This window comes from Carcharodon carcharias, chromosome 7, assembly GCF_017639515.1.
Source record: "Carcharodon carcharias isolate sCarCar2 chromosome 7, sCarCar2.pri, whole genome shotgun sequence".
Classification (NCBI taxonomy): domain Eukaryota; kingdom Metazoa; phylum Chordata; class Chondrichthyes; order Lamniformes; family Lamnidae; genus Carcharodon; species Carcharodon carcharias.
Genome location: NC_054473.1, coordinates 129,142,333 through 129,280,306, shown reverse-complemented (window position 1 = coordinate 129,280,306; position 137,974 = coordinate 129,142,333). Strand labels below are relative to the sequence as shown.

The window sequence follows — 137,974 nt, the reverse complement described above, 5'->3', positions numbered from 1 at the left end:
CTGGGAGTCAGAGCAGAAATATAAAAAGAGCGAGAGCAGAAATATAAAAAGAGGGGGAGCCGAGAGTCAGCATGGAGATTTAAAAAGAGCGGGAGCCGGGAGACAGAGCAGAGATATAAAAAGAGCGGGAGCCGAGAGTCAGAGCGGAGATTTAAAAAGAGCGGGAGCCGAGAGTCAGAGCGGAGATTTAAAAAGAACGGGAGCCGAGAGTCAGAGCGGAGATTTAAAAAGAGCGGGAGCCGAGAGTCAGCATGGAGATTTAAAAAGAGCGGGAGCCGAGAGTCAGAGCGGAGATTTAAAAAGAACGGGAGCCGAGAATCAGAGCGGAGATTTAAAAAGAGCGGGAGCCGAGAGTCAGAGCGGAGATTTAAAAAGAGCGGGAGCCGAGAGTCAGAGCGGAGATTTAAAAAGAACGGGAGCCGAGAATCAGAGCGGAGATTTAAAAAGAGCGGGAGCCGAGAGTCAGAGCGGAGATTTAAAAAGAACGGGAGCCGAGAATCAGAGCGGAGATTTAAAAAGAGCGGGAGCCGAGAGTCAGAGCGGAGATTTAAAAAGAGCGGGAGCCGAGAGTCAGAGCGGAGATTTAAAAAGAGCGGGAGCCGAGAGTCAGAGCGGAGATTTAAAAAGAGCCGGAGCCGAGAGTCAGAGCGGAGATTTAAAAAGAGCGGGAGCCGAGAGTCAGAGCGGAGATTTAAAAAGAGCGGGAGCCGAGAGTCAGAGCGGAGATTTAAAAAGAGCGGGAGCCGAGAGTCAGAGCGGAGATTTAAAAAGAGCGGGAGCCGAGAGTCAGAGCGGAGATTTAAAAAGAGCCGGAGCCGAGAGTCAGAGCGGAGATTTAAAAAGAGCGGGAGCCGAGAGTCAGAGCGGAGATTTAAAAAGAGCGGGAGCCGAGAGTCAGAGCGGAGATTTAAAAAGAGCGGGAGCCGAGAGTCAGAGCGGAGATTTAAAAAGAGCGGGAGCCGAGAGTCAGAGCGGAGATTTAAAAAGAGCGGGAGCCGAGAGTCAGAGCGGAGATTTAAAAAGAGCGGGAGCCGAGAGTCAGAGCGGAGATTTAAAAAGAGCGGGAGCCGAGAGTCAGAGCGGAGATTTAAAAAGAGCGAGAGCTAAGAGTCAGAGTGGAGATTTAAAAAGGGCGAGAGCGGAGATTTAAAAAGAGCGGGAGTTGAGAGTCAGAGCGGAGATGTCAAAAGAGCGGGAGCTGGGAGTCAGAGCGGGCATTTTTAAAAAGCAGGATCTGAGAGTCAGTGCAGAGATTTAAAAAGAGCGGGAGCCGAGAGTCAGAGCAGGCATTTAAAAAGTGTGGGAACTGAGAGTCAGAGTGGAGATTTAAAAAGAGCGGGAGTTGAGAGTCAGAACAGAGATTTCAAAAGAGTGGGACCAGAAAGTCAGAGAGGAGATTTTAAAAGTGGGAGCTGGACTTGTGGCTATAAGCAGTGCGAGGGCAGAATGAGAGTTTCAGGGAGACTCAAGACTGAAAGTGGCACAAGGACAGAGCAAGAGTTCAGAAAAGACTCAGGGCTGAAAACAGCGCAATGATGTGATGATTCAAAAAGTTATGTGATGCAGGGGAGGCAGCTGATTGGGAAGTAGATTCAGGTGAGTACTTCTACTTCTATTTCTACTAATTAAATTGCTGCAGTCCATTAGCTTAAAAAAAATAAGGTGAGGACTTTGGACTATCGTGGGAGTGTTTGGAGTGGAACAAGGCCCCTAGGGTAATTAGTATTCTTTAAAGAGAGTAACTAACCAGCTTAATCTAAAGGGAAGTCATGGCAGCAGAGCTCGCACCCATGATATGCTCTTCCTGCGCTATGTTGGAAATCATGGATACTTCCAGTGTCCCTGGCAACCATGTCCAGCTGCAGCTACTAGCTAACCACATTTCAGAGGTAGAGCTATGGGTGAATTCACTATGGAGCATCTGCGATGCTGAGATTGTCGTGGACAGCATGCTCAGTGAGGTGGTCACACCGCAGGTAAAGACTGAACAGGCAGAAAGGGGATGGGTGACCACCAGGCAGAGTAGAGGAAGGCAGACGGTACAGGAGTCCCCTGTGACCATTCCCTTCTCTAGCAGATATACTGTTTTGGATACTGTTGGGGGAGACAACTTCCCAGGGGAAAGCAGCAGGAGCCAAGTCCATGGCACTGCGTGTGGCTCTGCTGCACAAGAGGGGAGGAAAAAGAGTGGCAGGGCTATGGTGATAGGGGATTCAATAGTAAGGGGAACAGACAGGTGTTTCTGTGGCCACAAACAAGTCAACAGGATGATATGTTGCCTCCTTGATGTCAGGGTCAAGGATGTCTTGGAGAGGCTGCAAGGCATGCTGAAGGGGGAGGACGAACAGCCAGTGGTCGTGGTATATATTGGTACCAACGACATAGGTAAAAAAAGGGATGAGGTCCTACAAGCTGAATATAAAGAGTTAGGATGTAAATTAAAAAGTAGGAGCTCAAAGGTAGTAATCTCAGGATTACTACCAGTGCCACCTGCTAGCGAGAGTAGAAATAACATTTGCACTGTTATGGCAAATTAATACGTGGCTAAAGAAATGGTGAAGGGGGGGAGGGATTCAGATTCCTGGGACATTGGGGCTGGTTCTGGGGAAGGTGGGGCCAGTACAAACAGGGTGGGTTGCATGTGGGCAGGACTGGGGCCAATGTCCTCAAGGTGGGGGGAACAGTAGGCGGGGTGTTTGCTAGTGTGGTCGGGGAGGGTTTAAACTAGAATGACAGGGGGATGGGAACCTGAGCAAGGAGACAGAGGAGGGGGAAACAAGGATAGAAACAAAGGACAGAAAAGTAAGAAACAAAACTGGAAGGCAGTAAAAACAAGGGTGAAAAACAAATAGGATCGTACTGCAAAATAAAGCTAAGATGATTAACAAGGTTAAAAGGACAAGTCTAAAGGCATTGCATCTTAATGCACGGAGAATTCGCAATAAGTTAGATGAATTAACAGTGCAAATAGATATAAACGGTTATGATATAGTTGCAATTATGGAGACATGGCTGCAGGGTGACCAAGGATGGGAACTGAACATCCAAGGGTATTCAATATTTAGGAAGGACAGACAAATAGGGAAAGGATGTGGGGTAATATTGTTAGTAAAGGAGGAAATAAATGTAATAGTGAGGAAAGATATTGGCTTGGAAAATCATGATGTAGGATCTGTTTGGGTGGAGATAAGAAACACCAAGGGGCAAAAAATGTTGGTGGGTTTGTCTATATGCCCCAAACAGTAATGGAGATGTAAGGAAAGGCATTAAGTAGGAAATTAGAGATGCATGCAATAAGGGTACAAATGTAATCATGGGTGACTTTAATCTACATATAGATTGGACAAACCAAACTAACAATAATACTGTGGAGGAGGATTTCCTGGAGAGTGTACATGATGGTTTTTTAGACCAGTACATTGAGGAACCAACAAGAGAGGAGGCTATCCAAGCCTGGGTATTGTGCAATGAGAAAGGATTAATTAACGATCTTGTTGTGCGGCGTCCCTTGGGGAAGAGTGAGCATAAAATGATGGAATTGTTCATTAGGATGGAGAGTGAAGAAATTGAATCTGAAACTAGGGTCCTGAATCTTAATAAAGGAAACTACGAGGGTATGAGGCACGAGTTGGCAATGATGGATTGGGGAACCTTAATAAAAGGGTTGACAGTGGATAGGCAATGGCTAATATTTAAGGAACGTATGCATGAATAACAACAATTATTAATTCCTGTCTGGCGCAAAAATAAAACAGGAAAGGTGGCTCAGAGGTGGTCAACCTGTGAAATTCTCTACCACAGAAGGCTGTGGAGGCCAGGTCACTGAGTATATTCAAGAAAGAAATTGATAAATCTTTGGATATTAGGGACATCAAGGGGTGTGGAGAGAAAGTGGGAATATGGCATTGAGATAGAGGATCAGCCATGATCATATTGAATGGCGGAGCAGGCTCAAAGGGCTGAATGGCCTACTCCTGCTCCTAGTTTGTATGTTTCTATGTCCTGACAAAACCGCGACATCTGGTCACTCTACAATTTGACAAGATACTCTGTCTACTAATTTCAGTTTTCAAACTCAGCCAGAACGTAAAAACAATGTATTTTGTTCATATACAGGGAATTAATTAAACAGCGTAAAATAACATATGCCAAAGTAGACACTCCTTCCAAGATATCTTTGTTCATTTAATTCTGGCCTCTTGAGCTACCTAATTTTAATTGCTACATCATTGGTGGCCATGCCTTCAGTCACCTGGAATTCCCTCCCTAAAGCTCTCCACCTTTCTAACTCTCTTTCCTCCTTTTAAGATGCTCCTTAAAACCTATCTGTTTTCCAACCTTTTTGGCCATCTGCCCTAATATTGCCTTATGTAGCTTGGTGTCGAATTTTGTTTCATTATGCTTCTGTGAAGCACCTTGGGATGTTTTATTATGTTAAAAGTGCTATGTAAATACAAGCTGTTGTTGATCAAAATATTTACATTCCTGTTAATAGCAGCGAGAATTACAAAGGGTTAAAATACTGCTTTTAGATCTATAATGCTACAACACGTAACAACAGAAAGAACACATATTTACAGGGAAAGTACATTTAAAGTACATGCAACACAAAAAGATGTCTGTTACTTCAATCCTGTGTTCTTACAGCAATTTCAATCTCTGATATTTGCTTTTGATTCCTTTTTCTTGCTAAATCCGTTCTCATATTTCCCAAATCAAACCAGAGAATTTCTTTTGAGCTTCTTTACAATCTTTGTTTGCCATGGAAGTGCTAATTGTCCTTCTTTTCTCAGGTTTGAGACCGTCCTTTTTATAGAAACTTTGCAGAAATTTCAAATGCGCCTGAACAAACCACTGCTGCTTGTTGGTCAACAATCCTATCTTTAATTGCTGAACATCCTTCTCCTGTGCTTCGATGTGTAACTGTTGCTGCTTAGTCTCTCTCTTAAAGTCCTTATAGGCAATAGTAGGCACTGACCCACCTCATTTTAACAAGATTATACCCGGGTCCAGGCCATCTTATTCTCCAATGGGAGTTTTCCCACAGGTAAACCATTTGGGCCACATCATTTTCAGTTCCTTCCACACAGGAGTGAGCAGCATAGCACAACAGCCCTTTCTCCACAAATAACTTTTTATTTTCTAACTGACCATCCATATGTTTTACTGTTCTCACTGTTCTCAACATTCCTCTAGTAAAGGCAAAAGTTCCCTAATTCCCTTAAATTCATAAATTTTTAATTTACATTGCGTGTGACCCACTGATATCAGTGGCTGAGTCATAAACTCATGCAAGGCTCTTCTGGCATTTTTTAATCCCTGTTTCAACCTCCTTTATTTGCAAAATACCCTGCTCTTGTATTGCCTGCAGAGTCCGTAACCATTGGGCTGTAGCAAAGGTAGTTGCCAATTGTGAGTGAGCCAGCATGACCAATATATCCTCCAATCATTGTATCACTTGACTCTATGCTTTCTCCTTTAAAACATCACTTTACAGGCTATCCAAAAACCAGACATTTTTAGAATGTGCAATGCATCATTTTTAATTGACTAAAATAAAAAATATACTTACCTGGACAATTGACAAGGCGCTGCATTGGCATGGTGCGGCGTCTGACTAGTTATTCGCTTCCGTACTTGCACGCTGGTCTATTCCTGCACTCCAAGCGACTCTTGACCCCACCCAACCAGGCTTGGCTTGAAGAGCCTGAGGCCTGAACCGCCTGACTCCGAAATGCTAAATGACATGGCCTCGGTCTCAAGGTTGCCAGTTTTGATACACTGTATTTTCGTTTTTCTACATGGGAAAGTGAACTGTGTATTCTAACATGCCTCAATACTTTTAATAACATCTTTATTCCCATTCACTAACCTCTCGATGTGCATCATTGCCATTACATGCATCTCGTCTGTTTTGGTCTTGATGTGGAACAACACTTCAAGATTGGTTATGCCAATTAGTTTATTTTTAAGAGTTTCCCTGATGGTCACCATGGTTACTTAAATTAATGAAGGGATAACTCCATACACCTGCCAAAATGATTTCCTACCTAAATAAAATTCTGTTTTGTGTAAGTCTCTTCAAATCTGCCAAACTAAATATGGTTGCAATGTAATTCTCTTATTGTCTTCAACCAAACCTTTGATACATTTTTTTATACATTCACAGAAATGGACATCATTGGCAAGGCCAGCATTTATTGCTCATCCATAGTTGTTCTTGAGAAGGCAGTGGCAAGCTGCTTTCTTGAATAGATCTGAGTGGCTTGTTAGGCCACTCCAGAGGACAATCAAAAGACCATCATATTTCTGTGGATCTGGAGTCATATATAGGACAGACTGGGTGAGGACAGCACAGTTCCTTTCTTAAAGGACATAAGTGTGGTTAGAACCATACCTTCGAGCATTATATTTTCTTTTAAAATCCGAAAGTACGATCCATTATTTGGACACCTGTGAACTGAGCTGGACTGCTTTTTAAAAAAGCTATACCTTCACCTTGGACAGTGAGCAAGCATGCCTTTCCCAAGAAATCACATAACTTCAGCTAAATGACCAGCATAGCCCTTGAGGAGGAGAGCTATCTGCTTATTGGAACTACAATTACTTCAATTGCTGGAAAAAAAATTGTAGAAGGCAAGGGCCCCAGTGATTTACTGGAAATCACTTGACTGACATGAGCTTTTTGTTTTGAACTTGCTTTTTGAACTCAGTTGGCAATAAACTGGGGGAAGTTGCCCAGCTTGCACTCTCCTTGCCTTTTCTGAAATACAGTGTGGTTATCAGTATCCAGCTAGGAATCCTCATCTCAGTGGAACTTGTCTGTATGTGGAAATCCAAGAGGCTGAGGCAAGAAGGATTGATCCGGCTCTATTCTCCTTCACGCTGAAGGTCTGTTGGTGAGAATCCCCATAGATTTACTGGGACTAGCGATGTGTCCTCGCACAATGGAGCACCAGATTGACAGCGTCAAGACCCTGCAAACCTTATCCTTTTTATAAAGTTTTTTATTCAAACACCCATGTCTGCAGCGATCCTATTTGTTTGTCCTTTGTGTGTGTGTATGCATTTGTGTGTGCGTGCACTGGTGAATTTTAAAAGGGATAGATAATTACACTTCCAGATTACAAGTTGCGTGTTAAGTAGTTCTTGCAACTTGTTTTTAAAAATAAGTTTTGTTTTTATAATAAAACAATCATTCTGAGTTTATTGAAAGAAGCCTGGTTAAAGTCTCTTTTATTTTGGGTCTAACAGTAGCCAAGATAAATAATTGGCCCTTTTGGTGAGTGAATTAAACATTTACACTAATGGTACAAACTGTGGAGTAATGGGGCTAGATAAACTGTGCACTCCTTCCATCCTAGTCGTAAAAGTGTAAATATGGATTTTTAAAACAATCTGGCAGTTTCATGACCACTATTACTGATACTAGCTTTTTAATTCCAGATTTATTTAATTAACTGAATTTAAATTCCTCATCTGCCATGGTGAGATTTGAACACATCTCTCCAGATTATTAACCAAGGCATCTGGATTACTAATCCAGTAATATAACTATGCTACTGAACTGCCATGCAATGCAATGTCTCTAAGCAGAAGACACAGGGTGAAATAAATAATATCACCCTATTTTCACTCTGAACAGAGCCAGAACCTTTACCAATCCTTCCATACTGGCTCTCTCAACAAATTGTTATAGAAAACTCAAGATCTTTATAGGCTTTTAGTCACACATTCTGTCTTTGTTGATTCGTTATAGCATGACGAGTGTTATTGTGAACAAGAGCACCCCATAACAAATTAGTTGCCAGCTTTTTTAAAATTATTCGTTCATGGAATGTGGGCATCACTGGCTAGTCCAGCATTTATTGCCCATCCCTAATTGCCCTTGTTCAGAGGGCATTTAAGAGTCAACCACATTGCTTTGGGTCTGGAGTCACATGTAGGCCAGACCAGGTAAGGACAGCAGATTTCCTTCCCTAAAGTCTATTAGTGAACCAGATAGGTTTTTATGACAGTCAGCTATGGTTTCATGGTCATCATTGGACTTTTAATTGACTAATATCCTGGCCTATTGTCCCATTTCCTATCTCAACACTGTCTTGACTACCTGTTTCCTAATGGGACAACAAAAAATAGTCAACGTGCATGAATCACACATACTGCACTTTTAATAGATGCTCACCATATGGTCAGATGAATTGTACCCTGAATGAACTTTTGCTTTATTTCTAGCTCCAATCCACACGCCATTTATAAGTAAAAAGAAAGCAAAAACCTTAATCATATGAAACTAAACAAAATCCTAATCCAATGTATGCATGTATATTTAACTCTGATATTGTATTATCAATAGTCCCACTTAAAATTAGGTCACGTGTTTCTCCCTTACTCGCACATCCCTTTTTAAAAAAAAAATAAAACTTAACTCGCAAAAGCTGTTGTTGTTCTTTTAGCTTCTCTTAAATTTGAAAAAACTGCCAAGAATGCACTGCTGCAAGCTGGGGAGAAAAATGAGCAATTGGCCTTATTAAATGCGACAGCTGAATTTCGGAAAATCGTGTCCACTGACCACACCTGCTATGACTGTCGGATCTGTGTTCAGCAAATTACATCCTGCTAGTGATGGCACTGCAGTACTCCACTGCAGGGATAAGGCTATAATTATGACAGATAAGTTTGCTGAGAGAGCTTGTTTTATAAATGTGGACAGAAGAATTTATAATGGGGAAGAAGTTGATAGGAAATGTGGCATATCTAAAAATTGATATATATTATAGATACTGATAGATTCTCCTGATAGGCCATTCAAGATTAGTTGTTTTCCTATGTACTTGGTGGTTTATCACTGGCAGTTTCCCAGACTTTTTCCTCACTCTTGATTCCAATCTCGATTTCTGAATTGTTGATTTTTTTTTTACTTCAACCATTCCACAAAATATTTCTGTCTTGTCACACTTTTGATGTGTGTACTGAGTCTAGGTCTAATTGCCCTGTGGCTTCCAGGGGCTGTGAGAAATAAAAGAATGAGGACAATTTTCAAAAATTTAACCATGTGTGAATTAAAACAGGGGCAACTTCACCCCAGGGATTGTTTGGTCATCGTCACTTTTGAGGGTATGCACAGGGGGATAGAAAAATTGACCCCCGATCCTCTCCAAAAGTATTTTTAAAACAGCAAAGGAGATTTCTTCCATTAATCTGGAAGTTATTCAAAAATGTAGAGTTGTATTTAAATAACAGAAGCTCCCCATGGCATGGAAATCACACCTCCGTGTTAAGAAATGCTGTGACCAGGAACTAGCTTTCAGTTGGTTAACTGTTTTTAAAAGTAGAGATTTGGAGTTCAAGTCTTTCAGGTTTGGGATCAAGGGTGGGAGAGGGATTGGGAGGTGGGGGACTGGAAGAAATAGGATGCCAAATTTAAATAGGAGACACACAGGTGAGACAGAACACCATCCGCCATGATCTCAGGATTGTTTTTTGTGCTATATGCTGGACAGAAATGGAGGGTTAAACATTGTAGCAGGAGCCTCCTGGACTAGGCTGGCACTCATTTTCAGGGCATCAATGGACCATCAGGGATGGAGCGATTGGCTGCATTACCTGTGCTGAAGAAGCTATAAATATTGTTTCAATATTTTTAGTGTGTGAAACACTTGCACCCTGGACATGAGTATTCCAGAGGTCCTATGCAGAGCACGATCTGATACTTAGCTTCAATTCAATGTGACATTTTAAGGTTTCTACTATCTTTATCTCAGTTCTGAAAATATCTAACATTGAGTGACGTGCATCTAGTAAAGTAACCTTTAATATCTTTCAGGATGAGAGCATTTTGGTATCACTATGGAGACAATTAAAACAATGATAAAATAGAAAATACTAGAAACACTCAGCAGGTGAGGGTCCATCTATAGAGAGAAACAGAGTTAACATTTTAGGTCAATGGCCTTTCATCAGGAACATTTTGTTTACAAAGCTGCTTGCTCATTGTTTGTAATATCTATGAAATATAGACCCCCTTTATACACGGTATGATAGGGTGGGGGGAATGTTGTACTTATACTGTAAATAGTTAACATTCAGCACTGTTTTTGCAATGATCATGGGCCAAATTAATCCTGAAATGTAATTTGTAAAGCATTGAGAAAAGATTATGTAAAATAATACAATCATGAATCAAAAGATAATCGTAACTATTAATATAAGTTGTAGATCGAGGCTACTAAATGCTAACAAAATTACTGGATGATTATCAACAGTAACACAGCAAGTATGAAAGTAAGAAAAATAAATAAAGACTTGCATTTATATAGCACTTTTCATGATCTCAGAGGGCAGTATAAAAGTCAACTACATTGCTGTGGATCTGGAGTTACATGTAGGCCAGACCAGGTAAGGACAGCAGATTTCAAGGTAGGTTTTCACAGCTTTCAATTCCACATTATTAATTGAATTTAAATTCCACCAGTTGCCGTGGTGGGATTTGAACCCTTGTCTCCCAGAACATTAGCCTGGGCCTCTGAAGTACAAGCCCAGTGACATTACCACTATACTACTAGGTTCCCCAGATACTCACCCTCTCAGGTCTACAGTTCTTCAGACACAGACTCTCACTGGGCACTGACTGTAACTGGGGTGCAGTACCATAGACACTGACAGTCCCTGTGGTACAGTTCTACATACACTGACTCCCACTGGGATTCACAGCCAATGAAGCACTTTTTGGAGTGCTGTTGCTGCTGTAATGTAGGGAAGTTACAATGGAAAAGGAAATTGCAGAAGGTCTCATATTGAGAGAGAAACTGAATCCAAAACTGGAGAACAGTAGGACTGTGCTTTGCATCCATAGTTCCTGGCTTAGTAATTTCCCAAACTCGGATGGACAATAAGGGGTAGTGAAAGGAATCCAGGCACATCCTACTGGAGTGGAGGAGAGAAATCATCAACTTATTTTGTGAAATTCACCTCCTACTGTATTTGGATAGCATGTACATTATCATTGAAAAAGTTGTGTACTGCACGGCACATTTCAAGAGAAGCAGTCTGCTTACCACAGGACTGTTCCCATTAAATATTTCTACAATCCCTTAATTAGAACATTCTCTTGCAAACATGTAACTTTTGATCTGGTTCTTCCTGTTAAGTAACTGCCAATGACAAAGTATCCTGTAATAATTCACAGTAAAGTATTTTGTATATGACCACAAAGTAGCTATTTAATCTAAAGAGGGAAAAGAAGTAACTGGAATTGTTGGGAATCAAATAGAACCAGGAAATCATGGAAATACACTACAAGCCTATCAGCATCTGAAGAAGTAGGTTTGTATGATTCTGTCTGTCTTTGATGGGGTCTCCTTCATTGGAAATTGCTTCCATCCAAATGTTAACGTAGCAACAAAGGTTGGCCATTTAGTCCCTCGAGTCTATTCCACCATTCAATGAGATCATGGTTGATCTGCGACCTAACTCCCTAAAACCACATTTGCCCCATATCCCTGAATACCTTTGGATAACAAAAAAGGGATCAAACTCAGATTTAAAATTTGACAATTGACCTGGCATCAATTGTCATTTTTGGAAGAGAATTCTAAACTGCTACCACTCTTTACGTGTAGAAGTTTTTCCTAATTTCACTCCTGAAACATCTGGCTCTAACTCTTTATACTATTCTGCCTAATTCTAAGCTCCCCAGCAGAAATGGTTCTCTCTATCTATCTACCCTATCTGTTCTCCCAAATCTCTTGAAACTTTGAGATCAAATCACCCCTTAATCTTCTAATTCCAGGGAATCTAAATTCTTTGGAGTCCAGGTATCTCTGGGAAATCTATGCTGCACTTCCTCCAACTGTTTTAACCATCAGTTTTAACAATGTGAAATGCAAGGCTGTAATTTAGTCTGCAGTGTCCTATCAAGCTGAAAGTGTCCATCAAAAAAATAGCAATACTACAACTACCACTTGTATTTGTATAGCACCCTTTAATGTAGAAGAAACATTCTTACATAGGGGAAGAAAAAGCATGATCCCTAGCTAAAGGACGAGAGATTAAGAGATGTGATTGAAAACGTAATCAGAAATGCATCTTAAGGAGGGGAGAGAGATAGAGAAAACAATGGAGAGGCAGAGTTGGGGAATGGAGTTCCCGAATAAACGGGCTATATGGTTGGTATGGCTGCCAATGGTGAGATGAAGGGAGTGGGATGGTAGCATGCTCAAAAAGATAGAGTTGGAGGTACAAAGTTTGTAGTGAGGGAGGTTGTGGGGCTGGAGGAGTTACAAGGATAGAGATAAACATGGCTATAGAGGGATTTGCATACTAAGATAAGAATAATAAATTTGAGGCATTGGAGGTCTGGGAGCCAACATAAATCAGTGAGGAAAGGAGTAATGGACAAACGGAACTTGGTGTGGGATATGAAACAGTCAGTAAAGTTTGCATAAGCTGGAATTTGCATATGCTTGTCACTCTTCAGGCCACTCTGAAAGCTACCAGAATTTATTGGGTGTCTTTGGGATGGATCCAGCATTTGCCTCAAATTGCAAACATCTCATCAAAGTTACACATCAACACTCTCCCAGCCCTGAAATTTCAGGGCCCATATTGTCTAGTTCAGACAGAGAGAATGTGCATGATCCAACCCACCTCCACATTCAGAGAATGCCCCTTGGCTGACTATCAGATGTTAACGGTCATCTCCTAGCAGCAGACAATTTTGTTAACTAAATTCAGGTGATCAGAAGTGGTAACCTCTTGAGAATATAATGTTGAAGATCCTTGCCAATTTAATGCCACAGTGGAGGACAAGAAAACGTGGGGTGTCATAAATCAACTATTTCTTCATAAAGTCCAATTCAGTTTTGTTCCTATTTTGTTTTCATCTGGGAAGATTTTTTTATTTGTTCAGGGATGTGGGTGTTGCTAGCTAGGCCAGCATTTATTACCCATCCTTAATTGCCCTTGTTTAGAGGACATTTAATAGTCAACCACATTTCTGTGGGTCTGGGGGTCACATGTAGGCCAGACCAGGTAAGGACAGCAGATTTCCTTCCCTATAGGACATTAGTGAACCAGGTGTTTTTTTATGACAATCGACAATGGTTTCATGGTCATCATTAGACTCTTAATTCCACTACTACTGTTCAAACCTCAGTATCATTTACTTCAATTATATTAATTTGGGAAATGAAATGTGGGATATACCTTAGATTTATATGTAATATTCAATTGCATTTACAAATAAAATGTCTATTTTTCTCAGAATACCTGGACTTTTTTTCAGTGGCTCATAAGCCAACCGATCATCATGTTATAAAGTAATTATGGCACAGGAGAAGACCATTGGGCCCACTGAGTCCATGCCAGTTCTCTGTGGAGCAATCCAGTCCCATTCCACTGCTTTAGCCCATAGTCCAGCAAATGCCTATTTAATTTCCTTCTAAAGCTATTCATCATCTCTGCTTCAATTACCCTTATAGGTAATGAGTTCCTATCTGCTCTCACTAGATGGCAGCATGAGAATAGGATTCCAACTCCTTTCTCCTCAAGATCACTTTAAAACTTCTCATTTATGTTTCTGGTAACAATTATAGTTCCAATTATATTGGATCAAGAACAAAAGATTATGAGAAAACATCTTGGGATAAACAAACCAAAACATTATAATAACAGTTTACGTCCAACTGGCAAAGCAGAAACAAATAGAAATGATTTAGACTCAGTATAACGTAGGTCAAAGGTTTGGACCAATAATGCAAAACAGGAACAATATAATTTTCCAATGAATAATCACTTAATTGATGGTACAATTATACTTGTTATTTAATAACTGACAAAATATACTCTGGGGAAAAATTGAAATAATCTGTAAATTATTCAGGAAGCAGTGTGTACTGTTACTGATTTGGATGAGAAAGGGCAGAAGGATGTAGTACATGTTGTAAATTTGTGTTTAGACAGCACTCAGAAAACTCATGCCTCACTTCCCGATGGTTATTCACTGCTTTCTCTGAAATATATATGTTTGTGGCTTTCTTCATCTGAATTCATGAATTGACTTTAACAGTGCCTCAGTCTCTTGCTTTCTAAGGATGAGTATCTCAAGTATTATTCCATTAATACTTGTCTGGGCACTATCCGTGTTAGCAATGTTTAACAATGAGGTTTGTACAGCAGGGGGATCCAAAGTGCTTATAATCAGTCTGCATTAGCTAATTTTAAGCTGAAGCTAATGGACCATGTGGAAAGCACCTCAAAAAATTCTGAAGTTAAATTGTTTTATGGAACCTAGGCATTGATGGCGATGCATGTGTAACAATATTTTTAGCATCTAAAATAATATTTTTAGCATCTAAGTATGAATTGATTAATTAAGCTTGTACCATAATGCAAGGCCTCAAGACTCAACAATAACTTGCCTGAAATACCACAGTGTAGTCAGCTTTAATTGCATTTTTTTTACCAATTTCTAACTTCTGTTGATAGAATTCACAATATTGCAACATCCAGTTTGCTTTCACATAAGCATAAATATATTAACTGTCACGCAATCTTCCTTGGCAATACCAACATGGGGAGTAGGTGTAAATGGGATTCAATATACAATACTATCTCATTCACGTCATGTTATACTTTCCCACATCAGCAGGAGCTTCCTTCAGAGTTCCTTAAACTCAAAACCTGTGACAATTATGTCAGACACATACTTACGCATGTACAATGGTGCTCCAACTTTTGGAATAAACTGATTTACAGAGTTACAAACACATAATGTATTTATCATTTTTTTGGTCTAAAGATGTTTGGACTTTATGACAAAGAGTGAATCAACAGACTTGAATGCATGTTGAGACACCCTACAGGATGTTGAGCTGTTGTGCTAACCCACTTGCTACCTGGAACCGAGACCAGATTCTAACATCAGGCAAGAAATTTGGACAGTTCATTGGAAGTGATTTGGGTGAGCCAAATTTACAATGTCACAAAATTGGCCCATCCAATGAATCTGGTGTCGACATTTTAATACAATGATAGTATCAGATGGCCCACTTTGGTTTACTCAATGAGCTGTCTAAACCCCTTTTCACGAGACAGTATAAGAGCTTCAAGCTGTGGTGTGAGATGTGTAACTGGGTGTCATTAATTAACACAGTAGTTGGTTGAAAATCTATGACAGCTGCATCCTTGCGTAAGTGCCAAGATGTGCCTCTCCTAGACACTAACGCTGAGCCCACCAAGGTTGGCGAAATCTTTTCAGGGTCTCTGGCTAGCATGTGCGCCACTCGAGATGCATTGGGGTGCCAGTCTGCTGAAGGGGGCTGCTTACTTCAGTTGAAATGTACCGTCCGGGGCAAGGATACCTGCCACAGATGCCCCATTGGCACCCTTTGGGGACTGAGTCAAAGAAGTGTCATCTTCTCTTCACAGTTCCAAGCATTTATTCAGGCTTGAGCCTCCAACTAAGTCCACACTCTATTTAATCAGGTGATTTTAAAAAAATCATTCATGGGATGTGGGCTTCGCTGGCTGGGCCAGCATTTATTGCCCATCCCTAGTTGCCATTCAGAAGATGGTGGTGAGCTGCCTTCTTGACCCACTGCGGTCCATGTGGTGTAGGTACACTCACAGTGCTGTAAGGAAGGGAGTTCCAGGATTTTGACCCAATGACAGTGAAGGAACGCCAATATATTTCCAAGTCAGGATGGTGAGTGACTTGGAGGGAACGTCCAGGTGGTGGTGTTCCCATCTATCTGCTGCCCTTGTCCTTCTAGATGGTAGTGGCCCTGGGTTTGGGACGTTCTGTCGAAGAAGCCTTGGTGAATTCCTGCAGTGCATCTTGTGGACAGTGCACAATGTTGCTACTCTGCATTGGTGATGGAAGGAGTGAATGTTTATGCATGTGGTGCCAATCAAATGGGCTGCTTTGTCCTGGATGGTGTCAAGCTTCTTGCGTTTTGTGGGAGCTGCACTCATCCTTGCAAGTGGGGAGTATTCCATCACACTCCTGACTTGTGCCTTGCAGATGGTGGACAGGCTTTGGGAGTCAGGAGGTGGGTTACTCGTCGCACGATTTCTAGCCTCTGATCTGCTCTTGTAGCCACAATATTTATATGGCTAGTCCAGTTCAGTTTCTGGTCAATGGTAACCCCCAGGATGTTGATTGTGGGGGATTCATTGATGGTAATGCCATTGAACATCAAGGGGTGATGGTTGGATTCTCCCTTGTTGGAGATGGTCATTGCCTGACACTTGTGTGGCGCGAATGTAATGTATGCCAGGTCTCTCTCAGTGTACCACTTGGCCTGATCTATCAGCTAATTGTGAGACCAGGGACGTAACAATTTCCAGCTTTAAAATCTCCTTTGTCCCTACACTGACGGCCTAGTTTGGGGTGGACAGAAATACTGCCTTCTGACCTGATCGGCCATCAGGAATCTCCCAGACCAGACCGGGATTTGAATGTGGCCTAATTTTCTGCTAATCCATTGCACTTCCACTAGAGTTACGACAGGAATGTGCCAAAAGGACTGTGAATTTTCAGCCCCAGTGATCATTGTTTCCTGTCAATTGAGTTGACAGTTAACCATAGTTAGGACCTGCAGCAAACCGATGATAAATGCCTTGAGTAATCTATAAACTGTGGCTTAGGCTGTGACAATAATCTATAAAATGTTATCACCTAGATTTTACCTAATAGGGTATCTATCAAATTAGGCAACAGCAACATACCTACATTTGGTAAGGCTAACAGTGATTAAAAGATTTGAATGCTTTACTTAGGTTGAGAGTCAGGAGCGCAGGATGATTGTTATTGGTTTAATCTGTAGCATTTGATTCACTCAACAATCCAGGAATAGTTCTATAGACCTTGTGTTCTGTTAATGACTGAAGCCATCATCTGTGGCCTCAAAGTTCCTCTAGGCATTACATTTATCCCAGAGGCAAAGTCGCAGTGACCACATGGCTGTGCGACAAATCTAGCCCATGGGGAAACTTGTGGGCATTCATTACTGAGGAAAGTTTCTACAGTTTTGTTAATGTGGACAGTAAGCTTGTGGTATGGTAATTAGTGATCCAGTTTGTCACTACTTTTGTAGTTAGTCTTGATTGTCAAAACAGGGGGAAACTGTTAAGATGTAAGTTGCCGTTCCTCAACCAGTTTTAAAGTGCAGACATATTTTCCATTTTGATCTGTTCTAGGAACCAGGCAGGTACAGTGAAATGCAGATGCTTAGAGTCATGGAGTCATTGTGGCAGAGAGGAAGGCCATTGTGCCCATCGATTCCATGCCAGTTTTCTGTGGAGCAATCCTGTTCCACTCCCTCACTCTACCCACATAGTTTGGCAAGTGCCCATCCAATTTCCTCCTGAAACCATTCATCACCTCCTCTTCAAATACCCTCATAGATAGTGAGCTCCAGGTCATTACCACTCATGGTGTAAAAATGTTCTTCCTCACATCTACCCTTTATCTCTTGCATAAAACCTTAAACCTGTATCTCCCTAGTACTTGCACCTTCAAGGACCATGGGACACAGACCTCGATGGACAACCTTTCTTTGCCTACCTTATATAAACCTGTCATAATCTTGTACCTGTATCAAATCTTCCCTCAAGCTTCATGTGAGGTGATTTTCCTGGTGAGGGCAATTTCTGTGGTCACGCAGCCTCTTGATGCATTCTGCCTCCTGACAAGGCAGATGGGGTGGTGGCAGAAAGAAGGGCATTGTACTGGCCTGTAACTGTGATCCTGGCCACTGGCATCAGTGCCTTGTGGCTGATGCTGATGGCTGAAGATAGTGCTGGGGGCAGGAAATCATTAACTAACTGTACTTGTCCTTCGACCTTGATGGATCTCTGGGCTGCCGTCCTGTGGAACCTCTCTCTTGCAGAGGATCCTGGTGTAAACTCCACTGCCAGGTTTTTTTGTGCCCTTCATCTGGGCATGCCATAGATCAAGCCAGAGAGAAGTGAGATGGAAGGGCCAGTGAAACCTTTCCTACTTCATTTGCAGCCTAATGCTGGGCTAGCAGTGACCACCAATATAGACGCAAGCAATCCATTTGACAAACCACTGGAAATTTCAGGGCAGTGCCATTGGGACAGGGACCTGATTCAATGGGTATCCATCCCTATTTCTCTTTTGCTATGCTTGGCTACTGATCTGTGGCGTCTCATTCTTGCACAAATAGTTTTTATTGGTTTTTAAAAAATTTTATATTTGTAATTTTTATATTTGTTTCTTGCATTTCATTTATGTACTTTTTTTCTCTCAATTCAATCACTCGGTTTCTCTTTTTATTTCTGTACATCATTTGACTCAAAGTTGCCCTATTTCTTACTCTGTCATTTCTCTGTTTGTTTCTCAATCCTTAAATCTCCTTGGTTAACAAGATAGACTGTTTTCCTGTCATTCCCCAAGGTCCCAATGCTCCATTAGCAGCTCTCACTTACAGCAATTTGCAGGACAAAACATTCTCAAGCTGAAGCATGAGGGAAATTATCCCACTAATGGGGTACACTGTGAGATGCCCCCATCCAGCAAATTATGTGCTAAAGTATTCCCATTATTGGAGTGCATTTTTAACATCAAGGTCAGATACAAAGCAAAAAAGTGTTCTGTACGCAAGTGTGCTCTAGCCCCAAGCACACAGAAGCTTGTATAAGGATTTTCAAGAGGCATTTGACCAAGTACCTCATAAAGCATATAAAATTAAAGTGACTGTGGCAGCATGCACGTGAAATTGGCTAAGGAACAGAAAGCAGAAAGTAATGGTGAACACTTGTTATTTTGACTGGATTGAAGTGTATAGTGGTGCTCCCCAGGAGTCAGTATGGGAGCACTATTTTTTATACAAATTAATGACATGAACTTGGGTATGCAGGGCATAATTTCAAAGCTTGCAGATGACAAGAAATTAATAAAGACAGTAAACAATGAGGAAGAGAGTAACAGACTTCAGGTGGACTTGGACAATGGGTAAAATAGGCAGATACAAGACAGGTGAAATTTAATGCAGAGAAGTGTGAAGTGTTACATTTTGGTAGGAAGAATGAGGAGAGGCAATATGAACTAATTGGTACAATTTTAAAGTGTGGGGGTTGCAGCAACAGAAAGACCTGCAGGTGGCATGGGAGAGCCTGGACAAACCGCTAACTCCTGACGAACCGACGAAGGCCCTTGAGTCCTTCGAGAAGAATAAAACTCCCAGAAGCGATGGCTTGCCGGCAGAGTTGTATTCGGCTCTGTGAGACTGGATGGGCCCAGACCTGCGAGAAGTGTACGAGAGTATGCTTCTGGTTGGCAGCATGTCAGAATCCATGAGGAAAGGCGTCATTACCCTCATTTACAAGCACAAGGGGGAAAGGGTGGAAATTAGAAATTGGCGACCCATTTCACTGTTGAATGTGGACTATATGATTCTGTCCAAGGTCATCGCCAATCGGGTCAAGTCCGCACTGGAATTGGTGATCCACCCTGGCCAGACCTGCACTGTGCCGGACAGGAAGATCTCTGACAGCCTCGTGCTGCTCAGGGATACGATTGTCTATGTGCAGGACAGGGGTGTGGACACCTGCCTCATCAGCCTGGATCACGAGAAGGCCTTTGACAGAATACATGGTGGATGTGCTCTCCAAAATGGGGTTTGGAGAGGGAATTCGCAATTGGATCCAACTGCTCTACACTAACATCAGTAGCGCAGTCTCAATCAATGGGTGGGAATCCGATAGCTTTCCTATTAAATCTGGAGTCAGGCAGGGCGCCCTCTCTCCCCTGTCCTTTTTGTGTGTTGCATAGAACCCTTTGCTGAGTCCATCAGGAAGGATCCGGGCATAAGAGGAGTGACAATCCCAGGCAGTGGAGGCACTCAGGTCAAAGCCTCCCTGTACATGGACAATGTCGCTGTCTTCTGCTCGGATCCGCTGTCAGTGCGCAGACTGATCCACATCTGTGACCAGTTTGAACTGGCCTCGGGAGCCAAGGTAAATCGTGGGAAGAGCAAGGCCATGTTCTTTGGGAACTGGGCTGACCGATCCTTTGTCCCCTTCACCGCCAGGGCTGATGGCCTAAAGGTGCTGGGGATATGGTTCGGAGGGACCGGGGCATGTGTTAGAAACTGGAAGGCATGAGTGTCTATGGTGAAAAGAAAACTGCGCATGTGGGAGCGACACTCCCTCTCCGTTGCGGGTAAGAACCTGGTCATCAGGTGTGAGGCACTCTGCTGTTGCTGTACGTGGCGCATGTCTGGCCCATTCCAGACTCCTGCGTGATGGCAATCACCCGAGCCATCTTTCGCTTTATCTGGAGGTCGAAAATGGATCGTGTCCGCAGGGACGCGATGTACAAGCCTCTAGATAAAGGGGGAAAAACTTGTCCAACATCGCCCTCATACTGATGGCCACCTTTGTGTGCGGCTGCATCAAGCTGTTGTAGACCCTTGGTATGCAAACACAAAGTGTCACTACGTGCTGAGGTTCTACCTGTCCCCAGTGTTGTGAAGGGTGGGTCTGGCCACGCTGCCGCGGAACACTCCAAGTATTTGGACCGTGCCATACCACCTGTCCCTCATGGAAAAATTTATGCAGAGAAACACCTTTGACCACAAGTCCATCAGGCAGTGGTCGGCATGTAACCTTTTAGAGGCCCTGCGGGAAAAGGAGATGGTGGATCCTGTGGGATGGTTTCCCGAGCAGACTGTCAAAGTCATTTGGCTGAATGCCTCATCGCCAGAACTTTCCAACAAGCACCAAGACAAAGCTTGGCTGGTGGTGAGAAAGGCTCTCCCCGTCAGATCCTTCCAACACGCCAGGAGTCTCACCTCCTCTGCACGTTGCACTCGAGGTGGCTGTGGTGGGGACGAGACCATTGTTCACCTCCTTGTGGATTGTGCCTTTGCAAAGAAGGTCTGGAGAGATGCAGTGGTTTCTGTCGAGGTTCATCCCGATCGGTTCTGTGACACAGGACTCTGTGCTCTACGGGCTGTTCCCAGGGACACACACCGAGACAAACATCAACTGCAGCTGGAGGATCATCAACTCAGTGAAAGACACTCTTTGGTCTGCTCGAAACTTGTTGGTCTTCCAGTGCAATGAATTGTCCCCGACCGAGTGTTGCAGACTGGCACATTCCAAGGTCCAGGACTACGTGCTGAGGGACACATTAAAGCTTGGTGCAGCCGCCGCAAAGATGCAATGGGGAAAGGTCGCTGTCTAAGACCTTTCTGACACAGTGCACCGAGCGGCTGGGAACTGTTGAGAGCCCCTCGGGCTGTACAGCTCAAAATGAATGTATGCATTGAATACTAAGTGTATTATAATTGTATTGAAGCACCTCAGAGTGCAACATGATGTATGTTGATAACTCCAATACCTTTGTCTGATTGTCTGCATTGACCAGATTGAAATGATTGTAATATTCATTGATTGTATTGATGCACATTGTGATACATGTGTGAAAGTTGAATCTGATTGTACTTATGTGATGGTGATTTTGAAATGGTTTGGAATGTTCTTTCAGATATTTTATGAATAAAGTATATTTTTAAAAAAAAGACCTGCAGGTGGCAGGACTCTTCACAATTTTAATAGCTGAATAGAGTAAGTTATGCAAGGAAGTTATGCTCAACCTTTATAAAATACTGGTTAGGTGTTAGCTGCAATATTGTGTTTAGTTCTGGGCACCATACTTAGGAAGGATGGCAAGGTCTTAGTGAGGATGCAAAAGAGATTTACTCGAATAACACTAGGATAAAAGTCTTCAGTTGGGTGGAAACACTGGAAAAGCTGAGTATGTTCTCCTGCAGTTGGTATGAGGCTTACTACCGAGTTAAAAGGTCGTAGGCTCAAGTGTAGTACTTGTTGTAAGGTTGCTTGGTATCTCACTAGTGGTCTGGAGGCTTGTGTGGTTGAACATAAACCTTCTATTGTTCACAGACAACTTTATATATACCTCCTTGGTATTGCCCTAACTAGGTACTATCTTCATGCTGACTTCTCTACACACAGTCTACTATCATGTGACTCTACATCATAATGTTGGCGGTACTGTTTCCCCAGTCCCTCATTAACTCTTACAAACCTGAACATCCTTATTCTAAACCTCCCCCAAATCCTTGCCCAAATATATTTACAATATAATATTTCCATGCTACTCCTTCTTCCCGCAAGTCTCCGACTTTACAAATTCAGATGATCTGGAGACTTTATGATTCTTCCAGATCTCATTTTCTTCCCATTCGGAGGAGCAGTAGTCTCAGTTGCTTTGGGCTGACTTTGTTGGTTTGGAATTGAAATTGTAGTACTTGGTGTTTCAAATACACGGGTTTCAACATTTGGTTCACTTCTTGTGCTCTTTAGTATTATCTTTTTTTTTGTTGACCATCCGTTTTCTTTGATCAGATACCATGTCCTTACCCATTTCCTTCCAAAAGGAATGTTCACTCCATTCATTCATAGAATGGACTCAGGTTCTTTCCTCCCCCTGGGCCTGCCATGTTCTCCCTGGAAGTTGTTATTTCAAAAATGGAACATTTATTTCCACTTGTTTCACAATTTTACCCAAATATTTGTTTGCTCTCTTATTTTCTAATTCTTCTTCAAGCCTATAAATCTTTTCATTCAGCACAGCAACTACTCGGTGAGTTCGGTTGTTTTTGTTTCAGAGTTATCTGTGGAACCCCGATAGAAGCTTAACAACTCCACCAGGGCATTCAGTTCCTTTCAGAGCCTTCTTCTATGGTCACTGACTGCTCCTTAGCCTTTTACAATCCACTTGTTACATCCTCAATCTGCTTCTTAGAATTTTCCTTATCTGCTTTTAAAGTCTGGACCTGCCCTTCCATACTGTGCATCTCATCTTTCATGTTCTTCAGACTGGATCGAAGTTCAAGAATTTCATTGCTCTTTTCGCAATGAAGTTCCAACATTTCATCAGTTTTGGTTGTTAATTCGGCATTCAACCAACTGTTCTGATTCCTCGACAATTCCTTTTCCCATTCCAAGCATTTTTCATGATACTTCATGGAGACTTCTGATGCTTGAAGTTCATCAAGTTCTGATTTTTCATTAGCAAGCTCATCTTCTTTATGTGAAATTTGGTTCTCTACACTGAAAAGTTTCACCTTAGCAGAGCCCAATTCCTCTGTGCTATTGTGGATGGGGTGCCAATCAAGTAGGCTGCTTTGTCCTGGATGGTGTCAAGCTTCTTGAGTGTTGGTGGAGCTGCACTCATCCAGGCAAGTGGAGAGTATTCCATCACAATTCTGACTTGTGCCTTGTAGATGGTGGACAGGCTTTGGGGAATCAGGAGCTGAGTTACTTGTCGTGGGATTCCTAGCCTCTGACCTGCTCTTGTAGCTACAGTATTTATATGGCTGGTCCAGCTCAGTTTCTGGTCAATGGTAACCCTCAGGATGTTGATAATGAGGGATTCAGCGATGGTAATGCCATTGACTGTCAAGAGGTGATGGTTAGATTCTCTCTTGTTGGTTATTGCCTGGCGTTTGTGTGGTGCGAATGTTTCTTGCCATTTGTCAGCCCAAGCCTGGATATTGTCCAGGTCTTGCTGCATTTGGACATGGACTGCTTCAGGATCTGAGGAGTCGTGAATGGTTCTGAACAGTGTGCAATCATCAGTGAACATCCCCACTTTTGACCTTATGACGGAAGGAAGGTCATTGATGAAGCAGCTGAAGATGGTTGGGCCTAGGACACTGCCCTGAGGAACTCATGCAGTGGTTTCCTGGAACTGAGATGATTGACAACCACAACCATCTTCCTTTGTGCTAGATGTGGCTCCAATCATCAGAGAATATTCCCTTGATTGCCATTCACTCCAGTTTTGCTACGGCACCTTGTTGCTACACTCTGTCAAATACTGCCATGATGTCAAGGGCAGTCACTCTCACCTCACTAGGTACCATCTTCATGCCAACATCTCTCAGTCTACGATCATGTGACTCTCTACATCATTATGTGGGTGACTGTTTTCCCAGTCCCACGTTAATCCTTACTAACCCAAATACTCTTATACTACAGTATTGAGTCAGCTCTGCACTGTTGAAGGTGCTGTCTTTTCCGCTGAGAAGTTAAAATGAAGCCCAGGCTTTTCTCAGGTGGATGTAAAAGATTCCAAGACATTGTTCGAAGAAGAGCAGTGGAGAGATCTCCAGTGTCCAGCCCAATATTTATCCCTCACTGAACAGATTATCTGGTCATTACCACATTGCTGTTTGTGGGGAACTTGCTGTGCACAAATTGGCTGATTTTCTTACAACTGTGACTACGCTTAAAAAGTACTCAGTTGTTAAGTGCTTTGTGATGTCCTGAGGTTGTGAAAAGTGCATTAAAAATGCAAGTCTCTTTCTTTAAAACATAAAGTTAAGAGGAGACAAGAGGTGTTCAAAATCATGAAGGGCTCTGATAGAATTAATAAGGAGAAACTTTCAGTGGGTTAAATGGCACTGCCTCATTCTACGATTTCAAACTGATTGTTTGCCATCCTTTATGATTCTTTTCTGGAAAATATTCCCCCCCACCTTTTTGTGAAATTTAAACAAACATCCATTGCCATAATACCCAAGTGACCATGCAAGTGCTGTATGTGTGAGCCTCAGGTTATAGGCCGTGATTTTCAATTATTAACAGAAATGATCATGAATCCTTTCCCTTAAAAATAGCACGGCTGCCAGTATATCCTTATAAACTAATAGAATTTTTACCTTTGCTTTCCCCTCCCCCTCCCCTCCCCTCCCCTTCCCTTTTGTCCATTTGTCTTGGTTTATTATTTACTGGCGAGCAGGGTTGTGTTGCTCTGGGGCGGTCATGTTGTACTGGGGGTTGGTGGTCGGAGGGAGAGTTTACAGTTACACCGGAAGGGATGCGATTGCCGGTGGTACTGCCGGCAGTTTGGCGGGGGCGGCTGCGCGCGCACTCTTTGGTTTTCAGGTCGCCGCCGCCATGGCGTCGCCGCCGAGTCCGGCTTCCAAGATGGATATCGAGAACGCCACGCAGCACCTCCGGGATATGCTGAAGCTGGACCGGGTTACCGGTAAGGATGGAACCAGAACTTCTTAGATAAAAGGCTCCGGACAGACAAGCGGATGGGGAGGGGTGTGGGTGATCCCGGGGGGAAGAATCACTTTATAACCGGGACCAGGCCTTGACTAACGGACACCGCCGCTCTCCACCCCGGCCCGGCCCGAGAATTAGTTACCCTCTAAGAAGATGGCTCCCTCTGGAGTTGGGGACCTGTTCCTGGCTCCTTGTCCGTTTGTTGGCAACGGGATCAGCGGCGCCAACAGACTGACTCCGGCGGGGAGGTGTCTTTGCTGATGCCGGGTCAATATGTTTACCTGGTCGGACAGTTCACTTTCAGTTTCGTTTCCTTTGATCACGTTATTGTTATGGACAGAAATTTCCTAATTGTATGTATATTGATATTTTTGGTATTAAGTTAAAATGTGGGTGCACTCACAGTCCAGTCGACATGTTGGCAATCTTACAAGGTGGCTTTGTTCTTAAGAGCAAAGAAACTAATTATTGGCTCTGCTTGGAACAGATCATTGAACTGTACTTGTACCTGCCATCTGAATCAGTACTATAAATTCTCATTTCCGAATACGCCTTCCCATTCTGTTATAATGGCAGGAAAATGCTGATTGGTATGTACCGACGCAATGTGTTAGGAGGTTAACGATTATCTAAATAATACAGAATTATGTTGATGGACCATTGTGTATGTTTTTCTTCTGCTGTACATTCCCATGGTTGTTCAAGTTTAATTTTGAGCCTTGCTGAAAATGATTATAGCCAGTGATGGTTTGTTTAATGTTTGCAAGCTTTCAATCTTATTTTATTGTTTCACTTTACATCTGTACTAATTATCCATATCAAAATGAACCTGCCATTATAAGTCAGCAGTAAATTTACATCACAGGCCATGAGGTGATGATGAGATGCTTGGTAGGGCACAATTTTTTTTCATGTTTGTAGTGAAGGAAACTTCAAGGTTCCAAGCCCACTGAGCATAAGGTATGCATGTGGTTGTGGTCTATATCTCTGCTTTCTGAAGGTGGAGGATAAATCTGGAGTTCGCAATTTGTTCAAAAACAGCTGGGTGTTGCATGCAAACCAGTCTGGTGTTGACAGGAGTGTCAAATAAGTGAACACCTGTAACCCTGATATGTTGTGTTGAATTCTGCATTTGAGATATGTCAAGAAACTGTAGAGTTAATGCGACATCTCTTCTCAAGCTCCTGTTTTTTTATTTGTTCACGGGATGTGGGCGTTGCTGGCTAGGCTGGCATTTATTGCCCATCAAAATTGCCCTTGAGAAGTATGAAGCTTTCTGTATGAAGCAGTTGGATGTGTTTTTAAATTAATTGCATGCATGAGTATAGTAAAATCAGGGTGAGAGTTCCTAATCTAGCTTGTACATGCCCCCTTCCTGGTAAGAGAGTGAGATGTGATAAGCTATTGAGTCTGTTGTTGTACCATGTACTGATGCAAAACACGACTACTTGTGAGTGGAAAGTATTCTGCTTCAGTGGCTCATTCTGCTCAATTATAAAATGGTGTCTCTGGTGTAGGAGATCTTGAATGCCAAATCCATTGTCACTGTTTCATTTTTAAAAACGTTTTTATCTCTAACAGAGTGCATCAGCTTGGAGACATTTCCACTTCGGGGCTTGAACACACACAAAAAAAATCAAAACTGCCACTCCAGAGCAGTACTGGGGGAGCACAGTCCTGTCGGAGGTGCCGTCTTTCAGATGAGACGTTAAACTGAGGCCCCAATGACTTCTGTATGTGGTGTAGTACCACAGATCTCATAGCATTATTTTGAAGAAGTGCAGGGGAACTTCCCCATGCCAATATTTATCCCTCAGCCAACATCAGAAAAACAGACTACCTGGTCATTGTCACATTTCTGTTTGTGGGATTTTGCTGAGCACAAAGTCTTTCCTACATGACAACAGTGACCCCTTCAAATCTACTTCGTTGGCCCTAAGGTGCTTTGAGAAGTCTGGTGGTTGTGAAAAGCACCATATAAGTGCAAGTCTTACGCTTTACTCTGTGGCAATATCCTAATAAAATTACTGATTTTGGTATCTCTGGCTGGTCCCCTGCTGCCAGCATTCACGACCAAAGTTCCTTCAGGGTGCGATGATAACTTTGCTCTTCCACCTGATATGCCACAAGTCAGTGTTGCGAATGACTGTCTTACCAACTGCGAATTGTGTGCTTGGTTACTTAAACTTCTCTATTGTTTGGAATTTATATTGTCTTCTGTATCACTAATTCATGAATCCAGTCTCCGTACATTCTTTGCTGGAAAGCTACATTACTGAGGAGAGCTCCCCAGACATTTACAATTTCTCGGATATTATAAAATGGTTGTAATTTCTTGTAAAGACTATCTGGAGGATGGTAATATTCTGGACTTGTTCCTCTCCTTTGGGGAGAGTTAGACCAGACCTTCGGACCCATTCAGTGCCTTGAGGATTTTGATTTCTTAACCTTAAATTGAGAATGAATATCTGAGAAATATGATTGATCAGAAAGGGACTAGGATTATAATCCACCACACCTTTTCACTTTGTGGTCAAACAGTGCAGTGGCATTACATTTCAAAATGTTGCAAATAAGTTCTGCCCTATCCAATACATTAGACCACTGACATCCTGAATCTGCTGGAAATCTGGCTGGCAGATGATAACTCCTTCATTATGAAAGCTACCTCATCTACATACTCACCCATCATTGGTAAGTTTCATCTTTGCTCTCTCTGCTGTTGCAAAACTCCTTATCTGAGAAGATCATCTCTTTCACGTCTTTCCTTCAAGTCCTTATCATCTACCATCCTGGCAAGCTTAATGTTGATTTCTTGGCTAAGATCTTCTTTCTTAGCCACAGCAATGCCACTTCTCATCCTAGTGGTTTCAACCTTCATCTCACCTCTCCAAGCTTGCTCTGACTTTTTCTTCCTATATTCATTCCCCTAAAAGGAGTGCAGGAACAGGAGTAGGCCATTCAGCCTCTCAAACCTGTTCTGACATTCAGTGGACTCATCGCTAATTTTTAAAAAAATCATTTATTTGATGTGGACATCGTTGGCTAGGCCAGCATTATTGTCTGTCCCTAATTGCCTTTGAGAAAGTGGTACTTAGCTGCCTTCTTGAACCATGGCAGTCTATGTGGTGGTGTTAGGGAGGGATTTCTAGGGCTTTGGTGCAGCTACAGTGAAGGAATGGCAATATATTTCCGAGTCCGGATAGTGAGTGGCTTGGAGGAGAACTTTCAGGTGGTGGTGTTCCCATGTGTTTGCTGCCCTTGTCCTTCTAGATGGTAAAGGTTGTGGGTTTGAAAGATGCTGCTTAAGCAGCCTTGGTGAGTTCCTGCAGTGCATGTTGTAGATAGTACATAGTGCTGCTACTCTGCATCAATGGTTGAGGGAGTGAATGTTTGTGGATGGGTGCCAATCAAACGGGCTGCTTTGTCCAAGATGGTGTCAAGCTTCTTGAGTACTGTTGGAGCTGCATTGATCCAGGCCAGTGGAGAATATTCCATTACATTCCTGACTTGTGCCTTGTAGATGGTGGACAGGCTTTGGGGAGTCAGGAGGTGAATTACTCATTGCAGGATTCCTAGCCTCTGACCTGCTCTTGTAGCCACAGTATTTATATGTCTAGTCCAGTGCAGTTTCTGGTCAATGGTAACCTCCAGGATGTTGATAATGTATCTGTATCCTAACTCCATCAACCCTTTTAGCAGCATAACCCTTATGGTAAGCAAAAATCTGTTGATCTTGGATTTAAAATTGAGCTATCATCTTTTTGTCGGAAGGTGTTCTATATTTCTACCACCTTTGTGTGAAAATTTAAAAAAAAATCTCCTGTTAGGCCTGAGTCTGATTTTTAAGATTATGTCCCCTTACCCTTGACATCCTCACCAGTGGAAAAAGTTTCTCTACCTCATTAATTCCTTTCTAATACCTAAAACCTTCAATCGAATTACCTCTTAATCTTCTATATTTCTGGGTAAACAAGCCTTGTTTCACTTTGGAGCTCTGATATTATTCTGATGAACATTAATATTTCTATTTTATGAGGCTTTGTAACTTGAGTCTTAATTATTGAAGAAGTCATTTCTGGTCACTACTTTATCTTTCCTCTCTGCCCAATGTTCCCACTACCCTCAGCAGCCCCTAGAGAGGACTTCCTCCCAGCTTTCTCATCAGTATATTTTTGACCTTAACAGCATTCTTAGCTCTGCCTGACACCCTCAACTTAGGACCTTCTCTCTATGGCTGCTCCCTTGGCTAAAGCTCCCACATCTACACCTTTGTATTGAAAAGTTACTGACTTTAATATATCTGGCCTATGTATGACCTCATTGTGAAATACCAGAAGTGTTCAGACCTCCTAAAGAAATCAATATCCAGTTTTGAGGCTGGTAGCAACAGGGACTTGGAGACAGAGACAGGAAGGAGTAGAAGAGAAATGATATGCTCAAATAAGAGCTTACCAGGCACAAGCAGTTGGACTTGGTGCACATGGCAAGATGGAGTGACTTGAATAAGGAGCAAGGGATTATTACACCCAAATCCTTATCCTACTGTGGGATCTAACTTGAGGATAAAAACAAAAAACTGCGGATGCTGGAAATCCAAAACAAAAACAGAATTACCTGGAAAAACTCAGCAGGTCTGGCAGCATCGGCGGAGAAGAAAAGAGTTGACGTTTCGAGTCCTTATGACCCTTCAACAGAACTAGGATGTCAGGCTCTCCTCAAAAACAAACTGTCTCCTTAGGCCTGTACCCCTGCTCACCATCTTCCTGTTTTATGCCAGACCAAAGAGCTTACAAAATTCTTTTTCTTTAATATTCAGTCAATCTGTGTTGCCACCCAATTTTTTTTCCCGCTCCCTCCCTTCTCAATCCTTCTGATAACCAGCCCCAAGTCTTATTGTTCGGCAAGCTCTTCATTTTCCCTCCAGCTCATTAGCTGCTGCCTCAATTCCCTCCTGATCGTTGTCCCAAATACTCAATTACTCCCATTAAACCACTGACTCCCCTTTCTCTCCCTACCCTCCATGCTAACTGACATTTCCAGTGGTTCTTGTTGTCCTCCTTTAAAACACTATCTTGCCCTCAAAGAAAACTCTTCCTCTAATGCTTTGCAAACTAGCGCTCCATCTCTAATATCCCTTTCCTCTCCGGAGTCTTGAAAATGTCTCTTATATGCAACTCTCTGTTTGAATATCTCTTTCCACCCTCTGTCACCGCACTAAGGCAGCCCCAACTAAAATTATAAATTATATCCTCTGTGATTGATACATTATCCCTCCTAGTCTTTGATCTGTCAGCTATCTTTTGCTTGGCTGTCTGTACCACCCTCCTCCAAAGTTTCTTTGTTTTCCTGCTAAGTGGAATTTATCCTTGACTTGGCTCTTGAACCATTTGATCATTGACAGAGTACCTGGAGCAATAACTTCTCTTTCTGCGCCACACCATGTGCTCTGGAGCCTTCCTTGGAATTATCCTTGTTATCTGTTCTTCCTATTCTACATGCTTCTCCTGATGACATTGTCAACCTCCATGTGTATGTTAATGATATCCAGCTGTTCCTCTCCTCCACCCACTGTGATCCTCTGAAATTGTTTGTATTGCCTAGTTGGTCTCGAATGAGCCACAGTTTCATTTGGCTAAACATTGGTCAGACTGATGCCATCATCTTTGGCCCCTCAACAAACTCCATTGCTTAGCTACCAACTCCATTATGGGAATTGACTAATTTTCCTTTCCTTAGTTCTTCTTAAAATTCCAGATTTTATTTCATTAATGTTTATTATGTTGCCTTAGAATTTGTAATAATGTGAACTTTCTAGACTCTATTTACATTCATGCTCAGTTCCTTGCTGTAATCAAAAGCATCTTGATTCAAGCCAAAATTGCATTTTTTAAACATTGCTCTTTTCATGCTTTGTAGTTTACTAAGCAGAATCTTGAGGTGCACAGCATGCTGATCATTTAATGTAATTCCTTCTGTTAGAGTCAACGATCGACAACCAAAAGAAATCCACATCTTACAATGGAGAACTAAATGGATTGCTGGTTCCAGATCCCATTGGAGCTGGAGATGGGCCCATTCTCAGAGAGTCAAACAGTGCAAATTTGGAGAAGCTGAACTTACAGGAAAATCAGGAGATGTATGAGCTGTACTACTTATATTTTTTATTTAGTGTCAAATGTGCAATTTTCAGTTTGGAAAATGTATCTTTTTAAATGTAATTTATTCCCTACTACTTTTGCCCTTCCCCAATAAATGAGATATAAACCTCTAACAGAGGGGATGCACAAAAGCCCTATTATTTAACTTTAACTGGTGACTTCTCAAGTTTCCAAGAGTATTTTCTAGGTCATGATTGATTTCATCCTAGGATCTTAAAGGAAGTGGCTAGTGAGATAGTTGATGTGTGTGTTTTAATTTTCCAAAATTCCCTGGATTCACGGAAGGTTCCATTAGATTGGAAAATAGCAAATGTAACTCCTTTATTCAAAAAGGGAAGGAGACAGAAAGCAGGAAACTACAGTTAGCTTAACCTCTGTCATAGGGAAAATGTTAGAAGCTTTTATTAAAGACGTTATAACAGGGCACTTAGATACTTTTAGGTAATCAGGCAAAAGGTGAAAGGGAAATCATGTTTAACCAATTTATTGGGGTTCTTTGAAGAGGTAAAGTGCTGTGGATGAAGGGGATATACTGTACTTTTATTTTCAGAAAGCATTTGATAAGGTGCCACATCAAAGGTTATTGCGAAAATAAAAGCCCATTGTTGGGGATAACATTGGCGTGGATAGAAGATTGGCTAGCTAATAGAAAACAAGCACAAATGAGGCATTTTCTGGTTGGCAGGATGTGACGAATGGTGTGCCACAGGGATCAGTGCTGTGTTCTCAACTCTTTACAATTTATATAAATGATATGGATGAAGGGACCAATGGTATGGTTGCTAAATTTGCTGATGACACAGGTAGGAAAGTAAGTCGTGAAGAGGACATAAGGAGGCTACAAAAGGATATAGATAGATTACATAAATGGGCAAAGATTTGGCAAATGGACTATTATGTGGGAAAATGTGATCTGGTCCAATTTGGCAGGAAGAATAAAGATGAAGCACGTTTTCTAAATGGTGAGAGGATGCAGAGGGCCCGGGTGTCCTTGTGCATGAATCGCCAAAGGCTAGTACACAAGCACAGCAAGTAGTTAGAAAAAGCTAATAGAATGTTATCGTTTATTGCGAGAGGGATTGAATACAAGAGTAGGGAGGTTATTTACAGGGCATTGGTGAGGCTGCATCTGGAGCACTGAGTAGAGTATTGGTCTCCTTATTTAAGGAAAGATGTAAATGTGTTGGAAGCAGTTTAGAGAAGGTTTATTAGATTAATACCTGGAATGGGCGGGTTGCCTTATTAGGAAATGTTGGACAGGCTAGGCTTGTATCTGTTGGAGTCTAAAAGAGTAAGAAACTACTTGAGTGAAACTTGACTTGACAGGATGAATGGGGAAAGGATGTTTCCTCTTGTGGGCAAATCTAGAACTAGGGGGTCACTTGAAAAATAAGAGATTTGCCTATTTAAGACGAGATGAGGAAAAAAAAATTCTCTGAGGGTTGTGAGACTTTGGAATTCTGTTCCTTAAAAGGTGGTTGAAGCAGAGCCTTTGATTAGATAGATTCTTGATAAGCAAGGAGGTTAAAGGTTATTGGGGGTAGACAGGAATGTGAAGTGAGGTTAAAATTAGATCAGCCATGATCTTATTGAATGGTGGAGCAGGTTCCAAGGGCTGAGTGGCCTACTCCTAATTCATATGGTCGTATTTTGTGTAAATTTGAATTCCAGTTTTGTGCTACTTCCTGCCCAGGGAAGATATTGTCCTTGTTGAGATCTGACTTGTTATCATTCACGTGAAATGAGGAATCACCAGTCAAATTAAAATTCTTCCATTCTGTGGAGAATGTTCTTAATGTATCATTCAATACACTGCACCACTGGACAGCATTTTTGATTTGTTTTAAGTATATAGGCCAGCACTGATGATTGATTATGTCTTTCTCCAGATACCTCTCGGGTGATGACAGTTCAAATTGTGTTATATCTGCCAAAGAAGTGGAAATTGTGGCAAGCAATGATTCTAGCATCAGTAATAAAGCCAGGGGTAGCAACAAGGTAAGGCAGACTGACTAAACAGCACTAAATTTTGTGCCTGCTAAATGCAGCCTTTGACTTATCAAATTTAGTGCTGCAATGTACTTAATGTATTTGAAATTTCTAATGAAATATTATACATTGGCATGTCTGTAGTACATGGAATATAAGATTATTCCTTTTCTGTGTGCCAAAAATCATGTTTAGGTCTACGCTAAGCTTATGTCAACCCCTCTTATCTGCTAAGAAATGCAACACTTGCAGTAAAAGTTGGCCTCAATTTTTCACCTCAGCAATGCATTCACCTTATAAGTTGGTGGGTGGAATCAAGCAGGTGAAATGAGCTGTGTTGCCAAGATGATGAGCAGGAGTTTAAGATGTGCACAGAACAGACTGCACATGGCGAGTGACGAACAGAAATTGGTCCTCCAGCAAAAAGAATGAAGTATGATGCTGCTTTCAATTTATAAGTTGTAACATTTGCTGACTTGTCAAATAACTGTGCTGCAGTAAGGGAATTCAGTGTTAGTGAAGCACTGGTATGAGAAAGGAAGGAGAAAGAATCAGCCCTAAAAATACTCGAGACCAAATGTGCCATTAGAACAGGGACCAGCCACTGGCCTGATCTTGAGAAGCATGTATCGGAATGGGTCCTTGAAAATCATCAGAATGGTTACTTTGTTACCAGAAATGCAATGCGTATATACACATTTAAGTGGGCCAAATCAAACTAAATCCAGCAAAGATTTCAGAACAACAGCTAATTGGCATAATTGCTTTATGGGATGAAAAATTTAGTGTTGCAGCAGAAGACCAACATCGCTCAGAGGTCACCTGAAGGCCTTGATGCCAAAATTACCAGTTTCCAGTGATTTCATCATCAGGCAGTGGCAAAAACAAGGTTACCCATTGTGTCACACTGGCAGCATGGCTGAAATGCCCATGAATTTTGATGTGCCCAGTAACTGAACTATGGAGTGGATAAGTTAGGGAACAGTTCTGATGAAAACCGCAGGAAACGAGAAGACTAGCTTCATGGTGGCACTACCCTGCATGGCTGATGGAACAATTAAACCCTTGGTCATCTTCAAATGTAAAACCATGCCGAAAATCAAGTGGCCTGCAGGTGTTTCTGCGCACGTCCATGACAACAGTTGGATGGAGTGAAATTATGGATCAATAATGTGTGGAACGGGCCCCGATGGCCAACACACAGAATGCTTATTATTGTGGGAGATGTTCAAATCCCATATAACCGATGAGATCTAGATGTGCCTCTGAAGAAATAAGACCCAAATTGCAGTTAGACTAGGGTGTCAAACGTCTGTCATTCCAACCTTGCATGTGTGTCTCAACAAGCCACTCGAGTCATGTTTGCGCTGAATTGAGCAACCAGGGGTTCCTAAACAATGGGTTATGTTCCCTGTTGGGGTCGTGGGCCAATCATTTGGAATCACAATCTCTGAGGCAGCAATGGCAATTGTCAGGTAGAGACTCTGGTCAGGCAATGAGTTTTTTTCCCCAAATGGTTCATCAGCGAGACAACTTTTCTCAGCCCGGATTGGTCACCCTTTCAGTGCCTTGTTTAGCCGTCCAGTTCAGTTCACTGCTCTGGCTAATCAGGGACTTCCTTAGACGTTCTCATAATGGGGGAGGTACTTGGATGAATGTGAACTGTGACAAAAGGTGGGACAATCCTGGGTTTGGTTCCAACGCTGCCCTGCTTGATGTTTTATAGATTCGTCATCAAATTATGGAATGCTATTAATGTCCAAGCTGTCGCCAGATCAATCAAAAAATGTGGAATATCCAGTTCAATGGATGAAGAGGAAGTTGAGTTGTTTTGGAGTGATGATTCTGAAACCAAAAGCGCCAGAGTGGGATCCTCACGATAATGCCATGGCCGGAGTGACTTTGAGTTTGATGAACTTTTTGCGTTGGATGCTGAAGACAATTAATTTGATGGTTTTTAAAACATTTCATTGTGGTTAAAAATATCCTGTAGGATTAATTCATTCAATAAAATGTGTCACGTTGATTTAATTTGAATTATCAGTGTTTTTTTTACATTTCAAAATGGTAATGACCTACACCAACACCGGAAGTTCATATTTTCTGCTTGGTGTATAAATCAAACCCTGTTTTTGGGAGGAGTTTTCGAGGCTTTACGTTGACTAATGCACTGATCTACGGTTATCTTTGAGGGCAGTATAATAGAATAAAATGTTCTTTTCACAAATATGTTGATGTTGCTTTCCAATCAATACTGATTTCAAGCAATCATAGTGGACTTGTGTAACGTTTATAGATGTGTATCTTCAATGTAAAATTAATGTAAAATACTTAATAGGATGTTTGCATGAATTCAACAAAGTCTTGGTATAATGCAGCCTTTTTATTTCTCTACACAACCTGAAAGCTAAATGGTAACATTAAAATGCCCATCTTAATGTCCGAACTTGATTATGTCAAGTGAAGCATTTGCAAAGATTGCAAAATAGTGCTTTTCTTATACTGAATGCCAGTGTTGATTCTAGTTTCACTATAACCAGCCATTGAATGTGGATTGTCCTGTTCATGCTGCAGCTTATACTAGAGAGTCTACTATTGAAATACGTTTCATTTATACGTTTCAATGAACTTGGAAGATATTGTGATTGACTCCTGAGGGAGTTTGCTGTGGAAATAGATTGGTATCTCCTATTTATTCAGAACCCTTTAATATTTAACTTACTGCAGGATGCTGTTTAATTGATCTCTATTATATGATCTGAATTTTAAGACAAGTTCTTGGGCAAATAAAATATGTAAACTAATATTTGAATTATGCCATTTTAAAATGTACATTTCATGCCTTTAAATTGTTGACAAAAAGAGCAAGAATTTGGCCAAATGGTTTTATACTGCAATACCTCAAATTAAACCTCCTTTGCTATGATATGATCAACTTATTCAAATCTGCAGTTTTTTCTCTTGCTGGAGAGCACAGTTTATGTTAGACTAACAACTGAGATGATTTATCACCTTGAGTTTTTTGTTGATGGGAGAAAACAAGTCTAGAAATATTGGAAGGCTGGAAAGATGAGATTGAGCAGTATGAAGTGTGGGAGGTTTTTATTGTAACAGATAAACTAACCGGTTTATTATGTTTCAGGTAAAAATACAACCTGTGGCAAAATATGAATGGGAGCAGAAATACTACTATGGTAACCTCATAGCAGTGTCCAATCAGTATCTGGCATATGTTATCAGAGGTGAGAACGATTCATATCTAGCAGATTGATTATGGCTCTTACAAAAGAACCTTGCATGATTTCATGAACTGCAGGCTAGACTCACTGTTTTAGTGGGAATATTTAGGTTTGCAAAATCTAAAATTCCTTTGGAACAAAAAAGAACAGCACTGATACCCCAGGCAGCTATATTTGAATTTGGCATTAGTTTTTGATAATTAGCTATTGAATATTTGAGAGTTTGAGTAATATTGAGACATTTTGGAAAAATCCTAAAGAGCATACCTGTTCGTATTTTGGAATCAGTGTATACATTTAGTTAGGTGCATTTAAAGCAATTTGCTTTTTGTGTCGACTAACTTTATGAAATTCAAAGACTGTATTGCAAAACAAAAACAGAATTACCTGGAAAAACTCAGCAGGTCTGGCAGCATCAGCGGGGAAGAAAAGAGTTGACGTTTCGAGTCCTCATGACCCTTCAACAGAACTGATTTTTCTTTACAAGGAGAGGGGTGAAATATAAGCTGGTTTAAGGTGGGGGGGGGAGAAAAGTGGAGGGGGGGTGTTGTTGTAGGGACAAGCAAGCAGTGATAAGAGCAGATCATCAAAAGATGTCACGAACAAAAGAACACAGAGGTGTTGAAGTTGGTGATATTATCTAAACGAATGTGCTAATTAAGAATGGATGGTAGGGCACTCAAGGTTTAGCTCTAGTGGGGGTGGGGGGGGCATAAAAGATTTAAAAATAATGGAAAAAGGTAGGAAAAGAAAAATATATATAAATTATTGGGAAAAAAAAGGAAGGGGGAAGAAACAGAAAGGGGGTGGGGATGGAGGAGGGAGCTCAAGGCCTAAAGTTGTTGAATTCAATATTCAGTCCGGAAGGCTGTAAAGTGCCTAGTCGGAAGATGAGGTGCTGTTCCTCCAGTTTGCGTTGGGCTTCACTGGCATAATGCAGCAGGCCAAGGACAGACATGTGGGCAAGAGAGCAGGGTGGAGTGTTAAAATGGCAAGCGACAGGGAGGTTTGGGTTATTCTTGCGGACAGACCACAGGTGTTCTGCAAAGCGGTTGCCCAGTTTACGTTTGGTCTCTCCAATGTAGAGGAGACCGCATTGGGAGCAACGAATACCGTAGACTTAAGTTGGGGGAAATGCAAGTGAAATGCGGCTTCACTTGAAAGGAGTGTTTGGGCCCTTGGACGGTGAGGAGAGAGGAAGTGAAGGGGCAGGTGTTACATCTTTTGCGTGGGCATGGGGAGGTGCCATAGGTGGGGATTGGGGAGTAGGGGGTGATGGAGGAGCGGACCAGGGTGTCCCGGAGGGAACTGTATTGCAAAGTGTTTATATCAAAGAACAACTTTTAAAGATATTCAGTGTTAATTCAGTGTTATGGTTGAACAGCTTTGATTTATACATTTACACGGAAACCAAATGTGTTTGTTTTCCTTTGCACAGGGGCTAATGGCATTGGCATGGTACGTGTATTGAGCGTTGGAATGGCTGAACGGACTTTACTGAAAGGATTTACTGGAGGAGTTGCTGATTTGAGTTTTGCACACCTCAACTCTAATCAACTAGCATGTGTTGATGAGGCAGGAAACCTATTTGTCTGGCAACTTAATGAAGAAAATGGGAAAATACAGTATCCTTGTGAATGTCTTGGTTAAAATTTGGATAAAACAATTTTCCATGCATTGTTATGAAGCTTATTGCTATTGTTATCTTGCAAAGCTACTAAAGTATAAATGCTGCAAGTAGATGGATTTGCGGAGAGGTGTGACAGCTAGAAAGCTCAGTTATTGCTTTCTGAATATATGAGTGGGTATGAACTTTTGGTCTAATTTGGATGAAAACGTGAGTGAATTGGTATGTACTATTTGAGAATGTAATGTAATCTTAAACCTTTCCTACACCTGGTGCGATAGGAGGAGGCTACTTTAATGCAATGTAATTTTTGTAGTGGGACCTTTTTGAGAGTCAAATAACTGCACCTTGAATCCAGGGAAATCTTGACTAACCATGGCTTGAACTTGGATGCAGGGAGAAGATTTCACCTTCGTCAACCCTGTTGTTAAATATTTACTGTTTGAGTATTAATCTTCATTAAGAAAGGTCGGGTTTAATCAAGGACAGTCAGCATGGATTTGTTAAGGGAAGGTTGTGTCTGACTAACTGGTAAACTATAGCAATAGGCTCGGGCAGTGATTTATGACCTAATATGGGTTAGATACTTTGGATGTGGAGTGCGCAATGACTTCTATTCTTGCAGCTCTGGTCTTCAAGTTATCCTCTACCTCCCCCACTTTTTTAATCCTGATGTTTATCAGATTATCTCGCCCCTGTGCCCAGTCATAGTTCATGTAAGCAGTGCTAGCAAGAAGATTGGTAAGCAGAAGGCACAGATGATTGACAAAAAATCCAGGTGACTTGAGGAAGTGTATTATGCAGTGACGTGATCTAGAATGCACTGCTTGAAAGATTGGTGGAAGCAGATTCAAGAATAAAATTCAAAATAGAATTGGATGTTTACTTGGGAAGGAAAAATTTGCAGGGAGTAGGATTAATTGGACAGCTCTACCAAAGTGCAGGCCCAATGGGCGGAATGTCCACTGTGTTGTATGATTCTGAGTTTGTAGCGACATGACCTTTTTGTGAAATTCAGTCTCCTTTTTAGACTGTCTGCGATAGGAATTTAAGCAAGTTGAGAGGTTATTAGCCAAAAAATTGTCATCTTGCTAAGTACTGTTGTAAATAAAGCAGTTCCTATACTTAATGTTCAGGGAAAAGATCGTAGTGCACATCAAGAGACCTGAGGGAACACCTTTAAATACAAACAGGAGGGTCATCTGGTGCCCCTTTATTCCAGAGGAGAACGATGAAAATGATGAAGGAAATCAAACACTTGCTGTTTTACATGAAGATAGGGTAAGATCCATGGGACTATTTTGAAATCAGTAATATTAGGACTTCACAGATTTTTTTTAACAAAGGAACTAACTAATCTCTCTGCTGTTCCTCACGGGCAGTTTGAATCTGGAGCCCAAACTTTTCTGCTAATCAAGATGAGAAAATGTTATTCTTTATTAGCTGCCCCCCTCACCCACCGCAGTCTCAGTTTTATGGTAACTTCAATAACTTGGGTTATCTATTACCTCTTTACTAGCAAAGTTTTGGATGGTCCTGATTTTCATAGTTTAGCATCTTGCCATGTAGTGCATTTATCCAATGAGCTGTTGAGGGAATCGAATTAATATTACTTGAGTTGATGGATGGATGAATTTTAATTTCTTTGAGATTTTATATGTTTTATACTTGTCACTTTGTGCAGGCTGAAGTTTGGGATCTGGATATACTAAGAAACAGTAATAGTGTCTGGCCCATTGAAGCAACAGATATAAAAGAAGGCTTTATCATTGTGAAAGGGCACACAGCAGTAAGTATAGTCTTAAAAAAAAATCTTAAGAAATTTAACGTGTGCTTGGTTATCTGTTGCATGTTGAAAGTTTTGTCAAAATGAATGGTTTAGCATTGCTGCTAACTTTCTGACTGCTAACCTTCTTTGTGACAGGTTTAGCAGTGACAAGTTTTTATTTTTTAAAAATTCATTTATTCTTTTTTTATTCATTCATGGGATGTGGACATCGCTGGTTGGCCAGCATTTATTGCCCATCCCTAATTGCCTTTGTTCAGAGGACATTTAAGATTCAACCACATTGCTGTGGGTCTGGAGTCACATTTAGGCCAGACCAGGTAAGGACAGCAGATTTCTTTCCCTTAAGGGCATTAGTGAACCAGATGGGTTTACAACAATCGACAATGGTTTCATAGACTTTTAATTCCAGATTTTTATTGAATTCAAATTCGACCATCTGCTGTAGCGGGATTCAAACCCAGGTCCCTAGAGCTTTGCCTGGGTCCAGTGACAATACCACTACACCATCACCTCCCCTGTCTGCTTACAAAAGCAAGAAAAAGCTGCTACACTTGAATGGAGCACTTTTAATTGCAATCTGGAACACACAGCCTGAGGGGGTGGTAGAGGCAGGAACCCTCACAACATTTAAGTATTTAGATGAGCAATTGAAATGCCATTGCATACAGGGCTACAGGCCAAGTGCTGGAAAATGGGATTAGAATAGATAAGTGCTTGATGGTAGGCACAGACACGATGGACCAAAGGGCCTGTTTCTGTGCTTTATAAGGCTATGGCTCTATGACTAATTATTTTTATATTGATAATGTTATTTTTGAAAGATGCCAAACCTTGTTCATAAGAGGTATTTCCTGGTGGGGGGGGTTATTGAATATTTTGATCACTTGAAATCAGCTACAATAAAACAAAGTTCAAACTCTTCACTCTAATGACTATTTTTCCAGGTGTTTTGAGTAGCATGACTACTTGTATAGCACTTCTAATATTGTAGAAGTCCTAAGGCACTTAGTAGCAGGAGTGTTATGAATTGTAAGGAAGTATCAGGTGACCAAAAATTTAGTTGCAGTCATAGGTTTAAGGAGTGTCTTGATAAGGCAGGTGAGGTAGAGATGAGAGGTTTGGTGAGGGAACAAAGTAATGGTTTCATACAGGAGAAGATCACTGGTCCATCTATCTACAGTATTTCTTTGGTGCATTTCTAATAACCCTGAAACCCATTTGTGGATCAGAACTAGTCTAGTTCCTCCTTACGGTCAACCATGGCTCAGTTGATAGCATTCTCGTCTGAAAGTTGTGGGTTCAATTCCATTCCAGAGCATAATCTAATTAGATGCTCCGGTGCAATATGGTGTTGCATTGATAGAGGTGCTGTCTTTCAGATGAGATGTCAAACCAAGGCCCCATCTTCTGCCCCAGGTGGAGGTGAAAATGCCCATGGCACTGTTTAGAAGAGCAAGGGAGTTTCCTTAGTATCCTGACCAATATTTATTGCTCAACCAATTCCTTTATTTTTTTAAAATCTAGTCGTTATTACATTGCCATTTATGGGAGCTTTATGTGTGTAAATTGATTGCCATGTTTTCTACATGTTAACAGTGACTACATTTCAAAAGTACTTAATTGGCCAGGTGATTTTTCTTCACGTGCTAGTCCCTTAAGTTCTGGGATCAAACATTCAGCCCTTCACTGTATCCTCTCTAATATCTGAACATAATTTTTGAAATAGGGAGAATAAAACATTTTGCAGAAGTCTTAGTCTCACGAGGGCCAAATATAGTTTTAACATGACCCTTCTGGATTTATATATTATGACACTGGCTATGCTTCCCAACATTGTTTTTTTTTAAACAAATGTGCTGATGGTTCTAGTAAACTTTAAACTAAGAAGAGTTCTTCTGAGGGAACTGAATTCATAAATAGCTTGGTTCTGGAGGAATGTGCATTAATGATGAGTTGCACTAATGGAAATACTGATCTTTGACTAACAGAGAAATGATGCCTGCTTTTCTTGGGGAACACACAATTACCGATAGCATGTAGTCAGTATTACCCTGATGAGAAACCCTCCCATTACCCTTTCCTACCACCTTACCATGACTGTTAGTGAGCTCTGCATTTTTGTTGGGGTGTTTTATAATTTTTTTTTTAAAAGCCTTAGATATTTCTGAAGCAGATTATTTTGCAGAAACTCACGTGTCTTTATAGAACGATTGCTATAATCAAGTTAAGTGTCTGATTGTCCTGTCTTAGTGTTATAGGAACATAGAAACCTGAGTAGGTTATTTAACCTACTTTCTCATTCAGTGAAATCAAGGCTGATTTGCGACCTAACTCCATTTACCCACGTTTTTGCCCATTTCCTTTAATATTTTTGGTTAACAAAAATCTATCAATTTCAGATTTTGATTCTAGCAATCTACATCAGATTCCATTTGAGGAAGGTAATTCTACCACCATTTGCATGTAGAAGTATTTCTTAATTTCACTCCTGATAGATCTAGCTCTAATTTCTAGACTATGCCCCCAAGACCTAGACTCCCCAAACTGTGAAAATAGATTTTTTTCTATCTACCTAACCTGTTGCCCTTAATACTATAAACTCCAATTAAATTCCCCCACAACCTTCTAACTACAACTCTAATTTTTGTAATCTCTCCCCCTAAGTTAACCCTTTGAGTCTTGGTATCATGCTCTCCCTCTGAGACCATTATGTCCTCCCTAATGTGTGGTGCCCAGTACTGCTCTCAGTCCTCCATGTGTGCTGAAACTAGGCTTTGTACAGCAGAATCATGACTCCTAGCCTGTTGTATTTTAGTCCTCTAGATGTAAAGGCCAGCATTCTGTTAGCTTTATTGATTATTTTCTGCACCTGTTCACAACATTTTAATGATCTTTGTGCCTGGACCTTTAAGTCTCTTTGGACCACTACTGTTTTTGGATTTTCACCATTTAGAAAGTACCTTATTCTATCCTTTTTAGATTCAAAGTGGATGACCTCACATTTGCTTTGAAATCCATTTGTTGCAGTTTTACCCATCTATCAGTATCTGCTTGTAATTTTATGCTTCCATCTACACTGTTGACAATGTTGCTTATCTTTCTGTCATCAGCAATGTTGTCTGTGGTGTTAATAGTTCAAAAGCTATCAAAGCTTCAGTGTCCTAAGTACATTTCGAAATAATTGTAACCATTGTATTTGCGGCAAGATTTCTAAATTGTCTTTCTTTCCAGAGAATCAGTGAAGGTGCATTATCCCCAGATGGAACAGTCCTTGCCACTGCGAGCCATGATGGATATGTAAAATTCTGGCAGATCTACATAGAAGGGCAAGATCAACCGAGGTACTGATGTATAATTTTGGCTAAAACTAACTGATCAGATTAAAAACAAAAAAACTGCGGATGCTGGAAATCCAAAACAAAAACAGAATTACCTGGAAAAAGTCAGCAGGTCTGGTAGCATCGGTGGAGAAGAAAAGAGTTGATGTTTCGAGTCCTCATGACCCTTCGACAGAACTGAGTTCTGTCGAAGGGTCATGAGGACTCGAAACGTCAACTGATCAGATTGTTTGTTTGACTTAGCAGATTCAGATTTAAATTTGTTTTTTCTTTAAAAATACTCAGTCGAACAGAGTTATAGAGAAGTAAAGGCCATATTATACAGAAAAAGTTCACTGTTTGAACAGATGCATGCTGTAGATTTTTAATTGATTTAAAGCCTTTGAGGCTTAATAGTGGTAAATAGCATTCTTTGACTTGTTTTAAACACTTTTTATGCTTCTTGGAGTGTGAATTGCCAGTCTAATTTTAGCACAAATGTCAACATGGCTATGAAATGAAAAACAAGTTCACTGATCCTATTGTATGAAGTGATGCCTCGGCAACTGAGGAATATCATGGACAGAGCAATGTTCAGAGCCACCTGATATTAAAAATCATGTTACATTAATTCTTGAGGAATGCTCAGCCTTTATTTACTATAAGGCTTATCTTATCTTACTGACATTTTTAGTAATCTTGCTTTGGATCTGAGCACAGCATGGGTACATGATAGGAAAATGGTTTCAACTGCATGATGAGTGTTTATACACAATAAATTACATAGCTCAATCAGCCTATAGTGTATTATTTTTCTATAATTTGTAGTTCAATTTGGTGCAGAAAGTAATATTTGCATCTTTTTACCTGTGAGCTTTTTTTCTATAGGACTTGAATTGACATGTAGCTAAACTGTTAGAATCAACTGTGACATTATGCCCTGTAGTCCTGTTTTTCTAGAGCTGGTGATATTGTTAGTTTGAGATTGGATCTTTGATAAAGTTTTATTTAACTTTTTCCAGTGATCATTACATTTTATTATTGTGCGTAGTTCAAAGTTGATCTCTTCATCTCTAATTCACCCAACTTTCCAGATGATGATGAAATATAGGCATCACTTGTTTCTTGACTGTGAGATTGCTGATTTTGCAACTGTTGGAGAGGGTAACAAATTCTGGTGATGGGACAATCGCTGGGCTTTCAATAGCTGTTGTATAAATATTGAATCAAATTGATTTAACCTGATTTTCACTTTGAACTTTTAATATTTGATTGGATAATTTTTGACAGGCTAAATTTTTTTTTCTCTACTTTCTGTAACTTATGTGCACTGCACCCTTCTTGTCCTTTGCACATTTCATTTCTCTGGATTAGGTCCAATTGTACTTTACGTGATTCCTTTATTAAGACTAGGTAACTGACCTGTTCCCAGACTTCTGTTTACAAAATATATAGAATCTTCATTAGAACCACTAATGCAATTAATATGGGAACTGGCTAGTTATAGCAAATGTTTCTTTTATCTCTACCCAAGAATGCAACATAATGATGTGGGTTTTATTTTGGTTTTATACCTACCATAAATATTTTCTTGAAATTACTTAAATGGAAACAATTGTTTCTCTCGCAGTTGTTTGTCACTGAAACCTTATTTGTAGAGGGCTACTACTGAGCTTTTGAGTGGACAGCATTTTACAAGCATGAATTTCCTGAGGTGAAGATGCTCCTGGTTTCTTTAGCGAGCTCGTTAGCCATATATCATAATGAATTTTCATTCCTGAATGCTGATCAGGTGTTGGGATTCATTTTGTCTGTCTGTTGAGATAGGTTTTATAAATGCAATTTCAGTTCATATTTTAAATGGAATCCTGACAAAGATAAGAATCTGTTAATCACTCTTGGCCTTCAGAATTATCCAGTCACTAAATTCACATGGTTCTTGTTATGTGAAATGTTTTTGAAGTGCATCTCTTGTTCATTTGTTTCCTATTCATTTGCTGTTTGGACCTTTTGCCAGGTGCCTTCATGAGTGGAAGCCCCATGATGGAAGACCATTATCATGCCTACTTTTTTGTGACAATCACAAAAAGCAGGATCCAGAGTAAGTTTGTACTGCAGCTTTGTATGTATAAATGTTTATATTCCATTTGACAGATGCAGCAGTATGTCTAAACTATGTGCAAGTACATAGAAATGTGGTGCTACATAAATCTACAATTTCTTATTGAAATTACGTCCGTAAGATAGGTAGCACCAGGAACGATGAATATTTTAAACCCATTTTGTTCTTGACATGAAATGTGCTGAATTCTAAAGCAGTTGTTTTTGTTGCTTATGCTCTCACCAGCCATTGAAATGGGGGGAGGGGGCTGAAACTGTCCTGGCCTCCCTTTTTTTAGTTTTTTGTTTGCAGGCTAGTAATGAAGCTTTACTTTGTGACTTTATAATGATTGGCTAAGTGACTGTGGAAAAACTTAGAAGCAGTACTGCAAAATTATTTTGGGATTTGTTTTTCTCTCTTCCCATTTCCCCTTTCTAGATCTCTGGAACACGTGCCACTTTGAAACTGTCCACTAGGAAGTGTCCAAAAGCAAGTTGAGTGATTTTTCTCCTCTTTCCCTGCTTCCCTGCAACCCTCCACTGGAGAAGTGTGTGGCTTTTGCTCAGCTCCCTCCTGTGACAACGTGGCTGAGATTGGGAACTGCTTTGTGGGGAATCAAGGGTATGAACCCAGATCCTTTCATTCAGTGTTGGAGCTCCATTGAGCTGCCCCACTTGGCATTTTATTAAAACTAATATTGAACCAGCTTGTTTATTTTAAAAAAGGAGAAAATTTATTGATTTCACCAGAAAAACAATAGAAGTGGACCATTGAAAAAAATTCTACATTATACCGCTCAGTATTAAATATTTGCAAGATTATTTACAGGTATTGTATCATGGAGGAAAACATCTGCACAATTTGAGCATTTTCAGTGTGACAAGGGAATAATGTTCTTCAGAAGCAAGTCCCAAATTTTCCTTGAAAAACTTTTGAGTATTTAGTTGAGATCAGACTCAGGATTTGTACTATTGTCCAACTAGGTTCATTTCCAAGATGCTTGGACTTTTACCCATGGCATATGGACAAGATGGATTAAAATTAGTTGCGTCACAGTTTTCAGAAGCAAAAAAATTGCTATATAGTATAAACAAAATAACTGACTGAGACCACTATAGCTACAAGACATGTTACTGACTGTACTAAATTAAGTGGTATTTAGCATAGATTGCTGTTTTAGATCATGTTACATACTAAGTTCAGCTTTTTTTGTGAAATCAGGTTCTCAGAGTACATAGTTATAGAGAAGGCTTTTTAGTGCAACAAGCATCACTGTTTTCATAATGGTGTACCATTAAATAGGCTTTGGAGGCCTTCAATGCTTTATATGATAGAAAGATCAGTTAAATCCTAAAAAGCTTGTCTTTAAATGCTATCAAATCTGCAGTGATGCCCAAGTTTGTTTAAAATCTGAATTCTGCATGTTGGCACCTTAACTGCTAATGAAAGGTCAATTCCCACTTTGGCTCACTATGATGTCAGAATTGCTGCAGAGTAATTCAAAACATGCAGAGTGACTGCCAGGCGAGAGAACACCAAGCTGCCATGTTGCAAAAGTACAATACCTGCAGCTCACCTATGAAAAGAGCCCTAGAAACCTTGAGAGAAGGGTTTTTTGAAATGGTGCTTTGATAATAAATTTTTTTCCTCCCTCCCCTAAGGTTTAAGATTATTTTGTTACACTGCTTTCTTCATGCAAACCAAACCTGTTATAATAGAGATAAAATCTAACAAAACTAAACCTAGGGAAATGTTTTTGTAAGTAAACTTAGTGGCCCAAGGTATTCACGCCATGAGCATTGGGCTGCAAACATTGTATGACTTCTGATGTTTCTACATTGCTGCTAAGGTAAAGAAGTTGTGTTATGTGAAGCAGTTAACTTTTAATTAAAATGGAATGAGAAAAACAAAAAAAAACCTCTGGGTTAAAACATTTAAAAAAAAAAGTGACATCATTAATAGCCTTGTTTCAATAAGTGTTTCATTGTCCGTAAAGCGTTTTTGTCTGTCTTGAGGTCGTGAAAGATATCATGATAGGGACTATATAAATGCAAGTTCATTTTTTAGTATTGACACATGCTAACTCTAGTTTTGTCCTGCTAATTCTTTAGCTGCTAACTTCACTTTTTCTCTGTTCTGTAGTGTCCCTTTCTGGCGTTTCTTGATCACTGGCGCAGATCAGAACAGGGAGCTGAAGATGTGGTGTACAGTGTCATGGACCTGTTTACAGACCATCAGGTGCAACATCCAAATGGAACAACTGAAATACAGTGTATTTCTGTTGGTTTTGAATTTAGTGTCCTGTTTTTAAGCTGCATTAATGTTAACTTCACCCATTTGTTAAATTGGACAGTTTGTAATGCATCATGGTATCTGGATCCCTGGAGTGTCAATTTCATTTAAAATAAAGATTTCCTGAGATTTTTTTCCCCAAATTTCTTTCCCTATAATGAGTTTAACCCACTGGAGCTACCATTCATCTGAATAGTGAGCAGTTCCAGTTTACATTGTTATATCACTGCTATAACACTTGAATGCTGTAATTGCCACCCAGAGTTATTAAAACCTTGGCAGACAGACTCTGTTCAGGATTGTTTTCTTATTGCACTGTTTGTCCCTGCAGCTATGGCTATCATCCCCAGTTTTAAATCTTGTGTGTGCTAATATCAAATGGCTAGCCATAGGCAAATCAGGGTTAACTAAAAGTGGCTAGGATGTAGCATTCTGTTTTGCTGCATGCCTATTAGACAAACATGTCCTAGATATGTATGTATCTTATTTGTTTGAATGATCCTGAATGAATCAAAGCAATTGTTTATATAACAACGAATAATTCAAATTTCTCCCCTCTTCTATGTGCAGCTACTGGAGAAACTTGCTTTGGCACTGGGTGCTAATTAGTGTATTCCTTAATTTCAGCTTTATCTTTTTCTGTTGCCTGTTACAGGTTGCAGTGTTGTGAGTTTTACCGTATCTTTCTTGTATAAAGTTTAGGCCTAAAGTACATTTCCTTCATTATTTTTCTCCCTTTCTCTTGAGTTGTGTGCACTACCAGTATTTTCTTTGGTAATTTGGGTGGCATGCTCCAGTTTGGCAGTAGAATGAGATCATGTTTATTCTACCATAGTTATATCATCTGTTCTTTTTATATATACTTAAGGTTTATGCCTGACCCTTTTAATACCAATATACGCCCAAGCCTGAAAGCCAGCTTGGATCTCTCTGCAGAATACCTAATCCTCAGCGATGTACAGAGAAAAGTAAGTTTCGTCAAACCTTTTGTATTTTATCTGTACAATTGTTCTCTTTCCGAGTGTTATGAATTTTAATTACAATGATTCACATGTAAAGTGAAGAGATTAGCCAAGCAAGTAGATCTTCATTTATTCATAGTTAAGTCTCATTTAGCAATGCTTATTTGTGTCCATGGGATGTGAGCGTCACTAGCAAGGCCAGCATTTATTTCCCATCCCTAATTGTCCTTGTGAAATGGTGGTGAGCTATCTTCTTGAACCGCTGCAGTCTGTGTGACATAGGTACATCTGCAGTGCTGTTAGGAAGGGACTTCAAGGATTTTGACCTAGTGATGGTGAAGGAACGGCAATATCGTTCCAGGTCAGGAAGTTGCGTGACTTGGAAGGGAATTTGTGGGTGGTGGTATTCCCATGTATTTGCTGCTCTTTTCCTTCTAGACAGTGAAGGTTGTGGGTCTGGAATATGATGTCAAAGAATGCGAGTTGCTACAGTGCATCTTGTAGATGGTACAGTGCTATTGGTACTGTGTGCCAGTAGTGGAAGGAGTGAATGTTTAAGGTGTTCCCACCACCTCCACAAAAATAGAAGTTGGTTGTGTTCATGGAAATGAATATATACTGAGTAAAGGCCATAACAAGTGATAGTAGAATGGCAAGCACACTTATCACTTGATGCGAAGTTGTGGTTTGCAAGCAAAATGTTGCTCTGAGAAATCATTCCTTTGCAACTGTTTTTCACAGGTTGGACATTAAATTATATTAATGGAATATAGTTTTGAGATTTTTCTCTTTATGTTGAGCAGTATGCAACTTTCATTGCAGTAGTAATGAATTTTAAAGTTGATGTGCGAAACGTGAGGACATTTTGACTCTCAGGATTGAGACTTTGTGGTTGTTTGCCCCAGCTACATCCTCCATTGTTGCCACCCATATAGTTTTGACCAACTTCTGATCTTTCCTTTCCCTCCTCAAACCCTGCTTGACTACTTTGTGATCGCTGCCTCCTATTTACTCAATCCCCTGCTCACCACACAACTAACTTATCTCAGTCTTATCTCAGTGCCCACTGATGTAGTCCTTGACAGAATCTGTTCCCCTGGCTTTTAAACCAGCTGCCATCATCCTGTAACACTTTCAGGTTCATTTTTTTTTGTTAAATGTCTTTCTTCTGCTTGGTGTAACTGACCACTGCAGAACCAGATCTTATGTCGTCTACAATCCAGAGCATCCCTTTTTCTGACAAAAACCTAGGTAAATAATTTTGTGACCCAGGGATGTGAGTGAGAACTCTTACTCTATCAGAATGTTGGTAAGACTCAAGCTATCAGATTTGGCTCCTACCAGGAATTCCACACCTTGATGCTTTATTACCTCCTTCTCCTCAGTTGCTCACCCAGGTCGGAAACATTCCAAAAATAGTGCTCAACCCTGAGCTGAGCTACAAATTTCATAGCTTTCGATCATCAAAACATCCTATTTCTCTCTAATTTCACCTGTCGCTACCCACCTTTCACCCACTTCTATTGAAACATTCATCCACAGTTTTCTCACTTGGTTCAATCTTTCTAATGCCTTCCTCATTGGCCGTCTGCATTTCTGTATTTCCAAATTGTCCATAACTCCGCCATTGTCTTGCACTAAATCCTCATCCCTTATTGCCACTGTCCTTGTTGATCTCTGTTGTGTCCCTTCTGTTCCCATCACCATCAAGATCCTCATTATTATTTACAAATTGCTTCATGGCTTTGGCTCTCTCTGTATCTACAACTTTTTCAGCCCTGCATACCAGCATGAAGCCCCCACTTTTCTAACCCTGGCCTCCTTTGAATTATTTTCACCCGTGTTTTCAGTCTAATTCTGACACTGTACTACCTCCTTAGCCTTGTGACCTGGCACCTTAAAACCTCTGTCTGCAACCGTGCAATTTGTCAGTATCCCTTGCTCCTGTTCCATTATTTGACTTTTTTTGCCTCTGAAACTGCTTGGGGATGTTAAAGGTGCAACATTTGAATGTACGAATTAGGAGGGGGAGTAGGTCATTCGACCTCACAAACCTGCTCCACCATTTGATAAGATCATGGCTGATCTAATTGTGGCCTAAACTCCACTTTCCTGTCTAACCCCTATACCCTTTGACACCCTTGTCAATCAGGAATCTATCTAACTCAGCCTTAAAAATATTCAATTACCCTGCCTCCACTGCTGTCGGGGAAGAGAATTCCACAGACCAACAATCCTCAGAGAAAAAAATTCTCCCCACCTCTGTCTTAAATGGGAGACCCCTTATTTTTAAACTGTGTCCCCTAGTCCTAATCTCTCCCACAAGGGGAAACATCCTCTCAGCATCTCAGCATCCATCCTGTCAGTTCACCTTAAGATATTATACGTTTCAATAAGATGACACCTCATTGGTAAAAGAAAGATTTTTATTATTAGAAAAGTAGAGTTGAAAAGGCATATTGGGACATTAAAAAGGGAGAAAGCTGTATAAAGGAGATGAGGTTTTGTGTAAGAGAAGACATTCAAAGATCTAACAAGTGTGAAAAGCCTCCAGCCTCAAGTTACTGTCCACAAGAACTGAAGTGAAGAAAACTCACTTTGAATTCGACTGTTCAGGGTATCATGTTACTTTGCCTGGGTCTTTTAAAATCTCTGTTTTATACTGTTGCCTTTACGGAGGTGTAACTGGGAGTTGAATTAATTAGGGGAGCTATGAGTTATCATAGTAGTAATTTGTAAACCTATGTATGTGCTTAAAATCATTTTTTTAAAAATAAAGGTTTAATTTAGTTTTGTGAGAAACCTATAAGACTTGATGGTCTTATTACTACTGGTAATACAAATTATAAGATAGTTATGGCAGTTGTTTCAAGTTTCCCTCTGGGATTTGAACAGCTCAACATTTACCATCTGCTGTGCCATAACATGAGTCTGATTTCTCCCTCTTTATTATTTTTTTAGTCATTCTTTGCTGGTTTTTAAATTCTGCCCAATTTTCTGACCTACCACCAATCTTCGCAGAATTGTACCATTTTTCTTTCAATTTGATACTGACTTTAACTTCCTTAGTTAGCTATGAATGGCGCTCCTAGTCTTTCTTTTTCACTGGAATGTATCTTTGTTGATGTATCTTTGTTTATGATGTATCTCCTTGAGTGTCTCCCTCTGCATTTCTACTGACCTACCCCTTAACCTATTTTCCCAATTCACTTTAGCCAGCTCCGCCTTCAAGTCCTTGGTTTAAGCCTTCACTTAGGTTTACAACACAAGTCTTAGACCCATTCTTTCCCTCAAACTGAATGCAAAATTCAATCATGTTATTATCATTACTACCTAGAGGCTCCTTTGCTGTGAGACTATTAATTAATCCTGCCCCATTGCACACTACCTAGCCCCTAATAGCCTGCTTTCTGGTTGGCTCTAGAACATGTTGCTCTAAGAAATTGGCCCGAATTTCAATTCTCATGTATGAGCTCATATTCCAGGCTACCATTGCTGAACTGATTCGTCCAATCTACATGTAAATTAAAATCACCCATGATAATTGCAGTGCTTTTCTTAGCAGGTCCCATTATTTCTTCTTGTATGTCCTGTCATAAAGCACAGTTACTGTTAGAAGGCCTCTAAAACTGCTCCCACAATTGGTGACTTCTCTACGCTATTTCTTACCTCTGCGCACACTGATTCTACATCTTGATATTTAGAACTAAGGTAATCTCTCATTATTGTACTAATGTCATCCTTAATTAACAAAGCAACCCCACCCCCTTTCCTAGTTTCCTGCCCTTGCACAATATCAAGTATCCTTGATTATTCAGGCCCCAGCATTGGTTACCTTGCAGCTATGTTTCTTATGGCTATCAGGTCATACATATTTATTTCTATTTGAGCTGACAGTTCATCTCTTTTGAATGCTACGGGCATTCAGATAGAGAACCTTTAGTCTGTCTTTTTACTGTTTTTGCAAACTCTGGCCTTATCAGCTGGTGCGCTGTTGAGTTTGTATGCCCTGCCCCTTCCTGTCATACCCTAATTGTCGTTAGCCTTATTGCTACCTTGCTGTCTCCGTTTCCTCTGATTTACCACATCTTCCCTCATGTGATCCCTTACCCCACTATTTAGTTTAAAGCTCTCTGGATCACCCTAGTTATAAGACTTGCCAGTACATTGGTCCCAACACAGTTCATGTGAAGACCACCCCAATGTTTCAGCTCCCAATTTCCCCAGTACTGTTGCCGGTATTCCGTGAATCGAAACTCATTTCTCCCACACCAAACTTTGAGCCACAAATTCAATTCCCTAACCTTATTTACCCTATGCCAATTTGCTTTGGCTCAAGTAATAATCCAGAAATTATTACCTTTTGGGGTTCTGCTTTTTAATTTAGCCCTTAACTGCTCATGCTGTCTAAGCAGAACCTGTTTCCTAGTCCTGCCTTTGTCGTTGGTAGCAATGTGGACTACAACAATTGCGATGGCTGAGACTCCTCCACTTCTGCCTTCTCGATCCCCTTACCTGACTCACCTGAAGTCACACCCTCTTGTTCCTAACCAGCGACCATATCAGATGATCCTAGCCTAAGAAGCGTGACTGCCTTCAGGAACAAAGTGTCCAGGTAACTACCCCCCTCCCTGATGCCACACAGTGTCTGTAGCCCTGTCTCCAGTTCAGTGACTTTGAGCAAAGTTTCTTGAGCTGCAGAAGTTTATTGCAGATGTGGTTGCTGTGGATCACACTGGCGTCCATGAGCTCCCATATACTGCATTTGCAACCCATCACCTGCCCTACCATCTTTATTTTTTTAATTACATTTTTAACTTAGTGCATCTGGTCTTATTTGTGCTTATAATCTTGTTATTTCAATAAATGTCCTACTTACCCCAATTGAATTTCCCTAGTTTCGATAAGATAAATAAATACTCACCAGCCAATCAACTACCTACTTCCCTGTGATGTCTCACCTTGATTTTTGTTTGCAAGTGTGGCTCTGAAGCTGCAGACTGTATAATAGCTAGAGCACTCAGCTCCTCTGAATTCTTGTTCTGGCTCGCTGGTTTATAGCCTCCTGCAGCTCCCTCTCGCTGGTTGATACCCTCGTTCAGCTCCTCCAAGTTCTCACTCTTTTGCTAGTTTGTAGCCCCACTCAGCTCCTCCGAATTCTCGCTCATTCTTGTTGTTTATAGCCCCACTCAGCTGCTGTATAGAAAACATGGAAGTCACATGCTGGTGATGTTCAAGAAAGTGGGCCGGAAACCACCAACATTTGGTGATGCTTTAATTATTGCCTCTGTGCTCTTGGACTCTGGCTTTGAATTTGATAAAGGTTCTGTTACATTCAACAGATTTAAGCCTGTGATTTCTTATAAGACTGAGGAGAAACCAGTCTTCTCTTTTGACGCACTTACAAATTCTAAGAACATTAATGTTTATGGTGACATTGATGCAGATGTCCTGCGAAACTACCAGGAGTTCCCTCTGGCAAACATCATTTACTTAAGCTTAGAGGAATTCACTACAAGTGAACAGAGTGCTTGGATGACTGCTATGGATAGTGGCAGCAAGAATGCTTCTGAAATTATTGACAAACTGACATTGACATTTAATCGCACTCTCCAAGCTGTCATTACCAAGGAGCTAATTAAGATTATCTCTGGTGCTGCTGCTCTGTAAACGTGATGCTCCAGAAAGTTCCAGTGGAAATGAATAAAAATGTGTTTCTGTTCGAAGATGATGGACAGTATTTCTGTTAAATTCATGGGAACCTTATAAAGTTTGTAAATTATAATTCAATAAAAAAACCATACACAGTCAAAAAAAAACATAAATTTCTTAAATCAGAATGGACCCATGCACTTAATAGCAATTTATCTGTTGCAGGTGTTGTATGTGATGGAGCTACATCAGAACCAGGATGAAGGCAAGGCCCATTTTGTCTCCATATCTGAGTTTTTGCTTACTCACCCAGTGCTTAGCTTTGGCATCCAGGATGTCAGCAGATGTCGCCCGAGACACACAGAGGTTCTACCAGCTGAGGAAGAGAGTGACAGTTTAAATGCAGGTCAGCAGAACAATTAAGAGTACATTTGAGGATGCTCTGCATGTACTGTTCCTTTTCAAGAATCATTGCATATATCACAGTTTAACGCTATAGCATACAAAAAAGGAAATAAGTGACCAGATACATGGTGGGGTTTGGGCACATATTTCAGCATAGAGTTTGTGATTTGTCTACAGTTTGTCCTTTTTATTGCATACAATTTTCAGACTGATGAGGAAGGCAGGCAGCCTAATCCTCGGATGCTATTGTGCTGCTCTTCTGTCAATTGTTTTGCATTTACCTGTGTTTATGTTGCCCTCCCTTGGGGAAAATTCGTCACCTAGGAGTTGGTTGTGTTTAGGGATTTCATCAAGGGAAGAAAAGCACTGTGAAGCTGCAACAAAACGCAAGCACTCCTTTGTTAATACATCAGTTTTCACTGAAGTTGTGAAGTCACTCAGGTTTATGGTACAAGAAATTACTTATTTATGCCTAACAGATATATGATTCATAACATTTTTGATAAAATCTCATCCTTCAGTCAATTCTGTGTACACATTTTCAGGACAATGTATCTGTTCCTGCTGCTGTTAAATTGTAATCACTTTTAAAAAAAAATTAAATCTGAAATGTTACTATTTGTATTGGAATGCACTTTATCCCTAATTAATTATAGATCTTTTCACAAAACTGATCGAGCTTCTTTAGCAGCAATTAAGCTGTCTTAAACCATTTCTGTTTTCAGAACCTACTGTTTCTTGGTAATTGCCTAAGCAAATGCATAGCTTGTATAAACCTGAAAATACTTTAAAACCAGGTTTTATATCTCGAGCAGTTTTCACGGGGGAATGGGACTAGCTAGATTGCTCTACAGAGAGGCGGCATGGACTCAATAGACTGAATGGCTTTCTTCTGTACCATATTGATTCTATGACTCAGAATTCAAAGCTCACAGTCCCAGTGTGAGGGAAAATTAATGAAGGCACATGTTCTCAGGATTTGCTTCATTCAGATGCTGCTCTGCCACTTAATCATGGAGAATGGACTACATTCAAAAAGTAAACAGGACCATATCCTCGATAAACAATAATGCAAAAGCAAAATACTGCGGATGCTGGAAATCTGAAATAAAAGCAAAATACTCGGAACACTCAACAGGTCAGGCAGCATCTGTGGGAAGAACTGGGTTCAGTTCTGATGAAGGGTCATCTTGACCTGCTGCAATGGTAACTCTGTTTCTCTCCACAGATGCTGCCTGACCTACTGAGCATTTCCAACATTTTTTGTTTGTATTATCCTTGATGAACAACAATTGCTGACTCACTATGTAGAATTAGAATATCAAAGGAAATGGGCAGTAAGTAGAAGAGTGATATTGGACTAGATGATTCATGTAATGGAAAACTGATGGACTGAATGGATTGTTTTTGTGCTGTAATACTCTATAGTTCCAATATTTTTGCCTCCTTGTCCTCTGCGCAGTATTGCAAAAGTGTTTGTCTTGTCGTGCACGATTTCTGACTATATTTAATTTTTTCTTGGCAGAAGGAACCCCTGGCCCTGTTGAATCTTCAGTAGTGCAGATAAAATTATACTGTGTACACACCAAGTAAGTGGCAGAGTTAAGGTTTCTAAGTTTATTGGTAACTTTCTGAGCTGCAAATGGGTACCAAGTTAGAGCTATTTTGTTCTCTTGTATTTTAGGCAGATATTTATATTTATGTCTAAAAATAGATTATGCAGGGGACTAATTAATATTAAAGTTTGAAAAAGCTTAAAAAAAAAGCCCTTTAAAACATTGTGTAAAAGGAGTTAGACTTGAAAGGGGTTTGGATGTGGGTTTTGCGTATATTGCTGCATGCTTCGTCTGCTGGAGCTGTAACCTTGGATAGTTTTTTTGTTTAGAGTTTTAAATGCAAGAAATCACTCCCATTTTTATTAAATAAAGTATTTTTAAACTGACTTTAAGAGAAATGCATAAATACAACTGGTCCTCCTCATCTTTGGTCTTGTCTTAGTCCTGTGTTGTTTCTGGTTTGGGGTCTGGCTGACAGCAGGAATAGAACAAAAAGCAACTTAATTGAAATGCTGAGATATGAATGGTTTGATGACCTAACATCTGATTATTAGAAGTAGTTTTTGAATATGTTACTGTTGAAGTGGAAAAACAATAATCACAGTCTTGACACTGCCTGGACAGAACATACTTGGAAATAAATGATTTTGTCGTCCTCCCTAACTATTCTTAAGGAAGGATAAATTCACTAGTTTTACCACATTAGGAACTTAACTTTAACAGCTATATTGACATGGGTAGTGTCCTTTTTTATTTTGCAGGTTGTTTTTTTAGGCTTTTTGTGTTCTCCAACTTTGCCCTAAACTTATGCTGCAACGTGACCCTCAAGTACCTCACTCAAATAGCCATTCTTGATAATATGAATTAAAATACAGTAGCAAACTAAAAATGCATCTTTATTCAGAGTGATGAATGTGTGGAATGATCTGTCAGGGAGATCAATGGGAGAAAAATAAAAAGGATTATTCAAAATGCAGTTAGATATTGAAAGATAAAGAATGGTGGTGATGTGTTTCTTTGGACTAAAAGCTTTTCTCGCTTTGGCTGCCTGGGCTCACATAAAAGGCAACTGTGTTGACAGGCTTCTGCTCTGAGGTGGGGACGTGCTTTGCAAGCTATCCTGTTCTCACTTGATGCTTGCGCAGTTGCACTTTATGGCAGAAGTTGCTGAATAGTGATCAGATATGTGAACCCTGACATATTTCTGATCTAGCTAAGAGCACTGAGATCACTTGTACTACCCTAGTACCAAGCTATTGAAGTCCGTTAATTCATCACAGATTGGAGTTGGACCTGACACCTTATCAGTGTCTGAGTTAACTGAACTCTTGGTAGAGCTTTCATGTGAAAGGTCCAAGGAATACTCTGGTACAAAATTTCAACACTCAAAGTCCAGATGCAATATTCAAGTGTTTCCTTTATTACGCATGTGGGGAGCAAATGCTGGGCAATCCAGGTGCTTCTCCACTGAGGTTCAAATGAGCACAGTTTATATATTTTTTACTATCAGTTACAACTTAATGGTATTAGTTACACAAAGGCCACAGCACAATGACCCCCCCTCCCCCAACCAACCCGGTGGGCTGATAAATGTGTTCTTGTACAGTAATTGCAGTTCAGAGACTGGGTATTTTGGAGACAGCAAAGAATGTATGTTTGTTCTATACAAGAGGTTTACGGGGGCTGACTCGATGTGGTCCGAGGCCGTCAGATGGTGTGAAATGGCCTTCCCCATTTTTGACTGAGTTATCCTGTGTTCTTGTTTGTGTGTGTCTCCCTTTTCCTAATTGCAAATTTACAGCTGAGCCCTTTGTACAAGTTTTTAGCTTTCATGTAAGGCTGTGATTGTCTGTGTATGCTTTGGTGCCCTAGCTGCTGGCCCTGGCTGGCACTTTAAAATAAATCCAAGTTTTCTGCACCTTCACATATATGATTGAAACTGGCTTGATACTGAGCCTGATGGTGAGGGCTGGGGAGGATATTGCTCTTAATTCTTTAAACATATTGAGGAATCCTCAAAAAAAAGATAAGAGTCCTAGGATGTTGATTTTGTTCAAAACATTTTACTGCCTTCTACTTTTGGCCCCTCTTTTAGTTGTGACCGTAAGCACTGCTTGTTAGTAAATTATTTGGCTGCAGGGTCACTGGTCATCACTGGTGTATCTGATGCACTCCACAGACGTTCACTCCCAGCAGAGATTTCTGGGTAGCTATCTAGAGCAAGAGTGCTCTTTCTCCCACTGCTATTCCAAAGTACATCAACTAACAGCAAAGCCTAGCAATTAAACCTGGGACTTTCCTAGTTTGTTTTAAGTTACTCACTTAAAGTTAGACTGGCATGTTTTCATTTTGTAGTTTCATTCTGCCCAAGTTTTGTTGGTGTTTGTTCTCCATATGAGCATGTGCTCAAATCCCATGCTCCTGCTCTGCTCTTGTATGTTTCTGCTCCCTTTTCCTTTAGCTGCCTGTGTAACCAATTGTTCAATGTTGACATTGTCCCTGTTTCAATCACTCGTGGTGTTTGTTTTTTGAAGAAAAGTTTATCCTGCTCTCTGCCTGAAATCCCTTGCATTTAATTTTGTATCTATGCCTTTGCACTAGAGGCCTCAATCAACAGAAACAGCCTGTTTCTATGTACTCTGGTCTCATCCCTTAATAATTTTAAACACCTCGATCAAAATAAAGCTTAATCTTCTGATTAAAAGAAACCCAATTTTTCAAGTATATATGTGAATCATCATGAAGTGAGTTTTCCTTTGTTTGAAGGTCAATGAGCTGTGCTGGAATATAGTTTAGGTGCATAGTCCTTTCATAGAGCAGAGATGTCAGGGATGTACATTATATTGGCTAGGTGCCACTTGAGTTGTAATTCATCTGCTTGCCTTGAATGCAGAATCAATTTTCTAGGATTGACATGTTCTATTGCGATGTTCAAACACCAGTTTGTAGATTTTCCATATTGCTTCCATTTTAAATTCATAATTTTTAGATGGAGTCTGTAATTATGAATAATGGCTAATATCTGTGACACCACTGATACTTTCAGCGTAAAGCAATAGATTAGTCAGATTCAAGTATGGTGAGAATTAATTACAACATAATCACTAATTAAATATAATGTAATTAAACAGATAATGCATGCAATCTCTTGAATGCTAGTTACTAACTGAAACCAGAGCCCTTCTGATCAATTCTAAAGGTCCCACTTGCCGTTAAAAGTTTTATAAATTTAAGATTTATTTTTCTGCCTTAAACATCACTGAACATGTTCCTTAAGTTTTATTTTGCTATAAATTGCATTGAATGAAATAATCCACACAGTGAGTTAATAAGCTCAAGCGATTGGGGAGGTGGCTTTACGTGCTTTGAAATGCCCGGTGTATCTTCATCCTGCTTTACATACATATAAAGAGCAAGGTGAGTAGCATAGCACATAAAACTTCATTCTGGTTACTTGGAAAATGTCAGAAGTAGGTTTTGAGAACATGTATTTTGCCCTTGCTAATCTTGGATTGCTGGTACTGTTCCACTTAAACATTTTATTCTTCAAAACCAGTGTGAATGTTAACAGCGTTGCTTGTACTTTTCTTTGATATGGTATACTTAAGGCATTGCGAGGAAATGCAGTTACTTCCCCCTAATATCCCTGGACCATGCTAATTCTCATACTGTATAAAACAGATTATTGTGCACCAATTACCATTTTTTTGACATCTGAATCTGTTTAGAAATTTGTGTTGCATAAAGCTGGTGTATTTTTTACTGTTTTGCAATAGTCTTGTTAACAGCTTGAACATCCACTTTTAAGGTGACTATAAGTGGGAAAGTTGTCTTTTCCCATTATTCATTCTCTCGAGGAATCAAGCAGAATGTTTCACATTACTACAGCAGAATTGTTTGTTTCATTTAATTTGGATGAATTTTCCTTCTGCTGCTGTATGGGTTTTGAAGTGTGGCCAGAGGACCAAATCATGCATTGGATGTTTTTTTTGTCAGAATCCTTAGGAGATGTTAGTTGCAGGTTACAGGTTCCTTCTGTTATCTTCAAAGTATGTTCTGAACATTTTTATTGTTTCAGAACACTTCAGGATGTGCAGATTTACTTCCAACCATATCAGAATCCCGAAGAACCTGTGTTAATGTCATCTGTTGCCTCCCATGAAGATTTCAGTAAGTTGTGCACTTAAACCTGACACTTAACATTACATTAGGGTGCTATACAAAAACTATTTTCTCCACTTGTTTTTAGTTTATGCCATTGTTGCGTCCTTTTACCTTTTCTGAATATATTGTTAAATAATTTTCTTTGTTATAACATGAAATATCACACTAATCTTTCAAATAACTCTGTTACTTGTTACTGCAAAATCAAATAGGTGTTAAAATAACTAAGTTCGAGTCAAAGCAACTTCAAATATTAAAGTGGACTGTAAATATAATCTAACTGGTCACTATTGATTAAGATGACTTACATTGTTCTGTTTGATATTAAAAGTAATATGCTTTTTTAAAATGCTTCTTACAACATAATCTCTTTGGCCAAACATATGGTCACCTGTCCTAATATCTGTCTATTTTGTTGATAAAGATTGTGCGCAGTGCTAAGTAATTGCTTTTATTATGTTAAGGCGTCAGATAAGTGCTAATTGTTGTGTTAATTGTGCAGTAAAAATGGACCATCTGTTATCTATTAAATTGAGTGAATGATATGTTAAATTCTAAATAATTTGGAAGGTACTATACATGCTCGTTCCTCTTGTGATGCAGTATTTTTTATATTTTGTAGATTTTCCAGCCGATATTTGTACTATTGTACTAAAATTGACAATTTTCATATTAACCATCTGTTGTGCCCCAAAATATCCATTTGTTTTTGTTGCCTTACAGTTCTCTGCTGTATAGCCTGGTATCTTTTGTATATAATTTAATAAAAGTGGTCATAATAATGCTCAAACTTGGCATATGGGTGATATCTTTTACTTGGAGAGGCTTGTGTGTATAAAGCTTCACTGCTACCATCAATGGCAAATATATGTTTCTTTGGTTGAAGCCCAAGCATTGAATCCAATTCAAAACCTAATGGAATGATTAATACTTCATGTTTACTTCTACTTTTGAAGCATTCACAGATCATCTAACAGATGTGAGCATTGAGGGGCCAGCATCTGATAAGGGCTCTGGCAGAGGTTCGCAGCATGATCTGCGGCGTATAGTAGATCTTCCAGTTCCTACAGACTTCCTTTCTGTCTCCAATGATGTGAAACCAAAATTAATGACTCCAGATGCTTTCATGACTCCTAGCACTTCACTTCAACAGGTGAATGTCATTAATGATTTAAATTGCAGATGGATTCTAAAATGTTTATTTTCTGGTGAATACTTGCTTACCTAGGCTATCCTTTCTTACCTTCCCCACTTGTCACTGTCAGCTATGGCCATATTCAGGGTGAAGGTCCTAAACCACTAATTTGGAATCCCACTTCAGGAGGTAGCTCGTTGCATCTTGAGCTCCAACTCCAGAAGAGTATATGCACTATTGCTCTAATGTGAATTTATCAATTCTTGCAACTGTCATTCTGAATCTTTTTACTGAATGAGACTTAAGAATTTGGAAATTATCAACAGTTCTGTGCTGTGACCCTGCATTCATCAGAATGTGGGTTGGTTTACCAAACAAATTTCGCGTTAGATCTTTACTGCCACGAGACTAGCTTCTGACCGGCTCCCAGAGCTGGAAGAATGAAGTGTTAGCCCAAGCTCCCTATTGCTGAGCAAGCTACTGCTGAAAGTCTTTCACTCAAAAATCTTGTGCTGAAACATTTTACATTTAAAATGTGTCTCTTGATGTGTGCCACTGCCAGCCAGGCTTTCTAGTGTGCTTACAATTGCAGCCTGCTGATTTTTGTTTGCTGCAGCATGCTAAATAGCTTGTGTTCCAATGCGTTGAATGTCAAGTAATTACCAAAGCAGCTGAGAAGTATACCAGTCAATTGTAAAAAGTTTTTATTTACTGCAGTTGGTGTGGTTTAGCTGACTGTACTTGTCCACTCTGTGTGTATTATGCTGCTATAACTCATTCTTTTATTCTGGACAGATCTCTGTGTCACCAGGGAGCAGTGTAAGCACTTTGACTGCAGTGACTGGTTTGAGTAACAGCTCTGTTAATGAGACTGGAACAACAAGGTAGGCAACTGATATTACTTACTCAAAAGTATAAATGCCTATTTCAGAGATCAATTGAGTATCTGTAATTCTGCTTAACTCCTCACGTGTTGGTGCATGCTCGATGGGCTGAAGGGCCTCTTCTGCACTGTGATTCTGTGATTCAGCAATATTAATTCTGGAGTGGAGGAGGTTTGAACTGGTCACTGAAATAAAAACAGAAAATGCTGGAAAACTCAGCAGGTTTGAGCTTCAGGCATTTTGCTTTTATCTTATTGAACTGGTCCGTCTGTCTCATTTGTCTCCCTCCCGCCCTGGAGCAAACTTTCCTACTTTCCCTCTTTACTCAGTTTCTTCTTCTCCGCAGAATCAAGTTGGACAAAAAGAGCTTTGCTCTGCATTGTGTCAAAATGGATAAATGTTTTATTCCAAGTTTGTGTGCTTCATTTACTTATTGGGCGGATAAAAACAAAATCCTTCTTTTATTGGGTGGGTTTGAAGTTTGGATCGGGCTTATTAATTGGAAGCCAATTTTAAGAGAAAACTGAATACACCATCAATCAGGGGCAGTGTTGTTTTAAGTTGCATATAGCAGCACTACCCCTAGCTAGGAAATCCAGCTGGTACCTAACATGAATTGTTTACAATTCGGGTGGAACCGATCACTATTTTAAAGCTCCCCACTTCAGAATTGACAGACATGACCATAGTTTGTTAGACCTTCTGAAATGAAATGTTTTTCAACACACTGTATATTGTTATTACTAGAGATGCACTACAACAGTCATGTAAGTTTAAAAAAGAAGTGTTCTCTAGACCCTGGCAAGATCTCATTTATATTCTTTAATTATCTGGAGGTGGTGAAGGATCTTCTATTGTGGTGCAACTGAGCCATTTGCTGGGCCGCTGCAGAGGAGTCAGCCATGTATAGTATGACTTGGAATCACAGGACTTGACTGGGAAAGCTGACAGTTTACCCAGTATGGCCCTGTGACTCTTTCGAGTACAAACACGTTTCCATCTGTTCCTATTCAGATGAAGTTACGTTGTTTCATAGTTTGCCATTGTGAGATTTGAACTCTTGATCTTGGGGTTACAAGCCCAGTACCATTACCACTTGGCTATTTAGGCCAAGCCAGTATGGCCCTGTGATTCCATTATTCTGAGGGTTGTTAATGATATTGTTAGGATACAGAGGTGAAGGGCATTGATTTTATTACTTTGAACTGGGACACTAGGGTAAGGAGGGTGGTGGGAGAGGTGAGAGGAGAGCTGAGGCTGAACAAAGTCAATAAATTCTTGATAAAGAAAAGCTCCCTGTCTTGGTTTCTGTTTTACCAACTGGCTTGGATCCTATTAACAGGGTATTAGTTTTTAATACTATTACAACAGAGTAGTAGCTTTTACCATGCTTACCTCATACTGCAATGTTTTATTGATTTTATTTTCAGAACTTGCTGTGGTGGGATCTGAACTTTGTGACCTCTGGATTCCTAAATGAGTGCCATAACCACCACACAACTATACTGAATTTGAGTGTAAAAAGTATTTATTTCTCTTGCAAAAGAAATGGATGACAGGCTGCTCCAGTATTTGCCTTCTGACTGAGTGAAAAATGTATATTGATCTCCCCTAACCAGAGTGCATTCTGCACCTTGCTTCTGTCAAAGCTCACTCCATGATACTCAGTAGAGGAATATTTATTCATCAGTTGAGGAGGTACAGTGACTGCTGCATCATGCAATAAGATCGTGGCCGACCTTTCATTTCATTTCTACTTTTCAACCTGGTCACCATATTCCTTGATTCCTGAGAGTCCAAAAATCTATTTCAGCCTTGAATATATTCAAAGACTGAACATCCACAGCCTTCTGAGGTAGAAAATTCTTAAGATTCACAACTTTTTGAGCAAAGAAATTCCTCCTCACCTTAGTTTTAAATGAATCGATCCTTTATCCTGAGACTATGTCTGCTAGCTTTAAACTCTTCAACCAGTGGAAACAACCTCTCAGCATCTTCCTTGTCAAACCCCCTCAGAATCTTACATATTTCAGTGTGAGAGCCTCTCATTCTTCAAAGAATAGGCTCAATCTACTCTCTCTCATCTTGGGACTACCCACTCATCCCAGGAATCAATCTAATGGAACCTTGGCTGCACCACTTCCAAGGTGAGCATATTGTTCTTCGATAAGGAGACCAAAACTGTGCACAGTACTCCAGGTGTGGTCTCACCAAAGCCCTGTATGATTGTCGCAAGGCTTCCTTATTTTTTGACTTCAGCCCCCTTGCAATAAAAGCCAACATGCCATTTGCCTTCCTATTTGCTGGCTGTACTTGCTAACTTGCTGGTTTCTTGTATGCAGGCACCCAAATCTCTCTCAACACCAATATTTAAACATTTCTTAATATTCTGGTTTTCTATTCTCCCTACCTAAGTGAATAACCTCTCATTTCCTGACATTATACTCCATCTGCCACCACTTGCCTACTTGCATAACTTGTCCATATCTCTTTGTAGCCTCTGTGTCCTCCTCACCACTTATTTTCCTTCTAGCTTTGTATTGTCAGCAAACTTGGGAGTTACTCTCTATCCCTTCATCTAAGGGATACAGGTTGTAAATGGTAGAGTCCCTAGCACTGAATCTAGCAGCACCCCATTAGTTGCAGCCTGAAAATTTGAAAATGCCTATTTATCCCTACTTTCTGCTTTCTGTCCATTAATCAGCCTTCTGTACATGCTAATGTATTACCCCTAACCCTTGACCCCTGAACTTGCGCAAGAGCCTTTTATGTGGCAACCTTTTGAATGCCTTTTGGAAATCCAAATACGGTACATTATATCCATTGCTTCTTTACTCTGTCAGTTGCATCCTCAAAAAACTTTAAATTTGTCTGACAAAATTTTCCTTTCATAAAACCATGATTTTCTAAGTGCCTTAATAATGGTTGGTTCAAATGGACATACCCAAGGATAATGATGGAGGGGGTCTAGAATGTTAGCTGATGAGTGTGGTTCTCAAAGTACAACAATGTCCGGCTTTGAGCAACTAGCCTAGGACAGCATGGTAAACCTGGCTACTGGCTTTCAAATTTTGGTGGGAGGGATTTGCAAGGTAAACTGGTTTGAGATTGCCTTAGTCTAATGATGCCTGGATTGTTGCCAATCAGGCCGTCCAGTTTCCTTTTTGCTGTACATGATACTGATTACAGCTGGATGGCTTGTTAGGCTTGGGAAAGAAGGGACTTTTGAGATGACTTAATAGGAATTTTCAAAATTATGAATGGGATTGATGAAATTGATCCTGATAATTTCAGATTGATGGGTTCAAAAATTAGAAGCGTAATTTTAAAAATTGACTAAGGAAGAATTTTCTAATTAATAGTAGACATTTAGTTACGGTTGGAATAAATAAAACCTGTGCCTAAGAGACAACTGTATATGTTTCTGCATCAGGAGAGGATTTCAGGGTTAATGAGAAAGCAGTAACTTGGGATTGTGATTAACAAAGAAAAAGTAGAAATATTGGTTCAGGTATTTCTTTTTTCTGGAGAACATTTTCTTCTGTTACTCAGTGACCAGATTTTTCATGGATGTTGTATATAAGGCTGATCCAATTGGATGCCTAAGCTTAAAATATTTGAGAGGTCGTTGACAGTGCTATGAAGTGGCAGTTAGCAAAAAACTGCTCACCGATGCTCAGTTTGGATTCCAGCAGGGCCACTCTGTTCCAGATCAGCCTTAGTCCAAACATGGACAAAACAGCTGAATTCCAGAGGGGAGGTGAGAGTGACTGCGCTTGACATCAAGCCATCATTTGATCAAGTGTGTCATCGAGGATCCCAAGCAAAACTGAAGTGAGCGGGAGGGAAATATTTCCAATGGTTGGAATCATACCTCATGCAAAGGAAGATGGTTATGATTGTTGGAGGCCAATCATCTCAGTCCCGGGACATCGTTGCAAGAGTACCTCAGGATAGTGTCCAAAGCTCAACCATCTCCAGCTGCTTCATCAATGACTTTCCTCTGTCATAAGGTCAGAAACGAGGATATTCATACAAGTGTAAGAATTAGGAGCAGGATTAGGCCACTCGGCCCTTCGAGTCTGCTCCATTTGCTGATGATTGCAGTGTTCGGTACCACTCGCAAGACTTCAGATCTTGAAGCAGTCTATGCCTGCATGCAGCAAGACCTGGGCAACTTTCAGGTTTGGGCTGAAATGCGGTAAGTAAAATTTGTGTAACATGTGCAGACAATGAGAGAATCTGGTTATCTCCCCTTGACATTCAATGACATTACCATCGCTGAATCCCCCATCATTATCATACTAGAGTTATCATTGATGGACATTAAATAACTAGATCATGTATATAAATACAGTGGCTAAAAGGACAGGTCAGAGCCTGAGAACTCTGTGACAACAAACTCTCTATCTGATTCCCCAAAGCCTGATCATCATCTTCATGGATTAGCACCCCATCCACCACCTTAAGCATTAATTCCCTCCACCACTGGCACACAGTGGCAACAATGTGTAACATGTACAAAATGCACTGCAGCAACTTGCGAAGGCTCCTTTGACAGCACCTTCCAAACCTGTGACATGCGTCACCTAGAAGAATAAGTGCAGCAGATGCATGGGAACACCACCATGCACCTTGTCTATGCTGCCATTCCTTTACTGTTGTGAGGTCAAAATTCTAAAACTTATTCTCTAACAGCACTATGGGTGTACCTACACCGCATGGACTGCAGGGTTCAAGAAGGCACCTCACCACCATCTCCTGAAGGGAAATTAGGGATAGACAATAAATGCTGGCCTTGCCAGTTATACTCACATCCCAAAAATGAATAATAATTTAAAAATTGCTTTTATACATGCTGGCAAGCACACTGGATGCTAAGCTTGACAATTTGTTCATTGACCAGTGCTTGGCAGAATCTTTTGAAATGCAGTTATTTAAATTGTTCAAAGAAATGAGATTGCTTGACCTATTTTGTATTTGTCAACATCTAAATGTCGAATGTGACCATCGCATTTCATAACATTGAAGATCTCTATTAGATCGCCCCTCAGTTTTTCCAAAGAACATCTGACTTTTCATCCTTTCCTGATAAGCATATTCTCTCAGCCCTGGTATCATCCTTGAATCTTGTTTGCAGCTTCTCAAGTGCCTCCAATATGTTTTTATAATATGAAGATCAGAAATGTGCACAGTAATTCAAGTGTAACCTAATTAAGGTTCAATACAAAATTAAGTTGACCTCTGCTTTTCAACCCTATTGCTGTAGAAGTTAATTGGTTGCATTTTTACAAAAAAAAATGGCTTAATTAATCTGTGTCACTATTTTTCGTGATTTGCGTCTCTGTACCCCTGGTTTCCTTTGCTCTTTTACTCCATTTAGACCTGTATTATCCAAGCAGTATGTGGTCTCCCCTTTTCTATCAAAGTGTAATAGTTCACATTTATATTAAAATTAATTTGCACATTATGCACTCATTCTGTAAGCTTATTAATGTCATCTTATACTTGTTTAGCTTCCTCAATATTTACTCTTCCTCAATTTGGTGTCTGCAAATTTTGAAATTGTGCTTCCATTTTCCAAGTCCAAATTGTTTATGTAAATTGCGAACTATGGATTCAGCACTGATCTTTGTAGAATACTATTTCCCACCTTTGCCAGTCTGGGTAGCTACCCTTAAGTTCTACTATCTTCATTATTCTGTAGCTAGTTTGCAATCAGTTCTGCTGATCTCCCTTCTCCACTTGGTCTGACTAATCATGAATCGACTGTGTGGTACTTTTCGAAGGCCTTTTGAAAATCCAAATATATCTAATCCAAATATATTACATCTATGATTGCAAGAATATACAAGACACAATTCTGAAGTTTACTGTTTATTTGGAGCAGTGGAGGGTGAAAATCTTCACAAAGCATTTGAAAGAAATTTGTAAGCAATCTCCATAGAGAGTGGAAGAAGTATTTGTCAATTGCTTTCAGGAGGAAATAGTGTCTTGGCAACTGCAGATTTATTGTATAAATGATTTGTACTCTTGCAAACTCGACTTAGCTAAATCACTTTGTGATATTGGTGTGGCAGTTCTTCAAATTAGTTTCCATCTGTTTAGAGGACAGCTATTTATACTTAATCACTTCTGAGCTACTATGTATTTAAGTTTACATCTTTCTTTTGTTGTCAAGTATTCATACAACAATGTTTACTTTGTATTCAGTCTCAGTGTTCCCTCTAACTACTTTTGTGTGCGGCCTGTTTGCTTTGCGTGGTCCCTTTAAGTTTGCTGCGTGATGGTGTACACACATGTCATTAGTTGTACCTAGCTTGCTTATATCCTGTTTATTGCACAGCTGGGTATGTTCCGAATATCGATCCAGCCATGCACCCACGTTGCTTAGAGGGGATATTGTTTGTACCTACTGTCTACAGTTAAAGGGATGATCTTTCACAAATGTGTTGCTGTTTATATTAACAATGTTTTGTGAATTAAGTATAAACACAAAATTCAACTGGTGTAATCGTTTGAAAACGTACGTTATAAAATATAAAAAGCACTTTTTCTTCCTCCAGTCTGAGTCTTTTCTCGGTGCTTTTCTCCTTTAGACTCTGTTGCCTTACTGCCTGCCTTTTTTGATCTTGTGGAAGATTTGTTAGCATACATTATGTCTAAATTTTCTGTGGTCCAAATTTTGCAGTTGTAAGTTGATAGTGAGACTATCAGCATTTTCCATCATTACTCTGTGAATCTGGCAGCAACATTTGGTTCTGCGTGTGCAGTTACAGATGGAAATCTAGAAATTGCTGTCAGTGATGTGAATTGCAAAAGGCTAGAATGCAGGTATAGCAAGTAATTAGGAAAACTAATAGAATGTTATTTATTAAGAAGGGAATTTAATACAAAAGTAGGGAGGTTATGCTTCAGTTATATAGAGCGCTAGTGCAACCACGCCCCGAGTACTGTGTACAGTACAGGTTATCTTATTTAAGGAAGGATGTTAATACACTGGAAGCAATTCAAAGAACGTTCACCAGATTTATACCTGGAACGAATGAGTTGTCTTATGAGGAAAGGTTGCACAGGTTAGGCTTGTATCCATTGGAATTTAGACGAGTAAGAGGCAACATAATTGAAATCTTTAAGATCCTGAGGGGCCTTGACAAGGTAGTCGTGGAGAGGATGTTTCCTCTTGCGGGAGAATTTAGAACTAGGGGCCACTGTTTAAAAATAAAGGGCTGTCCATTTAAAATGGAGATGGGGCAGAATTTTTTCTGAGGGTCATGAGTCTTTGAACCGTCTTCCTCAAAAGGTGCTGGAAGCAAAGTCTTTGAATATTTTTAAGACAGAGGTGGATAGATCCTTGGTAAGCAAGGGGATATAGGTTACTGTGGGTAGGTGGGATGCAAATTTGAGGTTACAATCAGCTTAGCCGTGATCTTATTAAATGATGGAGCAGGCTCAAGGGGCTGAATGACCTCCTCATTTGTATGTTCATATGTATGTGATTTCCCACTCCTCCACAGGGTATGCTATTCTTCAAAGTTGGAAATGTTGGAAGATCATGTCATGATCTTCCACTGTTTAGGCAATTAATCTCTTTGAACAAGACAGAATGTTTACAAGCATTTTTACAATGACGTGTAACTGAATTTGTAGCACTAAACATACTAAGTCATAATTATTACTGAACAAACTCTCTAGCCCTGAAAACTAATTTTATATATTTGTTGAAATATCAAATTTCACCATGATAATTCTACAGATTTTCAATTTTTTTTGTTTAATATTTCAGCTGCTACCTTAATACCATGAGTATGTGCTAATCGTTCTTTCACTCTGTAAAATGAAAAAGTGTAAGATATTGGCACTTGTTATTTCCTGGTTTCCTGTCTGAGAATTCTACAATGTAATTGACTGCATAACCTCTATCACTGTTGCTGGATACAAAAGATTCCTATCCCTTATTCTTGACATATGATGAAATTAATGTAGAGAGAGGTGAAATACATGCCACAGAGTGCGCTCGACCTTCTTCGAAGGCAGAATTGAGCACTATTACTTGTTGCTGACTGCTAAATCTGGGCCTTTGAGTTATTTCTGGGGGAGGGGAATTAACCTTTCATGCTTCTACCTTGCTTGATTTATATTTAAGGAAAAAAAATTAATTACTTTCAGCTGGTTCATTGGAGGTTTTAATTCTGGGCAATTTTCTATTAGAACTGAGCTTATGAAAAGTTGGAAGGCGTTGATCGTTTTAAGATCTGCAGCTTGTTATTTATTTAGCTGGTGCAGATAATTTGGGAACTTGAGAGCCGTATACTCTGATTACTTTTATCAGCAGAGGACTCTGATGGAAAGCCTTGACATTTCACACAGAAAATGTTATTGTATGGGCAAGTTTAATTTTCTTCTAAATGTGATTTTTTTGTCACCTTCTGATAATCTTATCTCTAATGTGCACAACTTACAAGGAAGGCCAAGATAGTGGCTAAGGATTTTCAGTAAGATATTTAGTGATTTGTTTTGTTGCCACCTTTTGCGGATAGATTTTGCTCACTGCTTATACTTATTGTTTTTGTATGTCCTTAGTATTTTCTCAAATGACCGTTTCATCAAGTTTGATTCGTACACCCCCTGCTTTAGTTGTCAATTATTGATGATTGGAACATGAAACTTGAACAAATCAGGCTGAAAGTATGATGCCTACTTCACATATCAATGTTGTGCTTGATATCACAAGGGAATTTTTTGTAATTGTGCATGTTTTAAAATTAGGACTTGTGACAAAAATGATTTTAAACATGCTAACAAGATTTCTGCAATTTGTTTTGGCTGGTACAGATTCTAGGAGTGACAGTGTAATAATAATTTAACTCTTTGCGCATTTTCATTTTTTAGACCTGCTGAAGACCTGTGCCTAAGCCCAAAGATGACATTGGAGAATGTCACTCTCAGTAATAGCACAAGCAGCACTGTTCAAGCTAGTCCGAGGAGCAACTCTGTACAGCTTATCCCAGGGCTTTCTGACCAACTACCCTCAAAACCTCTTCAGGTATGCCCATTACAAAAGAAGACACCTTTTTAAAAAAAATTGTGTCGTTGTGTATTGATTTTCACTGAAATAACATGCACTGTACAATGTCGGGAGAAGATGAAGCACAACTTGGTAGGCAACTTTGTGAACTGATAGACTAATACTAGTATAAAGGCTAAAAGGGGAAGAAAGTATATACACGGAGCACTTGGCAGCATAAAAATGGAAAATGTCAACTTTAACTGGTTTTATTTTTTTTTAATGCATGTTATGTTAAAAGTAATAATAGTCAAAGTAAGTTCCTGGATGACAGCAGTTAGCTTACTGCCTGTACATTGTGTAGGGTAAACATCCCTACTTAAAGCACTGAATATATGGACATAGAAGAAGGAATAGGCCATTCAGTCCCTCAAGCAGCTCTGTCATTCAAGTATATGGTGTCTGATCCTCTACCTCAATGCCATTTTCCCACACTATCCCCATATCCATAGATATCTTTAATATCTGAAAATCTATTGACCTCTGACTTAAATATACTCAATGGTTGAGCCTCCACATCCCACTGGAGTAGAGAACTCCAAAGATTCACCACCCTTTGAGTGAAAAAAATTCATTCTCACCTCAATCCTAAAAGACCAATCTCTTATTCTGAGATCCCCTGTATCGACCTTGTCTTGTCCTGTAAGAATGGTGTATGCTTCAATGAGATTGCCTTTCATTCTTCTAAAGCCTAGAGAATATGAGCCCAGTCTGCTTAACTTCTCCTCATAGGACAATCCCACCATCCCGGGGTCAGTCTGGTTAACTTTTGTTGCACTCCCCCTATGGCAGGTATATCCTTCCTTAGGTAAGGAGCCCAAAACTGTACACAACACTCCAGTATGGCCTCACTGAAGCTCTATATAATTGCACCAAGAATTCTTTATTCCTGCACTCAAATCCTCTTGCCGTAAAGCCCAACATACCATTTGCCTTCCTAATTGCTTGCTGCACTTGCATGTTAACTTTCAGTGACTTATAAACAAAGACACCCAGGCCTCTTTGGACATTAATACTTCCTAATCTCTCACCACTTAAGAAATATGCTGCATTTCTGTTTTTCCTAGCAAAGTGGATAACTTCACATTTTTCCACATTATATTCCATCTGCCATGTTCTTGCCTACACACTTAGCCTGTCTAAATCCCGTTGAAGCCTTTTAGCATCCTCCTCACAACTCACATTCACACCTAGCTTTTGTGTCATTAGCAAATTTAGAAATATTACGTTTGGCCCCCACATCCAAATCATTGAAATAGATTGTGAATAGCTGGGGCCAAAGTACTGATCCTTGCAATATCCCACTAGTCATATTCTACCAACCTGAGAATGACCCATTTATTCCTACACTCTGATTTATGTCTGCTATCCAATTCTTGGTGCATACCACTATATTACCCCCAATCCCACAAGCTCTAATTTTGCTTACTAACCTCTTGTGTGGGACCTTATCAAAAGTATTCTGAAAATCCAAATATACCACATCCACTGGTTCCCTGTAATCTATTCGGCAAGTTACATCCTCAAAAAAATCTTAACGGGCTTGTCAAACATGATATCCTTTTCATAAATTTATGTTGACTCTGCCTAATCCTATCATTTTCTGTGTGTCCAATTATCACATCCTTCATAATAGATTCTAGTATTTTCCCTACTACTGATGTCAGGCTAATAAGCCTGCAGTTCCCTAATTTTTCTCTCCCTCCTTTCTTAAACTGTAGGGTTTTATTTGCTCTTTCCAATCTGCAGGAACCATTCCAGAATCTATAGATTTTTAGAAGATGACCTCAAATGCATCCACTATCTCTACAGCCATCTCTTTCAACACTCTGGGATGTCGATCAATAGTTTTGAGGGGATTTATCAACTTTCAGTCTCATTAATTTCTCCAGTGCTACTTTTCTTCTAATTCTAATTTCTTTCAGTTTTTCATTCTTGCTAGTCCCTTGGTTCTCTAGTGTCGCTGGGAAGCTTTTTGTATCATCATAAACACATAAACAAAGCATTTGTTTAATTTCTCTGCCATTTCCTTATTCCCCATTATAAATTTTCCTGTTTATGCCGTTAGTGGGCCCACATTTGTCTTTGTTAATTTTTTCCTTTTTATATACTTATAGAAGCTTTTACAGTCCATTTTTGTTTCTTGCTATTTACTTTCATATTCTATCTTCTGTATCTGTTTTTTGGTCCTCCTTTGTTGAATTATAAAATGCTCCCAATCCTCAGGCTTAATACTTTGTTTTGGCAACTTTATAAGCTTCTCCTTTGATCCAATGCAACCTTCTCTTGTTAGCCATGGTTGGATCACCTTTCCTGCATAGTTTGTGTGCTTCAAAGGAATGTAAATTTGTTGTAAACCACGTATTAACTATTTAAATGCTAGCCATTGCCTGTCTACTGTCATACCTTGTAATGTCCTTTCCCAAGCTACGATAGCCAATTTGCCCATCACACTTTTGTAGTTCAGATTTAAGACCCCGTTTTGGATTGAACTACATCACTTTCAAACTTCATGTAAGATTCTAACTTGTTATGGTCACTCTTCCCTAGAGGGTCCTTTACAGCAAAGCTATTATTTAGCCCTTTCTCATTGCACAATACTTGATCAAAATAGCATGTTCTCTAGTTGGTTCTGCAACATACTGTTCCTGGAAAGCTATCTCATATGCATTCCAGGAATTTGTCATCCTTAGCATTTGTGCTAATTAGGTTTACTCAGTCCATATGTAGATTGAATTACCCCATGTTTACTGCATTACCCTTGTTGCACGCAGTCCTAATTTCCTAATTTATACCATGCATTACATTATCACTACTGTTTGGTTGCCTAAAAACAACAACTATCAATATTTGCTGTCCCTTGCTTTTTGTTCTCTCCACCAAACTGATTCTACATCTTGATCTTCTACTCGAAAATCCTATTTCACTAATGTGCTGATCAAACCTCTTATTAAGAGTGCTCCCCTACCTCCTTTTCCTTTTTGCCTATCCTTCCTAAATGTCAACTACCCATGAACATTCAGTTCCCAGCCTTGGTCACCCATGCAGCCGTAATAGCAATCAGATCATACCTGTTTACTTCTCTTTATGCTGTCAATTCATCTCTACCTTGTTGAAAATGCTATATGTATTCAGATAGAGTGCCTTTAATTCTGTTTTTTTATTATTTTTGCAAGCTCTAGCCTTATCTGCTGGCGCACTCTTAAGTTTGTACACTCTGTCCCTTTCTGTTACACTCAGATTATCAATTCCCTTATTTCTACATTTCTCTCTTGTCTTGTTCCCTCCTTAATTTATTGCATCTTTCCTCACTTGATCCCTTTCCCCACTATTTAGTTTAAAGCTTTCTCCATCCCTCTAATTATATAATTTGCCAGAATACTGGTCCCAGCACGGTTCAGGTTTTCCTGTGACATCACACTTGACTTTTCTAAGAATGTGATCAGTCTGTTCTGGAGCCACTTTTAGGTGCTGCTGTCTGTCTCTGGACCACCTCTTTTCTCACTGGCTGCTATTAAGAAACTCAGAGCAGTGGACACAAAAAATTGTCATTTTGTAATTTACTATAAAACCCTAGGACATGTTTCGATTTATCAAATGCATTTTTGATGGCTAATCAGCAATAATAATGCCAACCACTTTGATTGGTATTTTACACAGAATCAATTTTATCTGTGCTATTCTGCATGGTGTAGTCCTAGACCACAAAAATTTAACTGTTGAAGAATGCAATAATATTTTTGTTCATGATTGTTAGAATATTATAGTTTTTTTAGAACTTAATAAAATTGTAAATTTTATTTGTGTGTACTCTCCATTACATCACCCCTCTCTGCTCCTACCTCAGCCCATATGCAACTGAAAACCTCACCCATGTTTCTAGACTTGATTATTTCAATGACACGCTGACTAGCCTGCCATTGTCCATAAAATTCCGATCATCTGAAACTCTGCCCCTATCCTCTGTTTCACTCCTGTGCTTGCTGACCTACATTATCTCCCTGTTCCACAACATGTTCAATTTAAAATTCTCATCCTCGTGTTGAATTCACTTTTACAGCCTTACCATCTCTATTTCTGTAACCATCACAAAACCTGAGGGAAATCTGTTTTCCTCTAACTCTGGCTCAATTGCTCACTTTGCTCCACTATTAGCAGCTCTACCTGCAGTCACCTAACACCATAAGCACAGGAATTTCCCCTCTCTAAAACTGTTCTTTAAACCTACCTCTTTGACAAAGCTTTTACTCACCGCTCCTAAAATCTTCTCGTAGCAATTTTTGTTATTGTGAGGCACATTGATTCTCTGCAAAATGATTAAAAGGTATAGGATGATTACTTTATGGTTTGCTGTTGTGAGAATTCTTCAATCTGATTGGCTGCTCAGCCTGTTTGATGGTTTCACTATTACTGGATGCTGGAGGGCACCAGAATAAAATTGATGTTGTAATGGAGAAATTGATGCCCCAGAACCTGCTAAATTTTTGTGGGCAGCTTTCTTCGAAGTCAGCAACGAGTGCTGCCCCTTCACCGCTGGCCTCAAGCCATTATGTCTTACATCTTAAGTGTTTTGGTGCTTCATTTGCAATGAACTACTTTAAAATGTAAGGAAAAGTTGGCAGCCATTTGGTACGCAAACAGCATTGAGCTGAATCTTATTTTGGTGGCATTGGGTAAAGGGGAAATGCTAACCAAGATACTGAAAAAAATCCTTAATTGCTAAATATGCCATGTGATTGTTCATTTGAATTTGCAGATGGTACCTCATTTTAATATATTATCTGAAGGATGGCACTTCTGACAATGCAGCACTTCCTTGTTTACTGCAATGAAATATCAGCTTAGGTTATGCGCTGAAATTTTGTTATGGGTCTTAAACCCACAGCTTGGTTTCATGCAGGGTTTCACAGCAGAAGTCAGTATGATTAATTAGAAGTAGGATAGCACTTAATTAAGATTTGATTTTTAGTTGATATTTAATTGGAATACGTCTGATTTGTTTTCCACTCTGTCAGGTTCCTGGTGCTAACTCATCGCTTCCTCTGGAGCTTCAGTCTGTGGACCCTCTCTGTGTGCCTCAAAGTTCTCCAACACGGGAACGCTCCCCTGATGTGATCTCCTCAGCCTCCACAGCATTGTCACAGGACATTCCTGAAATTGCCTCAGAGACCCTTCAGCGTGCATTTTCAGGTTCTGTGTTAGCCACTGAGGTCCTGGAACCGACTCAGCATATAGATAGCATGGCTTCTGCTGCCTCAGCACTGCATCTATTATCTCCGAGAAGTAGACCTAACTCGGAACATAGCCATCACTCTCTGGATATGCCTCAGGTGGAGGTGGAGCGGTTGAGTACTCCATCGCTCTTAGAAACTGTCTTGTCTCAGGAGAATACAGCAGCGGACAATGTTACCAGCCAACCTTGGCCAGCAGCACCTGACATTACCCGAGAAACTCGGAACAGCATCAATGAGAGGTACAATCAAATGTTTTGTATTATGACACAATTGGCCAATTAATGTGTTATCTATTTAAAAAAAAAATTATGCCTTCAAACTCTTGAATCTGCTCCTTCCCTTTCCTCTGCTATCTTGCTGATTTTTTGGTTGTGCTGTGTAACATTCCTTGGATGGACTGGAAAAGCAATCCGCGCTCAGATCTCTGCCAGTCCAGTTCTGTAAAAGCTACTTGACTCTGCATAACAATTATTTAAGATGTTGGTTGGAGCGGGTATTAGCTCGTGCTTTCTGATTGTTTTGCATTTCTTGCCCGGATTAGGGGAGAGTTATCTGAGATATATGGCACAAGGAATCATCTTCCTTCTTGTGCCCCCACTCTCAGCACTGTAGTGGAAAATATATTAGTTATGTTTGTCACTATAAAAATTCTGAAAGGAGATGAAGGTATAACATGGCACTTAATGTGATTATGGCTACATAAAATGTTATCTCCTCTAGGAGTCTTTTGGTGTGCAATTTTCTTCAGATAAAATGGCCTGGGCCACTGAGTACCCCGTCCTTATTTGATCATTGGTAAACTGTTATGAAGCAGCAAGTTGGAGCACCTTATTGTATGCCCTTGTCTAGGACTGAAGTAACTTGTCATTTCAGCAGTGGTGGGGAGATCTGTATGCCAAGAAACCTAAAACCTGAGCTGTTTGTGATAAAAAGAGAAACTTCATACTGGAAGTAGAACATGCTGGATATACTCAGTAGATTCAGCAGTAACAGGAAGGACAGGTTTGGGTGAGAAATTATCTCAACTCCAAATGTTAATTTGCCTCTTTTTTTTCCATATACTGGTTGAGTAGTGATATTTCTAACTTGGGCTATTTTGCTTTAGTCTCCATCTTGTAAGATGGCATTCTTCTGTTGTCCACACAAGCTGTGGAACTCTGAACAAAAATGATTGTTCAAGTTTTTGGCCTTTTAAAATAGTAACCATGTTTGTATATTACAATGTATCTTTTAGTAGCAGGTTGTCCTGTGGTAAAGGAATACTGTTTCTTTGCTTGATATTTAGATTTTTTTATTGTTTCATTTTCAACTTAATGCTTTCCCTATCAACATTTCCAAACTTTCCATAATTTTGTTTTCCATATACATTATTTGACCAAAAATGGAAGAACCACAATGCATAATCAGAATTAATTTGAATTGAGAGCAAATTTTCAAGATTTTATTAGCCAATTTAAGGTGACGGTTAATGGAAAATTAAATTGTTTTTAAAGAAGTTTGTATTTATCGTTGGCATCTGAGATCTAATTGTTATAAAGTTGGTTTAAAATAAGTTTACTGACTGGAGTAAATAATTGATGAAGTAATATTCCAGAAAATTTGGGATTAATTTCTAACAGAAAATGTGCATATTAGGATAGTTCCACCAAAGTTTTGACAATTTATCAATTTTAATAAATAACACATTTTGTCCACCAAAAAAGTGAAAATATTTACCATTTGTGTTTTAAGGCATTCTTCATAAGATGCTTTATCAGTTTCCATAAGTGAACCACAGCTCTTATGATGAGAGTGCACTTTTTTCTAACTTGGACTTTTCTGGAGGGGTGTAGCCAAAGGATTAACAATTAACTAATTTTATAGTAATTTCTTTATTGCATTTAATGAAGTCTTATGCGCTACCAAGCTCTTCAAAATGAAGTATTGCTGAAAAAAGAGACGTCAAAGCTTTTCATCTTGCACTTATCAGGACACTTGGCAAGAATACCAATATAAGGGGAAAATAACATTTCATACTCTGAAGAGAGTGCTGATTGGTTGGCAAGTGGAATCTGGTTGTGAGCATAATTCTTAGCATGTTGATGTGCTAAGAATTATGCTGACAATCAATTTAAGATGATCAGTTGGACTCGGAGTATGGTGCACTTACATGTACTGGAAGCTATATATATTAATACACAGGACCCTGTTCTTTGCAGACAGAAAGAACATGTACACACGTTGCGTCTGTTTCAGCTAAAAAAATAAGGGACAGCCATTCACTGACTCATTCCTCAGGGCAATGCCTTTGATCAATCAGTGTTAAGTTGCCTACTTTAAATTTCAAACAATGCTTGACAGTTAACTGTCAGTCATTATCAGTACTGCATTCTCCATGGCAATGCCTCTACCAAACAGAGTCCGCTTGTCAACCAATTGGAACTCTCTTCACATACGGTGTAAAATGTTTTCCCCTTATATTGGTATTCTTGCAAAGTGTCCTGATGAGTGCAAGATGAAAAGCTTTGACATGTCTTTTTTTTCAGCAATTCTCAAGTTCTGTACCACCAAATGAAATTTTCAAAATTACCTATTAGCAGATAGACCAGAGGTTTATAGATTAAGCGCCTAATAATTATTTACAATTTATTAGAATTTGAATCTTAAAATGTTAGTATGCATGTATGGTAAGTGTTTAGGAAGGCAAATGGAATGTTGGCGTTTACTGCAAGGGTAATAGAATATAAAAGGGAAGTGTTGCTTCAGCCGCATAGGGCCTTGATTAGGCCACAGCTGGAGCACACTGTACAGTTTTGGTCTCCTTGCTTGAAGGCTATAATTGCATTAGAAGCAGTTCAGAGAAGGTACACTCAACTGATTCCTGGGATGAAGGGATTAGCTCATAAGGAAAGGTTAAGCAGATTGGGCCTTTACCCATTAGAGTTCAGTAGAATGAGTGGTGGTCTTATTGAAACATGTAAAATCCTGAGGAGATGACAAAGTGGATGCTGAGAGGATGTTTCCCCTTATGGTGAGGGAGTACAGAATTGGGGGAGCAATTTTAAAAATTAGAGATCTCCCATTTAAGATAGAGATAAGAATATTTTTTCTCTGCGGGTCATTTCTCTGTGGAATTCTCTTTACTAGAGAACAGTGGAGACCGTGTCATTAAATATATTCAAGACTGAGTTAGATTCTTGATCAACAAGGGAGATGAGGGTTATGGGGAACAGACAGGAATGTGGAGTTGACACCACAATCAGATCAGCTATGATCTTATCTAATGGCGAAGCAGGCTGAAGGGGCTGAATAGCCTACTGCTCCTAATTTTTGTGTCCTACTAGGAGGGGAATGATTACTGCAGATTCCATTTTTCTACTAGCACCTCTTAAACCTTTCTTCTGTACCACTTCCACCTTCCTCTTTAACAGCAAATGCATGTAGTTTTCTTCATCTTCAAGGTAAAGACCATTTGTTCAGTTGCTCCTCTAAATCAAATCTGCTCCCAGTTTTGTTCCACTCTAGTCCTGAATGCACATGCGCCCTTCGATGAACTCCGTTGAAAAACTCATCTTGACCTCAGTCACTGAAGAGTACTTTTCTTTTCCAAGGTGCTTCAGTACATTGTCAGCTATCAAATCGGTACCCATTTTGCCATCAGGTTTATTTTTCAGTCCTCCTTGACCTCTCTGCAACCCTTGAAGCAGTTGATCATTCTTTCTCCAACAGTTAAGATTGTCCTTGGTTCCACTCTTGGATATCTATTTGTAGCTAGAATATCTGCAGACATGTGGCCAGTTTCCGGCTGACTACTGGAGACCCTCAGTTCTAGCTCTTCTCCACCGCACTTGTCCCATCTACTTGTCTGTACTATTAATGTGCGTGTCCTGCATTCTTTGGATGAGCTTAACTCCCTTCTGCTAATTTAGGAATATCAAAGCCTTGGTCTTCAGACCTCTGTCACAAAACTCTGTTCCTTCCTTATCCACCCAATTTCTCCTTCTTAACCGTTATCTCTAGCTGAATCAGAATATTCACAGCCTGGGCAGCCTGTTTTACTGCAACCTGAGCTTCCAAATTCATATCCTTTCCATGACTGCCTACTTTCGCCTTCATATCACCACCTGCTTCCACCCCCAGCTCAGTCTGTTTGACACTGAAACCCTCATTGATGCCTTTGTCATCTCCTAGTTTGATCATTTAAATACTTCCTTGATTGATCTCTCTTCCTTCGTGAATTCAGCTCATTGTAAATGTCATTGTAAACTCTGCTGTGCAGGTCCTATTGTCAACCAAGTCCTGCTAAGACATCCTGGTTGCATTTACTTACCTGCATTGTGTTCCAGTCCCTATTGTCAACCAAGTCCTGCTAAGCCATCCTGGTTGCATTTACATATCTGCATTGTGTTCCAGTCCCTCAACAACCTCATGTTTTAAATTCTTATCCTTGTATTTAAACCCCTCCATAGCCTAGTTCTGAGACTTCCTCCTGTTAATTGTATATTAATTGTGTTTAATTGTAGGCCGGTGGTGGGCATTATCTGAGGATGCACTGTGACCCTATAAATAGACACTGACTTAGACTGTGGTTGTTGGTTTAAGAGGTGCTTGCTGTATTCTGCAACTGTGCAAAATAAATGCTTATAATAGAATGTAAAGATAGGTTCCTGCTATATCCTTCACCAGTTAGCTTTCTGGATTAACAGACCTCCAACTGAACAATTCCCTGCCTCTCACTGTATAACCCATTCCTCTGACAGTGTTGCCCTCTCCATTTCTTCTCCCCACCATTGGGACCATACCTTGGCCTTTCTAGGTACCACTCTAGATTTCCTTAAACTGCATTGCCCTATTCTACTTAAGACACTCCTTAAAACTCTTCCCTTTGCTCAAGTCTTTAGTTATTCCTCCTACTCTCCTCCTTTGCCTTGGTTTCTATTTTCTTTTCCAAAGTGTGGTTGGATTTTTTTTTAACATTAACAGCACTTGTATGTACAAAAATCTAGCTATACTGTATGCATGTTATAAAGAAAAAGTGTGTTCATTATAATTGCCAATGATTAGATGGGATGTCAAAGCCTTTAGAATCTGTAAAGGCTTTTTTTCTGTCACAATGAATTCAATGGTTTTTCTTTTTCTGTTTCAACATATATTTCACAAATAGAAAGTAAAATAGTATCTTTTGTCCATTCATTCATAAGACTGCAGCAGAAGTGTGGCCTAGTTTTGATTCTGGTTCACAATTGGGATACACAAAATCTGTACAATAGAATGAAACATCATTCATACAAAAGTCACGCTATTGCCGTTTCAGCCAAGTAAATAAACCTATTAGATTTTGTGATTGAAGGATGCATTCTGATTCTTAAGCAACTGAACCAAGCACATTCGAACTTTTTTTACATGCTGTTTAGGTTTTTGTTAGGGTTAAGTTCTATAATTTCTTTGAATAAATCTGAAATAATGCCTCTAGGTGACCGTCTGCTTTTAATTGCTCAAATAGCTTCCCTTCCAAAAATTTCAATTTGCTGTTGCTCTGTTTTTAAGCTCAAGAGAGGATATGCAGGAGAAGCATAAGAACTCCACCTTTCACAGGCATCCATATCAGTTACACCAGCACGATAGCCAGGATGCCAGTGCTGAACAGAGGTAATGCAGAATTATCTTGAGAATCAGTGCAAATATTATGCAGCCTACTAGTTTAGTGAGTAAAATCAGTACTTTGTAATCCATGAAGTACCAATCCTGCTCGTTGGTCAAATTTATCGATTTTAATATGTGGTTGACCAGAGGAGCACTGGCTATTGCTTGATCAGGAAAATGAATAGATACAAGTGTATGACTGTGGACTTGCATTTTAGTGTTTATCCTAATAGCCTGACTGAGGAAAGAAGCTCATAGAAGTGGCATTAATTCACTTGTACCTAATGAAAATGATGGGTTCCATCTTACCTCAGGCTATCTCTCGTTATAGTCTGCAATTAGCAGAAATGAAGCAGTCATTAAAATGGAGTAACTGCTTCGGGTCAAAAAAAAGGTTATGATGATGAGGGAAGGTGGTATTAATAAAACAAAGCATGCCCTGGAAATTTATATTCCTATTTTTTTTATTAACACAGCGATCATGATGATGAAGTAGCAAGCCTTGCTTCCACGTCATGTAGCTTTGGTTCAAAGTCTGCTTCTCACAGACTTCCAGCTAAAGACTGGAAATCAAAAACATCTCCTCGATCCTCTCCCAAATTGAGAAGAAAGAGCAAAAAGGAAGATGGGTAAGAACTTGAAACTGTGCTTCTTGGAAAATCAACTGCAATTTAAATACTGATGGGAGAGGGATTTGTGTGAAGCATAAGCACATTGGACCTGTTGGGATGAATGATCTGTTTCTAGGCTGTGAAATTATATGAATTTCTGTGATGTTTTTCACAACTGTCATTCTGCAGTATGTAAGTGATGTGACTTTAAATGTTATTAAGCATGAAGGATGCCTGATTAAATATCTCTACAAGTCCAAATGTGAACTAACTTTCCAGCAGATAGTAACCATTCTCTCAATAATTATTAAAATGTTAGCAAGACTATTAAGTGTTACTTAGATGGAAAGTACTTTTTGACAAGTTTAGAAAATGGATTAAAAATATTGGCAAGTTTTTCTCTTTTACATTAAAGTCAGAAAGACTATTTGGATTTAGATTATTTTAAGCATGTATTAAAGTTTCTAACTTCTATAAATTCTACTTTCTTTGTATTGAGGAAGATGTGTTTTTATTGTAGGAATAAACCCAATAGATTTCAACGAACTGCTCTACGATCTGCTCAGCCAAAATGTAACGTGCATTCACATGTTTAAAAGAAAAATCACACCCAGTGACTTACTCCCTAACCTCCAATACCGAAAACTTAGAAGTAACAATTTAGGGGACCACAAGAGATTCCAGCCATTGTGAAACAGGTACATGTTGACAATGCACAAGTAAAAGGGCACTACAACAATGCCTACATAATTTCATTTCAGGCATTGCATGCCTCTCCATCGATGAGTGGAATCTCTCGTCTATTTGCAAGCCTACTATGCCCATTTGATTTACAGTTTAGCAGGGCATATGTGATTTTTAATTGGGTATTGGAGGTGAGGGAGTAAGTTATTGGATGTGGTTTGTTACATGTGACTTTTATCTTTTGGCTGATCAGATTGTAGGGTAATTGGTAGAAATCCATTGGTTATACTCCATGTACAGTACTCTTAATTCAAAGTTGCGTAATACAAATTATCTAATCAATTTTTTTAAGCACTGATTTTCTAATTAGCTGTTCTATTTATATAATTCAACGAATGCAAAAAACTTTGAATTATCAGAGTAAACTCATGCCTGTTCACAGCCAGTGAAGTACTTTGAAGCAGAATCACTGCTGTAATGAAACAAAATGCAGCAATAAATTTGTGCATATCAAGGTCCCACAAATAGCAACAAGATAAAAAAAAAAATCTGTTTTAGTAGCTTTGCTTGAGGGATAAATGTAGGTCAAGACAGTGGAAGTACACCCTTTATTCTTTTTGAATGTTATCATAGGATCTTTTTCATCCATCTGAGAGGGAAAAACCGAGTCTGTTTAATGCTTCAACTGAAAGTTTGGATCTGTGACAGTTCAGCTCTCCCTCAGTACCACACTAAAATGTCAGCTTAAATAATGTGCATAAATTTCTTGTGAGGCACTTCAACTCTTGTTTCTGAGTCAGTAGATCATGAGTGTTATCAAATGCTTTCTTCACTGTTCAACATGCAGCCACTGGTAGAGCTGCAGATGCAACATTAACTTCTCTCTGTACAGGATGAATGTTTGAGTAGTATTTGTAGAGTGCTTAAACTCACTCTATAACATGTAATCTATTTTGGGTGCTTTTTGCTTGTTGAAAATTGTTGCATTGAGTTTGCATGTGCCAAAGTTTTTACTAAGCATGTCGTCAATTGCTTCGATTGATCAGTGTTACTAATGTAAGAAGTAGAATATTTATCTCTATAAGATACACTGGAAAAAACATCTACTTAAATGAAATATCGGATCTTTGGTTCCTGTCCCACACTTAATTCCCTAATCACTGACTTGATCTTCCTCCCGGGTCACTGTCTGTCTAGACCATTCGCAGTTTTGGTTTCTTATTTGACCAGAAGCTGAGCTTCCGGCCCCATTACCTACTTCCACCTCCCTATGATCACCTATCTCTGTCCCTGCCTCAACTTGCCTACAACTGAATCTCTTCTATGTATTTGTTACCTCCAGATTCTACTATTCCAATGCTGTTCTGGGGAGCCTCCCAAACTCATCCTAACTCACCCATCATCTTTGTGCTTTCGATGGCACCCAGTCTGGCAATGCCTGGATACTAAAATTCTTATCCTTGTTTTAAATTCTGCCATTTCCTTGCCCCTCTATATCTCTGACCTTCTCCAACTCTACAAGTCCCTGAAATTTCTGTGTTCCTCCAATTCTGACCTCTTGCATATGCCTGATTTCTTTCACCTCATCATTTGCAACTGTGCCTTCAGCTATCTAGGCCTAAGTTCTGGAATGCCCTCCCTAAACAGCTGTGCCTCTTTCTCCTTGTTTTAAGTTGCTCCTTAAAACCTCCCACTTCAACCAGGCTTTTGGTCACCTGTCATTTCTGGCCAATGGCCCGGTATCAAGATTTGCCTGGTAATATTTCTGTGAAGCACTTTGGTACAGTAACTACATTATATAAATACAAGTTGTTCATTTGTTCAGATTACAGTGTGAAATTTAGAAGTATGTCAAAAAATGTGCTTTGCAAGATACCTTCCCTGCTTTCGCCCTCTGCACCAAACAACTTCTCATCCTCTGTGATTTCAAGCTCCATCCCAATTTATCATGCTCTTTTTCCTCTGACTTCACTGCCCTCTAATCCTCCCTAAATTTCCACCTCCACGTAGACTCCCCAACTCATATTCATGGCTACCGCCTTGATCTTGCTGTCTCACATGATCCCGCAACTCCTTTGGTATAACCCTCTGACCACTTCCTTGTATCACTCTCCATTAAAATCTCCCTTTCACACCCCAACCATACCTCCCCTGCAAAAATTATTCCACAATTCACTTGCAACTGTACTTGCAAAATCCCCAGCCACTAGCTTTTAGCCCCCTGTCACCACAACATTTCTGCAGCTGTTGATTTACTTGATCCTTACCACCATCTCTGATATCCTAATCCCAAATAACACCATTGTTCTCTCTTACTCTGGATGTTCACTTCTCAATCCTCTCTCTTAAATCCAAGGAATGCGGACTTGTGGCGGACAACAGGTTTAACCATTTAGTGCCAGATCTGGTGGGACCACATAAAGCAGAATCATCCTGGAAATAAAGATAAATCACAGCTTGCCATAGAGAAAAGCAGCAATCTTCTTTAAACCTACTACCCTGTCTTCTCCACCTTCACCCCCAACAATAAGTGCAAGAAGCTCATGGACTTGTTTTGTTGCTAAGATCGAGACTTTCTGATCAGCTGCCTCTCATGCTTTAATCTCATGGGCCAAACTCCCTCATAGTTCCCCCCCATCCCCCAACCAACTCCAGCCTTGAATTCACATATTTCTCTAGTTTCTCTCTGTTCCCGCAAGCCCTCCCTGAGCTCAACTTTTCCATGAGATCCACCTCCTGAACCCGCGACCTCATTCCTGCCAAATTGCTGACTGACCGCCCAACTTCCCCTCCTGGCCTCCATGTTACCTGATATTGTTAATGATTCTCTCTCTTCAGGTGCTGCCCCTCTCTGCTTTAAATCTGCCTTATTACCTCTCTCCTCAAAAAACCAACCCTTGACCCCACCATCAATGCTTTTTCTTCTGTGCCTAGCTTTCCTGGACTTCCACATTTGAATGAAACAGGTTTCTGCCCTGCCACAGTACTGAAATGGTTCTTAGCAAAGTTACAAATGACATCCGTGTTATTGTGCCATAAGTAAACTATCCCTCCTCATCCTTCTTGACTTCCTCCACCTTTCCACTAGGTGGGACTTCATTTACCTTATTCCACTCGTCTTTATCTAATTGTAGCCAGAGTATCACTTGCCAAAATCCCTTCCACACTGGCGTCATTGGAGCCTGTGAGAGCAAGATGGGAAGAAAGTTGCACCTGGAATTGTGCTCTTGTTTTTATATCCTGGTGAATATGCATATTAAATCTTCTGGGTTTCTTTGAGGACCTTTGGTGTTTGGGTGCCAGTTGTACGCTCAGGTGGAGCGTTCAAGTCTCTGTTCTGTCCAGCAGTTGCTTCATACCACATGGCTTAGGTGATGTGTTCATCCTTTCTTTCTCAGGCTTGGACAGTGACGTGGTCCAGGAGGTGCCAATGCTTGGAATTGGGATGTTTCCGTGTTGTCTTGTATTTATCTTTCTGACAAAAGAGTGTGTTTGTCATGGTGAGCTCATTTCAGTTCATTTGGTGAGGAAGAAGAGACTATTGTCATTTGAATTCACCACTCCTTTCCCAGTGGTGCCCTTCCGGACAGTGCAGTTGCATTCAACTCTGGCATTGTAATCTTCTAGTAGAATTAATTTGTCTTGATTTGGGATAGCTGCCAATACAGAATCCAGACCTGTGTAAAAGAGCTCTTCGGTTTTATCAGTAGAATTGAGTGGGATGGCACCCTATCTCAACAACTGATCTCAAGGAGGACAGAGAAAGCGTTTTAAGGAGGCTCCAAAATCCTGTTGAAAGGAGAAAAATTGACATTGGCATGAGGGAGGAATTTATTGCGAATTTTGCCATGTGGTGGTGCCTCATCCAAGAAGCTGCAGCTCAGTCAGACATTGACGGCATAAACTCTGATGTGCAGAAGTGACTAAAGCAGAAGGAGAGAGAACAGAATCCTAGCTCAAGAAACTGCACCCCCCCCACCTTCTTTGGGGCAGCTCTTGTCCTGTGTCCAAAGATCTGTGGCTCCAGGATTGGCCTACTGAATTACCTGAAGACACATAAATCATAAAGCCTGGTGGGCCTCATCTTCGTTTCGAGGGACTGACAACAACAATCATTTGCAGTGGCTTCTGTAAAGAAAATAGCATTTTTCCTAATTTACTACTGAAGCAGGCTTATGGGTGTGTGTGTGTGTGTGTGTGTGTGAGATTTAATTAAACTGAAGTCAGTCAGACTGCAAGGGTTAAATCACCAAAGGGTTAGATGAGAGCAGGCATTTTGAAATGGAAGTGGGCGAGCTAACATTTGCATTTTTAGATAAGTTGAGAGGTTTGAATTTCAAAGGGGCTTTAGAAGGTAACAAGGAAAATGGTTGCATCTGGCAGGAGTTGATAGGTAAACAAGCAGTGGGGATATCATGTTTTATTGACCCAAAAGCAAAGATGAGACAGAAACATGAAAGTTCTTATATTTAAAAGAGTTTGTGTTGCAAATAAAGTTTGAAACAATGGATTTCAAGAACAAAAAGGGAGAAAATATATTTAAGGAAAGATGAGTGGCCATGTGAAATCTTGAGAGGTGGACTGTATGAAAGAGGCCTGTGAAACAACAGCCTCTAACTAACCTGGAGAAGTGCTGGCTTGGTCCAGCGTGCAAGGTTTTGTCATAAGCCTTGGAGTTCCATTTTTGCGTGAGAGGGAGAGAGAAGCTGTGAAATGTCTTCCTTACAGCAACAGTGGGTGCTTGGGTTATATTGCTGGATGTTTTTATAGATTAAGAATCTATTCAGACTGAGGCCTGAAAGGGGTGTGTTGTTGGGAGTCTAGTTAAGTAGAAATCCTTTGGGAACTGTTATAAGACTAAGTTGAACTATATGACTGTAAGCTTATGTGTTTAACTTCTTTTGTTAATAAATGTTTTAAGTTAACGTTCAAAATCTCCCGAGGTTGTAGTGGACTCTTTACTTCTGCCTTAACAGTATACATATCTTCTCATAATAAATGTAAATTGCAAAATCGTTATGATAGCTTGACCAAGTTTCCCTTTGGGATTTGGTCAGCCTGGCAATTACCATCTGCCATATTGTAACACTTCTTTTCCCACTCGTGCACCTTTACCCTTGGTGTGCCCCAAGGATCGTTCCTTGGACCCCCTCATATTTCTCATCTACATGCTACCCCTCGATGACGACATCTGAAAGCACAGTATTAGTTTTCATATGTATGCCGATCAGCTTTATTCACCAGCACCTTTATCAACTCCTCCATTGTTAAATTATCAGACTGGATGAGCAAAAATCTTCTTAAACATTGGGAAGACTGAAGCCATTGTCTGCAGCTCTGGCTCCAAAGTCCATTCCCTAGTTACCAATTCTATCCCTCCCCCGACAACAGTGAGGCTAAACAAGAATGTTCGCAACCTTCATATCATATTTGACCCCAAGCTGAGCTTCTGACCACATCTGACAAACCATCACTGAGATCACCTATTTCCACCCCCCTAACGTCATCCATCACTGCCTCTGCCTTAACTTATTTTCTGCTGAAACCCTCACTCATCCCTTTATTACCTTTAGACTTGACTATTCCAACACATCCCTGGCTGGCCTCTCACATTCCATCCTCCTAAACTTGAGATCATCCAAAACTCTGCTGCCCTTGTCCTTGCTCACTCCAAGTCCCGTTCACTTATTGCACCATTGCTCGCTGATGTACATTGACTCCCTGTCAAGCAGTGCCTTGACTTAAAAATTCCCATGCTTGCTTTTAAATCCTCCATGGCCTTGTTACTTCCTGTCTTTGTAATCTCGTCTAGCCCCACAATGGTCTTGAGATATTTGCACTCATCTAATTCTGGTCTCTTAAGCGTCCCCAATTCTGATTGCTCCACCATTAGTGGTCATGCCTTTGTCTGCCTAGGCCCTAAGCTTTTTTATTCCCTCCCTAAACCTTTCCAACTCTCTACCTCTTTCTTCCATTCTGTTGTTCCTTAAAAACCTACCTCTTTGATTAAGCTTTTGGCTTACTATCACATAATGTGGCTTAGTGTCTAATTTTGGTTTGTATCACTGCTGTGCTACCATTTTATTACATTAAAGGTGAAATATCAATAGTGGTTGCTTTACAGAGTCTGCTGTTGGTAAACTAAATAATTCACATTTTTAACTTGTTCTAGCCCATAATGAACCTCATTTCAACATTTTGGTTCATTACACTGGAGTTTTTCTAGGAAACATGATTTTAAAATGTAAAAATGATCAAATTTATTGAAGCTGCCCTTTCTGTTAAAAAGAGGAAGTATTTCCCTTGGTGACTCGATTAATAAAGCCACCAGGTTAGCTGAGTCATGCATCCATTGTTCCTCTGTACAGAGAGCTAACCTCAGCTGGGGTGCAGGTAAGGTACTAAATTGGTCTCAGTGTTTCCCTTTCTTGATCACTATCCACTGAACCCTGTTGTAAAATACAAGCATGTGGATATTGGTTGAGAATAGGACCAGGTTGGTTGCTTGTCATTGACTGTTGAGGATTGCACATGAATTTTCTTTGTGCAAGCAAAGTTGGCTGCTAATTTATGTTGGCAGGTTGTGGGTTTATTGCCTCAAGCAAGGATACTAACAAGTTTTGTTTTTCAAAGGGATTTTAAATGTAAAGTAATTTTCTTTTTCTTTTCGTTCAGGGAGATCACACAATCCCCACGGTCAGAGCAGCAGGTTGGTACATGCAAAATGTTTCCACCATGTATAGTCATCACGTACCAGTTGTTTGTTTTTGCACTTAAAAATGAACTATCGAATAACTTGTATTAAGCAATGTAAGTAGCACAAAGTGGGAATTTAGTGCTGAAAAATTGAATTCAGTAATTTGAGTTAGGCAACTTTGAATTAAGAGAAGTAGCCTGCATTTGGTAAAACTCTAGGAATTATTATATCCATTTTTGTCAAGCATATCTTCAAGGGAGGAGCTGAAATTGCAGAAGTTCACGTGGCTTAATTCAAATTTATGCAGCCTGACTGCTATTTAGAATGGAGAGTTCCCAGCTGACACCACAACAATCTCTAGTTGAAATCTGAAATTTTAACAAATTTTGATAGAATGTTGCATTTACCTTTTAGTTTCCTCATTCATGCTGAGATGTTTTAGACATTTTATTATATGGCTCCATTGTGAGTGGAATTCTACAGTTAACTCAATGGGGTAAATTAAAATTTACCGACCTTTTGAAGAGATGACTATATTGATGTCATTGAAACTGCTGCTGTCTGTTGCACATGGTTTTCAACCCATTTACGATTTAGGCTCTTAAAATCTCCTTATATTAGTGACTGAGAATAGGATCAGGTTGGCTGCTTGTCGTTGACTGTTGAGGATTGCACATAGATTTTCTTTGTGCAAGTGAAGTTAGCTGCTAATTAGCTGCTAGGGGGACTCCTAATTGTTCAACCAGCACCAGTGAAATTAAGAATCAAAATACTTGAGCAGAAATAGATAATGTTAAATTTGTTGAGTCTAAATCATGTTTGTGCTAGATTATAAAATGTAGATCTTCAGATGTGTAGGCTTTTTACTCATCTGTTTGATGCCAGGTATGTAGGCTGTATGTCTCAAAGAATGTGTACATGTTTTTTCTGTCTGCAAAGAACGGGGCACTGTATATTAATATATGTAGCTTCCAGTACATGTAAATGCACCACACTGTGAGCCTGACTGACGATCTTAAATTGGCTGTCAGCGTAATACTTAGCACACTGAGGATTATTTAGTAAGTGTTGACCAATCGCGAATCACATCTAATGTTGGACACTGTTTTGAGTTTTGCAAGCACGGGCTGGTTGGGTACAGTCTGTACCTTGCCCGTTAGGAACAGCGGAAAGGACATGCTGTTTGATACGATCCGCCACTCTTTGGGACATAAGGCCTACATATCTTGCATCACACTGGCACTGAAATTCATACACCACATTATTTATCCGTGTGATAGGCAGAACGTCTTTTTGGCTTGACGGCAGCATCCTGTTCATGGTGAATACCACTCTTGTTGCTATGGCATGGTAGCAGCGTGAATCAGCTAGCTTCACCTGTTGCTCAAATTTTTGAGATGCCTTGCCCTTCCGGGGTAACCAGAGGTAAACTGGGCACTTTTCAGGGCTGAAAATAATGGCCTTGGGCCCGTTCATGAGTTTGCGTGATATATAGCGTAAGCCATATGTCCCAAAGACTGCCTGATCATATCAACACCATGCCCATTGCGAACAGTAGATGGGACAGGCTATGTGCTTGCAAAACTCAAAACACGGGGTCCAACATTAGATGTGACAACGTTTGTTACATAATCCTCGGTGTGCTAATGATTATGCTGGCAATCAATTTAATATTGTCAGTCAGGCTCGCAATATGGCACATTTGCATGTACTGGAAGCTACATATGTTAATGCACAGGGCCCTGTTTGCAGACAGAAATAACATGTACACACATTGCACCTATTTCAACTAAACAGAATAAGTGACAACCATTCACTGGTTCATTCCTCAGGGCAATGTCGTGACTAATCAAAGTCAAGCTGCTTGGTTTAAATTTCAAATAATGTTTGGCCGTTAACTGTTAGCCACCATCAACTGGTGCTTTTGCCATAGCAGCGCCTCTAACATGTTAACCAATCAGCACTCTCTTCTCATACAGTATAAATATGTTGTTTCCACTCACATTGGTGTTTTCTTGTAAATTGTCCTGATGAATGCAAGACAAAATACTTTGACAAATGCCTCTTTTTTCAGAAATATTTTAAATAAATTATATGTAGTTTCAATTATTCTTGATCTGTTTGTTTTGTATAGTGTCTAATGTATGAGGAGCAGGGATCTGACTAATTTTCCCATTGTATGCACAATTGTTTTGGGACTGTCTGGAGTGCCCACCCTGCTTCCCTGGCTGACACCGGCTGATTACTCACTTCCTGGTCTGCTTGGCTGCTCAACTAGAGTCATTGAGGGAGCTTAATCATTGTCCTTTTGCATACTCCCACCAAACCCTAGCCAGTAAAACTATTTTTACCCTTCATACAAAATAATTACACTTGTTTTAGAAGAGCAACTCAGGACCTCCTTCGATATCATGTAATTCAATCTATGTCTAACTTAATCTTTATTTAAAAAAGGAAATCTCCTCTTACGATTTATTTTATTTCGCCAGCAGCAGTTCAACACAGACCAGGAAGAGTTGCTCTCTCTCTTACGAAGCCAACAGAGGGAGCTCTGTGAATTGAGACAGAACCAGTTAGAGCTTATGCAGAGGCTCACCGATCATATGGATGCAGTGCAAGGCTCCATTATGGGTCATGTGGAACGGATTATGGTCACGCAGCAAGAACAAGAACGTATCCTTTTGTCCTACATAGTGATAAAGGACTTTGGTGTTTAGCTTAATAGAGTTAAGTCATATTTATTCTGTTAGAAACAATGGATTTTAAAAAGTAAGCACATTTGATAATTTCTCAGGCATTCATGTGTGCCATGATGAATTTCTTAACACACTATGAAAAATAAACCATCTTCTCTGATTAAATGATTCTATCCACTGAAATTGCATATTGGCAATAGTAGTAGATTGGGCCCTCACAACAAGACTGATTAGAAACTCCAAGATGGCTTAGATGTTAGCAAGTCATAGTTTGAGGTTTTAGTATCTGTATAAACTATTAAAGGATAGCTCTCAAGATTTATAATCTCCATACTCCCTTGATTGTGTTACATCAGTCATGCTTCAGAGAAACATTCCCCAGTAGTGGCTTTATGTACTCGATCCTCTACCAGGAACACATGGCTCTAGATCTCATTAAAACCCGATCCAAACATGGACAAAAGTGCTGAATCCAGAAGTGAGTTGAGAGTGCCTACTGATATCAAGAAGGATTTAACTGTAGCACCAAGGAGCTGTCATAAAATCTGGAAATCAGAGGGAAAACTCTTCACTGACTGGAGTCTCATCCAGCAGTAAGGAGGGCGGTTATGATTGTTGGAGGCCAATCATCTTAAGTCCAGGACAATGCTGTACTGGTTCCTGAGGGCAGTGTCTTAGGTCTAACCACCTTCAGCTGCTTCTTCAGTGACTTTCTTTCCATTAAAAGGGCAAAAGCGGAATGTTTGCTGAAGGTTGGGCAATGTTTCGTTCCATTCACAATTCCTTAGGTAATGAAGGATTTTTGCGTACATGCGGTATGACCTAGACAGCATTCATGTTTATGCTGATAAATGGCAAATAATAGTTGTAAACAGTTATCAGACAATGGCCATCTCCAACAAGAGAGTCCAGCCAATTTCCCTTCAGTGGAATTACCATTGTTGAATCCCTGACCATCAACATCCTGGAAGTCACCATTACCCAGAAACTTGATGACCAGCCAAACACATACTATAGCTACAACAGCAGTGAGAGGCTGAGAATTCTGTGCTGAGTGAATCACCATCTGACCTCCCAAAACCTATTCACTACCTATGAGGCACAAGTCAGGAGTGTGATTGAATACTCTCCATTTGTCTGGATGAGTACAGCTCCATCAACACTCAAGAAGCTCGAAACCATCCAAGTAAAAATAGCTCACTTGATCCTTCTTCTTGAACATTCACTCCCACCATAATCAGTGTATCATGGAGCAGTGTGGACCATCTACAAGATGCGCTGCAGGAACTCCCTAAGGTTTCTTCAGCAGTATCTCCCAAAACCACAAATACTGCCACCTAGAAGGTCATGGGTAGCAGGTGCATAGGCAAATCACCTACAGGTTTCTCTTCAAGTTGCTCACCATCCTGACATGGAAATATATTGCATTCCTTCGATGCAAGATCTGAACCTTGGAATTCCTTATTTATCAGCACTGTGGGAATATTTCCACCACACTGTCAAGTTGTTCAAGAAGGGGGATCACCACCACTTTCTTGAGGGCAATTAAAGATGGACAATAAATGCTGTCCCTGCCAGTGATGTCCACACCCATGAAATGAATTTTTTAACATGTTATGGAAAGATTGAGTAATGCAAATATGATGTTTATACATTAGTTGGTATGCTAGCATCATATGCATAAAGGAAAATTGTGACTTAGCTTCATATCCGTACAATACTATGTGACATCAAATAAATAACCAGAATGCCCCTCAGATGCAAGAAAACCACTGCCACTGTGGTGTATTTGTTTCACCTTTTACCAGTATTTTCTGCTATTCATTTTCATCTTGATGATTGTTGATGTGTTGTAAATTTATTTTTATATAATTGCCATTGGATTGAATGTCATTTTCAGTATCTATCTTGCCTGGAAATTCATGTGGAGTGATTTTTGTTCCTTCATCTGACAAACCTGTAGCTTTTTTTATTGAGTATGTTATTAATATTTCACCTTGTGTCAGCTACGCTCTTTGCAATTCAAAAACAATTTTAGATGAAAAAACAACACCTTGCAATTGATAAAAGAGACTGACACAAGTCATTTCACAGTAATCAAGGGCCCAATTTGAGACTGCATGACTTAGAAACCTGCTTCCCAGATGTGATTGCAACCTGTAGTGTGATTTTTGGGCTTAGAGTGGCTCTAAAGAAGGGCTCAGGCAAACCCTATTGAAATTTATGGGGACCTTCGGCAACAAAGGGTGAATGAACTGGGCCAGGTGAAGCATGCTTCAGTAAGGCGCTTTTGGAGAACAGCGATTGTACTGTCAAGCTTACAAATGATCAGAGGACCAGGATCAATCGAGGGTGGAAATATTAAACTAGAGGAGAGCTTAGTTCAGTGAGTTGAAAAGGGATCTGGCCCAGGTGGAATGGAATCAAAAATTGGTGGTAAAGCTTTATTTGAACACTGGAGGACATTCAGTGCGGAGCTGGTTCATCTACAGTGTAGACTCACTGTTATGAGTGGAAAAGGAAGGACATCCAAAACTATAGAGTACCCTGGATGATTAAAGAAATGGAGATTGAAATGAAACAGAAAAAGGAAGCTTATCACAGACCTAGGGTTCGTAACAGAGAATCAAGCTGAATACAGAAAGCACAGAGAAGATTTAAAAAAGGAATGAGGGGCAAAGAAAGAGCATGAGAATAGATTAGTGGCTAACATAAAAGAAAACATGAGAGCCTTTTATAAAAATAATAAATGACTAGTCAAAAGAAGGGCCTGGCTGATGAGCCAAAAAGGAGATATTCTTGTGGATGTAGAGGGCATAGCTAAAACAATAAATGAGCACTTTGGCAGCATTCTCCTCTCAGGTGAAGATAGATGTAGTGAAGCAGTAAAGGAGGAGGAAGAAGTGATATTTGATGAGATAAAAATAGATGAAGTGGGTGTACTTAACAAATTGGCAGAATCCAAAGTAGAAAAGTCACCTGTTCCAGATGGGATGCATTATACGTTGCTGAGGGAAATAAGGGTGGAAATTGCGAGGGTTTGACTACAATCTCCCAGATCACCTCAAATATCAGGTTGTTGTCAGAGGATGAGCGGATTACAAATGTTACACTGCTCTTTGAAAAAGGGGAGAGGAATAAATCTGGCAATTACAAACCGGCCAACTTAAAGTCAGTGGTGAGAAACTTTTAGGAACTATAATCCAGGAGAAAATTAATTGACACATGGAGAAGTATAAATGAATGTCAGCAGAGATTTGATAAAGGCAAATTGTATTTGTGTTGATTGATTGAGCTTTAGAAGGAATGGAACAGAGTTGATGAAGGTTTTGTAGTTTTATACTTTGGACTTTCAGAAGGTGTTTGGCAAAGGATGACATCGTAGACTTGTAAACAAAATTAAAGCCCCTGGGATTAACGGCACTGTGACAGCGTGGATATGAAATTGGCTAAGGGACAGAAAGCAGAGTCCAATGGTGGATGGTTACTTCTCAGACTGCAGCAAATAATATAGTGGTGTTCCCCAGGGGGTCAGTAATTGGATGTACAGGGCATAACTTCAGTTTGTAGATGACGTGCAATTTGGTAATGTAGCAAACAATGAGGAAACAGTAACAGACTTCAGGAAGATGCAGAAAGACTGCAAAATGAACCGACATATGACATGAAACTTCAATGCAGAAAGGTGCAAAGTGACACATTTTAGTAGGAAGAATGAGAAGAGGCAATATGAACTAAATGGTGCTATTTTAAAAGGAATGCAGGAACAGATACGAAGGATGAATATGCACAAATCTTTGAAGCTGACAGGACAGCTTGAGAAGGCTGTTTATGAACAGAGGAATTGGGTACAAAAGCAAGTAAGTTCAATTCTGCACATAACACTTAAGGAAAGATGTCAAGGCCTTAGTGCAGAAGAGATTTACTTGAATGGATGAGATACTGCTGTTAAGAGTGTAGAAGCTGGGGTTGTTCTCCTTGCAGCAGAGATGATTTGGAGGAGAGGTTCAAAATCATGAAGAGTTTTGATAGAATAAATAAAGAGAAGCTGTTTCCAGTGGCAGAAGGGTCGGTAACAGAGACTACAGATTTATGGTGATTACCCAAAGAACCAGAGGTGACATTTTTTGCTATTAATCTATTCACACATTTAAGCTTATTTTCAGATTTCATTACTGATCTGCATAGTGTAAATTTTGATGGTTCTAAATGGAATTCAGAATGGAATTGCGCAGCTTCTCAGGAGGCTACCCATATCAAAACCATTTTTCCTAGTATTCCAGTGGGGCCAACCTTGATCATAACGTGGATTGTTTTAATATCTGTTTTTCAAGCAGCACAGCTGGTTGCAACTTTTAGTTCCTTCTCTCAACATTAATCTTTTCATGAAGCATATGGCTACAACAGTGTTTGCTGGCTTTGATTTTCTGAGTTAATTATTTCTCTCATGTTTTGAAGTCTGTATTTTTTAGTTCCTTTTCTCAAATACCATCAACAGGCTTCCTCCTTTCCTCAGTTTTCAGCTTTTAAAACCTAACCTGCCACCAAGATATGGCTTTTTGCTTGATACCTTTTCTGCTCTTTTGAACCTTTGTGTGGTCCTTTACTAGGGGCTTTGGACCTTCATGAACAACAAATTTGTTTCCCCTTTTCCTTCATTTTATTTTTTTATTTTAAATCAAACTCACTGAATGTTGGTTACCTGTCTGACTATTGAGTTGGTGCTTTGATACAAAGACGGTCCATTATTGGTTATCTTCACTATAATTATGTAATTTGTAATGGTTTGCCTTAACTTAACCCTCTAGAGAGGCGAACAGATAGGATCTTGGCAGAAGGACGTGAAAGAAGTGGGCATTTTCAGGAACAGCTGTCTCATCAGCTCTCTCAGAATTTGGCGAATTCTATTGGTAATCGTATTGAGAAGACTGTTCGGGATGAGATGAAGAAAACTTTACCACAATGTGAGTAAGGACTGAGAACAACTTTGCTGAATGTTGAAGCATATAAAGTTCACCAGGAAAGAATTTTGGCATAATTTCAATGTTTTTCAATTCTTCAATTTATTTGTGTGACACGTTAAATGTCCAGAAAAGAAGTTCAACTCAAATTCAATTCACAAATTCTTGTGGGCTTTTCTCCTAGTTTGTGCAAGGATTAATCATACACAGTCAGCAATTTATGAAATATATTTTAGTGGGAATCTGTTTCTGCCAAAAATTGAGTATTCACCTATTCAGAGTATTTGAAAATAGGGGGAAAGTATAATTGTGTAAAACCTTTGGTTGGATATTCATAAAGTAAACACAACATTGGTGACCAAAATGGCAAGAAAATGGAGTTTCTTTATTACCACTTAAGGCTCCCATTTATTTGCCTTAAATAAATGACTCTGTAAGCATTTCCATTATTGATTGTTGAGTAAATCTCCATCTTGCTGAAATATCACGCTCAAAGTACCCATTGGATGGTATTGTGCACCATGCCATCATTTCTGCAGTTGATAGGGAAATGATTGCAAGTTATAAACACTTCATCTGATGCCTAATTAGAATGTGACTCATTTAAGCAGGACAATCATAATGGTGTTCACTGTCGATGTAACTAGATATGTAGTTCATCCATCGATTTTTTTTTTTTCATTGCTGGCTTTGAAATCCCATTGTGTGGATGTAGCCTTATTGAGTAATAAAAGTCTGATGTTGGAACTTCAGGTTCCTGAGTTGATCTTGTGTGTCCACGTTTTGAATCACTTTTGGCAATTAATTTAATTTGGCTGCTCGACTGTATCAGTAAATAAGCTGTTCAGCTTGTTATATGCCTTAATTTGATTCTAAGATTACTGCAAGGAATTGGGATCAACGGTTTACAAGTCTTTAGCCATTTCGTTTTCCTTGTTTTATTTTCTGGTCACATTGTGCTACATGCAGAGGATGTGATGTTAACTTTAATGGATCTCTCCCTGGAATCTTCCCTATTCATGTTACTGACAGTAGGCAGTATTTTTCCACAGAAATGGCTGGTTTGCAGAAGTGAGCTGACATTCTTGATCAAATGTCCGACAGAAGTTGAAACAAATTAAGTAAGAACGTTTATGTTAACAGGTGAATTTCTGGTGTTATGGCACAATCATCAGTTTTTGAAATCTTGGATAAAATTGACGGGGAAAGCTTTTCAGCACCTTTCGTGGAGAAGTTTTTGACATGTATCTTTCATTGAGTAATTTATAAAATTGTGTGGTAAAATTGTGCACGGCAAAGGCAGTTTCAGAAAGTGTCAATCAAATGAGCAAGCAATTTCAGCAATTAATTTCTTGTGGGCTGTTCCTATAGTTTAAGTAGGGGTTCTGTCAGCAATTTGTAAAATATATTTAAGTGAGAGTTTGTTTCTGCCAAAAATTGGTCCACACCTATACAAAACACTTGAAAATATGGGAAAATTATAATTGTGTAAAGATGTGCAATTGGGAAGTAATTTGAGGATAACTGGTCGTCTTTTTACTGATGCTCTGTAAACCCAGCTTTTTGACATAAATGCAAATTTATTTTAAAAAAATCATGTAACTCATTTGGATTTTTTTGCCCCTCATCTAATGGGGAGTCCTATTAGTTGCAGATGTATACATTTGTGATCAACAGACATTTAAGCACATTAACTACAGTTGAATCTGAAACTTCTTATTGTGACAAAATTCCAGTGGCCCCAATTCACTTAGCAGATTACTGAATAGGAAGACTTCTTGGCATAAGAAAATTAACCACTAATGTGGAATGTTTTGCCTGATAACTGCCATTGTCTGTCCAGTAAATGGGATGTGGTGTATTTCTCAGTTTATTGGAAACTGACAGGTTCAATTACGAATCACTAATAATTTGTTATATATTGCAGGAAGATTTCCAATATGCAAATGCTTCTTGTGTCAAGACTTGGCCATTTAATATTTCAGGATGGATTTACAGCAACATTAGCCACAATGAATCAAAAATGCATTGATGGTTTTATGTCCCTGGCTGTAACCAATGCTAGATGTGGGTAGGGGGAAAAGGAGAAAGAGGTCTGGATGGGTTGGCATTGTGAAAAAGTGTAGGTATGAGAGCTCAGACAGAAGAAATGATGGCCTCCACTGTTACCAGTGCCACTTGTTGGCTCTTGTTGTGCTTTGCCTTGGGAGGTTTCTTGGCAACCCACCTATCAATGTGGGTCTTTTTGCCTCCTTGTGTATATGAGAGCTCCCTCTTTATTTTGCAGTTTATATTTGTGAAGCATCGTTCTGATTGCAAGGCAAGTTAACAGCAATAATCTTTGAAGACTTACACATCCTTTGTTTACAAACCAATTCAAGTTTAAGTGGGGGTTTACTTTATTGTCACCATGGAACTGTGTGCCATAACACTCATGCCCTGATTAACCATAAAACGGTGTTGATGGAAATCTGTGTTTCTGTATAGACAAGGTTTTAGACTGCATATTGAAGAATCATTAACACAAGATTCTTTAAACTCTTTTGAAAGGTATTTCCAAAAATTTGGAGCCAGTGTCAGGTCAACTGAATAACCACATTACAACCAAGCTTGCAGCAATTGAAGGAATATTAAAAGAGAATATAACAAAAATGGTAAAATCAAAGGTAAGCTTTTTGAAAATGTAAACTTCAAAACTTCCTCAATTTCTACAGCCTTTTTGGCATGGATTAAATTTTATTTTTTTTTTTAGTATTCAGATGACCTATTTCCACAAGTTTATATATTTCACCTCCTAATCATGTTTCCTGTGTTAGCCCCAGTTACATTTTCTTCCCTCATTTTCTTTGGGATCTTTGCTTATGCTGCCAGTCAACTCCTCCATAAAGGCTGTCTAGGTCATTGACTTCTCCATGGCTGTTGTCAATGCTACCCTGAACTAGAGATCTGTTCTTATAATGTGGGCACCAATTGTATTTCTCTCCCCTTTTGGAAATCACTGCTGTACGCCTTCACTACGGCAAGTCCTCCCAGCTGGAGCAGCTGGCCTGCCTCAGAGTGGTGAAACCTCTTCATGCAAACAGGCAAGTTCAAAGCTCATAGGCATTGAGTTTGGAGGGTCACCCTTCAGATACTAAAGCCCAGTGTCCAGTACATGAGCTCCTAGATTTCCCCTGCTGAGTTTATATTGTACATAGTGTTTGAATTCGCATCTGAATCCGCATTTATCATTTGCAGTATTTTTGGTTTTATGTTGTCCAATTGTTCTAGTTGCAGAGCCATTTCAGATGAATGTGGCACAATAAATTGATGGGCCTTTTTAAAATTTATCTTTTAAAACTGAATAATTGGTTTGAGTTTTGAAATTCTAACCTATGAGGCCTGAATTTTATTATGAATTGAAATATTTCTAAGAAATGAGTAAGGTACTCTACAAGTGCAGCCTTTATTATTTAATGTGACTGTTCTCTCATTTAGTACCTAAACTTTTGGATTTTTTTCTGTTTAAGCATCAATGGCTTAAAGTTATAAGTAATATTCCTTTTGAAAGTAATATTTATCACCAATGCAGAAACTTGAGCTGGAGACTGTGGCTGTTGTAATATTCAGTTTCGATTCTTCATGGACTTCATGTTGCATCTATTCTTTTTTCTTTAAAGGTCCATCAGACCATTCCCTGACTGATAGACTTTTCTTTTTGGTATTGTGATTGCAGAATATTGCAGAGAGTATTGGAAGAGCTGCAGCAGACGCCTTGCAAGGACCGATACAGTCAAGTTACAGAGAGTCGTTCCAGAGTATAGTTGTACCTGTATTTGAAAAAGCTTGTCAGTCAATGTTCCAGCAAATAAATGACAGCTTCAAGCAAGGAACACAAGAATGTAAGTGTTGTTTTGATTCAGTAGATTCAAAGTGATCCATAGCTGTTCTTATATTTTTTTAAAAACTTGATATTTTTAAATGATAATGAAGTTAGTTTTTCTGTACTTCAGTGGATAAATATATTGGGTGGTGTATTTTTAGAGGCATATAGACAAGGAAGCTGCCAGGTTCAATCTGTGGTGTTGGCTGAATTAGCTGCTTTTTGTCAAGTTGGTGCCTGGGGGAGGTATGGAGATCCTGCAGTTAGCTTAACCTCGAAGCTAGGGACAACAGGAGGTATGACAACAGAGGTTTTGATCCTTTCCTGTGAAACATTTGTATGTTGGTTGGGATGTGTTCCGCTGCTTTCCACAACCACCACCCCATACACAGTTCTGTAGCCATGTCCTAATCATTGTCTAGACTTGCCCATGAAAATTGCTAATTATGTTGAGCTGTCTTGAAGAGAAGAGATCAAAAATGATTGAAAGAAAAATATAATTTTTTTTGCACAATCTTCGGGTGAAATGCAGAAGTTGTAAATTTCAGCCCTACTTAATTACATTTTCCCAAAAGCCCACAGATTTTTTTGTGATTTCTCCATTTTTTGACTTTTTTTTGCTTGGAGTACATTGGCTATGGTTTGAGTACATGCTCTAATAAAGGACTGACATGCACTTTTGCCCTTGCAATTTTCTTTTGAGGAAGTGTGAATTATGCAATTCAATAGGAAACATTATCATGGAAGTTGTATATAACAGCACTGAAAGTTACAAAATGTATTTCATGTTCTCAAATTTAACTTGCAGCAGAATTCAGTGCATTGACTCTACTGTTTAGTACTCTTATAACTATTATTGAAATGTGTACGTTTCTGGTTGTTATCCAACTCTCTAATATCAGCTTTCATCTTTTTTTATATATAAATCTTTTGAGACTTTGCATTTCACCCACAGATATCCAGCAACTAGAGATCCACCTTCAGTCCAAGAAGGCACAAGAGCAAGAAATCCGAGATCCTCTGATTAGTCAGCTGCAACAAATGATTGACCGCTTCCAGAATGCCACTGATCACCTTGCTGCCACCATCACAAATGGCATGCGTTCAGAAGTGCAACATCAGCTTCACATCATTGTCAGCAAGTGAGTAGCAAAACGCCGACTGTTATGCAGGACCTGCTAGATGGAGTGCACACAATGTTGATCATCAGGGCCTGTGCCTTTGGGGGTCCCAGGTTTGGGCAGCACTGCCCCCTCTCTCAAGTAGCACGTCGCAATGTGCTCGCAAACAAGCACGCAGTGGGTGATCCATTCCAGGACAAGGTTCTATAATATACGGGGCCATTTGTGGTGACAGCCAGGGTGTGTTCTGCGTGATGTAGTCCCCCCTAGGCAGCACTGAATTTCCCATGCAGGCTCGGGTCCAGTCAAGGACTACGAGTCAAGATTGCAGAACGGGTAGGGGACACCAGAAGGAACGTGGTTTCAGCAACAGAGAGGCTTGGGGCAGCTGGAGTGTTAGACAAAGCTGAGAGGAAGTGCATCTTGCCAACTTCACACCACCCTGAATGGCTCCTCAGCCAGGAAATTTCCAGTAGGGATGAGTGAGTAAGCTCCGGCTGAGAAAGGCTGTAGCAAGAAATGGACTGTGTAATTTTGAGCATTCTCAAATGGAAAGAATAATAGAAAAGGTACATTGTAGGTTCACCAGGGTATTATGAAGGATGAGGAGGCAGAGTTAGGAAGAAAGTTTTGAAAAGTTTGAGCTTTTTCATGAAAGCTGCAAAAAGTGTGTGAGCTGACAGTGGGATTGAGCGTGCACACACACCTCCCCCCACGCTCCCCCCAAAAAACCTATCTACACACCAGGCGGAAGGTGGAAAACCCAGGCTGAAAGGCAGCCCAATTCTGACCCTCACTTTCTATGAGTTCTGCTGAGGCCAGCTTGGAGTGTGTTAATTTAACCCAGCTCCTTGGCTTGGTTCCCCCCCCTCACACCCTTTCCCTTCTCTAGTGACCAGGACTTGGGGCCTTGTCTACCTCCCTCTAGCTCTGCTTCTTAAATAAAAGGGTAAAATGGTTTTATTAGTTAGCTCTGCTGCTTAGCACTTTTCAATGGTCATATTTATTAATTACTCATTTTTAAAACTATCAATCTATTGCTTTTAATGTTTGTTTTCTTCATACCTTAACTTTTTTTAAAATTCATGTTTAATGTTGTGCCAAACCAGATCTCGGGCAGCCGCTGCTGAGTTTCTTGCTGAAGGGGAATGAGAGACTCACAAGAAATCTGATTGCTTTTTGGAGGGCTGGCAAAAGGGGTTATTTTTGCCCCAGTAGAAATGGGAAGTGTTGGAAATGCTCAGCACATCTGGCGGCATCTGTGCAGAGAGAAAGAGGTCAGTGACCCTTTGTCAGAACTAGTGCAGATCATGGACCTGAAGTGTTGACCCTGTTCCTCTCTGCACAGCTGCTGCCTAGAATAGTTCAGGATATTTTCATTTGTACATAGGATTGTTGTTTGTGGTGCTTGAGATTCAAGTCTTTTGAATGTTGCTGTCTGGGTATTGCATAGGGCCAGGTTTACATAATATGAATGACCAAGTTACGTGTAATTGCCTGACACAGCCATGGTTGTAAAGTGTATCATGCTGAAACCTGAGCTTTTGATGGGCTTTATAAATAGAGGCACAGAGTACAAAAGCCAAGGCGTTTTGCTAAATCTATAAAACAGTTTGACTGCACTGTAACTATGCTTCCCAATTCTGGGCACCAGAATGATGTGAGAGGGGGGATTAAAGTAGGCGTGAGTATGAGGGGTCCAAAAACAGGAGAAACACCAGAGCCCATGATTTCTCTCTCTGGCCCTGCTGTTGTGTTTTTTCTTGTGCTGTGACGTTAATAATATGAATTTGGATACCCAGAATCATAGAATGTTTACAGCACAGAAGGAGTCCATTGAGCCCATTGTTTCCATGCTGGCTTTCTGAAAAAGCTTTCCCAAAAGTCCCACTTCCGTATCCCTTCCCTGTAACCTGGCAAAGTTTTTATTTTTGGCTGCTTTTCATATTCCTTTTGAAAGCCACAATTGAATCTGCCTCCACCATCCTTTCACATAGTATATTCCAGATCCTAACTGTGAAAGATTTTTGCTCATGTCACTTTTGGTTCTTTTGCCAATCACCTTAAATATGTGTCTGCTGGCATACGTTGGGTCAACATACTCACCTTATAACTTAGACTGAAGCTTGAATTAGGTGAAGAAAGATGAGATGTAGTTGATCTTTGGTTGTAAAGACTTTGTGAAATCAGGCTAAGGTTGTGCCAACCAACTTGCTGGGGGTATTGGGAGTGTAGAAAATAATTTTGTTCTGCTGCAGTAGGGAATGCTTTGAGTTTGGGGATATGATGTTTCAGTCCAGAGCAGAGGAAAGTTTTGTATTACAATTAGTTCTGAAAACCTGATCAGATAGTAGGGGTTAGATTTTAACCTTGACTATAAGGTATAAAAACTGGTGTTGCAGCTTGTCCATTGTAGAAAAACCAAGCCTATGTAACTTGAACTTTCCATGAGTCCATTTACATGTGTATATTGGCTCTTGTTCCGGACCCATGCCCATCACTCTTCCATTTTTGCTCTTTATTTTTTAAACTTATTTTTCTCTTTACCCCTCCAAGACCCCTCTCTCCCATTGTTATGTTTTCTTTCACTTATTCGTTCTCAGGTACTCTGCCCTCCCAATTCAATACCCCAACACTCCTAGTCCTTCCTGCTCTCCTGCTGCTGTTCTAGGCTTGACTCTTAGATAAGACTTACAGCTTCCTTCTGTGCCTCTTCAGACATCCTCCAAAGGGTTCTTTGAGGCTGGTGCAAGTTCATTATGAGCAGCAACTCCATTTGCCCCATCCCAGTCTCTCATCAACTTTCCCGCTCAGTGCTCCAGCTGGGGGCTAATCTTACTAATACCCTTCCTGTCCAACTTGACCCTTATACTTCTGACGTGGTGGACTCTGCTCTCTACACGCCTCCCTCCAGAACATCAGTTTGCTTGTGAACAAGGCCCTTGCTATTCATGAACTTATTGTGTATGATTGTGTCAACATCACAGCCTGGCTGAGGAGTGATGACACTTTCACCCTTAGCCTCCCTGCTTGGATATTATTTTTCACCAGTTGTCTCATCATGACCGTTGTGGTGGCAGTGTGACACTAATCTCCAGATCATAGCTCGGCTGCCCCCCACTTCCCTGGCATACACTCCTCCAATGAGCATTTCACCTTGCTCTATCCATCTTCTTTTTCATTCAAAATCATCATTCTTTTTCACCCCCAAGTACAATAAAAAATGTTCTCATCACAGTTATCATCATTGCTTTCCTCCCTCAGCCTCTGCAATGAGTGACTTCTCATCCTCGGTGACTTCAATTTCCATATCAACTCATCATGCTCTCTGTTATGGGAGTTCACAGCCTGCTTATCCTTTCTAAATTTTTCCCTTCATTTAAACTCCTCAGCCCATGTTCATGGCCACACCCATAACCATGCCATCTTTTGTGGGTTCCATTGTATCAATCACAGCCACGGCTACCTCTGATCACTTGCTTCTATAGCTCCCCAATCACATCCCATTCCTCCTCTGAACCCAAATTCCTCCTGTATATGTCCTGGAGAAAAAACTTCTTGCTCCAGTTCACTTACAGCTGCACTTTCAAAATCCCAACTGTCTAGACTTTGACCCTCTTTTTAGCACAACATTTATGCAGCTACTGATTTGCACAACTGCACCTTTGCCTCCACCTGCCCTTGTAACCAATAAAATCATTATTCTCTCCCATCGTGACCATCCCCCCCACCATATGTCCCTCGTCTCCACTCCCTTAAGTCTTAAAGGATACAGACTTGAAAGGAAATGGTGGACAGCTGGTTTAGCCATCCACCACCGGATCTGGCTGGACCACATGAAGCACTACTGGGCCCTGCTCTCCTCTGCTAAACCTGCTCGCTATCCTAGGAATAACCTGGAATGCAAAGATAATGCCGGCTTCTTCTCTATACTGCAGACCGCCTCCTGAAACCCTCGCCTGCCTCCCTCACCCTTATCTCCCAACAATGTGACATCTCTTGGATTTCTTTGTCACTAAGGTCGCAACCTTCTGATCAGCTGCCACCCCAGTACCCCTCCCTCCCACTAGCTCATGGGGCCAAACTTCCAGTAAAGTACCCCACTACTCTAGCCATGCCCTCTCGTAAAGTCATTTATGCACAGAAGGAGGCCAGAGTTCCATGCTGGCTCCCCGCAGTGCAATCCAGTCAGTCCCATTCCCCTGCTGATTCCTGGTAGCTCTGCGTTTATTTCCTTCAAGTACCCATTCAGTTTCCTTTTGAAATCATTGATTGTTTCCACTTCCATCCTCGTGAGCAGCGTGTTCCAGATTGTTGCGACTCATTTCTATTTCATAGAAACCAGGAGCAGGAGTAAGCCATTCGGCCGTTCGAGCCTGCACCGCCATTCAATATGATCATGGCTGAACCTCTATCTCAACGCCATATTCCCGCTTTCTATCCATACCCCTTGATGCCCCTAATATCCCAAAATGTCTTTCTCTCTTAAATATACTAAGTGACCAAGCCTCCACAGCCTTCTGTGGTAGAGAATTCCACAAGTTGACCACCCTCTGAGTGAAGAAATGTTTCCTCATCTCAGTCTTAAATGGTCTGCCCCGTATCCTGCGACTGTGGCCCCTGGTTCTAGACTCCCCAACCAGGGGAAACATCCTTCCTGCACCTAGTCTGTCCAGCCCTGTTAGAATTTTAAATGTTCCATCAGATCCCCTCTCATTCTTCTAAACTTTGGTTCGACTGGGTTTGTATTCACTAATCTCCTCATTTGACAGTCCTGCCATCCCCTGTATCAGCCTAGTGAACCTTAGCTGCATTCTCTATGGCAAGTATATCCTTTCTTAGGTCAAAACTGCACGCAATACTTCAGGTCTGGTCTCACCAAGGCCTTGTATAACAGCAGTAAGACATCCCTACTTCTGAACTCAAATCCTCTTGCAATGAAGGCCAGCATACCATTTGCCTTCCTAATTGCTTGCTGCACCTGCCTATTTAATTTCATTGACTGGTGTACAAGGACACCAGATCCCTTTGTACATCCACATTTCCCAATATATCACCATTTAAATAATACTCTACCTTTCTGTTTTTCACACCGAAGCATATAACTTCACACTTATCCATGCTATACTGCACCTGCCATCTGTTTGCCCACACACATCTTGCCTAAATCGCCCTGAAGCCTCCTTGCATCCTCCTCACGACCCCACCCAGTTTTGTGTCATCAGAAAATTTGGAAATGTTGCATTTGGTTCCCTCATCCAAGTCATTTATATGTATCGTGAATAGCTGGGCCCAAGCACTGATCCCTGCGGAACACCACTTGTCACTGCCTGCCATCTGGAAAAAGACCCATTTATTCCCACACTCTGTCTCCGGTCTGTCAACCAATTTTCAATCCATGCCAGTATATTACCCCTGATCCCATATGCTTTCACTTTGCCCACTAGCCTCTTATGTGGGACCTTATCAAATTCTGGCAATTCTTCAAATCCAAATACATCACATCCACTGGTTCTCCCTTATCTATTCTACTTGCTACATCCTTTAAAAACGCCAGTAGATTAGTTAAGCATGATTTCCCTTTCGTAAACCCAAGCTGACTTTGTCTAATCCCGTTAATGCTTTTCAAGTGTTCTGTTATTTCTTTTATAATAGACTCAAGCATTTTCCCCATTACTGATGTTAGGCCAACTGGTCTGTAATTCTGTTTTTTTTCCCCCTCCTTTTTTAAATAGTGGGGTTACATTTGCCACACTCCAATCTGTAGGAACTGCTCCAGAGTCTCTAGAGTTTTGGAAGATGACCACCAATGCATCCAATACTCCCAGGGCCACTTCCTTTAGTACTCTGGGATGTAGATTATCAGGCCCTGGGGATTTTTCAGCCTTTAACCCTGTTATTTTCTCCAGCATCATTTCCTTTTTTTTTTAACTAATATTGATTTTCTTCAATTCCTCTCTCTCACTAGACCCTTGGTTCCCTAACATTTCTGGGAAATTATTTGTGTCCTCTTTTGTGAAGACAGAACGAAAATATGTGTTCAATTCTTCTGCCATTCCTTTATTCCCCGTTAAAATTTCCCCCGTTTCTGCTAATTTTTTTGTCTTCACATATTTATACAAGCTTTTACAGTCAGTTTTTATGTTTCCTGCAAGTTTACTCTCATACTTCATTTTCCCCTTCTTGATCAATCTTTTTGTCCAATTTTGCTGAAATCTAAACTGCTCCCAATCTTCAGGCTTGCTGCTTTTTCTGACAATTTTATATGTCTCCTTTTTGGACCTACTACTGCCCCTAATTTCTTTTGTAAGCCATAGTTGAGCCACCTTTCCTGTTTTATTTTTGCGCCAGACAGGAATGAATAATTGTTGTAATTCATGCATACGTTCCTTAAATATTAGCCATTGCCTATCCACCATCAACCCTTTTATTAAGGTTCTCCATTCCATCATTGCCAGCTCACAGCTCATACCCTCGTATTCCCCTTTATTTGGATTCAGGACCCTAGTTTCGGATTCAGCTTCTTCACTCCCCATCTTAATGGACAATTCTATCAATTTATGGCCGCTGTTCCCAAGGGACCTCGCGCAACAAGATTGTTAATTAATCCTTTTTCATTGCACAACACCCAGTCTAGGATATCCTGCTCTCTAGTTGGTTCTACAACGTATTGATCTGAAAAACCGTCATGTACACACTCCAGGAAATCCTCCTTCATAGTGTTATTGCTAGTTTGGTTTGTCCAATCTATATGTCAATCAAAGTCACCCATGATTACACTTGTACCCTTATTGCATGCATCTCTAATTTCCCTTACATCTCTGTTTCTGTTTGGCCTATAGACAACCCCCACCAATGTTTTCTGCCCCTTGGTATTTCTTATCTCTACCCAAACAGATTTCACATTGATTTTCCAAGCCAATATCCTTCCTTGATTTCCTCCTTTACTAACAGTGTTACCACACTCCCTTTCCCTATTAGCCTGCCCTTCTAAATATTAAATACCCCTGGTTGTTTAGTTCCCATCCTTGGTCATCCTGCAACCATGTCTCCGTAATTGCACCTATATCATAACCATTTATATCTGTTTTCACTGTTAATTCACCTACCTTATTGCGAATGCTCCACGCGTTAAGATACAATGTCTTTTTAACCTTGTTAGTCATCCTAGCTTTATTTTGTACTATGACCCCATGCTAAACTGCTTATCCAACATCCAGTACTGGGTGAAAAATTTCTTCCATCTAAATATTGGGAAGATTGAAAACATTGTTTTTGGTCCCTGCTCCAAACTATTTCCTAGCCACCAGCTCCATCCCTCCCCCTAACAACAGTGCAAGAGTAAACTAGTCTGTTCACAGCCTTGGTGCCATAATTGACCCTGAGTTGAGCTTCTGGCCATTAATTTGCACCATCACTAATGCTGCCCACTTCCACTCCATGATATATGACCATGTCTCAGCTCACCTGCTGAAATCCTGATTTATCCCCTTGTTACCTCAATGCACTCCTGGCTGCTTTCCCACATTTTACATGCAGAAAACTTAAGAACCCACAACCCTCTGAGAAATCTGTGCTTATCTAATTCTGACCTGTTTGCATCCCCAATTTCAGTCACTCCACCTTTACTGGCCAAGCTTTCAGCTGTCTAGGCCCTAACCTCTGGCATTCTGTTCTGTCCACCTCTTTAGCTGGCTTTCCTCCTTTAATGCCTACCTCTGAAGCTTTTGGTCATCTAACCTAATATCACCTTATGTGGCTTGGTGCCATATTTTGTTTAATTATGCTCCTGTGAGGTCCCATGGGATATTTATCACATTAAAGGTGCTTTATAAATTGTTTGTTGCTATGCCCAATAATTTCAATGGAAATTAAAATTGAGCAGCTTCTATAATGGGTGGTCAATCAATAATGTCAGTTTTATGTCCTGGTGGCAAGTTGCAAATCTAGAACTGGGTGTCTGAAGTGGGAAAGTTCTGCACGTTTCAGTGTTAATTCTTATTTTGATAATGGAGTAATTCACAAAAATTCCTTAAAATGCATTATTGCAAAGAGAGTAGGATTTTAATTCTATTCAGGATTGTCTTGGTGTTCTGCACTTGTATGCCAATATGTCATTCTGTATAAAGGAGATGGGTCCACACTTGTGTCTTTTCCTCTTTTTACTCGGAGGTGCAGAACAATGTCTTGTGTTTCTATGTAGGGCTGAAAATTGGACGCCACTGGTGCATAACGTGGACCTACAAATAGGATAGACAGACAATTTAGAAAGTGGAAGGGTGTGAATTATTCAGCTAACAGAAACTATGCTAGCTGTTTTTCTCTCGAAGCAAGTGGCATATTTCTTGCTAAAATGCTCTTTTATCTAGACACTGTTGAGCAGAAATGTACTGCTAACAGTTGGTTACAAATTGGAAACTGCACCCAAGAAAAGGTGTGGAAATATGCCAGTGAAAGTCTGAGGTGCTTTTCTCGCATCGAGGCAGATAATGTCTCTTTTTACATAACAAAATTCGAAAGGCATGCAATGGAATAAAACGCAAAATGCTGGAAATAATTCAACGCCTCACAAAAAGATTGCACTGGGAATGTTGTGATTTTCTTTCTCTTTATAAGAAATAAAGATTTGCATTTATGAAGCACCCTTCACCACCTCAGGGCATCCCAAAGCACCTTTCAGCCAATGAAGCGCTTTAGAAGTATAGTCATTGTTGTACTGCGGCTGCCAATTTGTGCCCAGCAAACTCCCTTAAATACGAAGGTGGTAATGAGCTGATGATCTGTTGTGATGTTGATTGAAGGATTAATCTTATCCAGGGCATCAGGGATAACTCCCTTGCTCTTTTTCAAAATTACAGCTTTTACACCTACCTAAGAGGGCAGACAGGGCCTCGTTTTAACGTCCCCATCTGAAAGATGACATGGCTGACAGTGCAGCACTCTCTCAGTACTGCATTGAATTGTCAGCCTAGATATTTGTGTTTAGATCCCTGGAGTGAGAATTGAACCCTCAACCATCTGATTGAAGTGTGAATGCCACCAACAACCACAGCTGACACCATTTCATGAATGCTGGTTGTCCTGTGGATTTTAAACTTTTTCAGTTTTTTGATTCAGATTTTCAGCCTTTGAATTTATTACTATTTGTAATATTTGTGGTGGAGTCAGTTTTCTAAAAATTATTAGAAAATTGAGCGAAAGCAGTTACTACCATTGGAAAGTACAGGTATTGACTTATGGTGCAGTATACGTTAATTCGATTAATGCCTTATTTGCAGCTTTACCATGAATTTGCTTTATTGAAGATACCAATTCCCATGCCAGACAATTTTCCTGAAAACAATTTGTTAGTAATGTACAGTATGAGAATTGTGGCCTATGATCATTATATTTGACTGAGTTGCATGTATATTCGCCTAGGTGGTTTAAAAATAATGCTGTGGGTGTTTAAATTTTATTATGTAAAGAAAGTATGGAATAAAAATCTATTTGACCCATCACCCCTATTCTAACACACTGTGTACAGTTCACACTATCGTGGACTGATTTATTTAATCTCCTAAATTGCCGCAGATGAGATTTGGCAGAAGATAATCCTGTGATTTTTTTTTCCTGGGCATTTTAAATTGAGAAAAAAAACCCATATTACTCAAATTCCAGACTGCATTCAACTTTGACAAGTTGCATGTCACATACTTTTCAAGAGCACAAGGCGGTTTAAAGAAGGATTCCTTCGGGAGGTTTTACACTCAGTGATCTACAACTATTTTGCTAGCACATTGGACCTGCAATGGTATTACAGTGCAAAACCTACATGGATCAGAGTTGATAAAAGAATTACAATAATCTTACAAAACCCTCAGAACAGTTCATAATAACTGAGCAAAATACCTCTCCAGCCTACATGTTCTAAACCTAAACAGCCTGTGCCACATTTCCTTGGATCACAATTAATTCCCACTCTACTAATTTAGATGCCCTCAGGTGGGCTAGCTTGCTTTCTCTGTGCCTGTTATGCAGCCTTTTTCTTTGCTGAGTTAGCTGCTGCAGCTTTCCGCTGGAAGAGGTTTCCTGGATAAAGTCACCATGCATGTAACTGAGGTGGAACTTCTGCAAGAATTACTGCAGCCAATGTATTGTGAGGATTTGAAAATGTTTAATTGTAATGTGCCAATTCTTTTAATTGTTTTTCGGTATATCATTTTAAGATCAATTGAAAAGCATCAGGTAAAAACTGAGGAGTTTATATTGAATTGTCAGCCTAGATATTTGTGTTTAGATCCCTGAAGTGAGAATTGAACCCTCAACCATCTGACTGAAGTGTGAATGCCACCAACAACCACAGCTGACACCAGTTCATGAATGCTGGTTGTCCTGGTTGACCACCAATGAAATGCATCATGTAACATGCTGAGTGCAAAATAAGTACTGTATAGGGACAGTGTGCTTGTATATGCATTGCATTTTGTGATTGAAGAGCTGTTTATAAATGTAGGGTTTCACAGATAATTGTTAGTTGAACTCATGTATGATATGCAACAGCTTACAGGAATCGATTCTGACTCAAGTACAGAGAATTGTGAAAGGCGAAGTTGGCCTAGCAATGAAGGAGCAACAAGCTGTTGTTACTTCCAGTATTATGCAGGCCATGCGTTCAGCTGCTGGGACCCCCATTCCAACAACTCACATGGATTTCCAATCCCAGCAGGCTCACATCTTGCAGCTGTTGCAACAGGGACAACTTAACCAAGCATTTCAACAGGTATGTATAGGAAGTTAAATAAAGGCCAATAAAGTGAGTTCAAGAGAAGTAATTAAATTAATAGCTGGTGGTTTATTTTATGAAGTACTTTTATTCCTTGCACATAAATGCTAAGATCTAAATTTATTATTGGTTTAACCTCTATATGGCATCTCTATCACCACTGTAGGTTTTCATGCCATATGGAGATATCTTGGTTAGGTGCTCTTAGCCATTCCATATGATCTGAATTTGATTCACACTTCTTTCTATCAGTAGCAGCCTTTACTGTGTACTGAATGCATTTCTACATTCCGTTTTATCGATTTAATTACACCTCAGAGTCATTTTTGTAAAGTTTACAGTTACAGAAGCTCTATAAAACGTTTGGCTTCACTTGTTTATTGAAAGGTTTTGATGATCAAATACCATAATTCTGATTGAGATGAATTTTCTCCTCTTTGATCGTGATGGGTAGAGGGAACTTGAGACTCCTATGTCAGTAGTTTTTTTTTATTGGAATTATCTTTGGTCCTGAAGGATGTTGCACAATTTTAAAACTGATCACACATCACTCCCAGTGACTGATGTTTATGATGCTTTATATCATCTCATCGTGCCTGTCTTCTGATGTCATGAAATATCCAGAAATGTGAAGCCTACGACCAAGTTCAGTAAAAGACTGTATTCAGGCTAATTCACTGGTCTAGAAATGAATAATTCAATATCTTTTTCCATTTTCATTTCTTCTAAGAAACTTCAGGCCAAAAAGATTAAATGCTATTTTTTATGATGTATTTGCTACATAAATTAACTTGTAGGCTTTCACAAAGCATTGTCTTCTGATTTAATAATTTAAAATAACAAACCTATTGACATTTTTAATCAAAGTTTACATCAACCAACTTTGTTGCACCTGCATTGTGTGGCTGAGTGTAGTTAATTTTCCAGATGCAAAACATTCTCTTCTATCTTTTTAAGTGGCTGTTAGAAAATATGTCTCAAAAAGGATAGTATCTAGTGACTTCCTGTATTTTGATGAACTGAATTCAAAGACGGAACTGAACATGAATGGTCATTTAACCCTTTATCAGAACACTTATACCTTGTTGCTTGACCTTTCTACAATGACCCAGTAATGTTTATGCTGCAGCAATTCCTTTTAAATGCCTGTGCATGAGAATAGCAATTCAACCTGTTGTTCTTCACATAATGTCTATTTTGACAACAAACTGGATGGGGAATGTTGGCCTCTGTGAACTTGTGGTTATCCAAAACTCTCCTGTTTGTGTCCTACCATTCACCAAGTCCTGTTCACCATCGCCCCTGTGTTGGTTGACCTACTTTGGATCCTGGTTATGAAAAATTCCCATCCGTTTTTTAAAATCTCTTCAAGGTCTCACCCATCCTTTGCTTTGTAACATCCTTCAGCCCTACAACCCTCTGAAGTATCAGTGTTCCTCTAATTCTGGCCGTTTGTGCATCCCCGATTTTAATCGTTGCACCATTGCCGGTTGTGCCTTTAGCTGCCAATGTTCAAAACTCTGGAATTCCCTCCCTAAATATCTCTGCCTTTCGACCTCTTCTTAAGTCATTCCTTAAGACACATCTTTTTGACCAAGCTTTTGGTCATTTTCCCTCGTATCTCCATATGTGGCTTGGTGTCAAATTTTGTTAATGCTGCTATGGGACATTTTATTATGTTAAAGTCACTATATATATATATATATATATATATATACACACACATACAACTAGTTGTTGATTATGTTGGGTCATTAGAAAATGTTACAGAATTGTGACGTTTTGTGTACTTTTTCTCCTACCAAATATTTTGTTGCCAAATAGCTAATTTGGAACTGTGATGCAAATTCACGTGATTACAGGCTGGCCAAAAATAATAATAAGGTAATATGATCCAATCTTACTTAAACTGCTTTTCTGCAGAACTGTTGCAAAAAATATTACTGTGCAGCAGCCTACTGGTGGAAGGTTAATGAAGACCCATGTTTCCATTGCCTAAATTCAACATTTACAAAGCATGACAGCACAGAAGCAGGCCATTCAGCCCAACAGGCCCCTGCTGGTATTCATGGAGCTTCTTTCTACCCCTCATCTAATCATCGATATATCCTTCTATTCCTTTGTCCTTTGTGTACTTATCCACCTTCCCTGTAAATACATTTATACTATTTATCTCAATTACTCCATGTGGTAGTGAGCTTCACTTTCTAACCACTCTCTAGGTAAAGAAGTTTCTCCTGAATTGCCAGGATTTATTAGTGACTATCTTATATTAATGACCCCTAGTTCTTGTCTTGCCTGCAAGTGGAAACATCTTGGAAACTTATTTCCTCTTAGAAAATGTTACAGAATTGTGACGTTTTGTGTACTTTTTCTCCTACCAAATATTTTGTTGCCAAATAGCTAATTTGGAACTGTGATGCAAATTCACGTGATTACAGGCTGGCCAAAAATAATAATAAGGTAATATGATCCAATCTTACTTAAACTGCTTTTCTGCAGAACTGTTGCAAAACATATTACTGTGCAGCAGCCTACTGGTGGAAGGTTAATTGATGCTGAATTATTGTGCCTGTGTAATGAGTGCAGATTACAAAAAGAATTGTTTGGCAGTAACTGGCTCTCCTGCTAAGTTGGTAAACAGGATGCTACTTCCTCTTAGGACCTAAATTTAAATACCAAGCCTTTTCGAAGTAGTGTAATATTATCACTAACAAAATGTGTTGCATTTTACTGATTGAGGCATTAAAGTTGCATGTAGTTAAGATTCCATAGGCTGGAAAATCAGCACAGTGTTAAAATTTGCCTTTCTTCAGTCGTTGATAGGAGGCTATTTCTATTAAATTAGTAGAGCAACGTTGGGATGCTAATGGTTGGGAAAATGCAAAATTGAGAACAATCAGATTAATTTGGGGGTGAGGGTATTGAGTTCAGTTGAATCTAACTGTCTTCAAATTTCCAGGCAAAACACATATTGCCATCAATGATTTTTTTGGGTTGCTTCTGATTTGATATGAAGCCTTTACAGTAACTGTTCCGTGTGTCAAAATTGTCACTATTCCACTCAAAGTGCAGTATTCTGTGGAAATGCGCTCCACTTTATGGCAGGAACACTGACAAACGTGAACTGTACAATATCCCAGTTCAAGGAAAGGGTTAATTGCTTAGTGGACTCTGGGTGTTCTCAGAATACAGCTAATAGCCACAGAACATATTTTCATAAATTTTTCAATCCCTGGAGAGCTGAATTTTCCTTTCAGCTTTGAAATGCCAAATAGTTTTTGATGTATCCTCCTTAAAAATATTTACTGAAATTATCCATTGGAATTTGTAAAGCAGGCTTCAGAGAAAAAGAGGGGGTCTAGGTTCTTAGAATATATTTCAGGGGGGAAAAAAGTCAGTATTCTAAATGTCTTTGAATGATTTGCAGTGATATTGATATTACTGTGGTATAAGAGGAATTGGAATTTATTGACATTTAACCCATTGCATTAATCTGTTTGCTTTGCACCTTTTGAAATGTGGATGTGCTTTTAAACACCTATGAAAAACACAGTACTTTTTTTAATGGCCCCTTGTACAGAATGTTTCCTCCCTTTTTTTCCTGGCAGCCATCCGGTGGCGTGATAAATGACCATTCTTCTTATTTGAGTGAGTTGAAACAGAGAGAGTTGACAGACTTTTTTGATTGCGTAGAGCATCATAATTGAGCGCGATTCTAAAAACTCCCTATAATGAAGTGTAATTTATAGGTTTTGCAGAATCACAGGTCATTTAATTTGTAGAAATAACTGAGTAAATTTGTTGATTTTTCTTGCGGTACATTAATTATTGAATAACTGCCATAAGCTAGTAATGAAGTATTGGCTTGAACAACAAACACTTGTTAAAGTAGTTTGCAATAAATTGGGCTTTTAGCTGCCTTCATTAATTATTTTCTATCCATCAGGCATTGACTGCGGCAGACCTCAACCTGGTACTTTATGTATGTGAAACTGTGGATTCTCAGCTGGTCTTTGGTCAGCATCCTTGTCCTCTGACCCAGCCGGTTTTGCTTTCACTTATTCAGCAGCTCTCCACTGATCTCAATTCACGCACAGAACTAAAACTCAGGTAAGGTGCAACATAAAGACAATTAGCAATAAAAAGAAAAACACCCTTGCTGGAAATTTGAAAAACACAAAAGCATCTGAGAGTTCACAGCCTGTCAATTGGCACTTGGCAGAGAAGAAAGGGCTGCTATTTCTAATGTGGGTTTATGTTACCAGACTAATGAGCCAGAGGCCTTATCTAATGATCCAGAGACGACTATGCAACTATGGAATTTAGATTCAGTTTGTTAAATCTGGAATAAAAAAACTAGTGTTTGTAATCGTGGCCATGAAACTACCAGATTATTAAAAATCCATCTGGTTCACTAATGTCCTTTAGGAAAGGAAATCTGCTGCCCTTACCCGGTCTGGCATATGTGACTCCAGACCTGCAGCAATGTTGTTGACTCTTAACTGTCCTTTGAAATGACTGAGCAAGCTACTCAATTGTATTCAAGAAGGTGGTTTACTATTGCCTTCTTGAGGGAAATTAAGGATGGGCAATAAATGCTGGGCTAATTGACATCCTACCTTGTATATAGACTCATACTGTGGTACACCACAGAAGGAGGCTATTTGGCTCGTCGTGTCTGTGCTGGCTGTCTGAAGGAACAGTTCACCTAGATCCACACCCATGTCTTCTCCCCATTGCCCTGCACATTTTTCCTTTACATATAATAATACATTTTCTTCGTGAATGCCTCAGTTGAACCTGCCTCCACCACACTCTCAGCAGTGCATTTCAGATCCTAACCATTCACTGTGTAAAAAAGTTCTTCCTCATGTCGCCATTGCTTCTTTTGTCAGTTACTTTAAATCATTATCCTCTGATTCTTGATCTTTCTACCAATGGGAACAGTTTATCCCTACCTGCCCTGTCCAGACCCCTCATTGTTTTGAATAACTCTATCAAATCTCCCCTTAACCTTCCCTGGAGAGAACAGCCCCAGCTTCTGTAATCTACCTACCTATCTGAAATTCCTTATCCCTGGAACCATTCTCGTTAACCTTTTTTGCACCCTCTTTATGCCTTCACATCTTTCCTAAAGTGTGGTGCCCAGAACTGGACGCAATACTCCAGTTGAGGTCGTAGCAGTGTTTTGTACAGGTTTAACATAACTCCCTGGCTATTGCACTCCATGCCCCTTTGATTTAGCCGATGGTGCTGTATGCTTCATTAACTGCTCTCTCAACCTGTCCTTCCATCTTCAAAGATTTGTGCATATGTGCACCAGGACCCTCTGCCCCTGCACCCCCTTTAGAATTGTATATTTGATTTTGTCTATCCACGTCCTTCTTACCAAATCTTTCATCTTTCTTAACATCGTTCTGCATTATGTTTCATCTGCTACTTGTCTGCCCTTTGCACCAACCTGTGTATGTCCTTTTGAAGTTCTACATCTACACTATCTTTATTTTAAAGTTTTGTATTGTCTGCAAATTTTGAAATTGTGCACTGTACACCAAGATTTAGGTCACATATATATAATAGGAAAAGCAGAGGTCCTAATATCGACTGCTGGGAAACTCCACTACCTTCCTGTAGTCCAAAAAGCACCTGTTAACCACTGCTCTGTTTCCTGTCACTCAGCCAATTTCACATCTACGTTGCTACTCTCCCTTTTGTTCCATGAGCTCTGACTTTGCTCACAAAGTGTTGTGCGGCACTTTATAAAGTACGTTTTGGAAATCCGTGTACACCACATCAACAGCATTACCCTCATCCGCTGCCTTTGTTACCTCATGAAAAAACTTGAGCAGGTTAGTCAATACCATTTGCCCTTAACAAATTCATGCTAACTGCCCTTAATCAATCCATGTTTGCCCAAGTGACTATTAATTTTGTCCCAAATTATAATTTCTAGAAGGTTCCCCACCATTGAGATGAAACTGACTGGCCTGTAGTTGCTGGACTTATCTTTTCACTTTTTTTTGAACAAGGATGTAACATTTGCAATTCTCCAGCCCTTTGGCACCACCCCTGAGTCTAAGGATGATTGGAAAATTTTGACAAGTGCCTCTGCAGTTTCCACCCTCACTTCCTCATGCATCATTGGATGCATCTTATCTCATGCGTACATCCTGTGATGGAATAAAAATATTGGGATCTTTCATCAGATTCGTATGCTTCAATGAAAGGCACCACCTATTGTGGTAACCCACTTCATGACTTGCTGGCACCCAAGTGAAGTGCTGCATTGCCAAGGTTACTATCTTTCAGGTACGATGTTAAGTTAAGGCACCGTCCCTCTGCTCAGGTGGACATAATTCCTCGGATACTATTTGAGGAAGAGCAAAGAGCTCTTGTTCTACCCAACACCTTGACTCAATATCACTAAAAACAGATTATCTGGTTATCCATTCATTCACTGTGTACGGGACCTTGCTGTGTGCAGGATACCTGCCATGTTTTTCTGCAGAAGTGTCCCCACTTCCAAATTGGCTGTGAAGCAATTTTGGACATTCTAAGAATAGGAAAAAGCAATATATAAATACAAGCTCTTTCTTTCTTTCTCTCAATTGCTGATGGTTGTTGAGTTTTTCCCAGCATTTTCTGTTTATGAAGAATATTATGAAAAGATATAATCATTTTTGTGTTGTATTAACCATACAGTAACCAACCTCCAACTTCATTTCAGTTACCTAGAGGATGCAGTCATGAATCTGGATCACACAGACCCAGTTGCTAGGGACCACATGGGCTCTGTATTGAATCAAGTCAGACAGAAACTGTACCAGTTCAACCAGGCAGAACCTCACAGTAGTGTGAGCAAAAGAGCTCGGAGACTTATGATGATGCTTCAAGGACTGGTGACTCCACTGAGCTAAACTGTAGTCAATAGCTGATGGCATTTTCATGATCTGTAAGGATTGTGTTATAATTATACAATTCACATAGCTGTATGTTACTAATTAATCTTTTTTTAAAATCAAACTCGAGGGCTTGTGTGCCTCTCATCTGTGGTAAGAAAACTATGGTTGGAGCCACAGGTTAGAGCAGTACCCTGATGCATAAGCTGCTTCAAACATGCTCTTTTTCAACTTTCCTCTAATCTGTTAAGGCCATTTTGTATGAATATCTACATGTATGTTCCTCAGGTTAAAAGTAACCCATGTATATATGAAAAAAAAATCTCTTCCCCTCTCATGGTTACATTGATGAAGCAGCTCAGGCTAAATAACCAACACAGAATGCAACAAATTGAGACCTGCATGCTTTCTTAAATGCATCAAACATAAATGAACTCAGTTGAAGAATAGGCTTATGTTCTCCCTTGCCCCTGTTGAATTCCTTGAGGTACTAAACAGCCTCTCATTTGGAAATTCTGACTTCAGAGCTACAGAGGTAAATACAACTGTCAGAAGCTAAGTGAGCATCCAAAAATATTTTTTCAGAATATTTCAAATTAGTGTTGGACTGTTACTTTGTGAAATTTCACAGAACATAGTTTGTTTCTATCATGTTAGTTTGGAAGAAAAATAGAAAAAAAATCAAAGCTGGCAAGTTTGTTTATTGCATAATGTTATTCATCATTTATGATTTTGTTGTAATTTTACATTTTGCTTACTTTTTACCTTTAATATGGGAACTTCCTGTTTGGATAATGTTTCAAAAATGTTCAATAAAGACTTTGGAAATTATCTGGATTGGTTTATCCTTAAATCATTAGCACTGATTTACACTTATTTTTAACATTGTTTCCAGATTTGTTTTTACCGATCCACTTGTCAGGTAAACTACTGTCTTGTATATGACACTTTTGTAACTATTTTTGTTGCGTTTTTATGATGGTTCAAAAGTTTGGGAAAACTGTTCTGTAGTCACAATTTTAGAACTGTAATGTTTAAAATAAATGCATTATTTCAAATAAAACTTGTGGATATAATGTGTTAGAAATTGTACAAGGGTGGTTTGAAATTTGGAATAATGGTTATTTAAGCTGTCAGTTCACAGTTCATTTTCGGTTCCCAAGAGTATAAGTAACCTAACCAATGCAATCTACAATTTCTAACCTGAACCTCATGGATCAATGGATAATGCATGTGAAATTGCAGCTGCCGAACAAGAAATTATTTTTTCTGCCTTCAGTTGCTGCAATATGAGCTCCATAAAGATACCTTGCTACATTGTTAATACTTTCTGGCACTAAAATTCTCACATGGTTAACCTGCTGCAAGGTTCATTGATTTGATTATTGTCAATTATTGTGCTAGTGTTTTGTAGCTAAATTGTAGAATTGTTAATTACTGAGATTAGTAAGTTGGGCTAAAGAAAACCCAGTGCACCCTGCTTTCAGGATATAGATGTTCTCTGTCACAATTCAATATGCCAGTACCTTATCTTTGTGAATTTTCCCCACAAATCTCAGGAAATAAAAAGATCCACTACAGCATCAAAGGATTTTTTTGAATAAATTATTTCTTATTTTAAACCTGAACTAGAAGTTATTATTCAATAATATAAACATAAATTGGCACTCAGTCCAACACCAGCATCATGGAGGGTGATACAAACTAGTACAGTGGGCTCCAACTGAACTCCAGCATTCGTCAATTTCTAAACAATCCAAGAGTGATGGCTTTCTTTAATTTTTACAAAATCTAGACAAGAGACCTGGCTCAATGTATGACACTTCTAAAGTTGAAAAGAGTAGAAAAGATGTGAAACATTAGATTGAAAGCTTGGGATTTAAAAGCCTGCAGATTGTAGAAGGAAGGAAAAATATGGCGTGAATCTTTATTAAACGATACAATGTAGTTCTTTCTAGGAAGATAATGCAGAGATGATCAAAAAGAGTCCAAGAGCTGTCCAGAGAGATTTGCTACAGTATTTCATTTCCCTCATTTACATATGTTGCTGATGTGATCAAAAGAAATGGTAGCGTGGATGCCATTTGGGAACAAAATGCCAGATGGTGTTCTGCAGCAGATCGGCCAGTGCAAAGAATACTGGAGTATAGCTACTTGTTCCAAATGCACTTCACCCCGATATTAATTTTTATGTCTGGTGATCCTGTGTGAACTCAATGCTCATACATTTGGGGTTGATCTGATTTTTTTACCCACTCTTGTGCATTTAATGGACTATATTAAAAGGACTGCTACTATTGCAATAGAAATTGATTTTATGTTAAGGCCCAGGCTATTTGAGCAAATCTACAGATAAAGGAGTAGAATAGGTAATGGTGCTGTGCAACAGTGGTATCAAACAACTGGCACACTTAAATTACCTACCAATTTAGCTTTTATAGTTAATCTACCATACTTTCTCAATGGGACCTATTTAAATGACTATTAGTGTTTGTGCTTCAAAGTCCTATTGAGTCGTCTTTGCTAATCATTGATAGCAATATTTCATTCTATTTTGCAAACAGTGAATTCAATCAGAAGGGACATCCATCTTTAATTCTGTACCATAGCGTGCTTCATAGTTGAAACTGGCTTGAGTGCTAAGAAATATTTTGCTGATTTCTCCCCCCCCCCAACGAAGAATGAAGCTTTATGTCCCAAATGTGCCCCCCCTCAAAAAAAAGTGTTTTTCATAGAATGAGCATTTTAGTTTATTCGTTAAGAACATATTGCTCATTCATGACAGAAAGCTACATAGAGTGTAGAATGTGCATGTTTACTCATGAATTATGATCTTTGTCCCTAGATAAGAAAGATTGAATTAGGTCTGCAGGGGCATTGAAAGCAAGTGGCATACAGGTGATAAGGTGAGAGAATTGTGTAGAAGGGAAATAGCTTCCTCTATGCCCATATTCATTTGTATCCTTGTCCTTGTGTCAGCTGTGACTCACTAGCATGCTTGCCTTGGAGTCAGAAGCTGCTGGGTTCAAGGCCCAATCCAGAACTTCAGCAATAAAATCAAGGCTGGCACCAACCAAGGCAATGCACAGAAGTGCTGCACTGGCAGAGATGATGTCTTTTGGATGAGACGTTAAAACTGCCTTCGAGTGGACGCGAAAGAACATATGGCACTATTTCGAAGAACAGGGGAGTTAGCTTTGAGGAATACATACTGGCCAAGACAGCAATCAGCTTTGGCAAAAAACAGTTAATCTGCTCACTATCACTTTGCTGTTTGTGGGAGTTTGTTGTACGCAAGATGGCTGTGGCGTTTCCAACATTTCCACAATTATCACACTTCAAAAGTACGCTATTGGCTGGAAAGAGCTTTGGGACGTCCGATGGTTGTGAAAGGCGCTATATAAATGCAAGTATTTCTTGGCTGCAGTAACGTGTAACATGAATTTAACTACCATTTTGATACTGAAGGTTCTGCAAGCTAATACTTCTGCCAAAGATCATGTGAGCAAGTCACAAGGAAACATTAAAAAACTGCTCCAGAGCTTCAGGACTTTGCGTGTCCACCCTGGCTCACTACAGAGTCGCAATGAATGGCTACCAGACTAAAAGACTCCAGAGGACAAATTCTTCAAAGAACCATACAGCCCCACAAGGATTGGGATTTTAAATAGATACATAGGTGGAAAACATTTAGGAAATGTTGACCGAAAATGAAGTGTATAAGTAAATATATAATCAACCAGTTTGCAACCATGTGGCTTTTGAGAGCGAATTCTCGATCAAATTAGGTGCTTGAACTTCGCCTCTGTTTGGGGGGTCTGCAGGAGAGAGCAGTGGGCAGCACTGCGCCAGCTCAGCTCCTCACTCTAACTTCGTTCGGAGGATCAGCGGCTTGGTGATCTCCATGATGCTTCCAGCCGATCTCGAGTGATCGACCCCTCGAAATCTTAGACCAGTTCAACCTCCGCCCAAGTTCAGATCCCGGAATTTATTGGTGAAAATAAGTCCAAAGCAGTTTCTTTAAAAAAAAATGAAACGATGGATTGATTATTGACATTGAAGAACTATAAGGAGCCTGCTGTCAGCATTAACCCGGCGGATTGGTGGTAACTACGAGAAACTGACAGCTTTCAGTGAGCTGCTCTCTTGTACTCAATGGTAAAGTCAGCTAACTCAGCTCACTCAAAGCTTTGCTACAATTTAGTCCTGAGCTAAAACGTGACCTAGGCGAGTCGCACTAAATCCCTCAACAGGGTGGATTTCACAATACTACCTTGAAATAATTCGGAAATGAAATTTTAATCCGCCAGCCAGAGCAACATTACGTGTAAGGTCCATTCCTTGGGGAGCTCAGTCCGAGCCTGCTGTTGGGAGGCGTGGTTCTGGGTTGATCCCCACCCCCCTTCCAATTCCAGCTCCTGGAAGATGTTTTAATTTAACGTGGCATTTTGCCTCCCAGCAAGTTAGCTCCGAAAGGATAAATCGGCTGCTGCTACAATGGGTTCCCGCTTTGGATCGGTGTATTTTTTGTTGTCAATAGTTCTTCAGTTGGGTAAGTCAAGGAGATCGCCGCAGTTTACTTTGAAGGTGTTAATTATGTGAAGCAAGCTACCAAATCCTCACTGGAACTTTTAAAGGCACCGGTAGAAAAAGTGTTAAGAATTGAAATGAACCGATCTTTTGTTGAAGAGCGTTGTTAAAGGAGAGAAAGATAAGATGTGTTTTAAGGGCTGATTCCTGCTATATGCAATAGAGCAGCTCAGAGGTACCAATGATCAGGTTTGCTTGGTCTCAGTTGTCATCTGAGAAACTAAGGGGGTCTGGGCAGCCACTTCTTTCAGATGGTATCAGGGTCCGCTGCCTACTTGAATATTCTGGGTGGATTCTTGTTAAGGTTTGCTCTGCGGCAGAAGCGTCCTCTGTTTATACAAATTCCTCAATGGTTTAGAAAAGCGCTTTGAAGTGTTTTTAAAGGTTAAACCCTCGTGGTATCAAACCCTCACGGAGCGAAAGACTAACTTAATTATAGAAAAAGCTGTGAGCCCTGAAACGCGTCTGTGACAAAAAAAATAGCAATTTATTATATTTACCGGTCAGGACTGCGGACGGTGAAACAAAAGCTTTTACTTGATACTCTTACATAGAGGGTGTACTGAAATTTGAAACTTTAAGCCGATGCTTCACGTTGGCTGAGCTCTTCCAGCTGACTAAACATAAAGGCACAGAGAGCAGTAAAACTGGAAGGGAGTGAGCCAAAGGCGCCAGATCACAGACTGATCCATTTGTGGTGTGGATCCTGCATTCGCAAACAAAGTTCAGCCAAATAATTGGCTCGATCTGCAATTGCATATGGAACTGTTACTGCCGTGCAGTCTGCTGTACATGGTATTGATCAAATAGTTAGCACATCGTGTTGGTGCCAACTCAAGTCACTTTTGTTTAAGGGGCAAAGCTAGGGATCTCTCCATGGTGCTGAACTCTCATGTCTTGACACTTAGCCTGACTAAACGCTTTGGAATGCACTTGAAGTGGCATTAGTAGCAAGATAGCTCCACTTACTCAGTACGTAAGTACTTTGCAACTGTACTAATTCAATAGGTTAGTGTGCTCCAAATCCATTGCCCTGTGTGGTTTCAGCAGTCAAATCTTGTTCAGTATCTCCAAATTTGCAATTCCTAGAAATTTCCCTGATACTGAATATGATAGAACTATTCCTGGACCTACGTATAGCAAGGAGCCTTTGACACCAATAAAGCTGCATTGGTCTGTCCCTAATTGCTGGGTTGCAGGTGCCTTCCTCCTTTGAATACCATAGATGAGAACTTTCAATATTAAAACTGGCATTTGAAGGTAGTAATAACAAACCTGTCCTGCTTCCCAGCCACTGCAGAGCCCCCTCTTGGAGTGTTAATGTATTATCAAATATCATTCTCATTAAAATAACTTAATTTGGCAGAAGCATATGAAATTCTAGTTAAAGTTCCTAGTTATTTTTATTAAAATAAGTCTTGCACTGAAAACTTGCTGCTTCAAACTTTTTTGTATATTATGATGCTGATAATTTTCAGTTAATATTTACATTGTAAATTGGTATATCAATATCTCCCAATCAATTTTGCTTTGTCAACTATCATGGTGCATCACAGGCTCTGGTCATTAGGCGGCTGTATGGAGCAACATTCTCAAGTCCCCCAAATCTTCTTGTCATCTTATGTATTAGTGTATTAAACAAATTTATAATCATTAACTGATTGTGGCCAATGTCTGCAAGGTTTACTTGTAGATAATGTTCTTTTTCTCATTACTGCATTAATTGTGTTTTATTCCCATCCCCAACCCATCTCTGGCTATGTCCTATGTAGAAATCAGCACCACAGATTACTGAATAATTATCTTGATGGTACATATTTGAATGAAGACTGACAGCATTTAGCAGAATTTAAAATTATTGATGGAGAAATGAAAGTAACTGTTGAAAGTTGCAGGGATGCTTTCCTATGAATTGTGTGCTGTGCAGGAGAGTCTTCGGGGGTCTGCTATGGAGGAAAAAAGTTGGCATTAGAGCTTAATTGTGGTAAATGGTCTAAATAAAAGCTGCTCTCTGATTTCCCTCATTACTACAGTAGAAGGGGCTGAGAGAAATAAGGCGACTACAGAAAGAGTTTTGTGAAAGATTGGTTTAGAGAATATTGAAGGATGGAATAGCCGGCAGCTCAATCTTCAAGTAGGAGAAAGATTCTCATTCTAACGTATTTCAGTGAAAGGTTCGTTTGAAAAGTTGTTCTCATTTAATATAAATTTTAGTAAATCATAGTGCATATAAAAGAATATTTACTCTCCTGAATTCATTGTAAAGACATATTTTGTCCTTCCATCCTTAGGGCCCAGTGCAATTATGAGAAAATACTTCTAAAGTGCACTAAATCTGAGAATCAATAAAATGCCAGCCTCCTCAGCACTGTTTTCAAGAATGGTGTTAGGGTCACAATAAAATTTCAGGGTATTGGATTTGGTGGTTGTATGGAGATCAATTAATTCTCAGGCACTGGATTTCATATTCTTCTAAAACTGTCAATTGATCATACTTCACCTCTATTTCACAACTCTACCATATTACTAGCTGCAAAATTGGTTCTGTCACCCTCTTATATGAATCTCCTGTTTGCATTGTTTTGTAGTTCAAGTGAATCTATAGCTTCCTCACATTAGGCAAACATTATTGTGTCACAGAGATAGGGATATCGCAGGACTGAGCTCCTGTCCCAGGCTGCTTATCCAATATAAGCCATGAATTGGTTGAGCCATGAATTACTGCAGTTAAATATTGGGAAGACTGGTTGTTTCAGTCCCCACCAGTAACTTTGTATCCGCACCACTGATGTCATTGATCTCCACATCTACCTTCTCTGGCTGAACTGGATTGATTGCAGCCTCAGCATCAGCCTTACAACACCTGGACCAAACTCTTGGTTCTTCTGACTGGCCTCGTCATCCCACAATTGGCTTCAGGCACCCATGCCCCATTCTCCCTGGAATTCTCTCCACAAAGGCCTCTTCCTCCTCTCCTCTCTCACTGCCTTTGGGACTCTCCTTAAAATCCACCTCTTTGACTGGAGATTTTGATTCCTCCACCTCATATCTCTTTCTTTGGCTCAGCCTCTGTTTCTTCTTATATCTCTGTGAAGCACTTTGGGATGTTTTCCTACATTAAAGGCAGTATGTGAATGAACTTGTTGTTTGTTGCTGATATCTCTCACTGTAGCTTGTTGTCATACATAATGTGAAAAACATTCGCCCCCCCGCAACCCCACTTCCCCAGATACTGCAAAAACTCAAGTTCCAGAGTTGTTACCTGGGTGGATATTTTGAACCAGATGGGCAGCTTTCATGGTTTCCAGTGTACCCCTATTATGCTATTGGAACATGCCAAACTACTTCTTAGAGATCATATTAATGGATATAATACAGCTAAAAAGGTAAAAAAAAATGTTTCAACATCATTAAATGTCAGCCTTGGCTCAGTGATAGCACTTTCACCTCTCAGTTAGAAGATAATGGGTTCAAATCCTAGATCAGTGACATCAGTGCAATACTGAGAGGGTGCTGCAGTTTTGGAAGTACAATCTTTTGGATGAGATGCCCAACCTTGGTTTTCCCCTATCCTTTCAAGTTGATGTAAAAGATCCCATGGTAGTATTTGAAGAAGAGCAAGGGTGTTCTCTTCCATTTCCTGGCCAAAATTCACCCCCCAATCAAAATAACTATAAAACAAATGACCTGGTCATTTATTTCATTGCTGGATGTGAACCTTGCTGTAGGCAAATTGGCTGCTGTGTTTCCTTACATTACAAAAGTGACTACAATGCAAAAGTACTTACTTCAGTGCAGACCACTCTTGAATGTTGCAAGAGGTGCTATATAATTGCAATTTCTTTTCTTCCTTCTTTCTTTTTGTACAAAAGTATTTCTGATTTGAAACATAAAACAAAACGGCTTTGGCCCTCTTCATCTCTGCCAAACTCATGAAAAGAAAAAGAGAATTAGACAGGCTCTTGACTGAAATAACACTGAATAAATGATGAGATTTCCTAATCCAAAGTATTACGAGCATGAAGATAAGCCTAGGAAGCTCCTGGCTTATGCAGAGAGGCATCTGGCAGTCAGCTATCACCTTGGTCTGACTGCCAGATACGTCTCTGCCATCAGACTCATCAGTGAGTAGCCAAATTCATATATTGGACCTCTTGCAACATTCAATGTCCTTCAGGGAAGGAGATCTGTCACCCTTACCTGATCTGGCCTACATGTGACACCAGACCCACAGTAATGCAATTAACTCATAAAAGCCCTCTGAAATGGCCTAGCAAGCCACTCAGTTTTAAAAAAACTGCTACAAAGTCACAGAAAAGGAATGAAACCAGACAGATACCTGGCATCGACCTAGGCACCAGCAACAACAATGGCAAACCCAGCCCAGTTGACCCTGCAAAGTCCTCTTTACTCACATCTGGGGGCTAGTGCCAAAATTGGGAGAGCTGTCTCACAGACTAGTCAAGCAACAGCCTGACATAGTCATCCTCACGAAATCATACCTTACAGATAATGCCCCAGACACCACCATCACCATCCCTGGGTATGTCCTGTCCCACTGGCAGGACAGGCCCAGCAGAGGTGGCGGCAAAGTGGCACACAGTCGGCAAGGAGTTGCCCTGGGAGTCCTCAACATTGATTCCGGACCCCATGAAGTCTCATGGCATCAGGTCAAACATGGGCAAGCAAACCTCCTGCTGATTACCACATACTGCCCTCCCTCAGCTGGTGAATCAGTACTCCCCCATATTGAACATTGCTTGGAGGAAGCACTGAGGGTGGCAAGAGTGCAGAATGTACTCTGGGTGGGGGACTTAAATGTCCATCACCAAGAGTGATTCGATAGCACAGCCACTGACCGAGCTGGCCAAGTTCTAAAGGACATAGCTGCTAGACTGGACCTGCAACAGATGGTGAGGGAACCAACAAGGGGGAAAAACATACTTGACTTCATCCTCACCAACCCACCTGCCGCAGTTGCATCTGTCCATGACAGTGTCGGTAGGAGTGACCACTCGTGGAGACGAAGTCCAGCCTCCACATTGAGGATACCCTCCATTGTGTTGTGTGGCACTACCACCATGCTAAATGGGATAGATTTTGAACAGATCTAGAAACTCAAGACTGGGCATTCATGAGGCACTGTGGGTCATCAGCAGCAGAATTGTACTTGAAAACAATCTGTAACCTCATGGCCCAGCATATCCCCCACTCTACCATTACCATCAACAGGGGGTCAGCCCTGGTTCAATAAAGAGTGCAGGAGGGCATGCCAGGAGCAGCACACCTAAAAATGTGGTGTCAAACTGGTGAAGCTATAACACAGGACTACTTATGCCAAACAGCATAAGCAGCAAGTGATAGACAGGGCTAAGTGATCCCACAACCAACAGATCAGATCTAAGCTCTGCATTCCTGCCACATCCATTCGTGAATGGTGGTGGATGATTAAACAACTCACTGGAGGAGGAGGCTCCACAAATATCCCCATCCTCAATGAGTGTGGAGCCCAGCACATCAGTGCAAAAGGTAAGGCTGAAGCATTTGCTACAACCTTCAACCAGAAGTGCCGAGCGGATGATCCATCTCGGCCTCCTCCAGAGGTCCCCAGAATCACAGTCTTCAGTCAATTCAATTCACTCCACATGATATCAAGAAACAGCTGAAGGCATTGGACACCTCAAAGGCTATGGGCCCTGACAATATTCCGGCAAATAGTACTGAAGACTTGTGCTGCAGAACTTGCTGTGCCCCTAGCCAAGCTTTTCCAGTACAGCTACAACACTGGCATCTATCCGGCTATGTGGAAAATTGCCAGGTATGTCCTGTACACAAAAAGCAGGACAAATCCAACCTGACCAATTACCACCCCAGCAGTCTACTCTCAATCATCAGTAAAGTAATGGAAGGGGTCATCAACAGTGCTATCAAGCACTGCTTAGCAATAATCTGCTCACTGATGCCCAGTTTGGGTTCTGCCAGGGCCACTGTTTATAGCCTTGGTTCAAACATAGACAAAAGATCTGAACGCCTGAGGTGAGGTGAGTGACTGCCCTCAACATCAAGGTAGCATTTGACAGAGTGTGGCATTAAGGAGCCCTAGCAAAACTGGAGTCAATGGGAATCAGGGGGAAAACTCTCCACTGGATGGAGTCATACCGAGCACAAAGGAAGATGGTTGGGGTTGTTGGAGGTCAGTCATCTCAGATCTAGGACATCACTGCAGGATTTCCTCAGGGTAGTGTCCTAGGCCCAACCATCTTCAGCTGCTTCATCAATAACCTTCCTTCCATCATAAGGTCAGAAGTGGGGATGGTTGCTGATAATTGTACAATGTTCGGCACCATTCGTGACTCTTCAGATACTGAAGCAGTCCATGTCCAAATGCAGCAAGACCTGGACAATATTCAGGCTTGGGCTGATAAGTGGCAAGTAGCATTCGTGCCACACAAGTGTCAGGAAATGACCATCACCAATAAGAGAGAATCCAACCATCGCCCCTTGATGTTCAATGACATTACCATCACTGAATCCCCCACTATCAACATCCTGGGTGTTACCATTGACCAGAAAATGAACTGGACTAGCCATTTAAATATTGTGGCTACCAGAGCAGGTCAGAGGCTAGGAATCCTATGATGAGTAACTCACCTCCTGACTCCCCAAAGCCTGTCCACCATCTACAAGGCACAAGTCAGGAGGGTGATGGAATATTCTCCACTTGCCTGGATGAGTGCAGCTCCCACAACACTCAAGAAGCTTGACACCATCCAGGACAAAGCAGTTCACTTGATTGACACCACATCCACAAACATTCACTCCCTTCACTACTGATGCACAGTAGCAGCAGTGTGTACCATCTACAAAATGCACTGCAGGAATTCACCAAGGCTCCTTCGACAGCACCTTCCAAAATCATGACCACCACCATTTAGAAAGACAAGTGCAGCAGATAGATGGGAACACCACCACCTGGAAGTTCCCGTCCAAGTCACTCACCATCCTGACTTGGAAATATATCGCCATTCCTTCACTGTCGCTGGGTCAAGATCCTGGAGCTCCCTTCCTAATAGCACTGTGAGTGTGCCTACACCACATGGACTGCAGCTTACCATCACCTTCTCAAGGACAACTAGGGATGGGCAATAAATGCTGGCCCAGCCAGCGACACCCACATCCCATGAATGAATAAAAAAATAGTGGTCTGCACTGAAGTAAGTACTTTTGAACTGCAGTCACTTTTGTAATGTAAGGAAACACAACAGCCAATTTGACTACAGCAAGGTCCACATCCAGCAATGAAAAAATGACTGCATCATTTACTTTAGTTATTTTGTTTGAGGGGTGGAGGTAACTTAAACTGACCGGGAACAATCAAAGGATAGCAGTAAAAGTGCAAGCAATTTTCACAGAGGTAATCTGTGCCTGCTACTGAATGTAATAGGTGGAGCAAGGCAGATGCTACATCCAGTCTTGCATTTATCAGTTCTTATAATCATCTAGTTCATGGTTTAGAGGTAATTTTTAGCTTTGGGAAGATTACATTTGTAAGGGTAAGGTAATTAAAATGCTGGACTTTAGAAATTGCCAGAATACCTGAAATAATGACAGTTCAAAGGATTCCATGTATCTGGTGTATACCATAGTAACAGGTAGTGCAGAGGGTATAGAGAAGGAGGAACTTAGAACAATCACCATCACTAGAGAAAGAGTACTGAGCAAACTATTGGGATTAAAGTGTGACAAGTCCCCAGGGCCTGATGGCCTACATCCCAGGGTCTTAAAGGAAGTGGCAGCGGAGATAGTGGATGCATTGGCTATAATATTCCAAAATTCCCAGGATTCTGGAAAGGTTCCAGAGAATTGGAAAAATGCAAATATAACACCCTTATTCAAAAAGGGGGGGAGGCAGAAAGCGGGAAACTATAGACCAGTTGGTTTAATGTCTGTGTTTGGGAAATTTTTGGAATCCATTATGAAGAAAGTAGTAATGGGGCATTTGGAAAGTCAAAATGCAATCCATCAGAGTCAGCATGGGTTTATGAAGAGTAAATCATGTTTGACTAATTTGCTAGAGTTCTTTGAAGATGTGACAAGCAAAGTGGATAATGGAGGTCCTGTAGATGTAGTATATCTGGACTTCCAGAAGGTCTTTGATAAGGTGCTGCACAAAAGATAATACACAAGATAAGATCACATGGAGTAAGGGGTAATATATTAGCTTGGATAGAGGATTGGCTAACCAACAGAAAGCAGAGAGTCAGGATAATTGGGTCCTTTTCTGGATGGCAAGCTGTAACTAGTAGGGTGCCACTGGGTTCTGTCCTTGGGCCCCAACTATTTACAATCTATATTAATGACTTGGATTCATGGATAGAAGGTACTATAGCTAAATTTGCAGATGACACCAAAATAAGTGGGAAAGTAAGTTGCAATGAAGAAATAAGAAATTTACAAATGGATATGGACAGGTTAGGTGAATGGGCCAAAATTTGGCAGATGGAGTTTAACGTGGATAAGTGTGAGGTTATGGATTTTGGTTGTAAGAATAAAAAGGCGACTTATTATTTAAATGGAGAGAAACTTCAGAATGCTTCAGTGCAGAGGGATCTGGGTGTCCTCGTGCATGAATCCTGAAAGCTAGTATGCAGGTAGAGCAGGTAATAAGGAAGGCAAATGAAATGTTGGCACTTATTGCTAAATGAATAGAGTATAAAAATAGGGAAGGTTGTTGCAACTTTACAAGGCATTGGTGAGACCGCACCTGGAGCACTGTGCACAGTTTTGGTCCTCTTACTTGAAGAAGGATGTAGTTGCACTGGAGGCGGTTCAGAGGAGGTTCACTAGATTTGATTCCTGAGTTGCAGGGCTTGTCTTATGAGGATAGATTGAGCAGCTTAGGCCTATACTCGCTAGAGTTTAGAAGGATGAGAGGAGATCTAGTTGAGGTATACAAGATGCTGAAGGGGATAGACAAAGTAGACGTGGAGCAGATATTTCCCTTTGTGGGGCATTCTAGAACGAGAGGCCATAGTTTTAGGCTAAGGTGTGGTAGATTTAAATCAGAGATGAGGAGGAATTACTTTTCTCAAAGGGTCGTGAATCTGTGGAATTCACTACCTCAGAGTGCAGTGGATGCCGGGACGCCAAATAAATTTAAGGAGGAGATAAACAGATTTTTAATTAATAATGGGTTGAAACGTTATGGAGAGAGGGCGGGAAATTGGAGTTGAGGCCAAAATGAGATCAGCCATGATCATATTGAATGCTGGGGCAGGCTTGAGGCGCTGAATTGCCTACTCCTGCTCCTAGTTCTTATGTTCTTATGAGGTCAAAGTTAGGAGGGTTAAAATAATAAAAACAGCTGGTGACCTTCAGTTGGCTGGGGAACTGCACACAGTAAGTCTGAGCATAATTGCCCTGACTTCATTAGAAATGTAAATTGTTCAGGTGTGTCCCAGAGTCAGAAGGTTTGATTTTGAAGTTAAGAGTTAATAAAACTAAAAACCTATTGGACATCTCCACTAGCCTCTATTGTCATAGAGATGAGCAATTCAGGGTGGAGCCTTGATTGGAATTTTGGGAAGTTGTCTGTGGGATTTTTTCCAGAAGGTCTTTGAGACTGGAGCTAGAAGCACCTAGGTGGGTGGGCTTAAGTCCTGAACTCAGGAGGCAGAGAAAGAAGGAGCCTGCTAAGAGGTGAAAAGCAGCTGTAGACCAAAAGCAAACGGGCTAGCGGAAATCAGGGGTATTTCTGGCTCAGTGGCACCAAGCAAGAATGTAATGAAGCCTATGTTTAAGCTGAGAAGTCCACAGTTGTGAGGTTTTGAAGAGAAATTGGAGGATCACTTAGCCAAAAGCTAATGGAAGGATCCCAATTAAATTTTCTTGCCTTGGAGAATAGCTGGAACACAGAGGAGAAATCGAAGTGAATTTCAGAGAGCTGAGGCATATTTTTGGGTTGATCCCAGGAAAAGTGAGTGAACCTTCAAAGGCCTGATATGTAACCAAAGACTTTCTTGGGGGGAAGTCTAAGTGGAAAGGGAAACATTGAGTTGAAGATTTCAATTTAAAGCGCAGGTGATTGTGTTTTATTGTGCTTTTTGATGTAAAGTATATATATTTACCTAAGAAATTGATTATTTAGTAGTGTGTTTTTTTAACCTATTTCTTGTATAGTAAAATTCATTTGTTTTTAAAGATGTGAAATCTCATGGCATAATTTATTTCTGTGTTCGCTGACTGTTTGAATTTCAATTTAACGGTCTCTAACAGGATCACAGCACAGTGCAGCACTAATCAGAATCGATTCATAACCTAGATAGGGAACATTTGAATTTTTGGGACCATTATTTTGTCAACTTTGATTTTTTTTTAAAGGCTAAAAATAAATAAAAATGAATGTACCAGCCAATAAAAGAATACTCTGCAGGGATTTCCAGCAAAGATTAAATAGAAGTAGAAGTAGAAGAAAAATAAAGTTATTTTTAAAAAAGAAAGTAATGCTGCTCCCATTTTTCATGAGTTGTCAGTCTCACACTGCAAAGACTTTAGCGCATAATCTAGACTGACATTTCAGTGCAGTACTGAGGGAGTGCTGCACTGTTGAGGGATGCTGGCTTTTGGTTGAGATGTCAATCTGGGACTCCATTTATCTTCTCATGTGGATGTAAAATATTCCATGGCTCTATTTGAAGTGGAAGTCCTCCTGAGCCACCACTAAACAGATAATCTAGGGTTGTTTGTAGAGACCTTGCTATGTGCAAATTGGCTTATGTGTTTCCTGACAACAGTACAACACTTCAAAGGTTCTTGAAAAGATCTTATAGCTACGTACCATGAAAGTTGAGTTTATTAGCCTGGAGCAATTGACTGAGGTATTAGTTGGGTAGCTGGCTGATCAAAAACAACTTCACAAATGAAAACTATGAATAATTTCTATATATAGTCAAACTGGTTTTTGAAACAATACTGTATTCACTTAGTCCTGATTCTCCAATGTGCATGCTCAGTAAGTGCAGCTTACTATTGGGATTTTGAGATTGGCGAATTTGACCTTATGTATTTACAGGACACCTGGATCACATCAGAAACATCTTTATTGCTGGAAGGAATGAGATAAAAAATGGGCAGGCCCGAATAAATATTTTAGGGACTCCACAAGAATCAAAAACTGTGCCTATGAATTGAAGAATGTTAACCTGATATTCAAGTAAGAAATGAGGTGTGAATCAGAGATGGCAGTGGACTAAAAGCTCAAGGGCACTTGATGAGATTTTATTGGTTCCCAACCTGAAAAAAACAGAGACATAGGAAGTGGGCTATAGATAATGTAATATATACCGATGGATGTCCCCAACCGATAAGATATTGGAAAGGAATTGCTTAGAGAATACAAGGGGCGTCTATCCCAATTGGTGATACATACTTGTCCCTCTGAGTTCTGATCAACTTCAGCCTAAACACAGTCCTCCAGGTTCCCATGGAGGAAGATTTTTTTTTTAGAACCACAAAATCCCAATAAAATTCAAGCTTGTGGCATATAAAATGTGTCCAATTTTCTTTTGTGGCTCAGAATTGATAGGCGTGCCACACAAGCACTCTCACCAGCCCATAAACGCCATCTTGGACCAGATTATGAGATGGATTTGTGATAAAAGAGGGAAATTAGATGCAGGGATGGAAGTTTGCAGCCCACAAAGACCTATCACTGAATATGCTGGAGAGGCAGTCAGCCTTATGGCAAGAACAGACCATCACCAAAGTTCTTCACATGGGCATCTAGTTACGTGATTGCTGATGGTATGCAGCCACCTTGGTGCTCCCGAATTGATCCTGGAATTAAGCATTGGGAGCAGCAAGGTGGCTGCATGACAACAGCTGCCCTGTGCAAGTCTTGCCACCAGGCTGCAAGTAAATTCCTGTCATAGAGCGGATGAGAACATTTCTAAAAGAAAGGCTGTTAAAAAATAAATTATAAAAAATTTTCTCCTTTGGAGTTCCTTAAATTATTCAAGTCTGTGCTCCAGACTAAACATAAGAACATAAGAACTAGGAGTAGGAGTAGGCAATTCAGCCCCTTGAGCCTGCCCCGCCATTCAATACGACGAAGGCTGATCTCATTTCGGCCTCAACTCCAATTTCCCGCCCTCTCCCATAAACTTTCAACCCGTTACTAATTAAAAATCTGTCTATCTCCTCCTTAAATTTACTTGGCGTCCCAGCATCCACTACACTCTGAGGTAGTGAATTCCACAGATTCATGACCCTTTGAGAAAATTAATTCCTCCTCATCTCTGATTTAAATCCTATGATGCACCCTGGTAATCCTGCCCCTGAAGACCAAGCAACTCAATTGCTAATCCTGCAGATAAGGGTTAATTCTGCTCTCAAAGTGGAGACTTGAAGAAAATTAGGGCTGTTACATTATAGTCCTATTTCTGACCCACACTCTCTGACAGTGAGATTGCAGAGTTATCTTCCCAGTTCAGGTTTGTGCTCTCTCGAATTTTCTGGCTGAAGGTTTGGAACAAGCTATTGCTCCTTGTATGAATAACGCAGAATTGGTCCTAACTCAGAATACCTCATCCCTTAGTATCTGCTGCTTCAGGTGCCTATTTATTAATGGTAATATTGATTTAACTTATATGTGGCCCGTCAGACTGCATGACATGCACTCAAATAGGCCATAAAGGAAAGGCAAAGGCTTAGACAATTCCTGACCTCAATCAGTCATGGTGACCATTGGCATGTGCTTAAGTTCTGTGTTTCTAGTGGGAAGAGTAATTGTTGCCGCTTTGATTGAATGTATTTGA

General features: G+C 40.1%; 2 protein-coding genes across 4 annotated transcripts; both read left to right on the top strand.

The window, feature by feature from the left end:
• Positions 1-24,903: 24,903 nt before the first annotated feature.
• On the top strand, positions 24,904-121,400 carry edc4 (enhancer of mRNA decapping 4). 3 transcript variants are annotated; one of them, XM_041190919.1, is made up of 29 exons: positions 24,904-25,051; positions 31,057-31,213; positions 33,125-33,233; positions 36,367-36,466; positions 37,902-38,088; positions 39,227-39,371; positions 39,775-39,879; positions 43,111-43,220; positions 45,214-45,297; positions 47,440-47,535; positions 48,458-48,557; positions 54,429-54,609; positions 56,134-56,197; positions 60,243-60,334; positions 61,285-61,481; positions 62,259-62,347; positions 71,240-71,393; positions 76,430-76,887; positions 82,175-82,276; positions 82,747-82,899; positions 90,241-90,274; positions 92,755-92,935; positions 97,767-97,922; positions 100,470-100,585; positions 101,635-101,800; positions 102,737-102,923; positions 113,445-113,664; positions 117,617-117,780; positions 120,398-121,400. In XM_041190919.1, exons 1-29 carry the CDS (start codon positions 24,961-24,963, stop codon positions 120,585-120,587), a joined length of 4,188 nt encoding a protein of 1,395 aa, XP_041046853.1. In that variant the 5' UTR covers positions 24,904-24,960; the 3' UTR covers positions 120,588-121,400. The 3 variants fall into 3 exon arrangements, with proteins under 3 accessions (XP_041046853.1, XP_041046852.1, XP_041046854.1); XM_041190918.1 differs by having other exon boundaries at positions 92,752-92,935; XM_041190920.1 differs by lacking the exon at positions 82,175-82,276 and having other exon boundaries at positions 92,752-92,935.
• On the top strand, positions 48,884-54,221 carry LOC121279719 (ATP synthase subunit gamma, mitochondrial-like). Its single transcript, XM_041190963.1, has 2 exons — positions 48,884-48,912; positions 53,735-54,221. Exons 1-2 carry the CDS (start codon positions 48,884-48,886, stop codon positions 54,219-54,221), a joined length of 516 nt encoding a protein of 171 aa, XP_041046897.1.
• Positions 121,401-137,974: the final 16,574 nt, after the last annotated feature.

What these genes read in the sequence shown, in the direction of transcription:
- edc4 (XM_041190918.1), top strand. Translation starts at nt 24,961, where the DNA reads ATGGCGTCGCCGCCGAGTCCGGCTTCCAAGATGGATATCGAGAACGCC. An exon ending in CTGTTTTACATGAAGATAGG is followed by an intron (nt 39,372 to 39,774) that starts GTAAGATCCATG and finishes CACTTTGTGCAG; the next exon opens with GCTGAAGTTTGGGATCTGGA. An exon ending in CGCACAGAACTAAAACTCAG is followed by an intron (nt 117,781 to 120,397) that starts GTAAGGTGCAAC and finishes ACTTCATTTCAG; the next exon opens with TTACCTAGAGGATGCAGTCA.
- LOC121279719 (XM_041190963.1), top strand. Translation starts at nt 48,884, where the DNA reads ATGGTGAAGGAACGGCAATATCGTTCCAG. An exon ending in GAACGGCAATATCGTTCCAG is followed by an intron (nt 48,913 to 53,734) that starts GTCAGGAAGTTG and finishes TGTTGTTTATAG; the next exon opens with CCCCACTCAGCTGCTGTATA.